The following is a 120,911-nucleotide window of genomic DNA, read 5'->3' as shown; positions in this document are numbered from 1 at the left end:
GGCTGGGGGGGTTCCCTTCCATCTGGGACTGCCCCAGCCCTGAGCTTCCCACCTCCTAGGTGTCTTTTAGCTCCCCCCATCATACGGGAACATTGCTGACTGTTCCCCAACGTCAGGGAACAAGGGGAAAGTGCACACTTTGCTGCATTCCTCACTCTGGCTGGGGACCGCAGGGGAGCAAACAAAGCTGGACCTGCCCCACCCAGGGGACATGCATCCCTCCCCCAGCTGTGTCTGCAGGAGATGCAGCGGCCATGAAGAGGCACTGCTTACCTCGCCCCAAGCTGCTGGGGTGAGAGAGGGCTGGTGTTGTCCTTTTTCCCTGGGGCAGGCTGTATATTGAACCCCTCCTCCCCAGCCCAGCCCCGGAGCAGTGATTCAAATGAAGAAAAACAAAAATGAATTAAGGACTTGAGCAACGCTGGCTAAATCATCTAATTATAGATAAAAAATAAAAGCGCCAACGAGGGCACATTCCCCTTCCCCCGCAATCATAAAGCCCCACGACTTTTAAGCCACATATTTAAAATGTAAATGCACAACAGAGGCGCAAAGATGATCTCACCTTGATTTGAGACGGAGGCCTATTGGTCGCAACTGGTAAACTGTTGGCTGTTCTTCACAAGCAACGCCTGCCTCAGACCTGGCAAACTCGCTACACCAACTCCGCTGCTTTTGTGTATTTATCCGTAAGGGCTGGCATGTGAAGTCACCGTGGAAAGCGTGCAGCCTACTGATACTCATCATCATTGCGAGAGGCGTGTGTGGGTAATAGTTCAGGAATAATCTACCTAGATTGAAAACGTTGCCTTGATGGCTTGGCATCATTAGGGAATTGCATGGCGCTGGCCTGTTTGGGTGGGGGGGAATTGTTGCCCCTCCCTGAGTAACCAATGAGGTAATGTCTTGCACAAGACTGATTGGCTGTGTCTACACTGGTGCGTTCTTGCACGAAAACGGCCGCTCTTGCGCAAAAACATGCCACCTGTCTACACTGGCTGCACGTTCTTGAGCAAGTAAACTGACGTTGTACTGTAGAAAATCAGGGCTTCTTGCGCGAGAACTCTGACGCTCCCTCTCAGGAAGAAGCCCTCTTGCAAAAGAGCTCTTTCAGAAGAGGCCAGTGTAGACAGGCAACGTGAATTTCTTGCGCAATAAGCCCCTATGGTTAAAATGGCCATCAGAGCTTTCTTGTGGAAGAGAGTGTCTACACTGTCATGGATGCTCTTGCACAAAAGCACATGCCGGTGTAGATGCGCTCTTGTGGAATAGTTTTTGCCCAAGAACTCTTCTGCAAAAGTTCTTGCGCAAGAAGCTGCCAGTGTAGACGTAGCCATATACCACAGTCTGGAGAAAAACACTCGGCATCCATTTCCTGAAAAGGTACCTGGGTGAGGGAAGGTACTTGATGGAAAAGCGGGGTCCTATCTCCTTGGGGCTGCCAAGTGCTGCTTTTGAGACAGGCTTTTGAGTGGAGACTCTACATTATTCGCTAGGAAAGGTGACTCCTTATTAAGTTTACCCTAGTTTACCCTGAATGATTTTGTTTTTGAATGTAGGCCCTAGTTTACCCTGAATGATTTTATTTTTGAATGTAGCTGCCTGTGTTCATCACTCACACTTGTTCTGATTTGAATCTCTGCTCTTTCTTCAATACATTCCCTGTTGTTTTACTCTCATTGCAGTCGGGGGTTATGAGCAACACCGGCGTGGTGGGCTAAGGTAAAGCTGGTGAATGGAGGTACTCGGTATGGTAATCTGGAGTCACCGGTGTGGTGTCCTGTCAGGCCTCCGGCTCCATCGATGAGGATAACCATTCGGCTGCCTGCAAGCTCCTCCGCTGCGTGGTGTTGACTTTGCACAAGTAGACTCCAAGAGAGTCTCCAAAGACCACAAAATCAGATAAAGATCGAAGATTTCTGGCGTATTGTCAAAGGAAGTACAGTCAGAGTTGACAGTAGGCTCTACCAAGCATTACACATATGCACCCCCTGACAATGGACCAGCTCAGTTACAGGCAGTTCCCGCTGCCCCCTGGCTGGATAAAGACAGCCCCTCTAAGACACAACTTTATAGTCAAGTACAAACAAGTTACACATCGCTCCTGATGGGTCAGGTTGCCACCCTCTGACGTTACTTAGGTACCATCCATCACCCTGCACCTAACAATTCAATCAAACCATCTCTGTCCATCATGCTATCAGTTTAGAGCCCTTTCCTGAACCTGGGTCGGGCTTATATTTCAGGTCCTCCTCTTACTACACCCTGCTCCTTTAAGGGGTCTGGGACAGAGGTGCTGACTCCATCCCTGGAGCACCCACAGGGCAAAAATTGTGGATGTAGAGCACCCACTGGCAGCCCCTCCGGAAGCTACTCCCACCTCTCACCTGCCGTGATCCGCTGTTTTGCAATGTGCAGGGCGTGCTGGTGTCAGAAGGGGAAGTAGCGAGGGCATGGTGCTTAGGGGAGGGAGGCGGGATCTATGGGGAAGAGGGGCAGAGCCTGGGTCAGATCCAGGAGTCCAGCACCCACATGGGCACCTTGGAAAGTGGGTGCTTTGATCTGAGATTTGTGCGTATTCAGTGATACCACAGGGGGATGGATGCCTTTTAAAGGGACTTGGGACCGGGGCTGCATCTCTTGTCATGCTGCAGGGCAAAGGCAGGGATGGCCCAGCCCATGGGTGGTTGAATTAAGGAGTGAACAGCCCGCTGACACAGCCCATCCTCCCTCCGGTTGAAGGCAGATGGTAACAAGGTGACTCACCTCTGGGTACTCCAGGAAGCATCACACCTGTGTTAGTACATAGGTTAGTCCTGGGGCAGATGGTTTTTAATGTCAGGGGTGGGGTGATAAGTCACCAATTCTTGGGCTATTTCACTTTACAGCTTTCCATTTCATGGCCTGAAAATGAGTGTCAGACATGGAGCAGCAGGGTGGAATTATGGTATTACAGACAAAGGCTTAATCTAATCTTTCCTGCCCGCATGATATATTTATTATGGCACTCCAAAGATACAGAGAACGGCCTGAGGTGTAGACCTTAAGCAAGACAAACACTCCCAGGGCTGTACGCTGAATTGCTTCGTCACCATTTCTGCCAGCTTATATCTATATTTGTAAATCAAAATGGGAGCGGTGAGGAATCTGCCTTTAGCTGTCTCTACTAACGGCCAATGTAAAGGATTCAGAAAATGGGCAGGATCAGCACAGCTGTACATACCTTCTGCAGACTTGGCCTTACTGTTTACCAGTTCCATGGAGAAATGATACAATCACATGTATTCACCTGCCTAAAGAGAGCAAGCTGAGTAACGCAGAGCACCTTTCACAGAATTAAAGTGGCACTAACATATCATGCTATTTTTAGTACTTAAATGGACACAGGAAGTAATTCAGACCTAACCTGTGGCAGATATAAGAGGTCTTATCAAATATAATTACCAAAAATGTTTCATGGAATATTTTTGGGTGGTTCGGATTTAAACATTCCCCAGGTGAACTTGCAGCTGAAATATTGCATCAAGCTATTAGTGCCTGAGATCTTGAAGGTGGACCTGATTAAAAATATGAACTGAGAAAGACCTCTATTTTCAGGGGCCAAAATGAATGCAGTCCAAAAAGTCTTGTCACAGTCCCAATGCCAATGGTGGAGCAGTAAATTAGATATTTATAGAGTTCCCAATAGGCACTCAGAAAAAAAAAAGACACGTTTGCATCTACACCAAAAAGTAGTTGTATTAATAAAAATCCAATCTGTGGTATTATTAATGATGAGTAAGGAACTTTAGTTCTATGCTTTGTAATCAACCAATGATCCTTTCATTACGAAGAGTTTATATTTAGAAAAAAGGTTACTTCAGTGGAAAAAAGAAGCTCTAAGCTAGAGCCTATATTGGAGTTTTATTCATGAACAAGTTGTTGGATTTTAACTCTCAGGATGCTCTTCCACAGAAGTGTGTGCCTAAGCACAGGCACCAATTAGAACAGCCTGGCCTTCAGAGGAACTGAAACTAGGGAGTCAGGGGGTGTGGTAGTACCGCCACCCCAATATGAAATGGTTTCTATTATATATGGGATTTACAGTACAGTGGCTCTTAGCACCCCCACTGTAAAAACTGTTTCAGCACCAGTGCTGGCTTAGGCAAAGCAAGACGCACAGAATCAGCTACCGGAGCGTTTAATAAAATAAGTAAAGCTCAGAACAACCTGTTCCTAGTGCTTCAGTGTCAATGGCTTTAGCTTATATCACTTGAAAAGCTACCCTGCGGTGTGCTGAATGATGGAACAGAAGAGGCAGTGCTGGCACACAGATCTTACATTAGATGAATCTAGATGTTCAATCAGCCTGCGAAGCGAAATGCCATAACGGAGCAGGGTGAGACCTGTAACACTGCAGCACAGGGCCCAAGCCAACGTGACAGGGAAAGGGGGTGCGGATAAAGCTACAGCAGAGAGCTGAGGGGGAAGAACAGCTTTGGTAATCAGGGTAAGTCTGATCTGGACAGATAGAGAGGTGGGAGCTCCTGTCAGGCTGAAACAGTGAATAGCCCCTGAGGCACTGTGGGTGCAGGGCTGAGTTGGGAGAAGCCCAAGGGCACTATGGGGTGGGGGTGAGATGTGGATGGGGGGCAGTGCTCCCTATAAGCTGTGTGCTAGGGAGGCCACCCAGCTAATTAGCAGAGCACTCACAACTGCTGACAGCTGCTACATGGGTTTCTCTTGGTGGTGCACATCTGCACGTGCCTCAGTGTATACAACAACCTTTATTCCACACAGGGATGGGGGGCAAAAGATTAGAGGGAACACTGGTGGAGGAAGCCTGAGACCAGTGGTGCTGGGACCATTTTTAAGGTGAGGGTGCTGAGGTGTGTCCCCCCCCTTACCCTGCGGCCCCCTCACTGCCCCAGGCTGGGGTCAGAAACGAGGCCGATGGCCGGGACCCGACAGCAGGGGCGGCAGCTGGCAGTGGAGCCACCGGGCGCGGAGCTCAGAGCCAGGGTGCAAAGCGGGGGTGCAGCACCCCCCCTCCCTCTGATTCTGGAACTGGGGGGGCGCTAGAGCGCTCGGGCTGGGCGCGGGGGCGGGGCTGGGATGAGCCCCCCCAGCGAGGAGAAGGCGGGGAGGGAAATCACAGACCCGCCCCCTCACGTGGCGGCAGGTTCGCGGCTCCCGGCTCAGAGCCTGCGCGCTGCTCCGTGCGGGGAGCGGGGCGCGCAGCCGGGCCCAGGCCGCTGCCCCGGTGAGTGGGGGGGTGCGGTGCGGGGGGAGCCCCGGGGGGGGGGGCTAGATGCAAGCCCCGGGCAAGGCGGGACATTGCAAGGCTCCCGGCCGGTGCACTGGCCACGGGTCTGCACGCGTTGCGGGCCCCCGGGGTGCGCGCTGTTTGCCTGGGGGGGGCGGGCCGGGGGGAGCCGGGGGGGGGGCAGATGCAAGCCCCGGGCCAGGCGGGACATTGCAGGGCGCCCGGCCGGTGCACTGGCCACGGGTCTGCACGCGTTGCGGGCCCCCGGGGTGCGCGCTGTTTGCCTGGGGGGGCGGGCCGGGGGGAGCCCCGGGGGGGGCAGATGCAAGCCCCGGGCCAGGCGGGACATTGCAGGGCGCCCGGCCGGTGCACTGGCCACGGGTCTGGACGCGTTGCGGGCCCCCGGGGTGCCTGGGGGAGGGGCGGCCCAGGAGGACCCCGCAGGCGTGAGCGGGCTGGGGGGGGGGGGGGGGTTGCGGGCTGGTGTCGCCGCCCGCCCTGTCTCTGCCACCCCGCGTGGGGCAGGGGCAGGTGGAGGGATGCCTGGTCCAGGCGCAGCTGGGGGTGCGGGCCGCTGGCTGCAGGGACGCCTGAAGTCCCCACTCGCTTGCAGCGGGCGCTGGGGCAGACCCAGGGGCTGTCTGCACACACGGGAGGGAAGCGGTGAGAGATGCAGCCCTGTTAGGCTGGTCCAGCGGAAACCAGCTCTGAGCTGAGGAAGTGGGTCTGGCCCACGAAAGCGCATCACCGAATAAACCATCTTGCTAGTCTTTAAAGTGCTGCACAGTCCTGTCTTTTGTAGGGAAGCAGGCACTGGGCCATGTGGGTCTGCGGATTTTGTTCATGCTTCTCCACCCTGTTCCTGGCTTTCTCCTGGGGACGGCACTAACAGGGCCTGGAGCATGACAGATCCTGGCGCTAGACGCCTTGTTACAGAGACAGGCTTCTTCCCCGGTTGCAAGCCACAGGAAATGGGTTTTCCCAGTGGCTATGGTGCACTAGGTCAACGTAACCTACAATGGCTAGGCTGGAATTCAGACTGGGTGTTCCGTTTTGTACTGCAGCTGGGAATGGCCCTCCCAGCCCATATGGAGAGACCTGCACTAGTGGGGCTTGAGCCAGTGGCTAAAATAGTGTAGACCTTCTGGCTCTGGTGGCGACATGGGCTAGCTCAGCTCAGCTGAGGTGTCAGCAGTTGGGTGGACTCCCAAGCCCGTGTCACATCCACCTTGCTACTTTCTGACATGGCCAGTGAAGCCTTTCTCCTGTGAGTCTGTGTTTCCACTCTGGGAGGATCCATCCCAGGTACTGTGTAGACACACCTTTTATCTGTGTTGCTCCTTCTGGAGTGCTTACACATGTGATTTCCTCATAGGAACTGGTGCTTAATTTAATGCAGTAAAGTCCACTGGATTCTCTTGTAATAGACGCAGACTGGAGGCAGATTCCTATTAAGAATTTCCAGGTTTAACACAATGGCATTCAGTCTGGTGTTCGCTAAGAATATTTCCAAAAAATAAATTGGCAATAACTAGCCTTTTTTTACTGCACAACCTTCGGGTTTTTTTTATTGCACAAATCTTTGTTTTCACAAAGGTCTTTCATTTCAAATATCTCTTAATTCTTACAGAGCGCCTCTGACTGGTCCAGCTGATCAGATCTTCTCTCTGTTAGCTCTGTATTTGGCACCTTTCTATGAGAGACAGCCAAGGGGGAATCCCAGACATTAGAACTTGTGGATTTAAAATATTTAGTAGTAATCTGGCAGAATTATTTTAAGGAGAAAGAGCTTTGAGGACAGGTGTGCCAGAAACTTTTCCCCATAAAACAATGTCTGTTGGGACTGGGTGCTTTTTATTTTATGACACTTTTATATTGGTCAAAACCTTAGTCTAGCTCTAGACCATCCCTGACAAGTGTTTATGTAACCTGCTCTTAAATATCTCCAGAGATGGAGATTCTACAACCTCCCTAGGCAATTTATTTCAGTGCTTAAACACCTTGACAGTCAGGAAGTTTTTCCTAATGTCCAACCTAAACCTCCCTTGCTGCAATTTAATTGGCTTTGTTTGTTTGTTTGTTTGTTTGTTTTTTTTGCAGATATAAAATACATCTGTACTAGGAGGGACTTTCTGGATAGTTAGAAGGGGTAAAACCTGTGTGTAGACTGGGCCTGAATTTCAGGGAAACTAATTTAGGAGATGCTGTTACGCTGAAGTCTTGTAACATGCATTTTTTTAAAATAGTAAAATACCTGCCTGTGCTGCTGCTGTTGAAGTGATAGGTGGGTCACGCAATTGGTGTGAATGTGAACTGGGAACAGGGAAGGAGGGCTAGTTGGAAAGTTTGCCTGCTGTTGCAGGTTGAGCTTTGTGGAGGTGTTCTGGAGGGGCGGAGAAAAGTACAATTTATGCAGGTGGGATAGAGATCCAAGGGGTGGTGGTTTAGGCTCTGCAACAGTTAGCGATCTATGCAGAGTGATGACTTTTTTTATGGTGCCCCCCAGGAATGCAGATCAGATTTGGGGTCCCATTCTGCCAGGTATTGTCTTCAGAGGGAAACGGGGCTTTCGCTCTAGTGAATGGAACATCTTACGCCTTAATCTGAGAGCCCAGAATGGACTGAGTTCTGCACTGAGATCCAGAGGGGTCAACAGGTGTAAGGGTTTCCCCTGAAGATCAGTTTGCAGGATCAGGCCTTAAGGAGAGATGCACAGAGACCATAACAGATACTTCTCTCTTGGCTTGGTTAAGCCTTTACTTGGAAGTGGCTGAGGGAGGCTCCGATGGGGCAGTTGCTCGATTAGTTGAACCAATGTGACCATGCCTTGCCCTGCAATGCTGTCACAAGACCGTTGCATTGTGACTTGTGCTATCGGAGATTGAGGGGGAATGTTCCTGAAATAGACCGGCCATGTGGCTTTTAGATACACACACACCTACCTGAACAGCTGTGTAGGCATGCTGTTTGCACACAGGGTGCAGTATAATTAGAGTAACAGCAGTTATGTGAAAAAACAAAATGATGCTTCATAAATGTTGCTGACGTCAGGATATTGCTGTTTATGTTAAGGTCTCATGGCTTCATTTCGCAACGGTTGATCTCTTTACGGTCAGAATAACGTAGACGCGAACTGATCTTTTTAGAAGCAACTTGATGCTGTTTTTGTCAAACACCTCCCATGACTTGAGTGCTCAGGTCTGTTGGCTTTGCATGAGTGTTGCATTGCTCTTGGCCATGCAACGTCTTCTGATACATCTGTTACCTTTTGCAATATCTCTGCGCTTCTGGCCTTTGACTCCCCCAGTGGCTAATCCTGGGATGATTGGCACTCTTGACCCCTACCGAGTCCATATGGGAGCCAACGCTTAGCACCTTGCTGTATTGGATCCCCACAGCTCTGCTAATGTACCACAATCCTGCCCTGCAGCTTCCCGGTTGTTCTAATCATGGCAGGCTCTTTTGAACACTAACTTGTGTGGGTGAACGTCACCTTTTTCTATGTGATGGGAACATAGAAACACCTTGGTTTTTTTTTTTTTTTTGCGTTGAGAACACTTTGGAAGTCACTTTCCCAAATCATTTAGAAAACTGTTGCCTGCGTGAAATTGTCATGATAAAACAATTCTTCCTGTAAGTTGTTTATGAGAGTTGGACAAGTCTGGAAGGAAATGCTCTTTAAGAGAGGTTCCTTCTTGCTGCTGGGCCAAGTGGTTTTCAAATATTCAATCGGAGTGCTGCAGTGTGGTTCGTTACAGACCAATGCATTAAAAATAGATCGTTAAAATGAGTAAAGCTGGAGCGTAGAGAAGTTGTTTGTTCTTTGTTGAGCGGTGTAATAGCTTTGGAGCTACTAATAAGATAAGCAATTCCTTTTGGCTTCTGTTATTGTTATACGTGTTGCTGCACCCTTTCTCTGACTTCTCTGGGCTGACAGGTCCTTCGCTGCATGCTGAGCCCAGTAGTTTTAGCAGTTCTGTGCGACTGGCCCACTGGTTGGCCCCAACCGGTTCGGGACACCCTTGTGCTAGAGGCTGTGACATACTAGAGCAGGAGTGGCCAAATTTACTGACCCGTCAAGCTGCATTGACTTCAGAAGTTTGTGAGCCAGAGTGTTCTTGCTGTGGCTTGGGGCTTAGGGCATTAGCCCTGTGACCGTCCTCCTTGCTGGGCAGAAGCCAGAGGTGACAGGAGGAATAGATAACACCTCTCCCAGGCTTTTGCCAGGGTTTGCTAGTTCTGCTTGGTCATGTGGTGCCTCGGGCTCCCTCCCTGCCCAGCAGCTGGCAAGCTAGAAGCTGCAGTGGTGGGAAGAGGTAGCAGTAAACAGCCAAGAGCTATGGGGAGAGCTGCAGCTTTTGCTGCTGCCTCTCTCCTTGTAGCGAAAGCAGCAGCCCTCCCCTCTAATTCCCAGCTGTTTGCTGCTGCCTCTCCGCAGGGAGAGGTGTTGCCACACACCACCTCCATATCGCTGCACATAAAATTAATTCTGTACATGGACCTAGAACATGAGAGGGGAACACTGGTCCTCTATCTAGTGCCAGCTCTGTTGGCTGCAAGGCAATCTGAACCAGAGAGGAATCTGGCCTTATTGATGTAGAAGTGTTATTGAATTGGGCATGTTGAGATTTAAAATAGGCTCCCAAGCTTTGCTTTCCCAAAGCCAACTGTGTCGTGTGAGCAAAAAAAAGCTCTGAATCCTGTAGAGCGCTGAGAGTCAGTGTGCAAACAAGAAGCGGACAGGGCCTATTGTGCCTCTCTCCCGGAAGGAGGAAACGACAGGCATTCCAGCACCAGATCTTGTTGAAGAGGAGAGAGAGAATTTGCTGAAGGAAAACCGGTTTGTTCTTGTAGCGGTCTAGTGATTTGGCCAGCCAAGCTGTGTGCCAGGCAGAATCTTGCACGGCACGCTTTCGTTTTTCTCCTCTATGAAGCCAGTTGAGAGAGCTGTCAGAGCAATTCTGCTGGGCTGACATCTCTACAGATGCTAAGGGACAGGCGGGTTAAATTGTTTACCAAGATGTTTGGTTGTTTTTTCTCTTCCCCCAAAGCAAATACTTTCAAACAAAGTGACATGACTGCTGGCATGCGTGGCAGCTCTGGAATCTGAATTTCTTTCCTCCTGCACAGAACAGGTGCAAATCTCCCTCGTGCTGCTCCATCAACCATGACCTTGCATAATTCACTTCCTGTGCCATGATTGGTGTCAATTGCCATCTCCTGCCTTTTGTAATGGTGAATTCTGACTTGTATCTCCAGGCCATCAAATAACTTTCAGATGGTAAGGACTTTTTCACTGGTAGCTTGTATTTGAGCTTCTGATGGGTAGTTGAAAGGTTACTTTAGACACCTCACTATAAGAATAATAAAAGTCTCCAATGTTGAAGGATGTGCGTGTGGAGATGTTTTGCTATTCAAATACGTACATGTCCAGTTCTGGGCACCACATTTCAAGAAAGATGTGGAGAAATTGGAGAGGGTCTTGAGAAGAGCCACAAAAATGGTCAAAGGTCTAGAAAACTTGAGCTTAGGAGGGAAGAGTGAAAGAACTGGGCTTCTTTAGTTTGGAAAGGAGAAGACTGAGAGGGGACAGGATAGCAGCTTTTCTCAAGTACCCAAAAGGGTGTCACAAGGAGCAGGGAGGAAAAATGAATCTCCTCGGCCTCTGAGGATAGGACAAGAAGCAACGGGCTTAAATTGCAGCAAGGGAGGTTTAGGCTGGACATTAGGAAAAACTTCCCAGCTGTCAGGGTAGTTAAACACTACATTGCCGAGGGAGGCTGTGGACTCTCCATCACTGGAGATGTTTAAGAGCAGGTTAGATAAATGTCTATCAGGGATGGTCTTCTCTAGAAGGTACTGGGGCCTGCCAGGAGGACAGGGGACTGGACTTGATGACCTCTCAAGGTCCCTTCCAGTTCTAGTATTCTGTGTCTATATAATCCAAGACTGTAAACATGTAAACCATTTAACTGTCGGTTACATTGGCCTGTCATTTTGAAGATGCTGGAGATATTTTTTTCCCTATAGAAATAGCATCACATTATGTCCTCTGGATTAGTTTTGCGGGCCCTCTGGCATTGCTCACCAAGTGCGGGGTTTGCATCATCTTAACTCCTACCCCCCACCATTGTAGGTAACAGATTTGTATCAAACTGTTATCAGTTTTATTAAAAATACATTATATGCGAGAGCTGTGATGCTTGAATTAAAAAAAAAAAAGTGTAGGCGTTGGGCGTAGCAGATCCATTGACTCGTTTATTTTTTTGACTAGTGAGAGTTGCCACTGGATCAGATCCTAGCCTAGTAACGAGCCTGTCCAATGGTTGGAACGCACTGCTACCGCCTGCTGCCCTTTGAATGAGATCGGCACTCAGAGCAGGACTGAAAAATAACTAGTGCTGCAGGGCAAAGTGAAGAACCGAGGAGGCAGGCATGTAAGCAAGATGCAGTCGCGAGGTCTGCTGAGCGAGTCTCATCCGGCCTTTGAAAAGCTAACGGTGGTCATCGCGTTTCCTTCTGTTCTGTGCCTTTCAGACCCTTGTGCGCTTCTTGTTGTTTGTGCCATGGCGGGGGGGGAGGGGGGAAGCCTTCGTTTGTTAGACCAAAACCATTCCGGACCAAGACCCGGTGGGTCTCCGGCTCTGGATTGTGGATCCTCAGGTCACCTTGTGTTGAAAGCATTGAAGATCGCGAACTTGGGGAGAAAACGTAAAGTTCCCATTGTTTCACCGGGTAATTCCTTTTGAAAGCCCTGCACTACAGACTGTGTTGGGATTAGCCAGTAATAAACCTTCAACCTGCTGTATTGTTCATTGATGCTCCAGCTAAAGATGCAGCATAGTCAAGTTAGCGGAATTCTGCATTACAAGAACATAGAACCGTCGTACTGGGTCAGGCCAAAGGTCTGTCTAGCCCAGTAGCCTGTCTGCCGACAGTGGCCTATGCCAGGTGCCCCAGAGGGAGATTACAGAACAGGGAATCATTACGTGATCCCTTTCCTGTTCCCAGCTTCTGACAAACAGAGGCTAGGGACACCATTCCTAATAGCCACTGATGGACCTGCCCTCCGTGAATTTATCTAGCTCTTTTTTGAACCCTCAATTTGAATTATCCCGAGCATCACAAATTGGCTGTTAGTATTTGACAGTAGCTAGCAATGCATGGATTAGGGCTCTCTCAAATACAGGTTGAACCTCCCAAATCTGGGACTCTGGTCAAGCAACATGCATGGTCTGGCATGGCCACGAATGTTGCTGGACCCAAAGATCCCCAGGAGAGTGGGTCTGCAGAGTCCTGGTTGGGCCAGCAGTGGGGAGGCAGGGGAGCCCCGGTGTTAGCTGTGCCAGTCAGTGTCTGGGAGCCTCCGCCCCAGCCTGGGAACCCAGATAATTCCCCAATGCAGTGGCCCTGGCGGTGGGGCCAGGTGGCAGCTGGGAGTCCTGGCCCTAGCAGGGGAATCCTGCCGGGGGCAGCGGAGCGCAGCTAAAACTGCGGGGCAGGTGGCGGACTGGAAACCCTGAGGGGCCAATGGAGGATCTAGGGCCTGCAGTAGCTGAACAGGGCTGGTGGTGGCTGCTTTAGGTTTTCCAAGTCCTAAGCTGGTGCCCTAGCTACTGGTCCATAATGGGGTTAGCACTGACTGCAGTTCTACAGGGAGGCTAATTGCACAACGCTCGTGACGTCTCTGTAGTAGTTGGGACGCTGATTGCACGTTAACTACAGTTTGCGATGTGTCACTGAGCAAGCGGTGATAAAAGCAGAAAGAATACATCGCGCATTCACTTTGTTCATCTGTTATTTTGACAATTGTATTTTGAATTATTCATGGGGCACTGTTGTTCAAGGTTTGCTGGCAAGCAAGAGAGATCCCTGTAAACTGTGTGTGTTGGTTTTTTTTTTGGGGGGGGGGGATTGATTTGAGTAGCTTTTTAAAAGCATGCACAAAAGATTGCGCAGTGGCCCTGTATGCCGTCTGCGGGTTGTCCTACAAGATGGGCCGTTCAGTAACTGGCACAAATAACCCTGGAGAACTGCCGAAAGATGCGAAAGGTCCAGAGAAAATGGTACAAAGTGGGCTTGGATACCCGAGGAAGTTACCTGCAATAAAAACTGTGGTGGAAATAACATGCTGGGGATTCCAGTCCTGCAGGCTGCACCAAGGTCTCCTGCCCCCGTGCAAAGCAGTTTGCCAGGATCAGACCTTAGCTTGGACCAATGGATGTGGGGGAAGAAGGAATTTAAAGGTTCCCATTGGTTGCAGTGTCCAAGGACCTTCATTAGAAGAAGATACTAAGGATGTTAAGTATCGGGTAATTGACTATTCGAATAGTCGATGCATTTTTGCATCGACGGTTCGATTAGTCGATAGGGCGCCTCCGCCTTTTGAAGTGTAGCAACAGCCTTAGGGCTGTTGCTACACTTCAAAGGCGGAAGCGCAGGAGCCAGAGTCAGCTGGGGACTCTCCAGCTGATCCCGGGCTCCACGCGGCGCTGCCGCTTTGAAATGCCGCAAGGGGCCTGATGCTGGGCTCCCTGCAGCATTCAAAGCGGTAGTGCCGCACGGAGCAGCTGACCCTGGGCTCCGTGCAGCGCTGCCACTTTGAAGTACTCCCTTTTTCTCCCTCCCGATAGTTGACTAGTCCTTCACAACCCTAGAAGATACCAGGGACTAAAGGGCAATTTAATCCAGCTGAGAAGGACAGAAGAAGAATCAACGGCATGAAGCTGTTCAAATGAGAAATTAGGCCCACGTTTTTAACAGTGAGGGTGGCTGATGAGAACAAACTAGCGACGGAGGGGTGGGTTTTCAGTCTCTTGATGCTTCCGACCAAAATCTGGATACTTTCTGGAAGATGCGCTTTATTGCTTCTTTGCACTGTAGCCATTTTGGGCTACATTCAGTCCTTTCCTGGGCTCAGTACAGCCCATGGAACGGTGTGCTTCTGTGTGTTCCCCAGAGCTTCAGGGACATGCATGTCTGATGTTCTTTTGACAAATATCTCCCCTGTGGAAAAGCTGCACACCATGCATTCACACCGTGCGTTTTGATCTGAACAGGCAAAGCTGGGCTGAGTCCTGGGAGGAGTTCCACTAGAGGGCGCCACTTGCTGAGGCGTACGTGTCTGGTAGTCGAAACCTGGATCTCGGCTCTCCACCGGATTGCCCCGATGGTGTACGGTTGTTGGGGAGGGTGAAGTAGCCAGGTCCCATTCTAAGGCCATAGCAGGGTGGAACCAATTGGTGTATATTTGTATTTCCGTGGAGTTTTGGTTCCTGGCTATGGACCTGATGCCCTCTGTGCTAGGTGCTGTACAAACAGAACAAAAATTCCCTGCCCCGACATGCGTACGGACTCATTAATAAGGATTCTGACAGGCCACTGAATACATTTCTGAAGCAAGCTGGGAGCCAGGGGTGTGTCAGTGAGGACTGATATGAAGTATTTGTGTTGGCCTTTTATTTCTTCTTCGCTCTGCAGCAGCTTCAGCTGCCTTGTGATGGCTGCATATAGAGGTTTGCTATATTGTTATCTGGAAGTCACGAGATTGTGGACCATGGTGCCTTGGTCCTCACATCAGACAGGCTCCTACCAGTTGGAGATGTAGTTTGCATGCACGGATATCGTGAGGAGTTCTTTGTGACTCCGACAGTCACTGGTGCCGTCAGTAGTTTGCATGCACGGATATCGCGAGGAGTTCTTTGTGACTCCGACAGTCACTGGTGCCGTCAGTGTGGTGAAAACATTGACAAGTTCCACTTCTTGCTAACATTGCTCCTGCCTGGAGTCTAAACCGGCTGGTGGTGATTCATGTGCACTTTACACTCGCAGCAGGTGGCAGGGGGGTGAGAAGAAGTGCACAGAATTAGCAAAGACGTAACCCTGTGCGTCTAGAGAGAGCAGCCCCCTGCCTTGACGTACCACTGGAATCTTGCTGCTTTCTTTTCCGCATCTGCTGGAGCGGCTGCGTCCTGTGGCGTCATCAGCTGTTCCCTTCTCTTCAGGAGCTGAGCGGCAGCTGATAATAGGTCTCACTCTCTTGTGGGATATGCTCTTTTCGCTTTGGTTGAGCGAGTTGCCTCTTGATAGCTAATCATAAAAAGAACCACCTGCAAACACTGGTGCATGTTAGAGGTTTCCCGTTGTATGGAGGTCTAGTTTCAGAGACTCGTGCCTGATCAATACAATACACTTGAACCTCTTTAATCTGGCAACCCTGGGAAACAGGGCATGCTGGATTTAGGGATGTACGTGACTAGTCGCTTCCCTCTCCCATTGCTGCCTCTGTTATAGGCAGCAAGGGGGGGGGAGCTGGCTTAACAGGCAATTCTCCCCAGCACCATCTCCGGGGGGGGGGGACCCAAGGGAGGCAGGAGGGTAGCGGGGACTGGGCGGGAGCCAAGAATCAGCTCATTCCCACCTTGTGTCCAGTCCCAGATGCTGCACCTTTGCTTTTAAAGTATATTAAGAGCCTGCTGGCTCTTACTACATTTAAAAATCAGAAGGGCAGTGGGAAGGACCCGGCATGAGCTGGGACAGCTGATTCCCAGTTCCTGCTGAGTCTCCCCCTCACCTCCCCCCCCCCGCTGCGCTTCAGCCTCCAGTAGCTAACCCCACTGCCGCTCCCCCGCTTATTGACCAGTCGACTAGTTGATGGAAACTCCATTGACTAGTCGAGTAGTTGATTAAACTAAATTTAGCATCCCTAGCTGGATTAGAGAGTTTGCTGGGCTAGGGAAGACACTGCAGGGTCTGGGTGTGAGGGAATAGGGGTGGGGCACTTACCTGATGCCCCATTGCTGGGGGTAGAGGTGGCTTTGTGCCTTGCACATTGCTAGGCCCTGCCCTCTCCTGCTGTGGGATGGTGGGGGGAAACCACAGGAGAAGCATGTATCTGTGCTGCCATTCTCCCAGCTGGCAGAGCCGCTTCCTCCTCTGTACAGCGGGTGTTCCCAGATAAGGGACACCCGGAGTACAGAGGTTCAAGCGTATTAAATCACTTTGTCATGTGTACGTGGCATCCACAGATCCCGGCTGGGATGCAGGACCCTTGGGGCTAGGCGCTGTGTGAACACACAGGGAGCTATGGACACTGACCCAGCGATTTTTGCAAACCAGTAAGTACATTGTGTAGGGAGGGCATGCTTGCAGGAAGGAGAAAGAGAATGGTCGTTTGCATTCTGAGCAAGTGCCTTTCAGAGAGTCATCACATGGCAGGAAGTGACCTATTTCCTCCTGGAGCACAAGTGGTAACTCCACCAAAGCCAAACATTCCTTGCAGCCGGGAGGAACGCTTTAGAAATGGGGCGCGTGTGTCTGTGCGATCCTGCCCCACTGGCTGACAAAAGGTACGTGAAGTTTTGTGGTTGAAGTGCTGTGAAAAGATGGAACTCGTTGGCTTATCGCAGCACAACACGGTGGGTGTTAACTTCAGAAGTCAACACCTGTCTGTTGCTGTGAACGGATCCTTTCAATTTTTTTTCCTGTGACTTTTACACTGTGCTCCTCACACAAGCAAATGAGGATCGCTCTTTTCTCTCTCTTCAGACCCTCCATTGTGGCATTGTTTGCCTTGCGGTAGGATGGCTAGAAAGGGAGTTGTTGCCTTTGCTTGAAAGCCACGAGATGCACGATTGTTCTGTCCCCCTGCAGAAATAAAGTCTGCGCTCCTAGGCTAGCGGATGGGAGAATGCTGGAGAGCGCTCTCCAGTTCCACCCTTGAGGCTGGAGGTTTCTAGGAACGGCGTGTGAGTGCTTTTGGGTGGGGACTGTATAGACCAGCGGTTTTCAAATTACGGGTCGCGACCCAGGACTGGGTGGTGGAATGTCGGGCACTGGGGCTTGTTGCTGCAGGGGGATCCGGTGAGCTGTGGCGGGGGGGTGCTAAGGGAGCTTCCTGCCTGTCCTGGCACCGCAGACTGTGCTGTGGCCCAGAAGCAACGGGCAGCAGGTCTGGCTCCTAGGTGCATGGAGGGGAGGAGGAGAGTGACCAGGGCCCTCGCGCTGCCCCTGCCCTGAGCACTAGCTCCACACTCCCATTGGCTGGAAACCTGCTGCTGGCTGCTTCTGGAGGCAGCCTGGTCTGCGGTGCCAGGAGAGACAAAAAGCTGCCTTAGCCCCCCACTGCACTGCTGACCGGGAGCCGCTCGAGGTCAGCCCCTCCTGCCCAGCCCTGACACCTTCCAAGCGAGCCCCTTCCTACAGCCCAAAGCTCCCCTCCTCAGCCCCACCCCGGAGCCCACACTCCAGTCAAATTACGTTGGGTCGCGGCATCAACAATTTTCTTCAACTGGGTCATGAGAAAAAAAGTTTGACAAAGTTCTGTGATGGGATCCTCACTGGGGCCTCTGAGGGCTTCCATAAGACAACAGTGAGAGAGAGGATGCTTGTCGGGATGCAGAGAGACTACATCCTAACATCCCTGCTTTGAACCCATTGTTCAGAGGGGAGCCAAGAGTCATGAGCAAGCCGCTGGGATGTACATTTGCCAACCGGTGGTCGTAGCAGGGCCGCTGCTCTATTTTGAACTAGGTGTCAAGCTGTGTCTGGGTCATTTTTCTCTTAGGTACAGTCTGCGGCTATTTAACTGTCATCTGAATTGCGCTGCTGTTAAAATATGTTGGCATCTCTCCCTAGGAGAAACCACCCTTCTGGGATTCTCTCTGTCCCCATGCTAAATCCCATGTCATCTTGCCTTTGCCCCCGACCAGGACGTGTTCTGCAGCGGCTACTCAGTATCAGGCATTTACTCCTGCTCTGGTGTGGCCTGCACCGCCTCTTTGCATCTCGGCTGGCTTAGAGTTGACTGGGGAATGCTCAGAAATGGGACATTGCAAATGCTTTCTAGTCTAGGAGGCCCTTTCCCCCTGTAATGAGCAAGGGAACTGTATCCCTTTTTCTCTGTGCTCTCCTGGTTTAGCCTATGTGGGCAGAAATTCACTCAAGGTATAGCTAGGTGGAGCAAACATGTCCTGATTGCTAGGGAATATAGACCTTTTCCGTCTCTTCCGGTCCCATCTAATCCATTCCCTGGCCGTGGCAGGGTTGTTCCTCATAGGGGCATGTTCTAAAGCCTTGTCTAGCCTAATTTTAAGTCCGGCATTTCCATCACTTCTGTTGGAAGCTGGGAAGACTTCACTGTTACGAAGCTTTACTTGCTATGTTTATGCATATGTTGTGCAGCTGTTTGCTTAGTTCGGGGGTTGGGGTTTTTTGGGGGTCGAGGGCTACAGACCCACAGAAAAATCAGTCGGGTGAGAAGCAAAAAAAAAAAACCCCAACCCAAAAAACACCCCACAAAAAACACCCCATCACTCTGATGTGGCCCCCAGCTAAGAAGCAGAGGGGGAAACGCGACACTCCCTTCACTCGTGCAGTTTGGGGCATTGAGGCTCAGACTCTGGGCGGGGCTGGTGCGCCAGCGAGGGACGTAAGCGACTACTCAACTATCCGATAAGCAAATGCTGATTGGGTAGTCGAGTAACGGCTCGTCTAGTCGAGTCCCACCCTGTTACTGCTTCTATCAGAGAGAGGGAGGTGGAAAGGGGGAACAGGAGCCAGTGCTGGGGGGAACCAGCTTTAAGCCAGTTCCCCCCAGCACCCTGGGGGGCAGAGGAGGCAGAGGCACAGCGGGGAAATGGCAGGAATGGGGGCACCTGTGGGGCCCTTGTACATTTCAAAAGCAGAAGGGCTGCAGGAAACACAGGGTGAGCAGGGACTCAGGCAATGCCCACTGGCCCTGTGCTCTCTGTGTCGTGTCTCCCCCCCCCCCCCCCGCTGCCTCTATGAACCAGAGGCAGCAGTGTATGGGGAGGAGACGAGGAAGGGAAGTTGGCTCCCTACATGTACCAGCTCCCACCCCTCTCCTCCCGGTATGTAACAGTGTAACTGCTGAACTTTTCAGCCGTTATGCAATTACATAATTAAACACATTTTAACATCCCTATTTCTGCAGCATTCCCAGACCCCTGCCAATCCTAGGTGAATAAGGGACTTGAATTCAGATCCTTCTGCATGACATGATTTGCATCACAATAAAAAACCCCATGGCATGGCTATGGGTCTGCCAACTCAGGGGTGCAGGGCTCAACACTGGAGTGTTACATGTGTCCTTAAAGCTGCTTTTTATTTCAGCAAAACATGCATTTCTGGTAGACCAGGCTGATACTGGATTCTGGTCCTTGACTTGCCTTGCAAACTTTACCCCTGGCACAGTTAGCTATTCCAGCCTATGGCTCCAGGGTGGGTCTTTTCAAAGCATATCCTTTGTAAACACGCAACCCTGCGCTTTCACCTTCCACTGCCTTCTAGGGGAGTTAGAATCGTATCGTCTTCTGAGCATTGCTTAATATTTAATTACTTATCCCCCTTCCAAAGGGGCAGCGGGGTTGCCTTGAATACTGTGAGCAAAGACAGTTCAGTCCCATTGCCATTAAACATGAAATTGCCTTTGCTTCATTGTTAATCTAATGGCACATTCCTTGAAGAGCCTGATCCCTCAGGCAAAGCGGCTGATCGCAGCTTTGCTGTCATTCTTGCTTCCAGCTTCATTGCCTTCCTTTGCCTGGGATGTAAAACAAGCCAGGGAACGTTCAGGAAGAGTCCTGAGACAGAAACCCCAAGATCCAGCTTAACTACCTTGAAAATTAGAGTTTAGTGGGATAAATATGACCTGTTTTGAGTAGCTGGGCTGAGTGCTGACTTTCTGATTGACTGACACTTAAACAAGGAGGCTCGTAAGCCCATATTTAGGTTGGTAAGTAAATGGCCTGATTTTTGAAACGTTTGTGCTCTTGGCGTCTTTCACAGGAGTTAGCGAGTCCCTACCACCTCTGAAAACAAGGTCAGTTATTTCAGGTTATAAAAATGTGCAATGCAAATCTTCTAAAAACACCACGAGACTTTTTATCCAGTCATCGTTTAGCTTACCAGTATGGGGAAAAAAATCGTACACACCTCTGACTCAACCCAGCCTGAAGGGAAGGGCTAATGTGGGGCCGTTTGTGACTTGTCAGTTTCACTTTCGGATCGTCCTGTGCGCAATGCTGCAGGAGGAAATGCAGATTGACACAGCCAGCTCAGTATTTTGAGGAACGCGGATGCAATAAGGTTAGGTTTTGTCGAGCCCTGTGCAGGGTTATGCCCTTTGTCTTTGAGAGTGAACTGAGCACCCGTAAAAAAGCAGGAATAAATGCACGGATTCTCGACAGACCTGGCTCGGGTGGCTATTGCCTAAGTGTAACTACTGGCCATCACGGAGCAGCGTGGGGCTGTCAAGGTTCATGGCCTAGATCGGGGCATCCGGCTGCTTGGATCTTTTCACCCAATGCTCAAGCTCCAGCCAGGGAGCGCAGTCAGGAGTTTGCTCGGCTCTACCTGCCACTCCAGCTGTGGCGAGAGGGTCAGAGCTGGTGCTGGCGCAAGGATGCCCATTTTCCCAGGGCTCCTAAATTATTGGCCAGATCCTTTTGGCCCAGTGGCTAATCCGCCACTTCCACCCGGAGGAGGTCGAGCCAATAAGCATTTATGGTCCACCGTTCAAGCAAGTGGCTTTCAGGCCAGAAAGTTTGCCCACTCCTGCCCTAGATGGATTATTGGTCTCATCCATTGCGTCTGTCTGTTTGGTTTTCTCCTGCAGCTCTACCTGCTCCTTCCAGTCTTCTTAGCTCTGTAATGCTGATCAGTCCTGTTCCTCAAGCACCGTTCTACTTTGGTCCTGGGCCATTTCTTCCCATGAACTTTAGTCCTAACTTGTATCCCCTTCCCTGCAGTTCCAGCTTTGGACTTTTCCTAAGCATGTGCCTGGCATGCTTCAAATGGCATGGTGCAGGGATCAGGCTAGCACCCCTGTCTCGGTCTGGTCTTGTGGTTGGAGACGTGAGACCTGGAACCCAGTTCAGGCTTTGCTACTGATTCACTATGTGACCTTGGGAAAGTCCTTTCCACGGTCTGCGTCACTGTCCACCTTTATAAAGGAGAGGTAAATCTAAGCCACGACTGTAAAGCATGTGTAAGGAGGTGTAGTGTGTATAAGTGCATCATTACATTGAGCCATTCCCTGCGCCTAATAACCAGGGTAGCTTTTTGATGTAAAGTCTGCTTTTCCTCTTTTGCTTTGTGTTGTGGCCCAAAAAGAGGGGGAGGGGAGCAATCCCCCTGAGCCTGTGCCAAATTAGAATGCTATGAAATGAGCAAAAACAACATGCTTAATAATTTTCAGAAAGGTCTTCATGTTTATGGAAGCAAAAGGGATTTTTTTCCCCCTTCCGGTTTCTGCACAGAGATTGCTTGCAGCAGTTATAAATTAAATTCCCTTGTCTACATATTCATCCGCCATGTAGCGTAATTCATGCAGAAGAGCCTAATTTTTGTGTGTGTTTAGCTTTATAAATGTAGAAGTTCTAGGCTCCTTGGTGTAGAGGATGCCAACTCAGTTGTACGGATCCTGCTCCTGCCACCTGCTTCTGTCACATAGCATCGAGGTAATGAGGCATGGCCTGATGGTTTTCATAGACGCTGAACACCCACAGCGCCCATTGAAACTGCAGGTGCTAAGCACTTCTGAGAATCAAGTCCCTGGCACCGTGGGTATATCCCCCATAGCATGGCTCTCTCCATTTGAATATGCCAGTTATCCTAGAGCAGGCCTGCACAACATATGGCCCGCGGGCCACATGCAGCCCGCAGGGGCACGCTGTGCGGCTGTGACGACTACGGGCGGCGCGGCCCCATCCGATCCGCCGGCCAGGCAGAGGAGCAAAGCGCCGCTGGGGAAGGGGAAGTGTGGCGATTCTTGCCACCGGGCTGCCTGCGTGCAGCTCCAGCGGGAGGAAGGGGGTGCGAGCCAGAGGGCAGGACGCCAGGACGCTGGCATGACGTGGTGGCATGACATCACCGCCGGATTCAAAAAGACTCCGGCAGCCCCGCAAACTGGAAGGCAGAAGCCAGGTAGGGGAGGGGAAGGGGCTTGCGCTGAGAGGAGAGGGGGCAAGTCAGGAGAAAGGGGAAGGCACCAGGAGCAGGGTGCAGGAGAGACAAATGCCAGGGGGCCAAGTGGAGATAATGAGGAAAAGGACAGGCGGGGAGGTGTCAGTGGGAGGGGGACAGGGTGATGCTGGGAGAGGAGAGGGGAAGGGCATTGGGAGCTATATGTTGTGCAGGCCTAATTTAATTGAAAAAATCTTAATAAAGTATCACCCCTCCCCCTCAAACCTACTCTTGCGGCCTGCAGCTGTTTTCTTTGGAGTAGTATGGCCCTCGCCGCTTTCCGAGTTGTGAAGGCCTGTCCTAGAGTTTAGTCCCCAGTGCTGTGGCATTTGGAGGAGTAGCAGCAGGGCAATAGGGTAGGCCATTGTTTCACAGGTGGGAGTCCTGTCTATACGTAAAATGTTTGTTCTCCTCTTAGCAGTACTATAAGAGAAACAAGTGTGATTGATGCTAACAGGGATATGCCAAAACAACGAGGGGTCCTGTGGCACCTTAGAGACTAACAGATTGCTTAGGGCACACGTTTTCCTGGGTAAAACCCGATTTTCCCGTGAGATGTTATGCCTTAATGCGGGGGGTTTCAAATTACGGGTCATGATCCAGTGCTTGTTGCAATTACAGGTCGTGATTGGGGCTCGTTGCTGCAGGGAGATCAGGGGAGCAGTGGAGGCTAAGGCAGCTACTGGCCTGTCCTGGCACCACAGACTGCGCTGCACCCCAGAAGCAGCCAGCAGCAGACCCAGCTGCTAGGTGGGGGCGCACAGGGCTCCCTGCGCTGCCCCTGCCCTGAGCACTAGCTCCACACTCCCATTGGCTGGGAACCTGCTGCCGGCTGCTTCTGGGGGCAGCCTGGTCTGTGGGCCCAGGAGAGGGGGGAAGCTGCCTTAGCTCTCTCCCTCTGCCCCCCCGTTGCATTGCTGCCTAGGAGTTGCTCAAAGTAAGCCCCTCCTGCCTCAGCCCTGACACCCCCCCCCAACCCTAGAGCCCCCTCCTGCACCCCAAAGCTCCCATCCTCAGCCCCACCGCGGAGCCCACACTCCAGTCAAATGATGTTGGGTCGCGGCATCAACAGTTTTCTTCAACTGGGTCAAGAGAAAAAAAGTTTGGAAACGCTGCCCTGATTAATATGTTAGTCTCTAAGGCTATATCTACACTGCCAGTTTTTGTGGCAGAAAATATGCTAATGACGGACTCATTCGCATGAGTCGTGACATCATTAGCATATTTCCTGCCGATTCTTTTTGCTCAAGGGGTTTTTGAGCAAAAAGGAGCAGCGAAGCCACTTCCGTTTTGCGCAAAAAAAACCCCTTTTGCACAAGATCCTTATGCCTCTCCACATGCTGTCTTTGCCTGCAGCTCCCGTTGATCAATAATGGAGAGCTGTGGCCAGTAGAGGCTGTAGGGTTGGAGCCTGTAGATGAGGGGTAGCACAGGGAGCCACTGGTGTACAAACCAGCTGCTTTCAGAAGTAGTGCAGGGTACTACTTCTACTACTACTACTGCCCTTCCGGGGGAGGCGTAAGGATCGTGCGCAAAAGGGTTTGAGTAAAAACTCCCATTCCTCCCCCCATGTTATGTGACCCCTGGCTCTGCTCACCTTCTGGGGTTGTGTCCCCCCCCGCCTGCTTGAGAAACTGGGGGGGTGACACCAGGGGTTCCCAGCCTTTCCAGAGTACTGTACCCCTTTCAGGAGTCTGATTTGTCTTGCACACCCCAAGTTTCACCCCACTTAAAAGCCTTTTGCTTACAAAGTCAGACACAAACTGTCTCAGCACGCCAGTACTGAAAAATCGCCTACTTTCCTATTTTTACCATAGAATTATAAACATAAATTGGTTGGAATAGTAAATATTGTACAGGTCGGACCTTCCCACTCCAGCACCCATGGGACCTGACTGGTCCCGGATGAGGGATTCTGTTGGACCAGGGGTGGCCGTTTCTGGCCCCTGAACGCCCCCTTCCACTGGGACTCTCGGATCCTGAAGGATCCATGATCTGTTGCTGGACCAGAGATTCCCGGTGAGGAGAGTTTCCACCTGTATTTTCAGTTCCGTGTATCGTATGTAGAGCAGTATAAACAAGTCATTGTCTGAAATTTTAGTTGGTACTGACTTCACCCGTGCTTTTTGAGTAGCCTGTTGTAAAACTAGGCAAATATCCAGGTGTATGACCTCTGAATACCCCCAGGGGGTCTCTGTACCTCTGGTTAAGAACCACTGCCTTAGACAATCGGACGGCATTTCCCCTGCTGCAACGTAATGGAAATGCGGTTCTTGCCCACGTTTTCCTGCGTTTCCGATATTAAGAGATAAGGAGCGATTCATAATATTTTATAGAGCACCCTTTGCCTCGGATGATCCTTACAAGCGCCACTTAAACCTTCTTATCTGCCAGAGAGATAGGTGAACACTGTGCTTAAGTAAAGGCCTTACAGTGGTGGTTTTGACAGTTGAAAGGCCCGGATACAGGTCTAGAGACGTCAGTTAATGTCTTTGTGGCCAATCCAGGGAGTCTGTTAGTGTGACAGCTGCACTAAGAGAAGGACACAAGTTGTCACTTGCCAGTGCAAACCTTTCACTTTAGCACAGGCATTTAATTCCGCAGTTAGCCGCTTGCTTTTCCTGGGTATCTCTGTGACAGGCAGGGCCGTTCCACTGTCATGGACCAAAGAGTAATTTCTTTCCCTGAATTTTTGATTGATGCCAGGTAACTAAATCCAAATATTATTGTGTATTAGCCGCATGGTTTGCTGTCGAGTCGCAAGGCGGGTGAAGTAGCATTTTTGATGAGCGCAAGAGATCCGTGTCTCGCTCCGCTAGAAGTTGGTCCAATAAAAGATAACGACCTCGCTCATCCTGTCTTTCTAATATCCTGGGGCTGACACGCTCCTGCGTAGCCCTGTCCAAGGCTTTCAAAGGAAAGTGCCTCATTGCCAAGCAGCTACTGATTCGTCTTGGGTAGCTTTAAAGAAAACTTTGATGCATGACCCTGCTGCTAATGCCTCCATTTCTCGATCATTGAGATTAGAGACCTCTTACGTGGAAACCAGGTTTGTTCCCACATACCTCACCCCACCTGCTGCTTTTGCCTCTTGAAGCCAGAATTTTGCTGGTGGCATCATTAAGGATGTTAAAATGAGGCTAATTTATTACCATATTTTAGCGAATATACCCTGCACCCAAATATACGCCATGGTTTTTCCAAATTGAATAAAAAAAGTCTTGTATACCCAGCGCATGAGTATAACCTGCGGGGTATGCAAGACTTTTCTGTGCCGGGGGGGGGGGGGGGTATATTCGCTAACCTATGGTGCCAGGGAAGGGGGGAGGAATTAGCCAGCCTAATTCCCCCCGGTTCCTGCGGGCACTCACCACCCTAGTTCCTGCACAGCCGCCAGCCTCTGGGCGGGGGACTGCTCATCCCCCCTGGTTCCTGCAGCTGCGCAGAAACGGGGGTATGAGCGCTCCTCTGCCCCTCCCTGTGGCTGCGCAGAAACCAGGGGGATGAGCGCTTCTCTGCCCGGAGGCTGGAGGCTGTGCAGGAACTCACCAGGTAAGTGGGGGTGGGGGTGGTGCAGGGTTTGTAAAAACGCATGTAACCCGTGGGTTATATGCGCTAAAAGACGGTAATCGAGTAGTCAATAGAATTTTTATTGACTATTCGATTAGTCAATGGGCAGCCGGCTCAGTCCTGGTTCGTGCCGGGTCTGGGACCAAACCCTGCTGTGGCCCTGCAATGTAAAAGGCAGTAGGAGCTGGGCAGCGTACCCAGCTGGCAGTAGCCTTGTCCATGGGGTGTCTCAGTGGGGAGTTGGGATCCCCCATGGACAGAGGCTGCTGCTGCAAACCAGCCCCTGACCCTCTCGTCCTTCTGCTGCTGCCTTTAATAGAGGCAGCAGTGAAGGGGGCAGGCAGCACCAAGGAGACAGTGCTGGGGGCTTTTAAGCCAGCTTTCCCCCCCCCCAGCATTGGTTTCTGCTTTAACCCTTCCTCTTGCTGCCGCTGATACAGAGGCAGCAAGGTGGGGAGAGGTGAGTAGTCGATTAGGGGTATGGCGTAGTTGATTACTCCCTTATGTCCCTACACGTAATTTCCTTCCAAAGAATTAATTACACCCCTAGAAAAGGAAGGGATCCAGAGATGGGAGTGTGCCCAAAGAGCTTCCAGTCTTTTGTCACTTTGTTGCTGCCAGTAAGTGGTCGGCATGCTCTCTTGTGTCAAGCACATTGATGTACAAGCTCATCCACTCTTCTCAGGTGCCTGGAATACCTGCAGCAAAACCAGGATGAATGACAAGGATCCCCCAACATCTTTCAAGCAGTCTGGAGTGTCTCATGACCATTAGTTCTAACCTCAGGGTGGGCTGCCAAGAAACAGGGTATCCAGTCCCAAAATGGCCCAGCAGCTCGGCTTAAGGGCCACGACTTCAGCTCTATAGAATACATAGGTGGAATTGGCTTACCTTAAGCCAAGCTTGGCGGTGTCCCCAAAGTGGGAGGCCAACGGGAGCAAACGCTTACTCCTTGCAAGAGCAGGAGTGCTGGACACCGGCGGGAATGGCTGCTGAGTTTGATTTAGCGAGCCTTAACTAGACTTGCTAAATCAAACTCTGGAAGATGGATTGTGGCAGCATCAATATTCTGCAGAGTGAAGACGTGGTTATAGATTTCACTAACCAAGTGTTAAGCAGGAACTGCTCAAGCTGTACAGCAGCCTTAAGGTGGTGTCACAGTCTGTCCCCTTGAATGCTCCTGTCAGTCTTGCCACCTGGGCAAGCTTGCCTTGGTGATAGATTCTCCCTTATACCAAAAATCACAGCAATATTCAGCTTACTCCCCATCCCAAAGAACCAGTCACTTTCCCCAGGACGGTTGTACCTTAGTGCTCTCACCCACGACAATGCTTGTAGCCAAACCTGTAATACACCCTCTCAACGCTTGCTAAGTAGGAAGAAGGAGGGAGTTATTGACCAGGTTAAAGCAGGTAAAAGCATACGTGCACACTAATGAACTACGCGTAGCTGAGGTTCCCAAAGGAAATAGGAGCTGCTATTCCACAAGCTGTTTGTCCTTTACCGCTAACCCAAGCTAAACAACTTAGGGACTCCCTTGCTTGTGCTTCCAATTGTGCCGCCTCTGAATTCCAAGCATAGCGCTGACAATTTCTCATCAATAGGGATTTTTATTCCCATTCTTTTGCGTTCACACGGTGATGGGATGAGCTGTTGTGCATGTCCTCTCTTCATGGGTGTGGGGAAAGCAAAGTCTGCCTTCCACTGATGTTTCACAATGGCTTGTCTGATCTGCATTGACCTTGTTTTGTTGGGCGGAAGATAACTTCTCTTGTGGTGAACTAGTATTTCACCCTGCATGATGCTTCTCTCCTGCCTGGGGGGAGGAGTTCCGGTTTCATAGAAACACTTTTCATAGGTACCGAAATGTGTTATGAAGGGGATTAGCCATTTCGCACTGGTTTAGTATAGACATGTTAAATATCGGTTAATTGACTAGTTGATTACCCTCATGCATTCTTATTGGTTAGTCATCTATTCTGTAGTCCCTGGGGGTGGATCTGATGATGGGAGTCAGGGTTTGTCATCACCAACTGGTTTTATGTGCTAAAAGGTGGTACTGCCAAATATTTCATTTCCTTTAAAACCTGTAGTGGAATGTGTAGCAGGATTAACACGTTGCTTTCTCTTCTAATTCTAAGAAAGTCTCCTGGACTTTTGGGTGAATGTGATTTGGTGTTTAACTTGATGCTGTCATTTTTACAAAATTGGGCATTGAGCCGTCAGTTAATGAACCCTCGTGCAGAGCCAGGGGTCCTGAAGGAATGCACATCTGTACCCTGTCTTATAGCAGCTAGCCTTTCTATTTGGGGACACTCCAGTCAGCCCAGGCAGCATGGGGCTCTCCATCCAAGGCCCATTTTTCAGTCCTTTATTGAAGCTCTCAGTAGTTCACTGTCAGGTCGGATGATATATTGAGCAGAGGGGGGTATGGATTTTAAGCACCCATTGGTGCAGACTCATGGATATTTTACCCTCTTCCTTTGCTTGCAGTTTGTCATAACCAGAGTTTGCATCACGTCTTTCACTTGGAAATCAGGGAGTTCCCTGGGGCAGGCTGTATTCCGACTCTCTTGCAGTTAGGCAGTGTAATATGCTTCTCATTGTGCTAGGGGCATAAGTAATTAATTATCAGTGCTTGGGTAACTTCAATGGGAGAAGTACTGTGCAAATCCCCTTCTAGCTGCTATTGTAGTGCATCTGGCTGTCCCCTTGACTCTGAATTCCTCCCCTTTCTCTCCTGCCCTGCGTTCCTGAACCAGCATTGGAAGATGGGAGCTTGTCCACTGAAGGCAAACTTGGCTCCTGCCTATTCCTGGCTCTCTGCCTTGCTGTCGTCGTACAAAAAAGTAGGCTGCTTATTGAGTATGACAGACTAAACCACCCCCAGAACCTTCGTTCGCAAGCAGCCTATGTCTGCAGCAAAATGAAGTGTAACATAGACGGTTGTGCTGTGAAAACAGAGTGGTGGCAGAGGAGGACTTCCCTGTCTTCTACTCATTATGTATTAATTGCAACCACACAGGAAAGGGAACTAAGGGAGTCACTGTATTGTTGGCCCTGGGGACTGGAGCCTTCTATGAACCCCCCAAAATGTGCATGCAGTCACAGTAGGAGCAGCGCTAGCTTCCTCATTCAGCGTATTGCGACGCGCCTCAACCATGTGTATGCGAAGACCGGCTCTAATTTGGTCCAGAGGGTTCTTTGGCTCCTAGCTGACTGAGTTGGAAGGACCCTGTCTGGTCATCCAGTCATGGCCCTTTCTCCTGGCTTGCCTGGATCTGGCCCCCAAGCCTTGGGGCTCCCCTCCCCCCCAGAAGCCGGGCTGGTGCTCCAGCCCTGCAGACCCTGCCCAGATCCCGTACCCCCACTCTGCTCCTGCACCCTACTTCTCACTCACCCCTCCCTGGCTCATTCCTGCACCCTACCATCCTCCTATGCCCCCAACCCAGTCCTGCATCCTCCCTCCTAGACCCCACACCCATTTCCTGGCAGCCCCCTCCCACATACCGAATGCCTCATTTTTGGTCCCACCCCCCCCAAGCATAGGGGGCCCATAAAATCTACTAGCCTGGACCTCACAAGGTTCTGGTTTGTAAGAGGAACGTGGGGAGTTCCTCGGGAACGTCTGCTTCTCGGTTGGGTGTTTTTTCTTCTCACTTTTGTGCAGCCCCCGACTGATTTTCCTGTGGGTTAGTGGCCCCTAACCCAAAACAGCTCCCTACCCCTGGTTTAGGAAAGGCTTGTCCTCCTCTGCTCGTTGAGCCTTGTTGTGACATCCTGATGGATTCCGTTGCCCCTAATTGAGAAGATAACGAAGAGTCCTGTGGTGCCTGAGCCACCAATAGATTTACTAGGGCATAAGCTTTCCTGGGTAAAACCCACTTCATAAGATGGGCTGGTACTTGGCTGGGAGACTTAGGAAGAGGCTGTAGAGCTGGTTCATTCTCTAGGCGTTACTTTTTCTCCCGGAGTCGGCCCTAAGGTGCAACTCAGGCCTGTGCTTGTAGAGAGCTGTCGTTGTTTTGGAAGCATCATCAAAGCCAAAGTCCTGTACGTTTGTGGAAGCCGGACAGCTCTAGATCCTTTTTGGCAAGAACCGGCGTGTGATCCCTAGTGCCCTGGACCAGATTCCAGTGTGGGTAACAACAAGCTGCCAATCTACATTGTCCCCATGGTTTCAACCAAAGTACTCTTCGTTTCCAGCCTGACGTCCTGTGCGCTATGAAACTGCTGTAACGTTCCACCACCGAAGTGGCTACAAGGGATTCCTGTGTGTATAATTTGTGCGGCAACTTTGGACTCCTGGGCCCGTGATCCTTGAATTTGCTTTGCACAGTGCACTCTGTTTTGTAGCCGAAAACTAGCTGATCCCCTACTGGAAATAAGATGCTACCGAGGGCCCGAGGGCCTTTGTAGCATTTCTCAGCAGGAAGCGTGTACAAGCTGTAACAAGCCTGGAATAGCACATACATTTTGTTTTTATCTGGAGAGATCGCAGGTCCGTGTTGTTCTTTCCAAGGACTCCTATTATGAAATTACAGTGTTCCTTGCATTGTCTAGCTCCTGCCGGCACGTCCAGCGGTGCAGAAGGGTTGAAATATTAGTGATGCTGTCTAACAGAATCACATCTTAGATCCTGTTAGCTGGCATGGTTGGGATTTTTCTTTCCCTGCCTGTCCCCTTTCGAGCCCACCGCAGAGTTTGTGGGAAGAAAACATAATCAGAAATAATCTCCCACGGACCTCACTGAGTTTAATGCTGCTGGGGCTGTCAGAGGGTAAGTAATCTACTGGGTTCAGATGCACCACGGATTAGCGAATGGCGGGTCAGTCTGTCTTGTTTTCCAGGCTGTTGGTTTCAAGGTGAGACTTAACATGAGAAGGAATTGGGAGGGGAACTTCTGGCTGCAAATATATTTCTGTAACTCCTTGTGAAATCTCTCTATATATACTAATAACCAAGGTTGCTGCAGGAGAGATGGACCGCTCAGTTCCTTGCCTGTTCCTGCAGATATGGCGTGGCATGTTCGGTTGACTGGGCTGTTGGCTTTTTATTTCCCTTTGGAAGAAACGAATGATTTTAGGGATGAAATGTCCAAATGGAAGGGGGAGGGAGAGAAGCGACTGAAAAACCTTTATTGTTGCTTCTGTTTCTGGTGTCCGAGAGAGAACGCAGACGGGGGTAGGGTATTGCAAAGGTGCAGTTGCTCGTTGCCACTGATGTTAATTGTGATCATTGGAGAGTAATACATTGCTGATGGATTTGATTGTCTGCTCGGAACTGCCGGCCGTCTTCATGCGCACGATGTTTGTTTTTTTAAACACATGTCTTACGTTGGAAAACTGGGCATCTCTGGGTGGGTAGCGTCAACCCCCATGCGGCACGGTGCCCGGCAGCAAGCTGCCTTTTACAGACACCACTTGGAGGAGTGTATCTGAGCAGAGCTTCCAGGTTACTCGTGTGCCGTTCACAGCATGAGGGACAAGAACTAGAAAGCAACCATGAGTCTGTGTGAGGCTGTGATTGGAGTGGGGGGGCGGAGAGAGGCCGGCAAGAGTGATGCTAATTGCAGGGCTTAATGCCCTCTGCAGCAAAGACAAGGCGTTGGCGAAAGGTGCATAGAACAGGGCTGGGACTGTCTCTAGTGTGTTCGTGAGGGCCGCCGTCTTGGTGAGCACCAGGAACCACCTCAGCTGAAAGCAGGTGGTTGAGTTGAAGAGTCCGTGGGGCTGTACCAGACCCTCCATGGACCGGATAGGGAGGGAAGAGCCCGTTTAAACTAGGGATATTAAATTTAGTTTAATTGACGGATTTTCCATCGACTAGTTGATAAGTGGGGGAGCCGCAGCTGGGTTAGCTCCCTGCCCCAGGAGCTAACTCTGCTGCGGCTCTTCCTTTTCAATGTATTAAGAGCCAGTAGGCTCTTACTACGTTTAAAAGGCTGGAGCGCAGCAGGGGGGACCTGGCACGAGTCGGGAATCAGCTCGCACAAGTGTGTCGTCCGTCGTCCCCCCTCCATCCCCCCCCCTCGGTGCTTCTGATTTTTAATTGTATTAAGAGCCAGCAGGCTTTTAATTACATTTAAAAAGCAGAGGTGCAGCATCTGGGACTGGATGTGAGCTGGATATCAGCTGATTCCCAGCTCGCGCCTAGTCCCCGCTACCAGAGACTGTGCTGGCGGAACCAGCTTTTAAGGGGGCTCCCCTCCAGCATCAGCTCCTGTTCTCCCCCTCCTCCCCCCATTGCCTCTAATCAGAGGCAGCAAGGAGGGGAGGCGGGACTAGTCGCTTACATCCCTAGTTTAAACTTTGTTTAACCGATTACCTGCTTAAATAGCCATGGACGGGGTTGCTTTGCCTGGGCTGCAGCGCCCCTCGCCTGTGGTGGACATGCTGGAGCAGCCCCCTGCCCATGGTGGTTGGGGGACTGCTCCAGCCCCTACCAGTAAGGGGGATACTTACCAGTTAACCGTTCCCGTCCCTAGGAGAGGGGGAGGTGTAAAGCACCCCAGTAAACAGCTAACCTGCCGCGGAGAATGCCGAGGCTCAGGAATGACGTTGGTGCTGCAGACCCGGCTCTGTTCAACGCAGCTCGTGTTTGAAACTGCAACCGGCTTGCGGTGCGTGAGCGGTGAGGCGTGCGTGTGCATCTCGTCCCTTTGAAGCGGCTCCTCGAGGCTTTCCTTCCCGTGCGTGCTGTCGTGCACCAGAGATCTCGGCTAGGTGCTGAGTCATCCTTGGCTCAGCTCTGGGACAGCTGAGAACCACCCTGCGGAGCAGGTGGCCAAGCGAGCAATGCGTGTTTTAAAGCACCAGTGGTTGCAGAGGATAAAAAAATGTAAGGAAATGGAACTTGGCCGACAGGGTCTGGGCGTGTGTTCCCTAGGGATTTTGATCGCACGTGTGGACCGCACGTGAGTAATTTTCCCACCGGATCCTTTGTGCGGGTGCATGGGCAGCTGGCTTTAGATCCTGGGTTCCGCGTAACGTGCTGTCCGGTGTCACACTCTGGAGCGATCAGCCTGGCAGATGGGAGGTTGGGAGTTGCACTGCCTCTTGGGAGACTTCAAGGATTTTACTTTAGACGGAAGAGTTGCTGATGTCCCGGCTGCTCCTGAGTGGAGGCTGGGCTGCCAGCGCAGAGGTGCTGTCACCGGTCTCTGCCCTGCAGAAGCAAGGCACTACAGGTGCTCCCTGAGTTACGAACATCCGCACCTGCAAACAAAAGGCCGCCTGGGGGAGCAGGCAGGAGACAGAGGTAGCAGCAAGTGGTCCAAGGGCCGGCTGGAGCAGAGGACTCCAGAGGAGCAGGGGATGGGCGTGCAGGCAGCGGTTGGACAGAAGCGGTGCTTTGAAGGGGAAACCAGCGCTTCTCCGTGCTGTGTGCATGGCTGCCCCCTGCTCTGTTGGAGTCCTCTGGCCTGCACTGATCGCTCGCTACCTCCCGGTGAGTGGAATCTCAGGAGGAGGGTGGGGGGGGAACCCAGCATCCAGGGGATGGGGAAGGAGGCTGCCAGAGCCGCAGGTGAGCCCGTGGGGATAGAGCTGGCTGCAGAAGCTAGTGCAGAGCCTGCACGTGAGAGATGGCAACCAGGGGTCAGAACCTCCTCCTCCTCCTCCTCCAATTAAACCTGCCTGTCCCCCAGCACCAGCCTTCAAACCGTTACTGCTATGTTTCATTGCACGGGTGCAATATTCCAGCTACGTTCCGGTTTGGTGAGCTAGCCTGGGACCCCGCCTGCCCTTTAGGGCAGCGTTGCTATCGGAGAGCGCATTCCGAGTTCGGAAGTTGGGCGCTTCCTGCGTCCTAGCGAGTGTGATTTTGCTCCCAGCGAGAACCAGGCGTGAGCTGTCTCTGGAAGCGCCAGAGCGGAACCGGCTAGCGTGACAGCCTTCGCGGCCCTGGCTTGGACAGCGGGCGTCGCCCTTCCGCGGCTGCCGCTCTGATTAGCGCAAAGTCCTCGCGCTGTGGCGAGAGAAGAGGTTCCCCCTTGCCGCAGCAGCCGGGGGCAGCTTGGGGCTTTTGCGGCTATCCGTGAAGTCAGTCCAGTAGCCGTGCTTACTGCTGGCTGGCGACCCACAGCGCTCCGGCTAGCGGCTGGATTATCCTGTGGGACCAGAGCACAAAGCAGAGCAATGGAAAGAGCAGGAAGATGCTAGAACGTGAGAGGGAAGTGGAGGGGCTAGCTGTTGTATCGGAGCAAATCTCCGTTTCATCAATACAGCCTTCTGGGAGGCCGTCTCCATCATAAATACAATCGGACAGGCTTCTCGAGGCGGCAGCGTCTCTGCTGTCAGGCGTAGGAATTCCTCCGTCGCCGTGATTCTCGGCTTTCTCTTTCCGAAGACCCCTTCAGACTTCCTAGGACTCAGTGGTGTAGCAAGGGCAGTGTGGTCCCGTACCCCTGCTGTGGTGCTGTTCTGCACTGGTTGTTTCTAAAGTAGGCTGAAAAGGGTGGCGAATTTTCGAAGAACAACTCACAGTTTCTTTCTTTGGATCGGGGTGGGGAACCTACCGCCCCCAGCTTGCCTGGATCTGGCCCACAAGGCTTGGGGCTCCCCCCTCCAGCACTGGAGAGCGGGCACACCCTGCGGGCCCCCTTCTGCCCAGTCTCCATACCCTAATCCCTCTTCCTGGCAACCCACTCCCACACATTAAATTCCTCATTTTTTACCCCCATCCCAGAGTGTTGGGGGGGCCCCACAAATCTGCTAGCCTGGGCCCCCTAGGCTCTGGGTGGGGTGGGGTGATGGAATGTGTGTGTGGGGTTGCTTCTGACTTTTATGCAGCCCCTGATTGATTTTTTCAGTGAGTTAGCGGCCCCCAACCCAAAAAAGGTCCCCCACCCCTGCTTGGATGAACCATTTCTGTCTGTTTCCAAGGCTCCGGGCCCCCTCTTGCTCCTTTGAATCCACATTTCCACCCCCAACACCACGAGAGGGTAGAGTGAAGAGTAAAACTCTCCATCTGCTAACCTCTCGCTTGAACGGTTTGGAAGGGCTGGGCTTCCCGGCTTGTTGTTGATGCACGATTCACATGGCCCCTTGCTGGGAGGGGAGAAGGGATGCTTTCAGAGAGACACCCCCCCCCCCCCCCGACGTCCCACAATTTAGTGTTCTGAGGCTCTATGGATTTAAAATGTCAAAGCCCTTTGGTAACTCAGGGACGAGCTCCTCGCTGTCTGCTCGGAAATTAGCATTGCCAAAAAAAAAAAAAAAAATCCCTTGGCGTTTGACCTTTAAGTGAAAGGGAGGAATGATTAGCTGAGTCAGTGACTGTATTGTGCGCCGATTGCTAATTGGAACTCACGGGGCGGGGAAACTGACGAGAATCTCTTGTGAGCAACAGAGCGTGTGTGGGCGTGCTCGCTCGTGGCTGATTTGGGGAGGGAGGCACCAGGATCCACACACGCAGGCAGCTCAGGTGGCGACTGGATGTGGGGTGCCGAAGTGCTTTGCGCACTGCGCTCGGCATCTGCCCTTTGCTGGTGGATTGGTCTCTCCTCCCCACTCGACAGCTGCCTCCGGCTGGATGGTTCTCCCTAGTTCCTCTCACTCGTTTTCCTGACGCGGCTCACCAGGCAGAGCAGGTAATTTATGACCCGCGATAGTGACAGTAATTGCTTTTGAATTAGATAACCAAAGGGCTGGAGATATTTATGTTCACGTTGCTAAACTTAAAGATGCATGAAACGCTTTATTCATAGTGGAACGATCTGTGTGTTCGTTTTTAAGATGCCACAGAACTGTGTGTTGTTTTTAAAGTTACAGACTAACCCGATTCCCCCTCGGTCTTAGGGGCTGGCATGCAGTCCATCAGGACAGCCTGGGGGAGACAGTGCCCTGTTTGGCTTTGGTTCTCAGGCTTCTGAGTGGAGCTGCTCATTCAGACCGGGGTAGCTTTGCTAGTTTTGCAGCAAGGCACTGACCTTGCTTTGCGTGTCGATCTCTTCGAGGTTTGCTGTGGGGCACTGGAGTTGCACGCTCTGCTGCCTGGGAACAGAAACCCACTGATGTGCGCCCTGTCCGAATTGCACCACGGCTCTTCCTCTTTGAGCTGACCGTGCAAGGAGGGCATGGACGGCCGGGCAGGCTTTTGGAGGAGAGACAGAGCCATGGAGGGTGCAGGGAATTAGGTGCATGTGAGCGCCTGAGAGAGAAATTAAGGCTTTCCTAGTTTATCCCCAGTGTTCTGCTGCTTGTTCCCTTCTCCGGTTGCTCCTGTGAAGTCAGACGAGAGCCGCTCTGATCATTGACATCCTGCCACTGAGCAAGCGGAACAGCACAGGGAACAAAAGCCCTTTGAGGCTATTCGCCACCAGTAAAATCGAGGTGAGGCGATGAGGCGGGGGAACAAGTGACTGCCAAAACATAGCAGTCTCTGCCGTACAGCCTGCCACATGGGTGACATCCTGGGACGGCAGAGATCTGCTTTTACCCAGAAAGCGCAGCCTTTGCAGAGGGGGCCGCATTGTATTTGCGTGTCTGCGTGTGATTTTTTTTTTTCCTCTGTGTACTCTCCACTGGGGATCTCCCGCCTTGCAAAACATCCATTCAAATCGTCTCATTGGTCTCACGCAGCCGGCTGGAGGTGTGTGGGTCGTGCTCTGTTCCGAGCCCAGCGGTGCAGTGTGGAACAAGCTGCTGTTATAGTTTTTTATCTCTTTCCCCCCCCCCCCCCCGGCCAGGCCGAGAGGCACGGAGAGGCCACCTGCTGGCGTGGGAAACTCATGATCTGAGGTGTTATCCCCAGACATTGGCGGTCTTCTGCTTCAGCCACAGGCGTCCTGCTTGGCTGATCAGCTTCTTGGACTAATATCCCAGTGACTCAATGAAAGGCTGGAGGCAGCTGTTCAAATTAGTCATTGCCTGAGCTTACTTCAAAGAGCTTGTTTAAAGGTATTTTCACTGAAGGGGCCACAGCTGTTAAAGCTCGGTCATCAAATGGCTTAGCAAGGTCAATCTGTGCTCTTGTCCCCCCCCTTCTAAAAATGCTCCCTCCCCCCACAGATATCTCCTCTAGATGCAGAGAAATATTCACTGCCAGATGGAATTCAAGGGAGAAGTTGTGGTGCAGTAGAGAAGCCAGTCTACATGGTGCTCTCAAAAAGCCTGTTCCTTTAACAGATGGTTAATTTGTTTTTTTTTCTAGAATATAATATAGGAAGATGGCATCTGATGTCTGGTGTTGACATACTGGAAAAAATGTTTGTGGTTGGAATGCGCAAGGGAAGCAAAAGACTTCCAGAATTGCAGTAAAGCTCTCTTGCAAAAACAAAATCAGGATTCCTTTTGAAGGTTGAATTAGACAAAGACTAGCTGGCTTGCCCGTGTCTCCCTGTTCTTCCCAAGCCTGTGGAAGATCATCAAAATAGCATCTTCCTGCAGGGACGCTAGCACAGTTATGAAACAGTGACAGGTTCTGTAATTTTTAAACACAGTTTTGAAAAATGGTATGGTATTATGTATATATATCATGCAGGTACATTTATTTAAACAGTTACTTGGTTCAGTTCAATCCCAAAGTTTTAGGGGAACAGTTTTATAAAACCAAGTTGGTAAACAATCTCTCTAGAATCTGCATCCCAAGCATTGCTGCCATAAGGGGATGGTTTGAGAACATGATCTTGGTAACTAATTGACCATTCATTATCAGTGGGAAATAGGTCAATGGAGGGATGATAGGAGTTACTATAGAGAACTTTCTGGATGTCTGGCTGATGAGTCTTGCCCACATGCTCAGGGTTTAGCTGATCACCATATTTGGGGTCGGGAAGGAATTTTCCTCCGGGGTAGATTGGCAGAGACCCTGGAAGTTTTTCGCCTTCCTCTGTAGCATGGGGCACAGATCACAGCTGGAGGACTCTCTGCATCTTGGGGCCTTCAAAGTATTTGAAGGCTTCAATATCTGAGACACAGGTGAGAGGATTATTCTAAGAGGGGTGGGTGAGATTTTGTGGCCTGCACTGTGCAAGGGGTCAGACTAGATGATCATAATGGTCCCTTCTGACCTTAAAGTCTATGAGTCATAAAGTCTATGAGTCTATGTTGGCAGTGAGAAATAGACCAAAAACCAAACAGGAATTGATTGTTTTTCTGTTGTATTTTATTGGCCAAGAGAAAGCCAAGGTCAACAAACAGCCCTAATGCTGACAAGTAAGTTAAGTGTATGAAGCCTTCCCATTTTAATGGTGTAGAGGGCTGTTGGTGACAAAGACAAGCTCATGGGTGCATTGGGCCAAATTCTGTTGGCTTATACCAGCATAAGCCTGCAGCAGCCAAAGAAATTAGCCCAGATTTAGACTGGTCTACAAGCAGAATTTGGTCCTCCGTATACAGCTTGACAACATCCCCTTTCCAGCTTAGATGAGGATATAGCTCATCACCGCAGAAAGACTAAATATCTGCCATGTCTATGGATGCCAAGGCCTGCGACCGACTGGTGACGGAATGCTCATTTCCTTTTCAGAACTGTAGGCTTTGTCTACACTAGGGATGTAAAATCCCGGTTAAGCGTTAGGTTGACCTAACATTTAACCAGTCAACCAGCTAAAGCAGGATCCAAGCTGGGGACTACTTCAGCCCAGCTGGGGTTGGGGCTGGCTCTGTTGGCTCCCAGCCTCTGCCTGCGGAGCTCCCCACGGCTGCTCTGAACATGGAAGTAGCCCTGATCTGCAGTGGGCCTTCTGTGGGTTTGGAGCAGCTCCTACTAGTTAACCAGGGCCGGTAAGCATTACCCATTTTGGGTGATGTTTAATAGTTACCCCGGATGTGAAAGGTTAATGGTTATGTCTAGACTACAGGGTTTTGTTGATAGAAGTTTTGTCGACAGATACTGTCTACAAAGCTTCTGTCGACAAAGAGCGTCTAGACTACATCCAGTTCTGTCGACAAAGCAAGCCTCTTTGTCGACATAACAGTGTGGACGCAAAGGACAGTGTAGATGCAATAATGCCTTCTATTGACCGAACTCTGTCTACAAAAGGCGTTATTCCTCGTAGAATGAGGTTTACATACGTCGACAAAACTGCTGAGTTTTGTCGACGTTATGTCGACATAACTCAAAGGCAGTGTGGACGCAGGTATAGTTTTGTCAACAAAAGTCCACTTTTGTCGACAAAACGCTGTAGTCTAGACACACCCCTGCAGTCAACACGTAAAATGCAGCCGTGGCAGCGCTTTTACACTGGAAGTGTGGCCGGGGTACAAGCGCTGGGAGAGAGCTCTCCCAGCGCTCTGTGTAAACTACCTCCGTGCGGGGAGTAGCGAACAGGGCTCTCAGGGCGGTAGCTGGTTCACACGGGTGCTTTACAGCGCTCTAGGGGGGTGTGAGCCAGAAAGTTCCAGCTGTAAGGTGCCAGAGTAGACTTAGCCTTACGTGTCAGAAGTAACTGATGGCAGGTCATTGACATAATTGTCTGTGTCCCACATGAAGACTTGCTTTGCCCCACGGAGCTAGGTGATACCGATACAAGAGAGTCGCTCACTTTGTTGCTTCTGTTGGCTGGTCCCCTGGGGCTCCTTGCATCCCTCCATTCCTCTCCCCCATTGCTCCGTGGACCCCATTCTCCCCTCCCCCCTCTGTCAGGGACTCCCTGTAACCCTCATCCTCTTGCCATGGGCTCAGTGCCCTACATAGTAGCAGCTCTGGATAGCCTTCCCCAATATCTCTTCCTCCCCCAATATCTTTTTTTCTCCCACTGAACCTCCATGCCAAGAGCTCCGTGTGCTCCCTTATTCCCCCTTCCCGCTGCTTGGGCCTCGCGTTCCCTTCCTCTTCATCATGGCAATGGTTCTGCATCCCCTATTTCCGCACCGTGCCGGGGTTCTGTGCCCCCCAGGGGTCTCTTCCCCCATCATTCTTTCTTTTCCTTGTTCTGTCTGGGAGGCTTGTCATTCACGGCGCCTGCTTGTTAAACTGTGTCCTGGGCAGAGCCGAGGTAGGAGGTGCGCCAGGTTGGAACGGCACCATCAGCCGGTTCTTTGATCTGTCGACTGTTACGGGCCTGGTTGAAACGGCCGAGCCTGCTACTGGGATGCCATGTGTCCCTCACGTCCCCCTTGCCAGTTTTCTGATTTTCACCCAAATCAATAGGGTTCTCTCCTCCCCAATTGATGCCTGGAACACTCCCTGGAGTTTTGGAATTGATCATCCGCAGCGTTCTGTTCCAGAGTTCTCACTTTGCTCTCAGCGGCATCTCTTTCGTCTCTTTGTTCGACCCTTTATTCAAGGAGTGTCTTTCTGCTACAGCTGGGCCACTGCAGTGTAGACGCTCCCTACAATGACAGAAGGGATCTTTTTTCTGCCTTCCCAAGAACTGGAAACTAAGTTGATGGAAGGAGTCCATTGCCCAGCCCTCTCTCGGTCAGTGGCTACGGCAACCTAACTCTGGCGCTCAGCGTGTGAAACTTTTCACACCCCTTAGCCAGTGATGGTCAAACTTTTTTTTTTCTCATTACCCGGTTGAAGACAATTGTCGATGCCGTGACCTGACTTAATTTGACTGGAGTGTGGGCTCCGGGGTGGGGCTGAGGAGGAGAGCTTTGGGGCGTAAGAGGGGGCTCCAGCTTTGGGGGGGTGTCAGGTCTGGGGCAGGAGGGGCTGACCTCGAGCGGCTCCCGGTCAGCAGTGCAGCGGGGGGCGGGGGAGCGCGCTAAGGCAGTTTTCTACCTCTCCTGGCCCCACAGACCATGCTGTGCCCCAGAAGCAGCCAGCAATAGGTTCCCAGTCAATGGGAATGTGGAGCTAGTGCTTGGGGCAGGGGTAGTGCACAGAGCCCTGTGCACTCTCTCCTTCCTCCCAGGAGCCAGGCCTGCTGCTGGCCGCTTCTGGGACACAGCACAGTCTGCGGTGCCAAGACAAGCAGGAAGATACCCAAGCACCCCCAGTCACCCTGCAACAACAAGACCCAGTGGCTGACATTCCACTGCCGGTAGTTTGAAAACCACTGCCCTGAGCAATGGACCTAGATTGGCCGAAGTTTCAGGTGTAGAATCAGGCCTGGAACAGTTTGTGTTCTCCTCTTCCCCCCCCCCCCCCCCCCCGCCCCCCCCCCCCGATCCCGCAACGAGGCTGGTGACCCGGTGAGCCCTTTTGGAGGGAATTGCTGAGATTCTAGGAGTAGGACGTCACTGCCGGGTCCAGTAGGAAGGGAAGGCGTGTTACAAGGGAGAAACGCTGTAAATGGACAATAAGCGTACAGATGATCCATACCACGGTGTAGAGGGGATTGTATGCAGATGAGAAGGTTTTTCTGACCCTTCTATAGTGACCTTGCTGCTTGCAACCCAGGCTTGGTGGCAGGACAATATTTAACAATTACAGGTTGAAACTGTAATCCAGAACTCTCCGGTCCGGAAACACCCGTCATCTGGAATGATTTTAGGTAACCGGGTGTCCACTTTTCATGGGTGTGGCCAAGTTTTCCTAAGTCCCATCAAGTTTGTTCCCAACCATCAGTCCTGGCTCTGTGTTCTGTGCTGTTATTTAGCTCCAATTTACCCCTAAATATCTTCTAAGAGCCCAGTAAGCAGGGGAAGTGTTGGTCATGCTGCTAGACCAATGTTTCCCAACGTGAACCCCAGGGTTCTGCAAAGTGAAAGTAAGGGTGCCGCGAGAATTCAATCCCTCTCCTCCCTCCTCCCCCAAGAGACAGAGAGGAGCCAGTGTGCAAAGACTCCTGCTCCTTCTCTGGTCTCCTGCCAGCTTTCAGACACCTCCCCTCCCCTGCTGCCACTCTGCATTTCCAGAGCGTGCTTGGGAGAAGCGTGATTGCGTTTTGGCCCCCAGGTCTCCCTGATCCACTCCCCGGTGGTGGGATGTTTTATTTTCCTCGACAAATTTTCCCCAGCGGCGTTTGCTTTTGGCTGTAGGGGTTCCTCGAAATTCTTCCGAGTTTAAAAGGGTTCCGTGGCCAAATAAAATTGGGAAACACTGTGCTAGACAGTATCGACCTTCTGTGGACTGGAAAATTATCTTGTTCGGAGCTGTTCAGGTCCCAGGAGTGCCGGATTCGAGAGGTTCAACCTGGATATCGCATTCTCATTCCCAGGGCTTGACGAACGGTGGTGAAAGCCCCTTGCCAGCCCTGCACTGCGCATACGCAAGACCCGTATTGCACATGCGCGTGCCAGAAAAAATGGGGCGCCCGGCTGAAATCTACTCGCCACGGGCAAGTAGATTCAATGCTTTGTCGAGCCCTGCTCATTCCGACCCTCCCCTGAGATAAGTACGTCTCCATTTTACACTGTGGAAACTGAGGCAGACACCTCAGTGGCAGAGCTGGTGTGAGAACCCAGGGGAGGCCACAGCTGCCAGTCCCATGCTTAGTCTACTTAGGTGTTTCTCAACCTTTTTGATTCCGGGGAGTGACTTGCTGCTCTCCTAATCTGTGTCCAGGAGCTCTCAAGGACTGAGAGACACTGCACTAGACCAGGCGCCCCCTTTCTGTGCTCAACACATGTCTCCAGTCAGCACTAAAACTATTGCGAGAAAATGATTCCGAGTTCTGCCGGGGCAAAGTAGACTCGGCCCCCAAGGCTTTGTTTTCTTTGCCTGCATGTCCTTGCACAGTCGCAGGCGTTGCTGTCATGAAAGCCTGCACGTTTGTGCTGAAATTATTGGCACGCCTGATATCGAGCATCGTTTTGCTATCCATTATAAGCTGGAGACGCTAGGGTTCCTCGTCTCCTAGAGCCAAACAAGGCGTGCTGCGTGCCAGAAGATTGCCAGCTGGCTGCGTCCCTGGTTGGGGAGAGTCCGGGCGCAAGCTGCCTTTGTGGCGGGTTTTGTACTTGCAAAGAAAGCAGCGAAAGGTGGTTTGATTTTAATTACTGCTTTTAATAGCCTCTGCCTTCAGGGCTGGGATCTTGGTCTCCGTGGAGCAGGCAGATGTGAGTGTGGGTTCCAATGTCATAATTATGCAAATTGCACCCGCACACAAGGGATGACTCAGGATTATAATTCCAGTGATAAGAAGTGACATTGGTGGGTGGAGTTGAGTGGCCTTTTAAATAAATGCAGATGGGGAGCAAAAGCAGCCGCTGAAATCACAGATGCTAATTGTGATGAGCCGTTTTCTCTCTTGTCGGTCGTCGGGTTTGACAGTTCTGCAGCTGGGCCATGTTCCTCTGCCCGCTAATCTTCCACAAGCGCCCTGCCTCGCACCTACCTCTAGCGCGGTACGTGTGTGTTTCATGCTCCAGGGCAATGACGCATCCAGTGCCCCGCTCTGCTTTTTGTATTTTCATTGTCATACCAGCGCTCTTTAGAATAATACACTCTGCACGCCTGCAGCCTCTGTCTCCGAGGATTACAGAAAGCTGTGCCAAACCGTTCTGCCTCTCCTGCGAGGCACATAAAAGCGTTGTCTTGCATCTTCAGTAGCAAACCACGATGCAGAGAGTGTTAGGGTGATTGTATGCCTGGCCTGGCAAGGCGCTGGGCGGATCCTCATTTCTTTATCCCATTCTTACAGATCGTTAAAAGGCAGCCCAGAGAGGAAGGGGTTTGTCCCAAAGTCTGAGTTGTTGGGATGGGACCCCAGGCATCCTGACTCTCTCTGCCTTAGGTAGCATCACGCATAGGAGTGGGCTTCACAAAGGTGCTGTCAATGGCTGCATATTAACACGGATCTGCTGTTTGCTTTGGCTCAGTATCTAGCAGGGGCCTGGAGAAATTCGTTCCGGGGAAAGGCACCCAGAGTTGAACAATTCGGAGAGCCCCACATGCGAGTCCTTGCGAGGGGCAGACTGCTCTCTGTGGACCCACCGGCTGTGAATAGGGTCTTACACCCAGTGTTATCTTCTGCTTGCAGATGCCTGGGTTGGCTGCGTGCGCTGCTAAGCCTCTAACCCAGCTCTGGGCAGGCTACATCCATTCCTCCTACGGCTCCAGGGGGAAAACCCTCTCGATTTCATTCATCCTTAAATCTGTCCTGTGCTCAGGGCCAGTGCGAGGCTTGCTCTCCATTTAAAACTGTGGCTGTCAATGATAGTGGTGCATAGGCCTGGTGTGGGCCTCCGGTGAGCGAGCAAGCAAGCACGAAGGCTCTCGTTGAGGAGGTGGGAAGGTCACGTCAGTAATTGTTTTATTTCAGTACGCTGAGAGCCTTGCCGTGGAGGTTGGTCCTCCCTGGAGACCCGCCTCTTGGCTGCCACCCCCACAACGATGCCAGCCTCAAGGCCACCTTTCTTCCTGGCTCACTCTCCTCTGTGTACCTCTGCATTGAGCCACGAGCCTCCCGTGTCCTCCAGCCTGTCCTCAGTCAGGTCCTCCTAGAGCCATGGTGTCCCACACGCTAGGCACGAGCCGCATGTGGCTATTTGGCCAGTTGAGTGTGGCTAGTGCGCTATGGCAGCTAGTGGCTACTGCTTCAGAACTGGTTGGACACCAGTGTGTCTCCTCCCCAGTGTGACTCCCTCCCCTATGCCACAGCAGTCAAATGAAGTCCTAGAACCAGAGAATCCCGGAGCTGGGGGAGACCTCCGGAGTCATTGAGTCCAGCCCCCTGCCTAAAGCAGGACCAGCCTGAGCTCAATCATTCCAGCCAGGGCTTTGTCAAGCCGAGACTGAAAAACCTCTAGGGATGGAGATTCCACCCCCTCCCTAGGAAACCCATCCCAGTGCTTCCCCACCCGCCTAGGGAAAGAGTTTTTCCTAATATCCAACCTAGATCTTCCCCACTGCAACTTGAGCCCATTGCTCCTTGTTCTGCCACCTGCCCCTACTGAGAACAGCCTCTCTCCATCCCCTTTGGAACCCCTCTTCAGGAAGTTGAAGGCTGCTCTCAAATCCCCCCTCACTCTTCTCTCCTGCAGACTAAACAGACCCAAGTCCCTCAGCCTCTCCTCGTAGGTCATGCGCTCCAGCCCCCTCATCATTTTGGTTGCCCTCTGCTGTACTGTCTCCAATGAGCCCACATCCTTTCTGTAATGGGGGACCCAGAGTTGGACGCAGTACTCCAGATGTGGTCTTACTAGTGCCAAATAAAGGGGAATAATCACTTCTCTCGATCTGCTGGCAGTGCTCCTCCTAATGCACTCCAAGATGCCGTTAGCCTTTTTGGCTACAAGGGCCCCTGTTGTCTCATATCCTGCTTCTCACCCACTGTCATCCCCAGGTCTTTTTCTGCCGAACTGCTGCTTAGCCAGTCGGAATGTTTTATCTTTACTACTACTTCTGGGTCAGCCAGTACATCTGACCTTCTCCGGGTCTCTCTGACTCTGCATCCGTCGGGACAAAGCCCGGGGCTGTTTGCACAGCAGTAGCACCTAGGGCACCCCTGGTTGTGGAGCAAGACCTCATTGTGTTCGATGCTGTACAAACAAACCTTTCTCTACTTGTGTCTCTTGCTGCCAATTCCAGCCTCCGCCATCTGACAAACATTGTGCCTTTGAGAACTTACTGTACTTTAATCTCGGGGAAATGCTCGGGGTTATCGCAATACCTGTATTTGTGCCATCATTGCCATGCATTACCTTGTACTGCCCTCCTCCTCCCCCCGAGTCGCCAGGTTGGATCAGCAAATTCTGAAATCTTATTACAAGCTGCTGTTTACCAAGCTCGGATATATTTCATGTCACGCTTGATTAGGAAATCCACAGATGGCAGCAGCTTTTCTTCATTCTTAGATGCAATTTCCTCTCCAGCAGTGTATCCAATAGATAAACGATCTAGCATTGACCTTTTGGAAGTTTCGTCATCACCAAAGAGCGGACGGTGTTCTTTGCTCCCAGCAACAAAGGTTTATTCGGTAAACTTTGATCTTAATGTTCTTATGCCGGCAAAGCCATTGATTAGTAACATAGGCCTTGTTAGCACTGACATAAAAGCTCCCACCCATATCTAACTCTGGAGGATCCGTTTGAATCAAACCCCAGTTTTACGGGGTACGTTGGTGAAATTCTGTGGCCTGTGATCTAGGAGAAGATCAGATGAGATGATCTAATGATGCTTTCTGGCCTGTGACTCTGTGGACGGTCTGAGGCTCTTCCCCTCGTCTTTCATCACTTGGATTCTTTTCAGATGTGCTCTACTCCCGAATTCTGCCTTTCAGTGTTGCTTCAGAACTGTTCTTCTTGGGTGGTTTTATTGCAGTAGCTTCTTAATTGGGAGCAGGTTCTCCTCTGGCCATACTATTTTCTGCCAGCAGATAGGAGGCAGCCAGCAGGTTTAGATGCCTGGTGGCTTGGAGCAGTATACATTTTCACGTTGACTCTCATTAGGGTGGGGAATGATACCATGTGACTTAAACAACCATAATGCCCTTTCAGATGGAGGATTCCTGGTGTCAGATGTTGGGGTGAACTTTGGTCCCACCTGTTTTTGTCTTTAGAACGGAGGGGGTTTGAATTGTTCAGCACATTGGAATTAGTACCCTGGTGCAGTCCTGGCAGAGGGGTCATTGGTGGCGGAGACTGAATTACCCACTTGCCTTAGCGATGGCCCTTCCAGGGGCGAGGAAGGCCTGCGTTCCTGTGGGGAAGATGACACCACTTCTGCATGTACAGTAGCTATGCTGGGAAAAGTAGGCAGCCCTGCCGCCTTCCCACTCCTAGACGCCTTACCCTGGCCCTGCAGCTCGTGTGCTCCGATAAGCCTGTGGGGGAGCAAGGTGTGATCTCGCCCCCTGGGCGTGTCCAGGTGTGGAGAACAGGAAGGCCTGGTTGCTAGTCACTGATCACATATGGACCTGCAGCTGGACGAGGGCTCTAACTGGGGAAACAGCACACGGGACAGCTGCACCGGCTTGCTCTTCGTTGGCACCCTCGATGTTTTCTTTGAGTTGACCCTTAAACACAAGGTTTGATACAGGCTGCATCTGTGGTTAGCTGGGCTGTCAGGGCTGTTCCCACACTGGCACTCTGAATGCAGACGATGGAGACCCACAAGGGACATTAAATACCTCACTTCTATAGACTCTGAACATAAGAATGGCCGTACTGGACCTTTGGGTCCATCTAGCCCAGTAGCCTGTCTGCTGACAGTGGCCAGCACCAGGTACCATGGAGGGGATGGACCGAAGACAATGACCAAGCGATTTGTCTCGTGCCATCTGTCTCCAGCCTCTGACAAACAGAGGCCAGGGACACCATTCCTACCCCCTAGCTAATAGCCTTTTATGGACCTATCCTCCATGAATGTCTCTAGCTTCTCTTTAAACTCTGTTACAGTTCTAGCCTTCACAGCCTCCTCTGGCAAGGAGTTCCACAGGTTGACTATGCACCAAAGAAGAACTTTCTTTTATTAGTTTCATTAATAAATTTCATTTGGTGTCCTCTAGTCCTTATATTATGGAAACTAATAAATAACTTTTCTTTATTCACCCTCTCCACACCACTCATGATTTTATATACCTCTATCATATCCGCCCTCAGTCTCCTCTTTTCCTCTCTGCTTACAGAAACTCCACAGATTCACTGACTTTGGAGGGTAGCTGCCACCATCAAGTGATTTAACCCTGAAAAACAGGAAGGGACACTTGAATTCCTTCCCTGGGGTGCCCCAAGCTCTTTTGCCCCAAGAGACCTTGAAAAAAGAAGCAAAAAGCACAAAAAACCAAACTATCTCTGGTAGCTGCCCTCCAAGGGTAGGCAGACACACACAGACCTCCTCTTACCTTCCAGGACACAAGAATCAGATCATCGCCTTCAAAAAGATCATTTCATTAACAAAAACAAAAAGACCTACTAGATAAGGCGTACTTGGTTGCTAGGTGTTACAGAACAACTAAGAAAAGAACAAGATCAAACCCACAAAGGATCCTAGTTCTTCGGGCTGTCACCTGAACGGTGAATGGGGGAAAGAAGGCTTGGATTCACACGGAGAAGTTTAACCAAACAACCAAAGTAAAGAAAAATGCCCTGATTGTGATTAAATACACTTTTCCCCTCTACTCACGGTCTGTGCTGATCCATACTTCAAGGCCCAGTTCGCTCCCATGTCCAATATTTCTTATAGGCATGGTAATTCGGATTACTGGATCAGCTTCCTCCAGCCCTTAACTTAGATTTCTTTTTTTCCTCCAAAGAAATCAGGCAAGGTACCTAAATACAATTCAGATTCCAGTGTTGTATCCCCATTGGTTCTTCTGGCCCCCTGCCAACACCCTTGGGGTACGGCTAGACTAAATCTTTTTTTCGGAAAAAGCTACACAAAATCACTCTGCATTTTGCATAGCTTTTTCCGATTCTTTTGTCGGAAGAGGCTTTTCCGACATTTGGCCCATCTAGACGGGGCCAAATGTCGGGGAAAAAACCCTCTTTCAGAAGCCCCCTTATTCCTTGTGGAACGAGGAATACAGGCGCTTCCAAAAGAGGGCATTTGCTCTTCCGCGAAAAAAGTAGAAGAGCAAACACATTCCCTGGACACAGAACAGTTCTTCCCGGATACCTCCGGCATCCTGGAAACACTGTGTAGTCTAGCCATACCCTTGCTAGCTGCCTGAGTTTAACCCGTTAGTCACCAGGTGCTGGCCAGCACTCCTATCCATCATATGGGCACATAAAGGTTCAGCTAATTCAATGATGGGCAGCTAATTCAAGGTTCAGCTAATTCAATGATGGGCTTCTGTCACGGGGGCGCCCCTCGCGCCACCCCTCTTTTGGGGAACGAATCGCCCCTCCCCTGATTATAGCTTGCGCTGGCGGGGCGAGGGGTCCGGGCCCACCCTCTCTCCGGACCCCGACCCAGGGCCCTAACGCCAGGAGGGAACCTCCTGACGGTAACAGGCGGGGGTGTACCCCAAAACACGCCCGTTCCCGGGTTCCGCGGCCCGCCCTGGGTCTTGTTCACCCCGCCGCGCCGTTATCAGCCACTCTCTCGGGTTCTCCCGGCCCCCTTCTCACCTCTCCTCGCCCCTTCTCCCACCGTTCTCCTCTCATCTGCCCCAGGGTCCTTTTTATCTGGGCGCCCCTCGGCGCCGCCGGATGCTCGCACTTCCGGGTGCCCCTCCCCCTACTCTGTTCGGGCGCGCTGCTGACGTCAGCGCTCCTCTCCGGCGCGTCTTGCAGACGTGCCTGCGCTACCGCTCCGGGCCCCGGTGCGGCTGCGGCCGCGGCGCTAATTCCTTCATTAGCAGCCGTGGCACGCGGCATTAGCAAGTGGCGGGGTTGCGTCACCCCGTCACAGCTTCCTAGTTCGAACTACCGTTACTCCTCATTCCACGAGGAGTAACGGTAGTTCGAACTAGGAAGTCTAGTTCGAACTACCTAGTTCGTGCCCCGTGTAGCCGCGCGGCACGGGGTTCGAACAAGCGGGGATTTAAAAATGGCGGCACCCGGCTTATGCAAATGAAGCCTGGGAAATTCAAATCCCGGGCTTCATTTGCAAGTGCGGTATGCCTACATTACCCTCCTAGTTCGAACTAGCGCGGTAGTGTAGACATACCCTTGGAGAGTTAATGTGCTACATTAATGGCCCTCCTTCACCTCAGTGGGCTACAAGATTGTCATCACCAAGATGCTGTCCTGGGATAGGGCAGTTTTACTCACAGCGCTTGCGCGCCTAGAATGTGCAGGGGGTGCTGAATGCACCGTCGTGGCACTGCAGTTGGCTGCAGAGGGAGTGCACGGCTCTCCCAGTCCGTGTTGTGTGCAGTCGGCACCCACGTCACTTCACCTGCCCAGGCTTCATGTGCGCATCGCTTTAGTGACGCTGGTAGGAAAAAACGACATGGATGGGAACTAGCGGAATCTGGAAACCCTGCGTGGGCAACGGTGAGCAGACTGTCTTGCGGGCCACACATAGAATCCCAGGGGGCCGCAGATTGCCCATCATTGAACTAACTTATCCCGCTTGACTTAAAAGGCAACCAGCTAGATAGACTTAGCCCAGTTAATGCAAATAAGCCGTTCCCATACCTGAGGCTAGCGCCAGTGTGTTTAAAAAGTCTTGTTCCTCTTGGAATGTTTTTTTTTTTTAAGCAGCCCGGTGTTCCCTTAGGGCCTTGCACCAAGACAGTAGGGCAGCTGGTTTCTTCCATTGTCCAAGCTGAGAGGGGCAGAAAGGTAGACCCCAGCAACCATTAAATCAGTGTTTCTCAAACAGTGGGTCCCAACGGGTCGCAAGCAACTTGGAGGTAGCAAACAACTGAGAGGTTGGTTGCAGCAATGGAGAGGGGGGGTCGTGGTATTACAAGTTTGAGAACCCCTGAATTAAGTCATTCCACTTTCATTTTTGCTTCCTGTTTGGTTAATTGAGTGATGTTTAACATAGCAAAGGCAGCTTTTCTTTTTCTTTCTTTTCTTAAATGTTATTAAGACGGCGAGTATCCCTTTAAACGAGAAACTGGTGAATCTCAGTGCTTCATCGTCCCTGACCCCTTGCTATATAAAGAGCTAACTTCCATTAAGCCCCGCATAACAGCGGTTAGGTCAAGTCCAAAGTGAGCTGCTGCACTGCAAAGTCATCAACCTGAACCTGAAAGCACTTGGGAAGGGTTCCCATTTCCTTTCCCCATCAGGGTATGCTAATAATAAAGCAAACTCTGTTTTAGAATGTCAGCTGGGACTTGAAAATCCTGTTATGCGGTGAAACCCACAGGGCCGAGGCAGCTGAATTTCCGGTCGGCTCCAGCCAAATATTTCTCGGCTGGTGAGATTTCACTCTCGAGCTTTCAGCGGGAAGAGACTGATTAGCGTAAGTATTCCAGCTCTCCTCCGCCTCTGAGGATGCAGATGCTCTATTGGGTTTTCATGTGCTACCCAAGCAGCTTTGCAGCCAGCTCTATGTCCCACAGACCTTGTTTGGCTAGTTGAACTGTGTAATTATTTTGGAAGAAAGCGGCCCTGAAATTGTAGTATCTAGCAGATATGATTAAACTCGCCGAATGTGTTTCATAATCCTGTCAATAAACCCGTTGGGAAGTCCCTTTCCATTTCAATTCACCACTGAACTCAATGGTCCAATTGACAAGATCCATGTGCCTCTGAATTCACAGGCTTTGCTGTGTTTTGGAAATGGTAGAATGTTGTCTGACTTGACCTAAATTTGGCCTTGGAATTATTGAGGAAGGAGGGAAACATACCCTAAAGTTAGGAGCAAGGAAATGGCTTGACTTCCATTCCTGGCTCTGCCACTGACTATTTGCGCTTCTTAGAAGCGAGCTCCTTCGCTTCTCATTGCCTTTGTTTTAGTCTGGGGAGTTGGGACGCTTTCCTGCTTCATGCAGCGGCTTGGGTTTAATTCATGCTGATAAACTCTTTCAAGGCCCTGCAATGCAAGGCCTCCAGAGTGCCAAGAAGGGATTTTCCCTAGTGCTCCGTTCTTTCAGACTGTGGTTTGGGCTCAAACTCAGAGCAGCTAGAGATGTAGAAAAACTCCTGGGGTTGCTGAATGGCATTTTGTTAAATCAGGGTGTAGTTAGATATCCAGCGAGCGATTACAAATCTTGAATGGTGTTCTGTGGGCAGCTGCCTTTGTGAACCTGCTCTCCGACTACAAGTCATTTAGAGTAGAAATTACCTTCCATCCCCCCAATAAGTTAGTTTTCCTTAATGCAGGTGTAACAATGTTCAGCTCACGCCTTCCTTCCTGGCTTGATCGCTCCTGTGGATCCTCCGTTAGGACTGCTCAGCCCACACCCTAGGTCCTCTCTCCCCAGAAGGTCACATCCACTCTTGTATCCGAGCTAGGAGGCAAGCCTCCTTCAGTAACTCAGCAGATTCCATCTTAGCCCATTCACTGGAGATAGCATCAACGCTGTCTGGCAGCGGGTGTGAGGAAGTGTGTTGTAGGCTGGCGGCTCTCAAACTTTTTGGGCTCCGGAGCCCTTTACATGCCTAAAAATTGATGCGGAGCCCCAGCGGTCCACTGATTATATGTGTTGTACCTGTCGATGTTGGCTGCATTAGACCTCATGGAGCCCCTGGAGATGTCTTGTGGAGCCCTTAGGACTCCGCGGAGCACAGTTTGAGAAACACTGTTGTAGGCAAACATTTGCTTGCCTGTTGTTCGTCAGGAGCACTAGAATTAGATGGTGTGCTGCACTAGCTGATCCATTGGGTTCTGCGTAGGCTAGGGATGCAAAAGGTCAACAGGCAAGCCTCAGCATTAACAGGTGAGGTGTTCCGGTTAATCCGTAGGGGCAGGAGCAGCTCCCTGCCTCCCCGAAGCAGCCTCTTCTTCCCTGCAGCTTACACGCTGGCTCTCCAGGAGCAGGACCAGCAGTAGCCCTTGCCAGTTCTGCTCCTGAGAAGGCTTCGCTGCGGGGTCTGCAGTATTAAGCTTTGTACTACAGAGCCCACAGCCTGCGTAACCACTGACCATTTTAGCGGTTGCATTTTTAAATGCATTTTTACATCCCTAATATAGGCCTGACTTCCCCCATGCAGAAGCCTGCCACTGCCTGGGAACTGCCATAGGGGCCTTAATCCTGCTGAGAAACCGATAGTGATGCCTACGGTAGTGAGATTTGTATTAGGCAGTGCTGGGAAAGGCCCACTACCTAGCTGCTCGTCACAGGGAGATGCAGAGAGCTGCCATGCACGTGTTCGAATGGTACCCGAACAATGCAGGGCCGCTGGCTGTGCATTTCCAGCCGTGTGGTAGCAAGCCTGTCGGAGGCTTAACACTTTTCGCTTTTTAGCTTAATGCTCCGGCTTCCCAAACTTTGGATCTCTCTTGCCCCTGAGCTGTTCTTGCTGAGCGCTAGGAACCTCTCCGTGCCTTTCTGATCTGCCTCATGCGGGATTGACAGGACTCCAAGGGCAGGCTGGTGCAGAAGTCCCTATTGATCAGTCTGTCTGAGAATAACTGCTGAAATTTAAAAATACTCTTAATGCGTAGCTGTTATGTTCCAGGAAGTGCAGCTAAATGGGAGCAAAACAAGAGTTGGATGGATGTGTGTTAAAAGCCTACATAAATACCTGGGATCTTCCTTTTCTCGCAGTGCAATCTCTGCTAGACCTCATCCTTTTTAAGCAGCTGTCCTTCTGAGAGCCCTTGTCTCAATGCTGCATATTTGACTAATAACACTTGGTTTCACTTTTTGGCTCGGCAGTGCTTTTTTGTTGTGATCCTTTGTGTGGAAGTTTCTTACAGATTAAATGCAATTAGCGAGTTATTGGCTTTCATTGAGTGGCCAAATGCCTGGCTGTATTTTACCAAGGGAGAGATGCTGTTGATCTCTAAGAGCTTTTATTCCATTAAAGATGGACAAAAGCATTTTAAAAAAAAACCCATGATCTCCTAGCTCAGGGCTGAATATGGCTACTCTGCATACCCATGTTTCCAAGTCTTGTTTTCAGAATTCCCCAGAGCAGCTGATGCTGTTAACAGCCTACTGCAGAACTTCTACCTGGCTTCAATGCTGGATTGTAGGGTTTGTTGGGCATTAGCTCGCAAAGGGGGCAACTCTGCTTTTGGTGGGTATGTCAAGTGAGGCTCTTCACCTGAACATTTACTTGTAGTTTTGTAGATAAACATACTGGCTGCTACTGATTTGAGGCTTTTGCCGTATTTCCCTCTTCCGCTTCTCCTTGATACGAATAATTCCGCGGAACCTTGCCTCATTAACTTGCCCTAAAGTGGCATCCGCTCACTTTGTAATCTCAGCAGCTGGATGTTCATGGTAAGAAACCCAGAAATGACTAAAATACACTTTTCCCCTCTTTTTAAAAGAAAAAAAACCTAACCCCTTTCTTCCGCTTAGTCATTTTGCCTCTGTGGGGTTTTACAGTCGCCTTCGCTGCCTTCGTTACCTGTTTTGTATCCCAGTCCGAGATGGATGGAGGTGCTGGGTGCAGGAGAGGGGGCAGCTTATGTATTACTGCAAAAGCGATGAGGAGTCCTGTGGCACCTTATAGACTAACTGAAGTGTAGGAGCATAAGCTTTCGTGGGCAAAGACCCACTTCGTCAGATGCATGTAGTGGAAATTTCCAGAGGCAGGAATAAATATGCAGGCCAGGATCAGGCTGGAGATGACCAGGTGGATCCAATCAAGGAGGATGAGGCCCACTTCTAGCAGCTGATCTGGAGGTGTGAATTCCAAGAGAATAGAAGCTGCTTTTGTAGTTAGCAAGCCATTCACAGTCTTTGTTTAATCCAGAGTTGATTGTGTCAAACTTAAAGATGAACTGTAGCTCAGCAGTTTCTCTTTGAAGTCTGGTCCTGAAGTTTTTTTGCTGCAGGATGGCTACTTTTAGATCTGCAATTGTGTGTCCAGGAAGATTGAAGTGTTCCCCTACAGGTTTTTGTATGTTGCCATTCCTAATATCAGATTTATGTCCATTGATTCTTTTACGTAGGGACTGTCCTGTTTGGCCGATGTATATAGCAGTGGGGCATTGTTGGCACATGATGGCATATATTACGTTGGTGGATGTGCAGGAGAATGTACCAGTGACAGTATGGCTGATCTGGTTAGGTCCTGTGATGGTGTTGCTGGTGTATATATGTGGGCAGAGTTGGCACCGAGGTTTGTTGCAAGGATTGGTTCCTGAGTTCGAGTTATTATGTATTACTGTGACTCTTTGGCCATGTACAATGGTCCTTCTGAGTCCTTCTCAGACTCAGAGTGGCCACCCCGGGGGGTGTTTGCTTCTCGCAGCGCAGGCAGGCGGCTCTTCCAAGTAAAACAGCCTTTTGGGGAGTGGGGGAAGCGCCCCAGCTGCACGCTGGCTTTGCTTGTGGTGTGCGGTGCTCTGCGTGGCCGGATCAGCCGTGTCGGTATCATTCCATGTGCAGCATTCTGGGGATTAGAAATCCCATAAAGCAACGCAAAGTCGCAGCCTTTAGGGTGTCCCTTGCGTTTCACCGGGCTCCCTCTTGTGCCCTTGTCTGTGCACCCTTGTCTGCTGATCACTTTGGAGGGCAGCTGGTTTGACAAGGTGACCCGAGCATGTGAAATTCAGCACGTCTTGGTGGGCAGAGACTGACCAAGCTCAGATGCGAAGCTTGGCGCTGTTGAGCCGTTTGTATCCTGGTCTGTGTGGAGCGAATGGGGCCCATGCTCCAAGCCTGTTGAAATAGTGTGGGGCTGGGTGGCGGAGCCCACAGCGAACAGAGTGCTCAGTGATTCAACTAGAATCCGGGCACTGCCCTGCCGTGCAGAAAGGCCGGATGTGGGTCCATGGCTTGCTCCCGGCCTCCCTGAGGCTGGTGGAGAGACCTTGTGTGTGTGCAGCGTTCTAGCTCAGAAGAGCAAGTGAGGAGCTGGCCTGGGTCCCAGGTAGACCCATCAAACTGCAGAAGGAGGGGAATGCAGCCTCTTGGTGGCTCTGACAGCTGCTATCTGACACCCCCTGAAACAGTCTCGGAAGGCACTTATTACTGGTGATTGCAGCTGGCCATACAAAGAGCAGATTACTGGGTAGTGCTGAGCAGCTGGCAAAGCTGCCTGTTGGGGGGGAGGGCTAGAGGCTCTCTGTGTTCAGAAGGGGTTTTATAATGCGCAGGCAGCCAGTCTCTCCCCATAGCCTGTCCTTGGTGCTTTTGTCTGGGGGCAGGCTTCTTGGATGGGTCTGTGTGCCTGAGAAACAGACATTCCCTCGACCCCTGTGGTTTTCATTGCTCCTGATTAACAGCAGCTGTATGTACACAGGTGGCTCTGGCAGGGGGGATCTCAATGAAAACTGTAACCAAAAGGCATGGAGGACTCCAGAGCGAAACAGGTGTCTGTCTTCACTAGGATCAGCTCCCTTGGGTTAGAACAGCAGTGATGCTTCAGCCTCTTGGCTTTTAATTCAGGTTAGCGACTCGAATTCAACCCTGGGTTATAGGGCAGGGCAGAACTCCGGCTGCTAACCCGCTTTAGAAAGCCAGCTTGCTGCCGTCTTTGCACTGTGTTAACCCGAGCAAAGAGCACCCCCTTTTTTGCAGTGTAGACGTGCTGGCGAGGGGTGGGCAGGGTGGGGGGTTGGATCCCAGCAGTGTTTGGGTGAGTAGAATGGGGCAGGGAGGAGGAGGGAATGGGGATTCATGGGGGGGGGGGGGCGGAGAGGAATCCCCTTCTGTGTGAGGAACCTTTTGGAGGAAACTAACAAATGTGAACCCGCTGGCTCTTAATACATTTAAAAATTGCAGGGGGGGGGGGGGAGGAATCTAGAGTGAGGCGGGACAGCTTTTTTTCCAGCTAATACTGGGTCCCCCCGCTGCACTCCAGCCTTTTTTACATTTAAGGCTGGTGCACAGTGTGGGAGGCCTAGTGTGAGCTGGGAATCAGCTGTCCCAGCTCGCACTGGCTCCCCCCCCCCCCCCCCCCCCCCCCGCTGCGCTTCAGCCTTTTATATGTATTAAGAGCCTGGCTGCTCGTAATACATTTAAAAGGCTGAGCCACAGTGGGGTTAGCTCCCAGGCGCGGGAGCTAACTTGGCTGCGGCTCCCCCTGCTTATCGACTAATCGACTTTTGTTCAATTTAGTTTAATCAACTAACCCTAGTGCCGGTCACGGCGTCTGGTCACCAGAGCTAGCTGCTCCCTGCACACACAGCCTGGGAAGTTCTGTGAGAGTCCTGACGAATTGAGCAGCAAGTTTTATATTTTTATATTGAAGGAGGACAGTCCGGTGGGGCCATTTCCCTGCTGTGCCACAGACACCTTGTTTGACCTTGGGCAAGTCACTTAGCATTTCTGGACCTGGTTGCCACCTGTGCTAGGGGGATGATAGCTCTGCCGTGCCTCGCAGAGGTGTGGGAGGGTAAACGTCTTCAAGTTTATGAAGTGTCATGGACGCCATATCAGAGAGGCATTTCGCAAGAGGTCTCGCACCGGTTGCAAACTTATCGCAGGTGCTAATCCTGCTTGTTGCATTTTGTGACACACCTGACTTTAGAGCCAGTTAAGAGTCTGCTCCAGCTCCAGTGATTTGCAGTGTGGGGGAAAGGGAGTGGATGTGCTCCCCTCAATTCTGCCCGTTCGTGATGCCACTTGCAGTAGATCATGCCTGTCCCTATAATATGCTCCTCCTCCTCTTTTCTTCTGCGCTTTGTTTAACTATGGGATCGTTGCACATTGTTTGCAGCATTGCTGCAGCCATGTCTGTTCCAGAATCGTAGAACCCGAGAACTGCAAAGGACCTTGAGAGGTCATCAAGTCCGGTCCTCTGCCCTCATGGCAGGACCAAACGCTGTCTACATCATCCCTGACAGGTGTCTGTCTAACCTGCTCTTAAATGTCTCCAGTGGTGGAGATTCCACAACCTCCGTAGGCAATTTATTCCAGTGTTTCACCACCTAACAGGAAGTTTTTCCTAACGTCCAACCTAAACCTCCCTTGCTGCAATTTAAGCCCATTGCTTCTTGTCCTATCCTCAGAGAGCAATGTTCTCCCCTCCTCCTTGACACCCTTTTAGATACCTGAAAACTGCTGTCACGTCCTCTGAGTCTTCTCTTTTCCAAACTTAACAAGCCCAGTTCTTTCAGTCTCCCCTCATAAGTCATGTTCCCTCGACCTTTCATCATTTTTGTTGTTCAGATAGTCAAGAGTGGCCCATAGTCGGTTCTAAAAACCTATGGCGCTCTTCTTCGAGTCTGGGCTCTTTCAGCCGCAAAAGCGAGTCCAATGAGAGATGTTCCCTTATCCACTTTGTCTCTCCTGCGGTTGCATGTTGGCTTTTAAATGGCAGCTAATAGATTTCTGGTGGATTTGAGCTAGAGCCGACAAGACACAGTGCCTGGTGAGACCCCATCAGGAGGGCTCCTCTGCTCAGCCATCAGGAAGCAGCTTCTAGGCCCGGGAAAACAGACATGCTAGTGCTGCTCAACCCAGTACGCTAGAAACAGCAGTGTGGCTGGGGGGGGCTCAGGCTAGCCACTGGAGGACATATGCTAAGGGTGGGGTGGGATGGCTGCCCGTGCTACGTTGGCCACACCGCTGGTTTCAGGGAACCGACCCAAGCAGGACCAGCAAATTGTTCTGTCTACCTGTGCTCTGCAGCGTGCTGCCAGCTGCTGTACAGACTTACCTTGAAATAAGGCAGCCAGCTGGTCACGTCCGCTCCAACCATGGAGCTGAGCAAGCTGGCTTTTCAGCTATGGCAGAAGCTCATGAGTTTCTATCCTGAGACTCCAGGTTTGATCCTCAATGCAGCGACGCGTCTGAGAGCATCGCGTTCCCTGTGTCTCTTAAGAGACTTAGGTGGGGTATTGTGTGGCCAAACCCTCTAGTTATCTTTGTCAGAAGCACTCATGGGCATGTATATAATGAAAGCTGAGACCCAGGCAGACAAAACTCCTCTTCCTACGGAAAGTACCAGCTCGTTCAACCAGCGCAGTCCAAATCTGGATTTGCTAATCTAAATGAGATTGATGCAACAAGATAAACAGAGCAGTGGGGTAAGGCAAGGGTTAAAACAGTGTAAAAACTCCTGTCTTCCCTAAGTCCCACCCAAAGAAGGGAAACAGTTGTGGTGCCGACCTGTCTTTTGTCATCACGATCGCTCTGCTTGTGTGTTACGTCCCAGACCTGTAGCTGCATCTCTCTTGTCTCTTTCAGCGATAAGATATTAGGGGCAGGGATTATGTGTCTGTACAGCACCATGCGCAATGGGGACCTATTCTTGGTTGCTCCTAAGGTGCTACCATCGCACACAGGATTAGTAACGTTTTAAGAAATAAATGTTTTTACTACTCAGGGTTTGGGGGCTCTGCGGCGGGAGGGGGTGGACTGAGGACCAGTATGTAGGCATTTCCATGGCAATCCCCTTTTCTAGTTCTGCACGTGGCAGTGGGGGGGGGTGGACCTGCTGTGTCCCCAGTTGGGTGGGTGCGTACGTGCTCCTGGTGGATCTGGGTTGCGGGGCCTGTCTCGCTATTCTGCTCTGACATGGTTTGCTTGTCAGAACGCATTCTCAGCTGTCAGTGGCTGCTGCTTTGTCTCTGATTTGGATGCTCTTTCTGCAAGGCAGCCTTTGGCCAGCAAGCAAGCTCTGCTGCGTCCCATGCGGCACCCGCTTGCTGGTGGGGTTGTGCGGGCAAGCGCGTCCCATGTGTGGGACGGGGTCCTGTTAATGGAAGTTAAAATTGCTTTCTGACCCCTCTGGTGCATTGACAGTCTCGTGGCCTTTTTGCAAGATGACGACTATGAACATTGGTGTCTCAGATTCCGCTCCAGTTGCTGTTGGACTTTGAATCTCCCAACTTTCAGCTCAGTATGGTGCTCTCCTTTCCTTCCTGTCCTAGCCAGTGGCTGTGCACAATTAAGCAGCTGCTGCATTGCAGCCCAGAGGTGGCTGCATGTCTGTGGTGGGCAACATGGCTCCTCAGCAGATTGTCCGGGGTGCTTTGGAATGCTGCGCGTGAAGTGGGCAGTTAGCGTTTCTGCAGGCGTCGGACAAAGAAGAGCTAGTGGGAGACAGATGGAGACGTAAAGCCAGTGGCTGTGTCTACACTGGCCGCGAGTTCTTGCGCAAGTAAACTGACATTCTAATGTATGAAATCAGGGCTTCTTGCACCAGTACTTTGATGCTCCCGCTCAGGAATAAGCCCTTTTGCGCAACTGTTCTTGCACAAGAGGCCAGTGTAGACAGGCAACATGAATTTCTTGTGCAAGAAAGCCCGATGGTTAAAATGGCCATCAGAGCTTTCTTGCGCAAGAGAGCATCTCCACTGGCATGGATGCTCTTGCGCAAAAGCACATCTCTTGCAGAAAAGCACATGCCAGTGTAGATGCTCTCTTCTGGAAGAATTTTTGCACAAGAAAACTCTCCCGCAAAAGAGTTTTTGAGTGAGATTGTGCCAGTGTAGACGTAGCCAGTCTGTCTGCTGCGAGTCCCTAATTTTGGGTGCCAAGCAGAGTCACGAAACTGAGCTCCCAGCTGCATCTTTCGGAGGCGTGGTGCAGGTTTCTCTTGGTGAGTGAGAACTGAGAGCGAGCCGGTGACTGCAGAAGGGTTAATTGCCCATTTCGTTTTGAAGGGTGGCTGGCCACTTGTTAACCCCGATGTGTCCCAGTCTGCTGCTCCTTGCTTTGACCCTCCCAGTACCTTTCCCAGCTCTCTGTGGAACTGGACACTTTCTCTGTCACCAACTGAGGCTGGTTCAGCTAAAGAGATGGTCTCACCCACCTTGGTTCTTCAACAAGGTGCAACGCCACCGCAAAAACCAGTTCTGTATGTCAAGCCGGGGAGCGCACTTTCCAGATGTGGCATGTGGCTTCTGTTGTCTGTCTTCCCCCACAAAAGGGCAGTTCCCATCCCGCTGGGGCAACCCCCAGGGGCTCCTTTTACAAGGGGAAGTGAACCAGGAGGAAGAAAACCATGTAACGCTGAGTACGGTAATTCCTCACTTAACACTATGGATATGTTGCAGAAAACGATCGTGTTAAGTGAAAACGTGTTCTGCAGGGTCCATTTTCCCATTGAAAATAATGGAAAAGGTGGGGGTTGCGTTTCAAGCGGTGGTGTCTGTTGCAAGAACAAACCCAGCTGCCGGCCTACAAGCTGGGGCGGAGAAGAGGGGGGGAAGCCCCACACAGCTGTCAGTGAAGGTCTGGCTGGGGGAAATCGTGTTGTTTGAAAAACGCACCCCCCCCCAAAAAAAAATCGTGCTATCGCGAAAACGTGTTAAATGAGGAATTACTGTACAGCCACTCAGCAAAAAGCCTGAGCTAATTAAATTACCAGGCCAAATGGGCGAATTAGGGGAAAAGCTGCAACCGCCCGCTAGGTGGGTGGGTTGGTAAGGCTGCAAAGCCGGCACTGGCCAGTTGCTGTCTCCCTGTCCTGCTAGTATAGTAACCACAGCTGGTGGAGGAGTGGGAATCGGCTGAATAAGGGTCTGTCGCTGGAAGGATAAAGGGGCCTGGGAAGTTCTGGGCCCGCTGCTGCTCTGGCCTGACGCCACCAGTTCCCCAGGCTGCGCTTTCAGTGGTGGTTGTGTCTTGTCTTTCAGATGCCTTCTGAGCGTCTGGAGCCTCGCAGGGACCTGCCAGCTCTAGCCAGCTTATCCTAGGAGCGCCTCTGCCACGCTGAGCTGCGGATGGCCTCGAAATCTCACTGACGGGCGAAAGGGAAATCGAGCCCAGCCCAAGCGGCCTCCCAACCTGCTACCCGCCCACTCCAAGAGCCATGGAGGCCACCTACGTGCCGGTGGGGAACCTCATTGACTTTGATTCTGAGCCCCCGGCCTCTGTCCCCGCGGAGCCCGCTCCCTCGCCCCCTCCGCCCTCCAGCGGCAATGGGTTGCTGGAGCATCTGGGGGACCCGGCGTCTGTGGGGGAGGAGAGCGACACCACGGAGTCGGCCGACAGCGAGAACGACATGGGGGATTCGCCGAGTCATCACAGCTGGAACAACTACCGCCGCTCCTCGTCCAACGAGTCCTTCTCGTCCAACCAGAGCACCGAGTCCGCCAAGGACGAGGTGATGGTGGAGCGCCGGGAGTTCATGAGGCAGTATGTGGAGAAGATCTTCAGCGGGGGGTGAGTGAGCCAGGCCTGGTGGGGGTGGGTGGAAGGAGCCAGGCACTGCGGGGGTTGCTATGGGCAGAGGTTCATGCTGGGATGGGGTGGAAGAAGTCATACATGAAGGTGGTTGCTATGGGCAGAGGGGCATGCTGGGATGGGGGGTGGAAGGAGCCAGGCATGGCGGGGGTTGCTCTAGGCAGAGGTGCATGCTGGGATGGGGGGGTGGAAGGGGCATGCTGGGATGGGGGGGGAGAAGGCACTGCAGGCATGGGCAGAGGTGCATGCTGGGATGGGGGGGTGGAAGGGGGATGCTGGGATGGGGGGGGGGGTGGAAGGAGCCAGGCACAGTGGGGGTTGCTATGGGCAGAGGTGCATGCTGGGATGGGGGGGTGGAAGGGGGATGCTGGGATGGGGGGGGGGTGGGGGCCAGGGTGGGGGGGGGTGGGGTGGAAGGAGCCAGGCACAGTGGGGGTTGCTATGGGCAGAGGTGCATGCTGGGATGGGAGGGTGGAAGGGGGATGCTGGGATGGGGGGGGGGGTGGAAGGAGCCAGGCATGAAGGGGGTTGCTATGGGCAGAGGTGCATGCTGGGATGGGGGGTGGAAGGAGCCAGGCATGAAGGGGGTTGCTATGGGCAGAGGTGCATGCTGGGATGGGAGGATGGAAGGGGGATGCTGGGATGGGGTGGGGTGGAAGGAGCCAGGCATGAAGGGGGTTGCTATGGGCAGAGGTGCATGCTGGGATGGGAGGGTGGAAGTGTGATGCTGGGATGGGGGGGGTGGGGTGGAAGGAGCCAGGCACAGTGGGGGTTGCTATGGGCAGAGGTGCATGCTGGGATGGGGGGGTGGAAGGAGCCAGGCATGAAGGGGTTTGCTATGGGCAGAGGTGCATGCTGGGGGAGCATGGGAAATAATGAAGCTGCCCCCTCCTCCAGAGCACACTGCTGAGTAACTTTCCCAGGCGTGACTTTTCTCTGCTTTGCCCTTTTTCAAAGCTTAAATTCTCCTCCCTCCCGCATCTGGCAAATGTAGATTTCCCCTCCATGTGGTGCTCTTAGAGGAACTACAGCCAGGGACTGGGATTCAGGGGGCCAGGATCCTACTCTTCCTCCTGCTTCTGCCACTGTGTTAGGGGCAAGTCCCTTTTCTTCTCCCTGCCTCAGTTTTGTGGCTCTCTAGAATGGGACCGTTCCTAACCTCACCAGTGGGGATGAGAGGCTGAGGCTAAATTCACTTGTGCTTCTCAGCGCTTGTAGATCCTCCGACGAAAAGGACAGTAGTTACAGCGAGGGATATTAGGTTCTGCACGTTCCCCTCCCTCTTGAAGGGACTGAAATTAACGAGACCTATTTTTTTCCCTGTCCTCGCACTCGCAGTCTGGGCTGCTCGGGTGCTCGGCACCAGGCCTTTTTCCGTGCTGCGTGGCCTTGGGGGGTGCGTGCCCTCATGCATGCGTCCCTCTGCTCTGTTCCTTCCATACCGAGCAGCCAGTGGACCGTGAAGTGAGATGACAACTGAGTCGGGGGATGACAGTTGGGGAGTGGGATGGGGCATCGGCTCGAGGTGCATGTCGGGCGCTGCCTGTGTGCTTGTGGCTGTGTTGCACGTACCCAGGAAAGAAGGGGGTGGAATTGACATGTGGCTGGTAGAAGCGCTGCGGAGAAGCCATCCCTCTCCCTGCCGCTAGCCTGGAGCCGTCTTAGAGGAAGGCCAGCGGAGTCATGCTAAGTGCCTGGATTAGGATGGCTGCAGGGACTGGCCTTTGACATTGTGTCTTGTTACCTGCCGGAGCTGCGGAGGCATCTGGCGTGTCCCCTACGTGCAGCTCTTCCTCCGACTGTGCTGCCTGGAACAGCACGTCCCAGTCTGATTGCCTGCCCCTGGGGGCCCACTTACCGGCTCCGGCCTGGCTGCCAGCTTCGATTACTCTGATCACTCTGCTTAGCCTGCATGTGATCCGGGAGGGGACACAACGGGGCTGTGTCCTGTGCGCCCTGCTGCACACGCCTGCGCTGCCCGGGCTCTGATGCAGACCTCCTCGCTCGTGTAAATGTCAGGGGCTCCGACGCACGCAGGGGTCTGTTTTGCTGTGGGTCGGCAGCGGAAGCCTCGGGCCCTTAACCCGGCAGCACGGCTTCCTTGTTTTGGTCTGTACCCTCCCGTGGGTCAGCGCATCCCCCGTGACTGAGCAGATCTGCTGGGAAGCGTTCGGCAGAGCTGAGGATTTTGCTTGGGGTGATTCAGCTGCTGCTGTGGAAATCGGCAGCTCCGTCCTTCCCCCCTCTTGAGAGCCAAATTGCCAAAAGCAGCAGGGAAGGGGGCCGCCTTGTGAGCAGGGTCCTAAACCAGTCCAGTGGGGAGGTTACTGCACTGGGGGGTTGTGCTGGGATCGGGGTGCCTGGTCACATGGGACTTTGCTGAACCGCTGAGCTGGAAGGGAGAGCAAGGAGTTGCCATATGGCAGCTGGAGTGATCCAGAGCACAGCGAGGGGCTGTCTGGCACAAAGTGCTCTTTGGGACGGGTCAGAGGGATGGCAGATAGAGCCTCCTCCATCGTGTCGACTGTACGGGAGAAACCGGCTCACATCCTGAGTGAGGGTGTGAAAGTGTAAACGTGCACTTGTTAACCAACGAGCCCACGGTTACATGCGGCCTCCTCCCCCCGTTGCTGCCTCTGATACAGGTGGGAGCCAGTGTGCACGGGGAGCCAGCTTTTAAGCCAGCTCCCCACATATACCGGCTCCCGCGGAGCACTGGCTCCCACCTGTCCTTCCTCCTGCACTGCTGCCTCTGATACAGAGGCAGCAGGGGCGGGGAAGCTGCCTCCACCCCGTCCACATGTCAACATCTACCTGCTGACATTTTTCATCGCACCAAACCAATCGACTCCTGCAGTGCAGGCCAACGGGCTGTCTCCCCGTGCGCTGTGTGTGCATGAAGAGTGCCCCAGGTGGGAATCCCAACCAGGAGCCGAGCGCGCGGACGTTCCTTGTCACCGCAGTGGAAGGGAGGTTCCCTTTCTGTTTCCGGTGAGGTTTTTGCCCCAGTTGAGTGGCTGAGCAAATACCCTTTGAGAATAGAGCTCTTGTTTCACTTCCACAATGTTCCTGGCAAGTCTGAGCACTTGTCAGCAGAAATCCCCTTTGGCTGCCTCCGAGCTGGCAGTTCTTCTCGGTAAGCAGCACTCCCTCCTTGGCTCCGGAGAAGCCCCTCAGATGTGTAACGCTTCTGTCTCGTTTGTGAGCGCAGTTGCCTGGGATCTGCAGTTCTGCGTTATCCAAACCCAGAGCAGAAACCTTGGCTCCTCGCCGAGCTAGGGGCTTTGTTTCCTTTGGATTCTTCAAAAGTAAAATAAAACCATTAGCCAAAGCAGCTTCCATTAACATGCACGGTGCTTCCACACAACAGTGCTGCTTTGCCTGCTCCCTCTCTGCCAGGCAGCCTCCTCTGCTGCAGACACAGAGGATCCGCTGTGCCTGGCCAGTGCTGGATAGCCTGGCCTGCTGTTAGTACTCTTCCTCTCTGATTGCCAATAATGGTTCTTATCTGCCTCTTTTGACTATCCCATCTGTAGGTGCTTATAGACCAACAGTTCCCAAACTTTTCAGCATCACGCACCCTTTTTTATTTGAGAAACCCTCATGGCGCCCCCCCCCCCGCCCCAGCAACAACAACAAAAAAAAGGAACTGATGGGGGCCAAAAAGCAAAAATAGCAGCAAAACTTGGGGGGGGGGGAGGGCTGAGTCACCTTGCGCCCCCCCCTTGGAATTTCTTCACACCCCCTCAGGGGGGCACTCCCCCCCCCGCCCCCCAGTTTGAGAAATATAGACTATTTGTTTTTCCTGTTACATTCCAGCTTGGCTTTCCCCTTGATTTTTCCCCTTGATATTTTTATACCCACTGCCTCCTCTTGTCGTCCACCCCCCCCCCCCCATTTTTTTCTCCCTCTTCTCCCCCCCCCCCCCCCTTCTTCCCTATTTATTTTAGTTCTGGACATCCAACACTCTGGTCATCTGAAGAAGTGGGCTGTGCCTCATGATGCCATCAACATGTTTTGTTGGTCTTTAAAGTGCTACCAGACCATTTGTCACTTTTTAAGTTTATCCTGATTTTCATTAACCGCTTCCTCCCTGCTACACAAGGCAGGAGTGGTTTGTCTCTCTCTTGCTGCCACCAGAGCATTGTTCATGGTGTGTAAAGAATTTCTGGAGAGTGACGGATGCCCCTTTGAAAATGTTTAGGAAAAACTATTGGGTCATAAGCTCTTGGCCATGTGTCGTGTCTTGCTACTTCTGCCAGATGTCACGTGCCACCTGGGAGGCTGCATGACCAGTCCTAATACCTTTCAGCAAGCAGACCGATGAGTGTAACACTCACCCGGTACCTCCCCTTCCTGCTGTGGCGAGAAATACTCACCCACCCAATCGTGTCTTGTCATTCATCCTTATTCCCCATGTGGGCTCCTTGAAGCGGGGACTGCGTTACAGATCTAGGAAAGGTTAACTGGTTAACGGGGGATTCTTACCGGTTCCAGTTAACCCAGGAGTGGGCAATAATTTTCAGCCAGGGGCCCCGGGCTGCCTCGGAAAGGGCAGGGCTTAAGGGGGAAGGGGCAAGGCCGGGATGCTTCCTGCTTCCCCGCCCACAGACCCTGATTGGTCTGTGGGCAAGAGCGCACGTGACGTCTTTGCCCCCGACCTGTCCAACGGTGGGAGGAGACTTTGCGGGAAGTCTGCCCCCGCCCTGCAAGGCAGCACCACACTTGGTCACCCACCAGCTGAGCAGCAGCTGGCGGTTGACTCTTAAGTGCCGAGCCCCTTGCAGGGCGGGAGGAGACTGCACGCTGCCCTGCCCCCAGGCCCTGATTGACCTGGGGGCAGGGGAGCAGCAGGACCTCTGCGGGCTGGATCCGGCCCATGGAGGCCCTTTTGCCAACCCCTGAGTTAACCAGTCAATGGGGTGGGCTGGAACAGCTCCCTGCCTGCGGGGGACTGGGGCAACCTTTGCCCATAGGACCCTGGGAGCCCGTGGTAGCCCCCCATCCCCAGCACAGGGCTGGGAGCGGGCACCCTGTGGGCTGGAGAAGTCCCCAAAAAGTCAGTAAGTGGGGACCACCACAGGATGACTGTTCGACCCAGGGTACGTCTCTCCTGCAGTGTAAGACCAGGGTTAGTGGGACTCGAGTCAGCTGACCTGTGGCAGAGAACCCTGGGTTAGTGCGTCTACATGGTGTTTGAACCCTGCATTAGGACTTTTTTCTAATCCCTGCTCGAACGTGGGCCTCAGGTGTCCACACTGCAGGGTGCAGGCCTGAGTCAAAGTTACTGTCCCAGCGCATCCCCCTCCCTCCAAATGTCACCGCTTTTAGCCCTCGGACTGTGCTGCCTGGCCTGCATGTTACTAGGGAGCAGCTGGCCTTGCAGAAGGCTTGATGGGTTCGCTCTCCGTTGTGAACCCTGAAGGCTCTTTGCGAGTCTTGCAGACCCCTGTTCAGGAGAGAGTGGCTCAAGGCAGACTTTTGCCAAGGGGTGCGGATTTTCATTGTGAGGAGAGCACAGTGTTGGGATAGGGAGCTGCCCCTTGGAATTATGGGATACTTCCAGCCGCTGCCTGGGACCCGAATCACACACGGCTACGTCTACACGGCAGAGAGATGGAGCTCAGATCCTGGGTCCTGGCTCAACTCGAGCTCAGAGCCTCCGGCCCCTCAATAGCCTGGAGCCCCTCATCTGAGCCCTGAATTAGTGCAGCTGTGGTAGTGATGCTAAGGGGATTAGGCTCCAGCCCAGGCATGTATGTTGCAGTGTGGACATGCCCTCAGTGACGGGCGATACCCTGAACAAAAGCATGTTCCCCCGAGAGATACTGCATCTGTTAGTGAAGACCAGGAGCACAAGGCAGAGGCCAAGAAGCAGCCTAAAGTGCATGACCATACAGATGTGTCCTGCAACCAGCAGTCTTGCTGATACAGCTGTGTCCTTGATTGAACTTGGGGGTTTCTTCCCACGCCAGGATCTGCTCCTGGTTCTCTGAGCATCTCCACTCGTGTCACATGCTGCAGAATTTTCTGCTCCATGCTGGAGGGGGATTTAAAGCCTGTTTGATTTCTCCTCTGTTCCAGGGAGGACCTGGACCAAGAAGAGAAGGCCAAGTTTGGGGAGCTGTGCAGCGGAGAGCACGGAAAAGGCAGGGAGTGGTTTGCAAGATACGTCAGCGCTCAGGTGAGGGGACAGGCAGGGATAACAGCTGCCTGGCAATAACTCCTCTGTGCCAAAGCAGATGGGGGTGCCTGGGGATGGTCTGTGCAGGAGGGTGGGTCTTGGGGACACCTGATAGACCAGCAGAGTGGTGCGTTTGGAGAACATCTCACAGGGGAGCGCTGGGGGCCAGAGCTGTATGCAGGGGACTGCATTAAAATTGCAAATGTTCCACTCACCAGGCAGCAGACCATTAGAGAAAAGTCGCTCGTTTCAATTTAAAAAATTGAAAATAACGTCTCAAAACCCCTCCCAGCCCCAAGTACAATCCCACGCGGTCACACCAGCAGGAAGTGGCCTTGCCCCGCTGTGCCCAGCGCTCTGGGTGCCCTCGTCTCAGCGCATCATTGTTCGCAGCGGCGAGGAAGCGGGCGCGCGTCAGCTCCCTTTGTCTTTGCAGCGCTGTCACTCCAAGTGTGTGTCGGAGCAGACGTTCTACCGGCTGGTGCAGTCCTTCGCCGTGGTGCTGTTTGAGTAAGTAACGGCGGGTGGCAAAGCAGGATTCCTCTTTCGCCGCTCAGCCCTCCCCGAGCCGTGAGAGGGGTGCTTTGCCCCCCCCTCCTCTCGCCCAATTCTGGGAGCCTCGGCTAAGTAGGAGATCAGGAGCCGGCCCTATTCGAGTCACAGGGCGACCTCTATGCAAGCACTTTCTGTGCCCCAAAATTGTTTGGAGGGCCACATCTCAGGTGGCAGCCGCTCCAGCGTGAATGCGCCATGCTACTTGGAAGCGGAGTGTCTGGGTTAGTGGAAAGCAGGGAAGGGGAGCTCTTCCTGGGAAGGCAGGTGGGTTTAGGGAAGGTAACGCTGAGTTGGGTGGGGTTCTGAGCAGGCGGGATGCAGTAAGTCTGACATTTCCCGACTGGGATCTACGGGAACTGGAGCTTGGGGAGGGTTAAGCTGACACTATGACAGAGACGGCCAGGTCCCGGAACATCTAGTATTGCAGGGCGCCTGCACGTTCTGCTATGTTTATTCCCTCCGTCTCTTCCCCACCCATTTCAGGTGTCACCAGATGGATGACTTTGGACCCGCCAAAAATCTAATGACCATGTGTTTCACGTACTATTACATCGGTAAGCGGCTTGTGGGCCTGGGGTGCTTTTCAAAGGAGCAGGGGCATTGACACAGCTCTGCAGAATAGGAGTTGGGGAAGGGGTCGTTAGGATGGTGCTACAGGGCAGAGTTTGTGCCCTCGGGTTAAAATGGACTCGTGAGGCTCAGAGATTCCCCCCTGCTAGGAACTCTGACGCCTCTGATTCCACTGAGCTGGGAGCTTTTACAATAAGAAATCCATGTCCAGTGGCAGCTCTTTTGTTATGACTGGGACCAGCTTCTTTTAATTACCAAGTGTCTCTAAATCGCTCTTTCTTGTGCCCCAGCCAGCCAGAGATTCCGATTAACCCCTGTCCACGCAGGCAGGATAAATGCTCATTTTGACCACAATTTCTGGCAGAAACCACCTGGAATTTTATCATCTATCTCTCTCATAACCCCCCCCCCCCCAACTCACCCTGGTTAGACTAGCCAGTGGTTAAGGGTTTTGTTCCACTGTCTGCAAAAACATGGAAGACGGGCTGTTTGTAATGCAGGTTTCATCCCCGTCCCGTCCCCCATTACACACTTGAGGGGTCTAGGTCTTGCTTATAGTGAGTGGGGTTTTTAATGGCTTTTTGAGCCAGAGACCCCATGTTGTCACCCTTCCTCTAGCCATCATGAGTCGGGAAAATAACCTGGTGACACTCTCCCCTCTTTGCACCCACCCTGATGGGCGGTTGCAAGGTGATTGTGATGCTACATACAGTAGCTAGGGATGTTAAGGGATAACTGGTGGCTTGGCCGGGCTGGGAAGGAGGGCGTTCCGACCTGTCCTGGGCGTTCCAACCTCCAGCCAGCCCCCACCCGGAGCACAGTACGGTGAATCTAGCGGAGTGCCCCAAGGTTCGGTTCTAGGACTGGTTTTGTTCAATATCTTTATTAATGACCTGGATGAGGGGATGGATTGCACCCTCAGCAAGTTTGCGGCTGACTCCAAGCTGGGGGGAGAGGTAGATACGCTTAAGGGCAGAGATAGGGTCCAGAATGACTTAGACAAATTGGAGGATTGGGCCACAAGAAATCTGATGAGGTTCAGCAAGGACAAGTGTAGAGTCCTGCACTTGGGACGGATGAATCCCAAGCATAGTTACAAGCTGGGGACCAACCAGTTAAGTAGCAGTTCTGCAGAAAGGGACCTGGCGGTTACAGTGGATGAGAAACTGGATATGAGTCAACAGGGCGCCCTTGTAGCCAAGAAGGCTAATGGCATATTAGGTTGCATTAAGAGGAGCATTGCCAGCAGATCCAGAGATGTCATTATTCCCCTTTATTCGGCTTTGGTGAGGCCACATCTGGAGGATTGTGTCCAGTTCTGGGCCCCCCACTACAAAAAGGATGTGGACGCATTGGAGAGGGTCCAGAGGAGGGCAACCAAAATGATTAGGGGGCTGGAGCATATTACTTATGAGGAGATGCTGAGCGACTTGGGTCTGTTTAGTCTGCAGAAGCGAAGAGTGAGGAGGGATTTGAGAGCAGCCTTCAACTTCCTGAAGGGAGGTTCCAAAGAGGATGGAGAGAGGCTGTTCTCAGTAGTGACCAATGGCAGAACAAGGAGCAATGGTCTCAAGTTGTGGTGGGAAAGGTCCAGGTTGGATATTAGGAAAAAGTATTTCACTAGGAGGGTGGTGAAGCACTGGGATGGGTTCCCTAGGGAAGTAGTGGAGTCTCCATCCCTAGAGGTGTTTAAGTCTCAGCTTGACAAAGCCCTGGCCGGGTTGATTTAGTTGGAATTGGTCCTGCCTAGAGCAGGGGGCTGGACTTGACCTTCTAAGGTCTCTTCCAGTTCTGTGATTCTATGGATCCAGCCTGACCTGAGTAAGGATGTTAAGGACTACTCAACTTATTACATAGAGGCAGCAAAGTGGAGGCGGGGGAGAAGGGGTACTTCAAAGCAGCAGCGCCGCACAGCTGAGCAGGGGATCAGCTGTGCGGCTCTGCTGCTTTGAAACCCCAATGTGACATTTAAAAGGGGCAGCGCCGTGGAGCCCAGGGTCAGCTGGGGACTCTCCAGCTGACCCTGGGCTCCGTGGAGCTGCCCCTTTGAAACGCGAGGTGGCATTTCAGTGGGGCAGCCGCCACACAGCTGAGCTGGGGATCCCCAGCTGACCCCAGGCTCCCCCTTTGAAATGCCACCTTAGGGTTTCAAAGCGGCAGCACTGCACAGCTGATACCTGGCTCAGCTGTGCAGCGCTGCTGCTTTGAAGTACCCTTTCTTCCTCCCCATTTTGCTGCCTCTATGTCCCCAGCTGACCCCGGGTTCTGGGGAAATGCCACGTGGAGCTTGGGCTCAGCTGGGGAGGGCGCTGTGGCTAAGAAAAGCACAAGAGCTGCCACTGGGGACTCTTGTGCATTTCAAAGCAGGCACTCCTGCATGCAGCCCGGAGTCAGAGGGACTACCCTCTGGTCCTGGGCTGCATGCAGCGTTCCACATGCCTCCTTTGAAATGTACAAGAGCCTTAACGGGGGCTCTTGTACATTGGGAGGAATGCGGAAATGCCTATCCACTCGTTGAGTAGTTGTTGGAAATTCCATCGACTAGTCAGTTAACCGCAATGGCACATCCTTAGACCCGAGCTGCCGCTGCTTGTGATGTGATGGGCTGGGCCTGGCCAGAGCAGCCCGCAGAGCAGTGGGCCCAGCTGGGCTGCTCCAGCATGGCCAGTCCCACCACCCCTGGGATCCCAGTTAAACTGTTAGACAAGAATGTGATGGGCAACCTAGGCTAACGTTTAACATCCCGTTTACCTGGTTAACTTTTTAACCGGGATTTTACATCTCTGAGGGTAGCCACCTGTCAGCATCATCTGGGTCTGTCCCTAGCTTGCAGGGCAGCTGCTCTCCAGAGCTGTTCAGTATCCGAATTTGGGTGGTTGAGTAACTGGGATGGAGAGTGAAGTGGAGAAGGGCTGAGGCCGCCTTATGGCACAAGGAAGTGGGGATTTTCCTTTGGGACAAGCTGTAGCTGGGGAGCTTGAACCGTCTGGGGGCTAGTGAGCTTATCTCTGGGTGGTGAATGCAGAGCAGGTGAGAGGGGAAATGACATTCCTAAAATACACAGAGCGGGGCTGGGAGGGAGCGTTCCTCTAGAGCTCAGACCTGTGACGTCCCCGCAGCCCCAAAGCTGCAGTTGAGGGACTGTTTCTGCTCTTGCAGCCCACAAGGGACTCTCTCTGCTCCCTAGCTACAAGCATGCTCGAGACCTCAGTCGCCCGTCTTGCACCCCCTGCTGGTTCTGGAGACGCAGGGCCTCACGCGTGCTGTTGGCGTGAAGGCGAAGAGGGACAAGGCAGGGGATTTGCCTTGTAAAGCCTCACCTGGGTGGTTTAGTCTCCAGGTGGCTACACACCTGGTGTCTTTGTGCCCTTTCTGGGAGTAAGGACTTGAGGCACTTGTAGTTAAGCAGGGATGGGCAGGACAGCCTCCATGGGCCGGGTCCAGCCCACCAAGCCAAGTGATCCGGCCCATGACTGCCCTGCCCCCAGGCCAATCAAGACCTGAGAACAGGGGAACGCGCAGAGTCTCCCCCCTTCCCCCCCCCATCGGGCTGTGCAGTGCCTAGAGAGAACCGCCAGCTGTTCAAAATGGTTGGTGGTTCCCTAGGCAACACGTGCCCCTGGCAGGGTAGGGATAGGGGGCAAAGACTTCACGTGCTCCCTCGCCCCCAGGCTAATCAGAGTCTGGTGGGGAGGGGGGAGAGCATGTGAAATCTCCTGGCCCCGCCCCTTCTGCCCGAGGCCCCGCCCCTTCCGGGATGGCCGGCCACCACTTCGTAAAGGCGTAAAGTGGGGCCCCTTCAAAAATAATTGCCCACCCCGAGCTAAAGTCACACCGCAGCCTTTGCGGTAAGGAGCAGCCTCGCTCTCGTTACTGAGGGATCCCTTCCACAAGCTGTTTTTGCGCCCCCTTCTCTTGTAGGGAAAGCCCAGGCACTGCCCTCCGAGGCGAAGGAGAAGCCCACGGGGAGCATCGACTCGTACCTGAAGTCGGCAAACAGCTGGCTGGCCGAGAAGAAAGACATCGCCGAGCGCCTCTTGAAGAACACGTCGGCGAAGACCGAGAACGTGAAGGGCTTCTTCGGGGGGCTGGAAACCAAGTTCATGGGCAAGAAAAGCGAGTGAGTGTCGCTCCGCTCACCCCTAGTGGGGGGCGTGTGCTGCGGCCTACATGAGCGCGACATACAGGCCACATGGCTGTCAGCCAGACACATGCCTGTACCGTCTGGGATAGACGCATGAGGACCTCCATTACCTCTCAGGGCTTCATCTCCCCAAATCACATTCACCCAGCCACTAGAGTAGTCATGGGCAACCTACGCTGGTGGCGGGCCACTCACGTGGCCCCCTCACTATCTTAGTGGGCCGCAAGAGTCCATAGCGTGACACTGTGGCCAAAAAAGCAAACATGATTTTGGGCTGCGTTCACGGGAGTGTGGTGAGCAAGACCCGAGAAGTCATTCTTCCACACTACGCTGGCTGATTAGGCCTCGGTTGGAGTATTGTGCCCCGTTGTGGGCACCACATTTCAAGAAAGATGGGGAGAAATTGGAGACAGTCCAGAGAAGAGCAACAAGAATGATGAAAGGTCTAGAGAACACGAGCTCAGGAAAGACTGAAAGAATTGGGCTTGTTTAGTTTGGAACGGAGAAGACTGAGAGGGGACCTGATAGCAGTTTTCAGGTACCTAAAAGGGTGTCACAGGGAGGATGGGGTGGGGGAGAAATGATTCTTCTTGGCCTCTGATGATCGGACAAGAAGCAATGGGCTTAAATTGCAGCAGGGGAGGTTTAGGTTGGACATTAGGAAAAACTTCCTAACTGTCAGGGTGGTTAAACACTGGAATAAATTGCCTAGGGAGGTTGTGGAATCTCCATCACTGGAGATATTTAAGAGCGGGTTAAACAGACATCAGGGATGATCTAGATGGTGCTTGGTCCTGCCGTGAGGGCAGGGGACTGGACTGGATGGTCTCTCGAGGTCCCTTCCAGTCTAGTGTTCTATGATTCTGTGAAGATTGTCACACAACACACAGTCAATGCTTTGCTAACTGCACTTGGGTACGTAGGATTTTCAGGGGGTGCCGATTGGCTGCAGAGGGAGCACCCGGCTCTTACTATCAGTGTTGTGTGTAGTCAGCCCCCACTTCGCTTCATGGGCCCTTGATTTGTGTGTGTCACTTTAGTAATAGCGATAGGAAAAAAACTCTGGATGGAAACCAGGGGCATGTGGCAACCCTGCGCATGAGCAACAGTAACAAAACGTTTTGCACAGAACCCCGATGGGCTGCACTAAAGGGTGAGACGGCTGCATGGGTAGCTACGATTCCACCCAGCACGCACGGACAAGGCCCTTCAATCTGTGTGAGCCCCTAACTGCACAGGCTCTCCAGTGGTAGCTCTTCACTCTACGTGGGCTTCCTAGTGAGGTCTGTCCTTACTGTGTGCCACGACAGGGTCTCCGTGGTTTCCAGACTGCTCTGAAAGCCATCTGCCTAGCTGCCCGGCTAGACCATGCCGGTGTGCAGCAGAAATCCTGCATGTCGCATGCCGTTGGCTGCTCTCATTTCTAGCCTGTAATGCTAGTTGGCAGAAAGTATAAACTCCCTAAACGCCAGAGAGATGTTTGACCACCAGCGGGAGTGGGGGGAGGAGGCCCATGTCTTCATGGATGGGCATACATGTGTCCCCAAGACCGCCTCTCCGTTCAGAGATGACTCTCTCAGTGAGAAACGCCACTACAGAGAGAAGGGAACAGCCTTCTGTGGGCTTTCTGACTCATCGCTCCGACTCTGCAAGAGTGGCTAGTTCCAGGTCTGTAGGGTTCTCTAGTGGCTAGCTGTGGCACTGGAAGTCAGGAGAACTGGAATGCATTCCTGGCTCTGCCACTGAGTCTCCGGATTACCTTGGGCACATCAACCAGCCTCCTTGTGCCTCCGTTTCCCCATCACAGAAAAGAACCTAAGAACGGCCATACAGGGTGAGACCAAAAGTCCACCTAGCCCAGTGTCCTGTCTTCCAACAATGGCAAGTGCCAGGTGCCCTTGGATGATTGCCTGTTCTGTTCTTTCCTTCAGTGATCCATTTTCTGTTGCCCATTCCCAGCTTCTGACAAACAGAGGCTAAGGGCACCATTCCTACCCATCCTGGCTAATAAGCATCGATGGACCTATCCTCCATGAATTTATCTGGCTGTCTTTTGAACCTTGTTAAAGTCCTGGCCTTCACAACATCCTCTGGCAAGGAGTTCCACAGATTGACCGTGTGTTGTGTGATGAAAAACTTCCTTTGGTTTGTTTTAAACCTGCTGCCTAATACTTTCATTTGGTGACCCCTAGTTCTTGTGATATGGGAACAAGTAAATAACTTTTCCTTATTCACTTTCTCCACACCAGCCATGAGTAAGATTGTATAGACCTCTAGCCTATTTCTCTCCCCCCCCCCCCCGCCCTTGTCTCCTCCTCTTTTCTAAGCTAAAAAGTCCCAGTCTTTTTAATCTCTCTTCCTATGGCACCTGTTCCAAACCCCTCAGCATTTTTGTTGCCCTTTTTTGGAATTTTTTCCCAGTGCCCAGGTAAGAGAGGGATAATGGGCTTGCCTGCTTTGGAGAGAAGAGTGTCGGCCAAGCAGTGGGAGACGTTCTGGGGAAATAGGCTGCGTAGGCGTGAGGTGGTGGTTGAGAGGAGCTCTCCCTAGGTACTTTGGCTGAGGTGATGTAGCACCTCTCAGTCAGTCGCTTGTATGTCCCCGTAGCTTCTCGCCCGGTGGCCTAAGGTGCATGTCAGCGGGAGAGTTGTATGGGCTGGCAGGGGGCAGAGCTGGTTGCTGCTGTGGGGCATTGGTTTCTGGGAGGGAGGAGCTGACAATGTGCTTTTGTCCCTGAAGGGACGGGGAAGAGAAGCCGAAGGAGAAGCTGCAGAAGACAGGTAAGCAGAGCGGCCACGAAGCAGTGGCCTCAGCGAAGGGATCCAGGAGGGGCTTGGAGGGCAGCCACGGTGTGATAACCCAAGGCTCAGCCAGCATCACGTAAGTGGCTGGCAGAGCCAAGTTGCCGTGACTGACAGCCGCTCGGGGTTGCCACGGCACTTCAGGCAGCTGCCATGGAAGTTTTCCTGGCCTGCTCTTCAGAGCGGTAGCATCTCCCGGTCCACCGCAGCATCCCCTGGCTGCCGAACGCAGCCCGCGCACAAGCTGTGTGGTGCTTTGTGTGGTCGTTCCCCTCCCCCACGGAGCGTGGGCAGAGCCCGCTACTTGCGGCTCGGCTTTTCTCTCCCCTTGGGGGATGTTCCGAGCTGATATTTTCCCGGCTACGGGAGGGAGGCGGCCTGGGCGTGGGGTGGGCAGGTTCGGGCTAAGCTTGTGTTGGTACCGATCAGCCGCCTCGCAGCCTGAGCGGAACATCTGCTTCCTCGCAGTTTCCCTGTACAGCCCCGAGGAGGAGGAAGAGGAGAAGAAGGGAGAGAAGATCTATTTATACATGCACCTGAAGCAGCAGCCGATCTGGTAAAGCCACCCTGCACGGGCAATGGCACCCCTAGCATAGCACCAGCCGTGCGGCTCCCGGAGCCGAGCCCAGCATTGCCGCCGCTGGTCCTCCCAGGCTGGCCCCATGACTTGCTGCCCTTCCTCCTCGTTCCGCCGGGGGCCTGATCCTGGTACTCTGCTCTTTGCACACGGCTGCCTTCCCCCGCCCCCCCAACCGATGAAATCTGTCAGTGCAGCCACGCAGCAGACTTAGGATGTGAAGGGTTAACCGGTGAGGGCTGGAGCAGCTCCCCCCTGCTTCAGCCCCATGCGGGGGGTCTGCTATGGACAGGGACTGCTGTGGCCAGGCTGGAGGCGGGGGGAGGGAGGCGCTCCAGCCCAGCAGCAAGCAGAGGGGCCACTCCAGCCAGACTGGCGCATCCCCCTTTCCACTTGCCCCTTTTTAATCCATTAACTGGTTAAGCGGCATGTTCAACCGGTTAGCCAACTCAATGGGATTTTGCCTCCCTAGACCAGACCCCTCCCCCCAAAACCAGGACTGAAAAGCTCACGCCAGCTGACTTCCCTTTGCTGCATGCGGTGGGCATACGAGCCCCCGGTTGGCTCTGTGTGGATGGCAGCTGGGCAGGACCCGGTTGTGCATGGGCACACGCGCCTTGCCTTGGCTCAGGGGCCGCGACCCTGCTCTTGGGCACGCCGCCCAGTCTCCAATGCCTTGTCCCTGTGTTGCAGGCACACCCTGAGGTTTTGGAACGCTGCCTTCTTCGACGCCGTCCATTGCGAGAGGAGGAAGAGATCTCCCACCACCAGGTAGGGCGGGAACACCGAGTCCTGGCTGCCCTTGGCAAGGGAGGGCTGGAAGGCAGGGGGAACGCCACCCGGGGCTCACTCACCAACTCCCCTGCCACCAACTGTGGAGATGATAGGTTTCTGCCCCCTGTCAGCTGTTCAGATCCACCCAGCTGATGGCTGATTAAATCCTGTTGCACTGCGAGATCAGTTGCCGTGGCTAACGCTAGCACTAACTGCCCGACGGGCCAGGCGCAGTGTTGCAAGGGAGGAGAACAGTGCAAGGAACCTGCCCCCTCCTCCCAGCTGCCTTTCTGAGGGGCCTTCCCCGGCGCATGGCACCGCGTGTGGTGAGGCTGCCTCCTAGACACGGTAGCTGTTGGAAAGCGCGGAGCTTCTTCCTTCAAGGGCTGCTGATGGTAGCGCAGGCCCGGCTGTTAGAACTGGCTGGGGCGAGGAGCAGAGGCTGTAACTTCGCAGGAAAGCATCTCCGCGAGCATCTGTTCGGTCACACAAAGCCAAGATCAAATAATATTGAGGGGTCTGGTTGCCACAGGCTTAGAGAGGTTCAGCGGTGTAATTCCCACGGGTGTTACAGAGGTCGTGGGCTTTTGGGACAGGAGAAATCCATTGAAATCATCTCTCCGTCATAGCTACTTCTGCAGAGCAAATAGGTGATGACCAGTCTTCTTTTACTGGCCTGCCAAGACCTGAACTCAGTCTCGCTTTCACCCTGTCTCTGCTCTCCTGATCTGTCAAAACCGAGGCAGATTGCAGGGAAATGCTTTGCCTCAAGTGGTTGATTACAAGGCTGCACTTTGTCAGATGCATGAAGTGGAAATTCCAGAGGCAGGTATAAACATCCAGGCATCAGAAAAGAGTTCCAATCAAGAGTAAGGCTAGTGATAATGAGGTCAATGCAGTCAGGGAGGATGAGGCCCACTTCTAGCAGCTGATGTGGAGGCGTGAACACCAAGAGAGGAGAAACTGTTAGTCTATAAGGTGCCACAGGACTTCTTGTTTTTGCAGATTCACACTAACACAGCTACCCCTCTGATAGGGGAAGTTTGATTGCTAGGATTGCGGACATCCTCTGAGTGTTGCAAAAGGGGCACAGATAGAGGAATGGAAGTGAAACTGACTCAAAGCACAGAAGTGAGATTGATCTTTCAAGCTACTGAATCAAATGTTGAAATAAGCGGTGAGGAGTCAGTCTGGCTTTTAAAATTCTCCATGACTTGCCATTCTGCAATGCTGTTTATACAGAGGGTAGGTCACTTTAAAAAGACTTTTTTCTTGTAACCTGACAGCGTCCCTTTAAAAAAGATAGCATGGAGATGTGCGTAAGGCACTGGCCTGGGAGTCAGGAGACCTGGATTCTGTTCCTGCTCTTCCACTGACTGTGTGTGTGACCTTGGGCGAATCCCCTCGCTTTGCCACTGTTTCCATCCCTGTGAAATGGGGGCAATTCTTCCTTACCTTTGTAGAGTGCTTTGAGATCTGTGGTTGAAAGCCACCAAGCGTTGCAATCCAGGACTTGACGCCTGGAGCGCTAATTAGCTTCTTAGATGTGGTCCTGAGAGAAGTGCCTGTTCACCAGATAGGAAGTGCCCGGATGGACGGGAAAAAGACTGGCACGTTGTCAGTATTTTTCCAACACAAACCAATGAAAGACCCTACTGAGCAGTATTACAGCTTGCATTTATGAAGCATGAAATTAGCAGGAGCAAATGCCTCGCGAGGTCATGTGCCTTTGGCAGCTGCACTCTGGTGAAAATGCCTTTTTTTTTTTTTTTTTTAACTAACTGGATGGTTGATTTCCCCGGTCTGCAAAAACAAAACCTATTTGTAATAAATAACTTTTCTGAGCGGTGGCCCGGGGGCATTGCAAATATTGCTGACCTGTGGAGAAGCTGAGATATCTCATGCTGCTCCTTTGGGAACCTAGGAAAAGCCGGCTGCATAATATGAACCTGGGCACCGCTTGTGGAACGAAAATATAAATCATAGCAGGGAGAGCAGGTTGAAAACTGGTAGCGTCCTGCCATGTGCTTTGGGACGCTGTAAAAATGCCAGGTTTGGTGGTTCACCTTTTACCTACAGTTAAAGAACAGTCCTAAATCCACTGACAGCGTCACTGTGCTTTGTGAGAGAAGCTCTAAGGAAGGCCAAGGGGAAGCCCTTTGACCGTCTGTGCTGGTTTGAGTCTTGTATCAACATCGCTTCAGTCAAACCTGGTCCCCAGTGAGTGATTGGCCATGGCAGTCAGGTTCCTATTAAAGAGGCTTTGAGCATCCCATGATGGTCCCAGTTAGACCCCAGGATATTATTATTCACAAGGGCGTTTCTGGGTCTTCATCCCCTACTGCTTGAGTAGCAAGCTGGTTCGCAGGCTAAACCTTCCAGTGTTTGACACGCTGGTCATGCTGGCCGGTGGGGGATAGCTCTAAAACTGAGGTGGGAAATTCCAAGATTCCTCCTGCTGGAATGGCAGTTTTAGCTCCTGTTTCTGCTCCTCATCCATCCCTGGTAGGTGCACACTGAGGGGATGTCTAGACTATATACCTCTGTCACCAGAGGCATGTAGATCAGGCTACCCGGCATAGGGAAATGAAGCGGAGATTTAAATAATCACTGCTTCATTTAAATTTAAACGGCTGCCGCGCTGTGCTGATCAGCTGTTTGTTGGCTCAGCGCGCTAGTCTGGATGCTCCGCGGTTGACATCAAAGGCATTTGTCGACCTCCCCGGTATGCCTCGTGGGATAAGGTAATCAAAAGTGCAAATGAAGCGCGGATTTAAATATCCCGCGCTTCATTTACATGTTCATGTTCGAGCGCTTTTTCGAAAAAGGGGTTTTTCGAAAGTGAAAACTCAGTCTAGACAGGGTTCTTGTGGAGAAAAAAAAAAAAACACCCTTTTTCAAAAGAACCCATACTCATTTTTTCAGGATCACAGGTTCTTTTGAAAAAAGGGGGGGGGGTTTCGAAAGAACCCCATCTTGTCTGCGCTTTCACTTTCGAAAAACCCTTTTTCGAAAAAGCGCTCAGATGTGAATATGCAAATGAAGCACGGGATATTTAAATCGGCGCTTCATTTGCGCTTTCGATTTGCCTCATTTACATTCCTCTTTCGAAAGAGGAATGTAGTTTTAGACGTGCCCCAAGTGTCCCCTACTGGTACATTTCAGCATCCACCCTGGTGCTGCGCGTGTGTGTCTGATGCTATCCAGCGCTTCCCCTTCCTGAGGGCTGAAGGGCTCGTCTGCTGTAGAAGTCAAATGTGAAGCAATGAAATTGGAAGATACTGGACACAGTCAGTCAGTGCCCAAGTCCTGTGGGATGCTGTGTGCTGTCATGTGGTACCCAGACACACACAGTCTTGTCCTGGCCTTCCCCTCTGCTTTGGATGTTGTGGGGAGGGAGATATAAGTTGCACTTTCTGCGTTGCACCACGGCTTTTTGTGGCATCATTAAGCCTCAAACGGAACTAAGTCCTGCTACAGCTTTGTAGCGTTCTGTTGACACTTCCATCTCCCTCTTCCCTCACAGGGAGCTTCAGGTTTCAGCAGCCCTGCAGAGAGGTGTGTTTTCCAGCCTGGGCTAGGGCGTCATTCAGAGAATCCATGACAGCCATGCAAATTGCTGACTCGGGGTTAGGCAAGGATGACTTGGCCTGGTGGTCTGTGGTATCACTTAGAGACTGTGTCAGACATAAGGGATAGTGTGAGAGCCTTTTTCTAGTACTCAAGCCAAAATTGTACCCTGAAGTATGCAGGTGCAGTCCTCGCCAGGGGCATGTGTCACTTGCTCCTGCGTGTAGACAGGAATCGAGAGTGAGTGGATTGAATCTTGAGTCTAAATCTCCCCAGAAACTCTTCTCTGCTGTGCTTGGTTGTCTTCATTTATCCCCATCGGGTTTTTTTAGAAGCCGTCACTTCCCAGCTATTCTTGTTAGATTGCCCCCCCTAGAGAGGTCCTCACCCTATTGGAATTAACCCAGTAGCCACTTGGAGACCCAGCCAATGCTGTGCTAAATTCTGCAACCGAAACTTTGCCGCAAGGAACCCTGTGGTGTTCCGTAACCTCTGCTGAGACTCAACAGTGAGCGTGCTGTCTGACATGAACAGCAGCTTTGGTGCACCCAAAACATGCTCAATAGTTATAGCTACGGGCAGCAGTTTTGTCCCGGAAAACTTCAAGATGAGTCCTAGTTTGCTCACAGTAATCCAAAGAAAATTCCCAAAGCACACAGAGCCGGATAAAGTTATTTCCACCCCATCAGTGACCGAGGAAGACATTAAACACCATTGAATAGGCACAGAAATATCATTGGCAGGTTCAGATAACTTCACTCAAGAGTCCTCAAAGAGTTAGCTGAGGAGACTTCTGTTGACAGATTTTAGGGAATGTTGGCATATCGGGGAAATTCCAAAAGTGTTTTGGCAGTATTCTGGAACGGCATGCACGGAGACTCAGGACAGGCCAATCAGCACGCTGTCAGTCCTGGGCAAAATAATGTATAACTTGATATGGAGCTTCAGCTGAGAGAGAGTGAAAATATACATATAATTAATGCCAGTCTGCATAGTTTTATGGAAAATAGACGTTGTCAAACAAATCTGATTTCATTCTTTGAGGCGATTACAAGTTTGGTTGATAAAGATAAGTTCATAGGTAATAATACATTTAAGGATTTGTACGGTGTTTGACATAGTTCTGCATGATATTCTGGTGAAGAAATTGGCACTATCCAATATAAATGACATGCACGTTCAATAGGTTAAGAACTGGCTGACAGATCTCCTAAACAAGCTGTCAGAGACAAATCACTGAGAAACAACATTACCCGTGGGATTCCTCTGCATCCGTACGAGGCTTGATGATGTTAGACATTTTTACCAAGGATCTAGCAGTAAATATCAAACCACAGCTGATAACATTTGCAGATGACCGAGAGGCTGGCAGAGGGGTAAATCTGGATAAAGAGAGGGTATTAATACAGAGCAATCCAGATTGGTTGGTAAGCAGGGCCCATTCAAATAAAATCCAGCCAAATGCAAAGTCTAGGGGCAAGGGATGCAGGCCAGACCTGTGAAATGTATCCTGGAAAGCAGTGACCCTGCAAAGGATTTCTGGTTCAGAACAGCCATGAGCTCTCGGTGTAAGGCGGTGGCAGAGCGGGCTGCTGCTACCCAGGTGTATAAACTAGGGCTGAGTCTGTCTCTGTATCTGATACTGATTAGACTGGCATGTACTCACTATCACATTTTTAAAAAGAGGTTGAAAACATAGGAGAGGCTGCAGAAAACAGACTTAATAAGGACTCCCGGCTGGAGAAAATGCTTAGGGGAGACTTAGGGTATGTCTACACTTGCACCCTAGTTCAAACTAGGGATGCAAATGCAGGCGTTCGAAAAGTGAAAGTGTGCACCGGCATGCGTTAGTTCGAACCAAATCCCTTGGTTCGAACGAACGTTCCTTCTCATTTTACTACTAAAAAAATGAGGAGTAATGTTAGTTCAAACCAAGGGTTTTGGTTCGAACTAATGCGTCCCGGTTCACAATTTCACTTTTGAAAGAGCTGTTGATGGGAGTAACGCGCCGGCAAGATCATGCTAATGAAGCGTGGGATATTTAAATTTCCGCTTCATTGACGATTTCGAATGCCTTCCTGGGTCCTAGAGGATTCTTGAATCCAGTAGAGAAAGACCTATCCAGAAGCAGTGGCTGGAAGCTGCAGCCAGACACATTCAAAATGGAAATTAGGCCCACGTTTTTAACAGGGTGATTTACCGTTGGACCGACTACCAAGGGAAATCATAGAACTGGAAGGGACCTCAAGAGGTCATCAGGTCCAGTCCCCTGCCCTCGTGGCAGGACCAAGCACCATTTAGATCATCCCTGACAGGCATCTGTCTAACCTTCTCTTAAATATCTCCAGTGATGGAGATTCCACAACTCCCTCAAGGCAATTTATTCCAGTGTTTAACCATCCGGACAATTAGGAAGTTTTTCCGACCAACCTAAACCTCCCTTGCTGCAGTTTAAGCCCATTGCTTCTTGCCCTAGCCTCAGAGGCCAAGGAGAACAATTTTTCTCCTTCCTCCTTGTAACCCCCTTTTAGATACTTGAAAACCGCTATCATGTCCCCTCAGTCTGCTCTTTTCTAAACTAAACAAACCTAATTCTTTGAGTCTTTGCTCATAGCTCATGTTCTCTAGACTTTTAATCATTTTTGTTGCTTTTCTCTGGACCTTCTCCAGTTTCTCCACATCTTTCTTGAAATGTGGTGCCCAGAACTGGACATAATACTCCAACTGAGGCCTAATCCGCGCAGAGTAGAGCGAAAGAATGATCTTTCATGTTTTGCTCACAACACTCCCTCATTAATTCATCCCAGAATCACGTCTGCTTTGTTTGCAACAGTGTCACACTGCTGACTCACGTTTAGCTTAGGTGAGTCACTTATGTGAGTCCACTATGACCCCTAAATCCCTTTCAGCAGTAATCCTTCCTAGACAGTCGCTTCCCGTTCTCTGTGTGTGAGAAACGGATTGTTCCTCCCTAAGTGGAGAAATGGTGGTTTCTCCATCTCTAGATGTCTCCCAATGAAGAGAGGTTATCTTTCTGGAGGGTAAATGTTAGTTCAACCAAACAACTTGTATTTGGCTAAGTGTCACTGGGTGAAATTGAATAGCCTGTGATATGAGCATATCAGACTAGGTCAGTGTTTCTTAAACTTTTTAAGACCAAGGAACACCAAACGGTAGTTTTTTTTATGAGGAACACCGAGAATTTTTTGTTGAGCCAAAAAAAAAAAAAAGGTAGGGGGGGGGGGGGGAGTTTTTGAGGGGGGGGGGAAAGGGCTGGGGAAAATTGAGGGAGGAAAAAGAAAGGTTGCCTGCCTCTTTAAGGGTGGCCATTTTTAATTCTGTTGTTCTCCGCGGCATACCTCCGACTGCCTCACTGCACACCGGTGTGCTACAGAACACAGTTTAAGAAACACTGGACTAGGTCAAGTGGCTTTTTATGGCCTTAAACATCTGTGAATCAATTAATAGAGTAAAAAAGCTGGCAAGCTGGATATTCTTCTCAAACAGAAAAGGATCCATTTTACATCCTACTCCCAGCAGATGAACTCGGCAGCTGGGTAGCAGTCTGAGCATTGCACCTGAGTTTCTGCTCCTGGAAAAGAATATTGCGTGCTCCTAAATTGGATCCCAGTCTCTATCCAGGCACGTTTTTAGTTGACTGTGAACATGCTACCGTTGGCTGGTGACCGCTTTGAGAAAATGATTGGAAAACGAGAGTGCACGTGGCCACAGTCTCCTCAGTTTAGCTTGCAAACTGCGGAGACGCCTTGATCTGGTCAGAGCTCGGAGACAGCCCAATCTTCTGATCAGGCAGCCCTTCCAATAGGGACGGCCCAAGTTGTGGTTTTTTTCTTTGTTTTTAAATCATTGCAAAGCCTTTTAAGGTAGAAATCGGGACAAAGCAACAGGCTTGGTTCCAACTCTGTGGATGCAAGATGAGGTGTAATTCAGACATGGGGCTCTGCTCCGGAGAGAGAAATGAGGTGAAAATAGGGGGAATACCCACAAATGGCATAAGAAGAGATTCACCAGTAGCTTCTTATCTTAGCAACCAGTCATTGATACCATCCGAATCCCAGTTCTAGCAACCTGCAGTGTCTTCCAGTCACCATCATTCATGCAGGAGCATGCACCTCTTTCAGGGTGGCTCCTACCAGAGTGAATTCCTCCGGCCTCTTCATGTGCACTGCAAAGTGTGGATCACACCACAGTGACTCTGCAAACTTCCTTCCCTGTAATAGTGATGGAGCATTGAACCTGAGCAATCAAAGCAGGCCCTGGCTGCCTACCCTTTTCCCCAGAAGTAGGGCGGGTCTTTGTGCAAAAGCCACGTTCAGATGTAACCCCCCCCCCCCTCCAGAATTTGCAGTCCTTCTTGTCTGGCAGGGGATGGGGGGAGGAGGGGTGTCTGTTTTGGGTGAGCAGTGTGCTTTAAAAATCACAGCTGCACTTCTGTTGGCACCAGAAGGCTAATTTTGGCAATACCCTAAACACCCTAAAAGTGGGCTCTTTCTTCTCAAAGCATTTTACAAACATGACTCTTTGGAGCGCCCTGGGAGGCAGGCCGGCATCCTCATCCCCGTGGTACAGAGGGGAGACTGAGGCAAGTGAGGTTGTGGGGGAGGGGATTAGAACCTGCACATTCCCGGCTCCCAGGCCAGTGTTCAGACCTGGTCTCTCACTGCATTGCATAGCTCCTCGTACGGTCTGCAGTGCATAGCGTAGAAGGGGCTTAACCCGGCCCATTGTATTCCTCGGTAGCCACCGCGTCAGTGCCTTGGTTACGGGCTGGCTTGGCGCAGAGACGACGCTCTCCCGATGTGGTTCGTAGTCCCAGGCCTTGGTTTAGAAGGGAGTGCAGTGTCCTGGTACCTCTTGAGGGCTTGGCCTGCACTGAAGGCCGGCTGGAGGATGTGGCTGTTTGTGGAGCAGAGGTTGCAGTTCTCGGCTTGAGGGGATAAACTCACCTGGCTCTCACCACGCGTCCGTGCTAAAAACAGAATCTGGCCACGGGATGGGCTGGCCACGGGATGGGCGAGCCACTGCAGGTGCCTGTCAGAGAGACCCTAGGAACCTATTTGAGCTACCTCGCTCATCGGGTAGCATCATGCCCATCTGGAATCATGCCCCCCGCTCCAAGTGTGGCTGCCCCCTCTCCTCGAACCTGGGAGTTTGCCTGAGTTAAGGACATTGGTGTTTGGCTCTTGGGGAACAAAGGTGAGAAGAAATGCATCCTCTGTCCAGAGACTGGTCCCATTCAGTACAGGGTCAGCCGCTCTAGTCCGCCACCCTCGGGACCTGACCGGGGATGAACCAGAGAATTTGCTGAACCATGGGAGGTCAATATTGTCTAGCAGCATGACCAACACTTCCTCTGCTTACTGGGCTCTTAGAAGACAGTTAGGGGTAAATTCGAGCTAAACAGCACAGAACTCTGAGAGCCAGGCCTGATGGCTGGAAACAAACTTTATGGGACTGCGGGAAACTTGGCCATGCCCATGCTAAGTGGCCATCTGGCTGGCTAACTAACATCATGCTGGATCAGGGATGTTGCTGAACCAGAGAGTGCTGGACTAGAGAAGTTCAACCTATATTAGGTTCCAACCCTGTTTAATAGATGGGAGCTTCCCACTGGAGTGATCACATAGTGTGTGCATATCCCCTTTGACCATGCTAGAAAGACACCTTGGGTCCCAGCATTGAGACACCTTCCTCTGTCCTTCCTTAAAGGCCTCCAGGGGGGAGTCTGCTTTTCTGAAAGCCTTTTCTCACCAAGCTGGGTTTGTGTCTCACACTTTGCGGCACGCTGGGGGAGAAACACCTGCCTAAAGTCCTTTCCTGGGGCTACGGGGAGTGTGAGCAGAAATGTGTGCGTTCATACTTGGTAATTGCTTTGGAAGAACAGGAAAAGCGTGGAGATAATTGGCAGGAGATTTTCCTGCAGGGGGGGAAGAAAACTAACAAAAATCCTTTTCTTCTCTCTGCCTCTAATGACTTTCTTCCTTTCATCTGTTCTTCTCTTTCTCCACCCATATATCTTGCATGATCTTTAACATGTAACCTTTGCTGCCCCTGTTTCTGCTGCCACTCCAGAGGGAACACTGGAGAGGAAGAGGAAAAGAGGTGTGTCTGTCCACATTACTTTGTTGCATTTTTACAGTACCATTGACTCACTTCTGGTCCAAACTGTGCCTCCGTGGGAAAGAGTTACCGATGCAGGTTGGGCTTGGAAATGCCACCTACTCAAATGGGTGCAAACTCTGATCTCTCTCTAGCTGCAGCAAATGGGGGACGGTGCTATCAGTGGGACTAACCTAAATCTGGGAACAGTTACATCCTTAATCCTTAGATCTGGTCGATTTTAATATAAACTTAATCACGGTCCACGGGTTGAGATCTCTCAGTAACGAATTAGATGCACAACGGATAGAGCAGTTGATGTTTCGTACTTCTGTTCTCTTGGGCCATTTTACTCCACTTTCATGGGCAGTTTTTGGACACAAACTGAGTCTCCTGGAATAGAGGGAGGAATGTCATTCTATCCTCGTCTCCTTATTTCGTTTTTTCCTTTGCTACTGACTCCGTGACATGGTGTGCTCCGGTGAGCATTGCTTTTTCACGTTCAGTTCCCGATGCCTATGCTGTGCTGAATCAAGGCATATTCGATCCCTTGCTTTAGTGTCTTCCCAATGCTGCTGTGGCTTTTATGTTGTGAAGATGCTGGTTGGAAATTTTGCCTTTTTATTTATGTATTTATTTATTTTAAGTTGTGGCTTGTGTTTTTTAAAAAAATGCCCATGGGGGGAAAATAGCAAGTTGCATTGAGAGTTATGTTCTTAAGCTTTATAAGTGCAAGAAATGATCTACTGGGGATCAGAGTCAAGAGCAGACTAGTATTTGGGGCTGGAGGGGGAAGAGTCTTTGATTTAACAAAAAAAAATCTTGACATCTGATTGTGGAACTAATCATTTAAAGCCAACAAAAAAGCCTCCCTGAAAAAAGGGGTAGGAGCTCCCGGATACGATCTTGAAAGTGCAGCTAACATCTGTTAGGGGAAAGAAATTGAGTAGATTTTTGTAAGCAGAGCACTGCTCAGATTAGTTGTCTGGTGTAAAATGTACCTGCTCACAGGGACTAAATTAAATTGGCCATTGTCAGTGCAGAGAGCCTTGTAGCGCTCCTATACCTGCAGAGAAGGGTGAATTTCAAACAAGAAGCATAAAAAAATCACACTGCTGCCCAGAATTGGACATGCAGCTGCCAACATCTGGAGGTCTCTGCAGTCCAGCATCGTGAGTTTGCTGGTGCATTGCCCTGCTGAGAAGCTAGAATTTTAGAAGCCCATTTTGCAGAAATATCCTTGTCCTCAGACATTTAATAATACAGTCAAATAGGGATTATGTGAAAAAAAAATAGATCTCTACAGTGGTTTTTTATGTCAGATAACGATCCCAATATTTAATTGAAACACATTTTTAACCCATTATTCCCGAATAACAGACCTGGATGCCTCATGAATCTCCCTTGGTCACTTTGATCTTGTTTTCCTTCAGCAAGACTATCCGAGGAGGGCAGAAAAACCTAAATACGCTTACTCTGTAACTGGGATAATGAGATCTGTAAAGCTTTGATTTCAGCATTCCAAGCACCTTGCTGATTTTTCTCCCCTCTCTCTGCCCCCCAGCAGCCTTCAGATTTAGATGCATATTTTGGTTGCTATAGTGAACCTGATCCTGACAGTCTGTGCTTTTAATCGTATGCCTAAACTTTCTAGTGAGGCACAGAATTTGGCCACACAAACACCATCAAAGCAGCTACATCCCTTGCAGTTTTTTAGGCCCAATCCTGCAAAGCTGTCTAATAAGAACCGGACATGCGAGGAAGGGCTTGCTGGACTGGGCCCTCGAGGGGGAAAAGTCTGAAATCACCAGTCCCAGTAGTAATTGACACTTGTCCTAGTTAGGGTAAATTTGCCAAAAACATCCCCGATTGCCCGATTTCCAATTCAAGCGGCTCCTCCCCACTCCAGGTAGGGGGCAGGCGCGTTAAGCGTGCGTTGGGAGTTTGTGTGCTGTTTCTTTTATTCTCCTTTTGCCTCTCCTCAGTTATTTCTTCTTCCTGTCCCTTTTTCCTTCCCTTTCTTCTCCTCTTAACCTTGTATGCAACCCCCACCTGACTTCCGGTCAGCAGACTGCTGCCTTGAATCCCTGCCCCACGTGCATGTATTAAATAAGCATAATGAACATACATAGAATGACTCTTGTGTCCTGGCTCGACAGTGGCTTTTTGAAACACACACTAGTGACACGTCTACAGAGAGCCTCACAATGCCCAAGTGTTAGGAATGCACACAGTCACCTTTCACGGGCCATAGAAGAGGGGACACGTACAAAGCAAAGGTGCTGTCTGGCACCCACACACACAATTGACTGGTTTAGTTCTACGATCAAACACCCCGACCTGTTCTTGTACCTTGCTCCTGGGAATCATGCAGTGTTCACTGATCATGAAATGTTCGACAAGAAGGCAGATGCAGTTTGTTGTCTAGGCACTTGCATCTGGCAATCCACACTGTGTTCACAGCGCTCCACTCTCGGGAAGTGGATGCAGACTTGAGTCGAGAGCTCAAAGTCCAGTCCAGAAGGTGCTGGGGCGTGCAGGTCAACGGGTGAACGATTGCAAGGCTGTGTCAGTTCCCCCAACTGGGCACTGGACACTTGCCCGCCTAGATTCTGGCTTAAAGGGTTACTATCTCTGGTTTAAAGGAGAATAAAAGTGACCTTGCTCCATCTAAGGCGGCCAGTTGAGGTAGCTCAAAGCGTTCCGAGGAGAAGGCAGGCTGCGTGGGTAGCGTTGCATTCCCAGCCCTTCGTAACCCTTAAGGAGAGGGCTGCGGCATTTCATTCCCAACTCCCGCTGATCCATTCGCTCCCTTCCCTTTGATTGCCAGTCCACAAAGCCCTGTCGAGCCCGGCTCACAGTGGCCCAGTGCCGGGAGCACAGATAAACGAGGAAGTTGCCAGACTGGGTTGTGCAGCCCATGGGAAGAGAGGCACAGCAGATGCCTTTTCCCTTGTTGTTTTTGTTAGCCAGACGTCCTGACCTCTCTGCATATTAATCTTATTTGGGGGAGGCCCAGGCTAAGGCCAGGCCTGTCCTGCAGCTACGGGACCAGTGTAGGTGCTTCCTGTATCCACAGAAAGCGTTTTGCCAGTGGTTTAGTTAATCCTCCCCGCGAGAGGTGGTAGCTATACCGACCTGGCTGTGCTGACGGTGGGGATTAGGGAAAACAAGCTGCAGTGCACAGGGCATGACATTTTTCCCACCCTTGAGCCATGTAGTTGGCAGGATCTAATTTTTAGAAGTAGCCTCGGCCTAAACACAGACATTACCCAGGCTTAACTAAATCCATTTAACCCCTTCATCCCCTTAGGGAAACTGCTGCAGGCTTGTGTATAGACCAGGCCTGAGACCTGGGTGAACGCTTTGCCTTTGGGGCTACTGCGTTCAGGGACTGCTGCTCCCACCCGGTACCCCCCCGACACCCAGCTCCCACCTCCTTCCCAGTACCACGGCATTAAAGGCAGAGTGCTCAGCTGTGTGTGGAAGGCACGTGCTGATGGATCCCTGCTCTCCAGTTCACCCAGTTCCCATCAGCATCGGGACTCGGTTTTGTGTACAATAAAGCATGGCGCTGCAGCAGCTGCGGTAAATATGTACCACATTTGCCATCTCCAGCCTAGATCAGGCTCAGCCATTTGGCCAGATGGGAGAGAACGGAATCCGGTATTCAGTGATCTCCTGGCTCCCTAGATATATTCTTCATCAGCTTCACAATTCCTACAAGCCTGCAGACGTGTCTCAGGCCAGGCCTATGCTAAAAGGGAAGGTCAAATCAAGATACGCAACTCGTAGCTGGAGTGGACGTACCTTGTTTTAAATTTTCCGCTGTTCCCATAGCAGGAGACTGATGGGAACAAACACTCCCATCGGCTTCCCTTACTCCTCGCACACGCGGAAGTATCCTCTGAGTTCGATGTAGCAAGTCTTAACTAGACTTGCTAAATCAAATTCCGGAAGATCGATCGCAGCAGGGTCGATCTTCCATTTAGTGAAGACATGGTCTCAGCAACCAGCAGGGTTTTGGATGAATGTGAGGAGGGAAGGCTGCATGGTGACTTCCCAGTACAAGATCTGTTCCTATGGTTGCAGGGAAAAGTGGTGTCACATGACCCAGGAGGAGCGTGACGACAGCCTACGGTTTAACGAGAACATCACTTTTGGGCAGCTCGGGTAAGGCGCACGCTATTTGACTGACAATGTCTGAGTCTGGGTGGCCAGAAGGAGCCTGTCCGTTGCTGTCACGGACAAAATCTCAATAGAAAGAGATTGCAACTCTTTTCCCAAGCTTGAATCAGGGTCCAAGCATGTAGATTTGGGGTGTTGGGTCAGGTCTTTGATAACAAAGAACAGAAATTTAGTGTGCCCGAGAGGATGAACAGACTGACGCTAAAGCAAAGGGGTTGCTGGGCTGATGTTTCCTTCCCCGATTAAATAGCTTTGGAAATTGAGCCAAACGGGTGATAAAAATGCTGCCACTCCAGTATTTAGACAGTTCATTCACTGAAAACGGGAGTGGGTTTTTTATCTCTTTGGATTCTCAGAACCAGCATTCCAGTGTCCAGGGTTTTCAGGCCCCTCTCTCTCATTCCTCTCCCCTCCGAAGAGCAGACATGGATTCTCCCAGGAAGACATCCACTAACTCCCTCTCTCCCATGGCTCTGACTGGGATTAGAAGAATCCTTTGCCCTTGTCCTCCTTTCAGGCAGGGGCTGGAAGGGTTACCTTGATGGCTGTGGAGGCAAAGCCAGATAGTCGGTGGAGAAGGTGAGATGCTCTTTGTGGCCAGTGGGTGATGTACGCTGGGCTCCAGAGAAGGGGTCTGCCCCCGTAGCAATACAAGAACAGGGAATGCCCACCACATACCCAGATGCCGGTTCCAACCCCTGGGTTATAGGAGTGAGAGAAGGGATCCTGCCAGGCATGGGGGCTCTGCGGTTGATTCCTTGCGGTGCCTGTACCATTTCTGTCCCCTTTTCCCCCAGCACGTTCACTCACAACATGTTGGCATTCGGCCTGAGCAAGAAGCTCTGCAACGACTTTCTGAAGAAGCAGGCCGTGATCGGCAACCTGGACGAAGGTAGGACGGGCAGGGCGGGGCCTGGAGCCACGCACCAGCTCCTGGAGGGCGGAGACTGCGCTGGTGGGAAGGAGGCGGGGAAGTAATTGGTCTCCCAGAGACAGGCGCAGGCTAGGAGAAGCCAACTGCAATGGGGAGGAGGCATATCTGAAATGCACCCTTTAGCCGGGGCAAAGAGGGCAGGTTGGACCTCCCTGGTCCCAGCTCCCTGGGGACCTGACCCAGCCTGGACAAGGGAGTTTTCCAGACCAGGGAAGATCTGGGCGGGGCTCCTCTCCCCAGCTACCTGGCACCACTGCCCTCAGCCCCTTGGCTGCAGCAGCCCTGCGGGCTGTGAGATCTACAGCGCTCCCCTCCCTCCCTCGCTTCTTGACCCCACCAGCTGCGAGTTCTGCTGCTCCCCCTCCCCCCGCGGGCTCTGGCTTCCCTGCCCCAGCTGGCTGTGGGCTCCGGTGCCCCATGGGCTCCACTGCCATGCTGGCCCTGCTCCCATCTGCGAACAACCTCTATGCTGGGACGCTCCAGTCTAGCAACATCCGTTGCCGGACCAGAGAGTCCCGCACCACAGAGGTTCAACCTGTACTGGCTTCTAGTCTAGGGCAAACTCCAAATGTTACTGGATTTTCACGGGCAGGGTCTACGATCACTGGGCAGCGTTGGAATGGATGTCCATGTACTGCAGCTCCATTGGAGGCAGTGGGGCTAGATCCCCATCGGGGGTCAATTGCCCTAGTGCTGGTGAAGTTAATAGGCCCAGATTCCCTACTGGTGCGAACTGCTGCAGCTTCATTGGAGTAAATCGGGCCAGATGCCCAGCTGGCACGAATGGGGCACCATCCCCCGTTGTCTGGGTGTTTGGCTCCACAGCTGGGCCGATGACAGTGCAGACATGCCGTTTCTCACCAGTGCCCAATCAGGCCAGGGGGGTCGTTGGTTTGTTTACAGCTCAAGACTCAGCTGGGGAAACTCGCTGTCCAGTAGCATCTAAACGAAATAAAATATGCTGGTACCTTGTTTGTTGTGTCACGGCCTTGATTTATTTTAAAGAGCCCCCGGGCACCTAGGGACAGCATCTGCCCCTCTCTCGTTTCATCTTCTCAGCATGATAAACCCTGGCCTCACAAATCTCATTTTCTCTTTACCTTGCAGAGCAAAACAAGCTGCTTAGCGATCACATTGAGCAAATGGCCGCTGAATAGCGCCTCTGGCCTTCATCCGGCGTTCGGAGAGAGGCAGAGAGGAGCGTCTGCGGAATGGGAGGATTCCTCCTCCGTGACCCTGCGCAAATGAAGATGGGCTACGTGAAACCACCACAATAAACCTGCATGATTGTCAGCAAACCTTAGAGCTGCACCAGGCAGCCCATAGAAATAGGAGCGCACACCGAACCAACCCTTTCCAGATGCTCCTTCCTCCCAGAGCCCTGTCGCATTGTCTGAGTCGAATATCCCACGAGGTGTTTGTGTCTGTAAAATGGAGTAATGCTCAAGATCCCCATGTATTTATGTGGGCTCTGGGGAGGGGACAGTATTGCTGTATCCCAGGCATCAGTGAGGTGCCGTGCACTGGTCCTGCTGCTGGAAACTTTCCTGATGAGACTGCATCAGTAGGCCACAGCCGATGAGGTCGAAAGATTCTGTAGGCAGGGCATGGGGTGAAGGGAGGGAATAATACGGCAGCACGAGGTGCTTGTTACTTTAGAAGGTTGGTAGCCAGTGGCTAATCCAGGTGGAAACAGGACTCTAATCTCCCCCAGCTCAGAGATCAAGATCCAGGCTCCTCTTGTATATTGTGGTGCATTGGAAGTTTATCCACAAACGCTGCACCAGGCGTTTTGCTTTGGCAGCGGAGCAGCTGCTGCGATAAGAACCAGCCTTGACGATCTGTCCTGGCCTCTCGTTTGAGCCAGCGCTATCCTGCAGCCAGACGGGCTGATGCGCTTGCCGTTTGCTCGGCCCTTCGAAGGAGACGTCGGTTGCTCCCGTTGTTGGGGCGAAGGAGGGGGGAGCATTCTTTAGCGACGCGGCCTGGGCAGAAGCGAGCGCTCTAGGGAAGGGTGGGAGACTGATCTTGGAGCCGCTGCAGATCGTCGATGTCGGGAGTCTGGTTTTGTGTCACATCGCCTTTCCTTATCTCACTGAAAACGCCGCGCCTGGTCTGGGCGATAGGCAGACAAACTCATGCACATCTTTCTGCTGCAAACACATAACTACACCTAGCTAGCAACCCCCCTCCCTCAGTAACCCTTGGAGATCTTTATTGGCATCGCTTCAAAGGAAAGAGTGAAATTTGCACATCTTGATGTGAGGGCAAATCAGTGAACTTCCTTAGTGAGCTCTAGAGAGTGGCAGCAGCCTTATTCAAGGGAATTTGCTGTGGTCAGCTGGAGAAAGGATTCTAAGTCACTTGCTCTGAGAATCCTCTGGGTGGCGCCTTCCTGACCGGGAGAGGCCCAGGAGACGTGTTGGCTGACTTCCCAGGAGCTTGGCCCCATTGCAGTTCACTTGGTGGAACTCGGAAGTGCAGCTCAGGGCTCAGACATGGTGGTATCTGGGATGAGAGAGCCTGGCCACCAGGCGGGGGATGAACGTGGCTAGTGATTGCTGGGGGAGGAGGCGCCCCAAACACAATTGGAGCCTCACTTGCCCTTCTGGCTTTGCCCTGGACAAAAGAAACGCAGGTTAGTTTTCCTGGTCGCCGCCGCTTCCAGCCACCCACTTGTTTTAGATGCACCGACTCAGGCGGATGCATCTCTAGCTAGCCTGTTAAATGCCACCCCCCGTGCACGTGCAGCCTGCACACATCCTGGGTGTTAGTGACTCACTCGGCCTCTGGGCTTCCTCCGTGCCACATTACAGAGCGTGCTGTTCTTGTTCCAAGGGGAAAGGAAATATTAATCTTATTGTCTTTCTGCAAATGTAATCATCCTCCACTCTCCTCCTTGACCTCTACATTACCAATCAGCATCCTGAAATGGCCCAGGGTAAATACTCATTTGATTCCTGGCCTCTCCCGTTGATGTATTACGATCAGTAGCACAGAGTACACAGACTGTCATTTCTTTCTGGGGCCGGTGTTGCCAGTGCGGCATGCAGTGTCTCAGTGAACCTTGGATGCTGAGTGTTCAAAGAGGGATGAGTGGCTAGAATCATCCATGTGTATACCAGCGACTTTGAAAGGGGACACACAGATTTTTTTTTTTTTAAAGGCGCAGATAGCTAGATAAAAATGGGAACCTTGTACCAAAACTCAGGGACTTCAGAGATCAGTACTGAAACTTCTAGAGAAGCCCTATGCAAGGGAAACCAGATGGCTTTTCCTATGGGAACGTGTGTCAGGACCCCGTGTTAAAGGCTCTGGAGCACAACGCAGAGCCGTGCAAATGGCAAGCAAGCGTTGAGCCCTTTCTCGTGCTCTGGGGCTGTCGGACAAGCATTGACAGCCTCGCACACGCTTATTTACAACAAAACTTGTGTAGTTGTGTACTTCAGGAAATGCTTGCGTTGTGGTGTTCAGGCAGCCATCTTGTGTTCAAAGCTTTGTTTCTCTTCAAAAGTATTCCTGTCGCGGACTTCTGTGTTTAAACGAGCCTGCTTTTTGAGGGACACTTGTCTAAGGCTGTTCTGTGCTGTCGGTTTCGTCCTGTAAGATTCATAGTGTAGCAGGTTTGTTTTAATGCAGCCTTTTGACATTTTGACGTATTGGCCCTGCAGAGTAACGTATTAAATCTGTAGAATGGTATTTCACATTGAGTAACCTCTGTGACTCTTCCCAGTCATGTTGCGATTTTTAAGTGTGCCGTGTGATCCTTCCAACCCCCCAAAGCAAGCCCTTAATCGTAGACTGATGCTCAGGAATTGAAAAATAAAAATGTTCTAGGTTAGATGTTTGTAAAACTGCAAACGAGAGAAGCCGCAGTGTTTGGTGTTGGCCATGTGACCAAATCACGTGTTACTCATGAGCTCTGAGGCGGCTGATCCCTTTCCTACCGATTGCAAATGCAATTGATCTGCCTCTTCTGCCCCATGCCAGTTTTGATGTGTGCGGTGTTGTCAGTCGCTTACTGCTGAGACTTGCTGTCTGTCATGGAGGCAAACTCCATGCATCAGTCCTGGCTTAAAAGGAAGAAGCCACGATTAAGTGTACGTGAGAGGTCCCAGAGCAGCCTAAGGAGGACACACGGGGAGTGGGGAGTTTGCAGTGTTCTTATAATATCAAACAGGTTGGAACAGCTGAGTAGCACGAGGCAGTAAAAGCCCCGTGTTCCCCTCACGCCGATCTCCCCTCTCTGCCCAACACCCACACCTGTTGCCAGGTGCACGGTCACAAGTCCCTCCCTCAGCCTTTCCTTTCAGGTCAGAGCTGCTTTGTGCTGGATGCATCTCCTAGGAAAACCCTGGTCACTGTTCTCTTGCAAAGCTCCTAAGACCCCTCTCTCCCGTGGAATGTGGAAGAGCAGGGGCAGCTGCTTGGAAACTTGACCGACTGCAGACTCCCTCCCATGACCCGTCTCTTCCTCATGGAGACACCCAAGGAGGGGTCAGAGGGGAGGCGTGCCAGCCTTGCTGCGTCCTTGTCCCCTCTTGGAAAAGCATCAGACCCCAGCGGCCAGCCTGATGCATGGGGCTGTATCTCCTCTCCTGCACCAGTCCAGCATATGGCTGCAAAGGTCAGCTCCTCCCTTGCGGTGGGGTCGGAAGCAGACACCGGGATCTCCAGAGTGTGCTGGAAGAGACGCCTGGATTTGAAAGAGGCCAGGACTTCTTAACTCCAGGCGTGTGGGCCGGCAGAACACTCGAGCCATATGCAAAACTGTAAGCACTGGCTTGCAGCGGCACACGCGCGTATGTAAGCACAGGGCTGCCTCAGAGCGCCTAGCCCAAGACTTTTCCCATCCGTTATCTTAGTTTGTGAACTTTGCCCCCTTTCCTCTTCAAATCAGTGTCTTGAGGGTAGCCTCTTGCCCCTTAGCATCATACAAGGTAATGTTAAAAAGGGGTTAATGTCCTGAGCAAGGAGCTGCTGATTCAAAGCCCTGTAATCATCCGCCCAGGGAACTTTAGCACCTGTTATAAAGCAAAAAATCACTCCTCTTCATTGGCTTGTCAGGGGAAACCTCCCTCCTGCTGCTCCACCCGGAGAAGGGGGGGGGGGGAGAATGTTTGACAAATTAGCCTGGTTTTTCCCTTTGCGATCTCGAATTATTGTGTCCGGTTCAGGTGGAATGAGAAGGGTTTGGATCCGTGTGTCTCCGTTCCAAGTGGGCCCCTCTGTAAAGGGCGTTTCCTGGCCACACATCTCATTGGACGCATTACTTTTTGTACCTGGCCTCCTGGGGGACTCCTATAGAACCTACTTATCTGGAACTGTCTAAACATGGTACCAAACCTGGGGAAAAGACAGGCCAATGAGAGAACTGGGAGCACGCGTCTTGCTCCTTCCTGGTTCCCAAGGCGGGCGTAGGTTAGAATGTGGCATTGCCTACCTGAAATTCAGAGAGTGTCTCACTTTCCCAGAGGTTGCTGGTTTGGGGTGGATCCATCTAAAATTGTATTGTTTGGGGAAAAATTGCTGTTAAGGCCGTAACTGCACTTAGAAATTTATTCTACTTATTACTGAATTGATGGCAGCTCCAGCAGTGACCCCTCCACCCTTTGCTAGTAGCAGGTGATCATCCAAGTGCAGTCTGCGGTATGTTTGATCTCAGTCTCTCTCATGTTTTCTTTCCTGAATTATGCTGTGTTCTTCCCACACTAGAAAAGTGTAGCTGTGAAAACATGTTATATTGCACGTGTATTTTTTCTAAAAAAATATAAAAATTAAAAAAAAATGCAAAGAAAATGTTTAAATGTGTTGCCCCACGTTACAGAATGTTTGTTGCTTCCATTGGGGTTCCAAATGCTGTATTTTACTCTTTATATAAATATAAAGACTTATCTCTATATATCTATTGATCTGAGTTCTGTTTGACATCGTGTTTAATGCTGTTACTGCCATAACGTGGGCTCAGGCTGTTAGACAGTTGATGCATTGTGCCAGGATTATGTGACTTGGTTTCCCAGGCGATCTTGATTTAAGCCTCAGACCTCAGTGGTTCAGCAGCCAAATTGGTGATCAACATTATCCAAAAGAACCACAATCGTGTGACTTAGGGATGTAATAGTGTAACCGTTTAAACAGTTAGCCAATAAGCATCAGCTTATCGGTTACTGTAACGGTTACACACCGGCTCCCAGCCCTGCTCCTGGGGAGCCAGCTGCTGCCCTGGCACTGTGGGTTCCACAGTATAAAACTCTCTCTCTCTCAATCAAAATACAATTCTCAGCAAAATGACTTAACATTGTAGAAGATTTGGTAACACAGTAAAAAGCGTCTTGCCTAATTAATAGCATAGATTTGTTAATTAAATCACCGCTTTTTAATATAGGCTGCAAAGAGCCATAGACGATGAATGAAAGTCCCAAGCCGCAGCCTGAGTACCTCTTGTTTAAGTGTGTGTTTGGGAATGTATCAAGACTGAGGGGGCTAAAGAATGCATTCCTGTTTTGGACCGTGGTGAGGGATTGGAATAAATTGTCTTTAACCCCCTTTCCCCGCAATCAACATTCTTACATTGAGCACGTATGTGACTCTTATCAGCTGTGATGAGCAGTAGTAATATCAGTGCATGAAAAAGCAATGGCCCCTTTCTCCCTCTGATGCTTTGCAGTATTTCCCCCGTCTCTTCCCATTCAGTTCCCCTTCCCGCTTCTCCCTGCACTAATCTACTTTTTGCAAACCTTAAAGGCATTGCACCTTTTCCTAACATGAGCATTTGGCCTGGAGCTGTTGAGGCTGCAAAGCCTTAATTACTTTTCCCTATGCCGAATCTTTGAGAATGGCCTGAAGATCCCAAGATGGGGACAGGGTTCGATAGACGCCCCAGGATGTTTTAGTTTGCTGTGTTTTAAAAAGCAATTATCCGGCGTTAAGATATAAAACGAATTTCCTCTGAATAATGGGCTTTGGCTTTCATACTCCCTGTGCCATTTAGGAAATCTAACCCAGGAAATGCTTATTTAAAATGCTAGTCTCTGTGTAGGGAGCAGTGTGTGCAAAACTGGCTTTGCAAACCTATACAGGCAGTCCCCGGGTTACGTACAAGATAGGGACTGTAGGTTTGTTCTTAAGTTGAATTTGTATGTAAGTCGGAACTGGTACATATTGTAGGGGAAACTCTAGCCAAACATTTTTTTTAGTTTTGGATAGCATAGGGAAAGGTTAACTCCCCTCTAATGTTTGTTTTGCTGTCTGTTCCCCTGTTCAGAAGATTTCACATCTATTTCTGTCCCTGTGACAAACTCAGGACTAAAGGAGTAACTCATCAAATACCAAACAGCTCTGCACCATGCTTTGAGCTAATAGCTTTATTTCCACACACCACCCAGGGTTCTAGGAGGAGGGTCCTTTTTTTGCTAACACAATGAGGCCAGCACTTTGTTTGTTTTGGTGGAGTCTTTGTTTGCCCAGGGAGCCCAGCATGTATAGGGGGAGGAGGGGCAGAGAGGCTGCTTTTGTCTGTTCGGCAGCCTGTTGCTGGCAGGGGGGAGGGGGGGGGCAGCGGGCGTGGGGAGGCACTTTTCCTCTGCCCGGCAGCTCTGCGGGACCCCAGTCGGAGCCGGCCCGAGGAGGAGGAGGATCCTAGGACCCAGGTGAGCGAGCCCCGGGAATGCTGCTGCACATGTGCGGGAGTTGCCTCACCCCGTTCGTATCTAGGGATCCGACGTAAGTCGGATCCACGTAAGTCGGGGACTGCCTGTATATTGCTTCCATATTTCTGCCACAGCTCCCCTCACTTGTAAAAGTGGTAGTTATCCTCACCTGTAAAATTGGTTCCTAGATGATGCTTTGCATATAAAACAGGCAGGAACAAAACTTGAGATTTTCTTTCTAACCATCTCAAGTCCACAGGTTCAAGGCCTCGCAGCTGTCGCAGAGTGTGCACATGGGCGGAGGCGCCTGATGTAACTGTCCTCTTCTCTGAATGTTGGGGTTATCAAATATTTCCTGGGGGAGAGGGTGGGAGGACAACACCATCAATGGCCACAGGAATTCTGCACTGCTTGGTTGCTGGTTCAAATCTAGCCTGACTTGGTGTGCTGATCAAGTCTCCCTTTTAGTCAGCTGTTCAGGGACTGGTGTGAAACGAATTGTTCTTGGATCATTTTCTGCTGGACAGGAGTCCACAACTCTGACACGGTGCCCACAACCAGCGCTGCTGTGGGCAATCTGAGCCGAGAGTTATGGGCTAATGTGACTGAGCTAATCTTTCCCTTTAGAACTGGTTCCTCCAAGGTGTTTTGGGAGGGCAGGCTATGGAGAAACCTGCAGCCCTTGTTCCATGGATAAGCGCATGTACGATCTCTGGAGTTGCCAAGATAGTGCCTTTCACCAGTACTGGAACTGTGTCTTCCTACGGGGAACCGGAGCAGAATTTAGCAGGCTAGTGAAAGAGGTTTGAGATGGTGTCATTAAACACCTCCAGCTAGTCAGGAGACTGGACCAGACATGATCGTAGATGTCAGCAGCAGTGTTTCCTGTAAGCTAAGTGCTTGGGTAGCCACCCAGGAGAGATTCAAATGCCACTCAGCTGATTAAACATATGCTGCGGGTGCTCTGCTATACTGGTGGTGCACATCTACACTTGCTTTGGTGCATGTAACAAAATGTATTCTGCACATGGATGGAAAAAATTAGAAGGAACATTGGTCAGCAGTCACTTCCATTGAACTGGAGCTGAAAGCTATTCAGGGACTAGTGTGGAATGGGAGAAACCCCTTGTCCACACCAGTGGTGCAGGATGTGAGGAGTGAGGCTAGCACCTCACTTGCCCTGCCTCCTCCATTAAGCAGATTCCAGCATGTATTCAAGGAGAACGATTGCTGCTAATTATTCTCAGCAATGGATCAACTTAGGACTGGTTGGCAACACATCATCAGGTGAGGTAGTTTTAACGTCCCAATCTGGGGCGGTTGCGTGAATCTCTATTCTGGTAGTGGTGGTTACTGCCTATAAGCCAGTCCTTTGCCTATAAGCTGGTCAGATGACGATGCTCTTGATAGAAAACCCCAGTTCTCTGAAATCCATGTGGGATATTATTTATTACTCCCCAGAAGGATGGAATAGTACAGGCAGTCCCCGGGTTACGTACAAGATAGGGACTATAGGTTTGTTCTTAAGTTGAATTTGTATGTAAGTCGGAACTGGCTCCAGATTCAGCCGCTGCTGCTGAAACTGACCAGGGGCTGACTACAGGAAGCTGGAGGCAGAATTGCTCTGCCCCCAGCTTCCTGGAATCAGCCACTGATCAGTTTCAACAGCGGCTGAATCTCGAGTCTGGGACAGAACAGCTGGGCTGCCAGGTAGGTCCCTGCAGGACCAATCCGGCAGCACCCCAGCTGCTCTACCCCAGGGTCCACAACAAAAGCCTGGTCTGCTGGAGGGGGGGGGGGGCACACTAGCTGCCCCCCCCCAGCAGACCAGGGACATGGGGAGCAAAGCCGCAGCGGCAGCGGGGTGCCGCGCCTCTGAGGCTTTGATCTGGCAAAGCCTCAGAGGCACGGGACTCCACCGCCGCTGCAGCTTTGCTCCCAGTGTCCCTGGTCTGCTGGAGACGGTCCCCAGCAGACCAGGGGCACCCGGAGCAGCTTTTCTCGCCCCGGAGGTCGAGGTGGCGGGACCGCTGCGCTCTGGGGTTACATAAGTCGGATCCGCGTAACTTGGGGACTGCCTGTACTAGACTAACAATGTCATGACAGCCTTACCGCTAAAGACCAGACTACTCTGAATGCCTTGTGTTCTTTGGCATTTCTAGTGCTGATTGTGCAGCCTTATAGTAAGGAAGTCGGGGAATAATTATAAGGAGACTAACAGCTGCCACATTTTTTATGACCATCCCTAGGGCATTGTATATTTCACAGCTGGGGGAGCAGGGAAATAGATCAGCTTACAGCCTTTGCTTAGATGTTTATAGGATTTTTTCCTCTCTAGGAGAAATTTGGTCTTGGTCTGATTATTGTACAAAAATAGGCCAATGTAAGAGAGCACACGTGACACAATGCCTTTTATTGCTGCCCAAGGACCGGTTCCTCACCCTGTCACAGCAGAAACCAGTTCATATTACGTAAGATAGTACATGCACCTTTTAAAAATCTCTGATGCAGCATGAGTGCAGAGAGCAGCTTGATTTTCAACGCTGTGTATGGCCCATGTAAAAGAAAGACGGAGGCCTACGGTTATAGGGAACATCACAGCAAGATACACAACGGCAGCATTAATTATGTAGCGGCAGTTGACACACCTTGTTGCACGTTTTCCTCACTGTCCCCACAGCAGGCGGCCGATGGGAACAAATGCTCCTGTTGGCTTTCCTTACTACTAGCACAAGCAGGAGGACTAGCAGCCAGCAGGGGTGCCCTCTGAGTTTGACTTAGCGAGTCTTAACTAGACCCACTAACTCAAACTCCGGAAGATTGAATGTAGCAGCATCGATCTTCTGTCTAGTGAAGCTATTAGAGTCGGGCTGCAGCTTCCAATACATGTGCACTGTTGACTGATTGAATTCAACACTCACTACTTGCAGCTCCTGACACACCCCTGAGTCATGTGATGCATGGCTTGGACAATACAGATCCCATTCCTACAGCACAGTGTGTATGTAGCAAAGAGCTTTGCTCTAGTAGAAGCAGTGCCAGGCAATGGGTTTCATACAGAAACTGGCAAGTTTGGGAACCTGTCTGATATACATGACTTTATTTCAGGTGGCACATTCCAATCTTTGCTGGCTACTCATTTTGGATAGGAAACTCCCCAGTGCTTTCAGACAGCTGATGGCCTAGTGTCACTCTCCCATGCACGGGAAGCAAGATTCAAAACCCGTTGAAGTGGATGGGTTTTGCATGTGGCCCTAGAGCAGGGTGCGCAATAAGCAGCCTGCAGGCCGGACGCTGTTCACGGGCATTCCCATCGCAGCTCCCATTGGCTGCTGTTCTCCATTCCCAGCCAATGGGAGTGGCAGGAAGCGACGCAGGCCAGGGTGCCACTTCTCACAGCAAACATCGCATATGGCCAACAGGAGCTGAGAGTGGCCGCACCTGTGGAGGTAAATAAAGCCTCTGGTGGTTAACCCTGGTGAACCGTGTCCAGCCTGCGGGCTGCTTATTGGCCACCTTGCCCCAGCTCTTTCATTGGGCCACACTGCTCAGGGCTGAAGTCCTGTGCAAACGTACTGGTGACTGCCCAGGATTCTGCTTCGCACTTTGACCGGTGTGGGCAGACTGTTGGGCTTTGGCTGAACGCCAGCGGAGCATACACGAGGGATCTGTTTTGTGTATTGCGTATCACTGAATTGCTCAGGGACATATCGCCACCCATCCGGCAGATGGCCTCTGCTTTCTAATCTGGTGACCCCGTGAACAGCGTCTGGCCTGCAGGCTGCTTATTGCGCACCCTGCTCTAGGGCCACATGCAAAACCCATCCACTTCAACGGGTTTTGAATCTTGCTTCCCGTGCATGGGAGAGCGACACTAGGCCATCAGCTGTCTTTCCAATCTAATCTTGGCTCTACGTTCTCCCCGGTACACAATGGGAAGGGTAAAATGGGGAAGGAAGCTAGATATTTGGTAACTTTTGAAGGGCTGGTGCCTTTTTCCTGTTCTGCTCATTCGAGCAATAAGAGAGGTCAGAAATGGACGGTGCGTTGTGCATGAGAGAGAACGCTTACTGCAAAGACAGGAGGGGATGTTCTCCCTTGCGGGGAAACAATGGGAGATTGTTTGTGTGCCGCAGAATTGTCAGGGGGGCCCGGTTCCACCATGGCGCAATAGTCCCCTAATTTGTCTGACTTTTGCCTAGGCATGGGACCAGGTAATGATATGCATAGGTCCCATTTGCACTACAAACTAGCTGTGCTGTCACCTGAGGCGGCTGCACTTGTAGCATCAGCAGGACCTGCATAGAAACTCTTCTGCGCAACACGGCTGCTCACAGAACAGTGGCTCTGACCAGTTGACGGAAGGTGTCTTCCCCCTTGAGGGCTGTATTGTAAAACCCAGCAGGAGACTTTCTAAGGGTAGTCTCTACCTCCTTTTCGGGGAACTTGGCTGGCTTCCCTCGCCCATGAGGGCCTTGCAGTGTTTTGGCTAAGCTGGGATACATTCAGTACAAAGCTCTCCCTGCACACTGCCCTCTAAGGCAGCGGTTTTCAACCTTTTTTTTTTTCCCTTCATAACCCAGCTGAAGACAATTGTTGATGCCGCGACCCAACATAATTGGACTGAAGTGTGGGCTCCGGGGTGGGGCTGAGGAGGGGAGCTTTGGGGGGCAGGAGGGGGCTCTGGCTTTGAGGGAGGGGTTTGCCTTGTGCAGCTCCCAGGCAGTGGTGCAGCGGGTTGGCTCCCTGGCCCTGCAGACCACGCTGCCCCCAGAAGCAGCCGGCAGCAGGTTCCCAGCCAATGGGAGTGCAGAGCTAGTGCTCAGGGCAGGGGTAGTGTGTGGAGCCCTGTGCGCTCACCCCTCCCTCCCACCTAAGAGCTGGGCCTGCTGCTATTCTGGGGCGCAGCACAGTCTGCGGTGGCAGGACAGGCTGGGAGCTGCCTTAGCCCCCTCCCCCCGAGCCCCAGTGCCCGACGTTTCACCACCCAGTGCTGGGCTGCAGCCTGTGTTTGGAAGTCCCTGCCCTCTAGCGAGACGCTGTGGTTTTCCTTCCATAAATGACCTTTCCTGGCATGCGGCCCTCAGGCGCCGGACGAAGGCAAGAAGCTGGACATGCCTCTGTCACGTTGCTGAATTGGAGGGAAGCAGCCAGATCGCTGCTGCACCCCTAGGTGGGGGTGTTGGCCCCAGAAATTGGTATGGGGGGAGCCATGTGGGGTATTGAATGGGAGATTGTTTGTTGATCTTATGTACGCTATTTATGTGAGTGTATAATGTCTGTGTGTGTAGGTAGGAATCTGTAATCTGTGTGGAAGCTGAATATTTCTCTGAATGTGGTTGAGCAGTGCTATGGACAGGCTGAGTAGTGAAGCCCTGTGGAACAATGGCCCTTGATGGCCCAAAGACACACCTAAAGCAGGAGGGCGGAGACCCAAGAGCTGCCAGCAGAGAGAGGCTGAGGACCAGGTGACTGGCTGAGACCAGAAGAGGCCAGGAAGGAGTATAAAGAGGCCATGCGGTCGATGCCATTTTGTTCTCAGCTCAGCACTTCATCCCAGAGGCAGCATTGCAGGGATTGAAGAGCCCGGAAGACCTGTGAACCCATCCTGACCCTAGGATGTGCAATAAGAACTTTTAAACCAGCAGCTGTAACATCTCTGCTAGAGCCTGCATCGAGAACTGGGAGATTCGGTGCATGTAACGTACTGTACTTTAATAACCTTACTCTCATGCTTTTCTTTCTTGTAATAATAAACCTTTAGATATAGATTCTAAAGGATTGGCCCAGCGTGATTTGTGGGTAAGGTCCAGAGGGTAAATTGACCAGGGATCTGTGGCTGGTTTCTTGGAACCGGACAGAACTTGTTCGGGGTAGGTGGGATTGGGTGCTAGGACCCCCCACCTGTGTATGAGGCCCGGGGCCATCTGGGGCACGGATATTGCTGGGGTGTCGGAGGGGTTTTGCTCGGGAGGCTTCAGGCAGGTTGCTGAAGCGCTCTGTGGGACTGGTTTGTGGCCTGTGTGGAGAGGTCACCAGTCGGGGGCTGTAAGTAGCCCTGGATTCGAGCAGTTCGCCCTGAGCGGACACCCTCAGCTGTGCCCAGACACGGCCCGGTCCGTCACAGCCTCTCCTGTGGCTTGGAGTGCTAATGGCCCCACTCACCCTAGGGGGACCTGCAGCTGCCTCCGCCCCCCCGCCATCCCACCCTGTAGCTGTGGCAGAGGCTTGTGAGCCCCTGGTGGGGCAGGATGGAGACTTGCATGTGCTAGGGCTGCTCAAGGTCTGCCACACAGAGCTGGACGGTTTTAAGTAAGCGGCTGTGGAGTCTCTGAGCTCCCTGACTTAGCCCAGTTTCGGCTGGGGCATAAACTAGGTCGCTGGGCTAAGGCAGCAGGTCCAGCTTGGGGATTTCCAGGCCGGGCAAGGTGCATGGCTGTGCCGGGGGTCGCTGCTTCAGGCGAACTGATCGTCCAGCTGCTCTGGGGAAAAGCCAGTTTGGCAGGGCATGAAATGTCAAGCGCCAGATCCGTGGTTTCTTTACGCCTCCCAGTGACGCTGTCAATGAACTGCTGCGGGTGACTTTTAAACCTCAGTGCCTATTTCAGTCATGGGCACCGGGGCACAGTGGGGTGTCTTGGCAGGGACAGCCTGGCTCTTTGTTCTGCTGAGGCAGACACGCTGAGTAATTCAGATGAGACCTCGCAAGCCCAAATCCTGCCTGGGCTGTGGGGAGAGCAGGGAACCTGTTCTATTTTTCATAGACGTACCCGTTCCCCAGATGTCCTGGGCCAAAACTGCCTGCGGGCCATCCTTTTGCCTAATGTATTATCATAGAATCCTAGGGCTGGATTCATCGAGTCCGGCCCCCGGCCCAAAGCAGGACCAACCCCAATTAAATCAACCCAGCCAGGGCTTTGTCAAGCTGGGACGTGAACACCTCTAGGGATGGAGATTCCATCCCCTCTAAGGAACCCATCCTAGTGCTTCACCCCCCTCCTAGGGAAATAGTTTTTCCTAATATCCAACCTAGATCTCCCCCCTGCACACTGCAACTTGAGACCATTGCTCCTTGTTCTGCCATCCCTCGCTACTGATGTGCCAGCTAGCTGCTGCTTATTGCGTTCCACCCCAGACACAGCTGCATTCCAGTGCTGTGTGATGTCAGATGCTCCATGGACATGAAAGGTGCCTCTGAAATCTAATCCTTCCTCTCCTGTTTGCCTGACTCTGAGGGCCTGTTTGGCATCCTGCTGGCTGCTTTTGCCATGTTGGTTTAGCTAGTGACAATGTGTACACAGTGTTCATTCAGGGCAAGGTCTCCCCAGGACACGTAGCAAGCCTGGTAGTGTATGTTCAGTATCCTCTCAGGGGGAGATTGGTACAGGATCAGGCTTCCCCTCAAAGCACGTTAAGATGTTAAAAATGTTCCGGAAATCGCGCCCCCAGGCTAGCCGCCAGGTCATTCGCAGCATGGATTTTATGCAACCTACCCCGCTGCGGCTCTGCATTTAAAGCATATTAGGAGCTGGTCTGGCAGGCAGCATGGCCCAGTTCCGGCTTGCACCAGGTCCGGGAGCTCAGACCACTCCCTTGATAGGGGATGCTGCCACCCCGGCCTGTCGTACTTCAATTCCCAGTCTCTAGCTGTGGATCCTGGCCCAGATGTTGAGGTTTGCCGTGCAGCATGGGGCTGGCCCCCGGGGGGAGGGGGACAATCTGGTAACGTACTGCGAGAGCAGTCCCAGGGCTGCCTGGAGGAAATCCTCGACAAAACGGACAGGGCTCACAGGGAAGAAGTGCAAACCACTCTGAATATCTTGGATTCAGGCAGGATGCCAGCCGGCTCGCTCTTCAATAACATGCCTGTGACGTTATTGGACGTGAATAGGAACATGCAAACACAGCGGCCCAAATTCTGGGCAGAGCGGGCCGAGTGAGGGGTCTATTGAAAGCGGAGGCTTTGCTGGTTCTGTTTATGCTGCTCAGATGCATGTAGGATTTTTAGATGCGAAGTTGTTAGTAGTGGCTCTGTATTTGTCTTTTCAATGGTTGTGTCTGGGAGACAGCAGCAGCGTCGCCCACCTATGGGGAGGGGTGGCTACTCAGTGAATAGCCATGCTGCATGGAGGATGGGCCTAAAGTGTTGCCAATAAACACCTGAAGAAATCAGCTGCAAACTTGCAGCCCAGCAGGTACGCCACAGCTGCCTAAAAAGGACAGGGACAGGTGACTTGATCGTGTGACCAAATCCATTTTGGGAGGTGTCTTCACACGGGACAACAATGGAATTCCCTCCACAAGGGCAAGATTATAAAAGCATTCCAAGGGTTCCTCAATTTTTGTCTTCAATCCTGCTCTACACTTCAGAAGCATCTTTGCTATGGACAAAGGGCCCAGAAGGATGTGTGCCCCATCCTGACAAAGGATGTACTCCAGAGCCTTTTAAGCCAGCAGTTAGTTCCATCTCTAAAAGGGTGTCACAAGGAGGAAGGAGAAAAATTGTTCTTCCTAGCTGTGATGTAGCTAGGAATGCTGATGGAATGCTGTCTGCTCTGTAACCCAGTGTGGTATGATGGTGCCTTGCTGGTTGCTGGACTTGGGTAACCTCCACTGGTAGCTATTTGTAGCACGGCCCAATAGGATAGCAGATGAGTCACTAGGCCAGGGTCTCACAGCCTGTCTGACAGGTTGTCTCCCAGGGAGAGACACAAAGGGAGGAAGGTGGAGACCAACCCCTGTCTGGGGGACAGGGCTGGAAGTTGGGCAGTTTCTGTCTGGCATCATGGAGGAAGCAGCCTAAGCAAGGGGCTGGGATTTAGGGGCCCAGTCTCCCCCATCTCAAGGCGGGCTGAGGCATCCTAGGCCTAGCCCTGTGACTAGATTACATCTGTGCTGTGCTGTGCTGCATCCTTGGAGAAGCAATAAACTCCCACAATCCTACTGGAGTCTGTTCGTGCCACTACGGGGGTGCAGGAGTCGGGGGAACCCCAACGCATTGTCACACTGGCCTTCAAAGATAGCACAAGAAGCAATGGGCTTAAACTGCAGCAAGGGAAGTTTAGGTTGGACATTAGGAAAAAGTTCCTAACAGGGTGATTAAACACTGGAATAAATTGCCCAGGGAGGTTGTGGAATCCCCATCTCTGGAGATATTTCAGAGTAGGTTAGATAAATGTCTATCAGGGATGGTCTAGACAGTATTGGGTCCTGCCATGGGGGCAGGGGACTGGACTCGATGACCTCTCGAGGTCCCTTCCCGTCCTAGTATTCTATGATTCTCTGCAAAGAGCCTGCATCAATGACTTTGTGACGGGTGTATGTAATGTGCTTGCTTTAACAATTCTACTCTCAACCTTTTCTTTCTTTTTATTAATAACCCTTTAGATTTTAGATCCGAAAGGACTGGCCCAGAGTGCTCTTTTGGGTAAGAGCTGAGGCACAAATTGACCTGGATGGTGGCTGGTCCTTTGGGATCAGGAGAACCTCTCTGGCGCTGATGAGATGGGTTTTCATAACCTCTCCCCTGTGTAAGGAGCGGTGCTGGTTGTGGCCCAGAGAACACTGGGGCGTCTAAGGGGATTGCTTGCGAGACTTCTTGCTGGCCAGAGTGGCAGCTGAACTGTTCTTGATGATTAGTGGGGTGCCTTATAGCTGTAAGTGGCCCTCGTTTTAAGCAGTTCGCCTTGATTCAACCCTCTCGACGGTGCCCCCAGACACCAGTTATGTTACAGTGCCGCAGGTGAGTGAGGGCCTCTGCCCATTAACAGCAGGCAGAGGAAGGAGGCGTGCCAAGCAGATGCTGGGAGAGACAGTAACCTTCTGACAGCCCCTTCCACCCACTGCTGTTTCTCTCTTGCGCAGGGTTAATTCTGATTTCCCCGACGTTCGCTTAAGAGCACCAGTAAAGTTCTCAGGTTCTAATGTTCAGCCATTAAAAACCAGAGGTGAAGCTGAGAGCACACAGCCAGAGAGCAGGGACTGGCGGCTTGCTCCAGATGTTCTCTCCTGGGGGATACAGGAAAGCACCGTCGCCTGGCTGGGTGAAATTACACTGCGTCTCTAGAGCAGCTATTGAGAACTTGCCTGTGCTCATGTGTCTGGGACTCCTGAGCATCAATAATGAAAGCGATTCGATGTGGCGTGGGCTTTAAAAACCTCTCTAGACGTATCAGATTTATGCGTCAGCCCAGCTTCCACTCTGGCGCAGTCTCTTTACACATGAATCATCGTAATGTGACCATGATCGAGTTCCATCGCCATAACTTTTGCCACTTGGCCAAGAACAGGGGAGGCAGTTTCCATTATCAACCAGCTAAAGATTTATGTAGTCCCAGCCTTTTACTCTCAATGAGAGATGCTGTCTGAAGGGAGGTACCCAGCATGCTCTGCCAGCCCTCAGATGCTCCAGGGCACCGCTGGTAAACCGCAGAGAACGGGAAAGTTTGATTGCGACAGAACTTAATTTGTGCCGGGGCTTGCAAGGGCTGAGTCCTAGGACTTGTGAACCTGGCAGCTCTGAGACCCCCGCCTCTCCTGGCCTGGCAGCTCAGAGGCCTCAGCACTGGAGAACTTGTTGCATGAAAGTTTAAAAAAAAAAAAACTGCTTGCACCCCAGCACGTATTTCGTTATAAATGAAGCACTGGAGGCAACATGGAAAGCCTACGTTGGTGCAATGCAAAGCCATGGCCCACACCCTGCTGCTTGGCTCCTTCAGTGGATGCTGGGTTAGTTAGTCATGGCCCTCCTCTCAGCTCTCCCCGTTTGTCAGACGCGGGGCCTTGGAGCTGAGAAGAGGAAACGTTGCCGGAGTTCAGTGTCTGACTGACACAAGCTGGTTTTCTTTTTTGTGAAGACGGGAACGACTCTCTCCGACATTCGACTCTACGGCTCCACCCTGAAGCCTTGGGCCTACTGAGAGCTGTCCAGTGGAATGGGGTTGGCTTTGCTCATCGCTATGGTTACAGGTCAGGGCTGTCATTGATGGCGACCGAGGGGAGATGCGCATCGACGTCACAGAGCGTCTTGGACACGGGGAAGTCGATAGGATTTCCTCCTCAAAATCAAATGTCATGCTGGCTCTGCCCTCTATTACCTGGCGACGCTAAGGGTGGGGCAGGGGGAAACCCGTATTACAGAGAGACGCTGCATTCGTAGTGGCTTTGGGGTCACATTTGGATTCACTGGGTTACAGTATAAACCAGGGGTGGGGAACCTTTGGAACCTTTTCTGGGTCGGGGCCACTGACCCACACAAAAATTAGTCAGGGGCCACACAAAAGTGAGAAGCAAAACAAAAACACCTCACTGCTGTGGCCCCTGACTGAGGAGACAGACACTCTCCACGTTCCCCTTGCACACCAGAGCCTAGGCTGGCCTGGGCTAGTGGATTTTGTGTGCCTCGCTAGCCTCTGGGGTGGGGCCAAAAATGAGGGGTTCAGTGTGTGGGAGGGGGCTGGGGGTGAGGGGTCTGGGTGGGAGAAGAGTGCAGGAGCAGGCTGGAGCCTGGGGGTCTGGGCAGGAGTGGGGTTGGGGTACAGGGTCTGGGTGATGACGGTGCGGAGTCCTGTGTCAAGTGTGGGAGGCCTAAGCCTCAAGGGCTGGATACAGGCAAGCCAGGGGCCGAATCCAGCCCTGAGGCCTTAGGTTTTCCACCACACCTGTCCAGGGAATATGGTCTCAAGGCCTTGCCTGATTCCTTGGTTTCTTGACTCTTTGCTGGACACTATACACACCGCTGTGCACATGCACCAGTCAGGTCTCTGTTCCGCAAGGTGTGTCCCCCGTGCAAGAGCTTCAATCATCCTGGGCCAGGCAACACCAGTGCTGCCCAGGTAAGCTGCCACGAGCCAGATGTTTGCCTTGGGCAGTCTGTGCCTGGACCGCTTAGCCTATCGGGGTGTCATCTTCATCGCGGGTTTGTTCACGCCCAAGCTGGCCAGAGTGTTAGAAGCGAGGTTCCAGAATTACCCACCATCCCAGCCAAGGAACGGCTCTGTAGAGATCAGGAACCACGTCACACTACAAACCCGCCGTTCCTCTAACAACCGCTTTCTTGAAAGCGCTAAACAAAACTGTAGATGCTGCTGCTTGTACCAAAATACCCCAACAAGACACGTTCAGCTGGCTTTGCCCCCCAGGTTTGTGACTGTAACGAGCACAGACGCCCAGCGAATTGTGCCGCTGTGACTGTATTCAACCAAACGGTCTCAAAGGTGCCATTGGGCTTAAATGGCCAAGCACTTGTTTCAACACCATCGATTCTTTATAATCCCTGTTACCACAGGGAGCCGCAAACAAGCGTATTTCCCTCTGCTTGCGGTAGCATCTTTGGCCCACACAGACGTGCCTTCTGGCTCTGTTTGGTTTGCGCAGCTGATACCCAAGCTGCTCTCATTTCTCTCTTTCAGTTGGAGCAGATTCTCATCGGTAACTATTCCTGCCCGGCAATCGAACTCCCCCTGAGGTCGTCTCCTGGAGTGTCACCAACCACAGAAGCGAGACTCCCTCAGGTGGGCGTAGATGTGGAGAACGCGGCCTCTGACTGCTACAACCCTCCTCCTGAGAGGTCCCCCTCAGACGGGGGAGAGAAGGGAAGCTTGTAGGAGCCCGGCAGGCAGGTGTGAGAAATGGTCTGACTCAACTGTATAGCAGCAAGGGACTGGGTATATGGCCCCATGAGAGGGCCCGAGGCTTGGATCCAGGGCCCTCATCCATATCCCATAGCTGGGAATCCTCAGACCCAGTCACCTGACACTGCCCAGCTGGGTTGGATCATTCCCGGATCCTGCTTCCTGGGCAGCGCGGACTGCTCCCCAGCCTCCTTGGCCCTGTGACAGTGTCCCTTTTACAGACCACTCCGGTGGGGACCACAGAGAGGAAAAGCGAACAAATCATTAATAGAACGCACGCGTGCCGGATCTGAGAGAGAAGAACTAGAGGACACCAAATGAAATTAATGGGGAGCAGGTTTAAAACTAATAAAAGAAAGTTCTTCTTCACACAGCGTGTAGTCAACCCGTGGAACTCCTTGCCAGAGGAGGCTGTGAAGGCTAGGACTATAGCAGAGTTTAAAGAGAAGCTAGATAATTTCCTGGAGGTTAGGTCCATAAAAGGCTATTAGCCAGGGTATAGAATTGGTGTCCTTGGCCTCTGTTTGTCAGAGACTGGAGAGGGATGGCAGGAGACAAATCGCTTGATCATTGTCTTCGGTCCACCCTCTCTGGGGCACCTGCTGCTGGCCACTGTCAGCAGACAGGATACTGGGCTAGATGGACCTTTGGTCTGACCCAGTACGGCCGTTCTTACGTTCTTATGTTATGAGATACATTTGGCAAAGGGACAGGGACATCTCAGGGCAGAAGGAGGTGGAAGATTGGTGGGTCCCCTTCCTCTGGCAGTCAGAGACCAGGATGTGGGCAGGCGTGGCTAGAGACGGAGGCCAGGAGCCAGAGCCAAAGTCAGGAGTCGGAGGCTTATCTGGAGAGTAGTGAGGCTGGGGCAGAGCTGGAACAAAGCTGGGAACAGGCCTACACAGATGTTATCTCGGCCAGGGGCAAATGCTTTGAGTGCCTGCCAAGCTGCCGCTGCTGAACCTAAAATCCAGGCTGCTGCTGCTGCCTCTTAAGCAGCCTTCTATAGGCCAGCTTCACTCATCAGCTGGCCCAGAGACTGGCTGTGCTGTGGGCCCCGATTCCTGATGAGGGCCTGTCTCTAGCAGTTGCTTGGGTCTGAAACCACCAGTCCCACTTCTCCCTTGGACAGGAGCAGGGAGCGGGTGGGTTTGCACGTGCTGTTCCTGGCCCTGCCAGATCCTCCTGCCTCAAGCAATAAACTCCCCAAGGCTCTTGGGCCTCTCTGTGTCCTGCTAGACTTTGCCTTCCACTCTGCCTGTGTTTGAATTGCAGATGCTGCCCTCTCCCTGCTCCAGAGGCTGTGACCCAGGGGAGTGTCAATGCTACCCCTGGATTGGCCTCAGCACTGCTGTTACGCACGCACGTGAGGGTTGCAGCCCTGGGGCATACAGCATGGAGCAGGTGGGTCTATTTTGCTGGTCCGGAGGGTGCCCACAGGAGTTTGAGTGACCGAGGGCCCTGCCAGAGAGCAAGAAGCTGGCTGGATTGGGCAAGGGCTGGGGAATTCGACAACCATTTGAAACATGGGCTAGCTCAGATGACCAGATCTTATGTTCCGGGGTACACATTGATCCTCTATGGCAGGGGGTCTGGGGCCTCTGACCCACAGAAAATCAGTCGGGGGCTGCACACAAGTGAGAAGCCCCTGATTGAGAAGTAGAAAGACACACCCCACATGCCCCTTGCACCAGAGCCTGGGGGGGCCCAGGCTAGCAGACTGTGTGCTCCAGCCCCATGGTGGGCCAGTGGGGGGGTTGGAGTGCCAGTGCAGGCTCCTCAATGCTGGGGGTCCCTGACATTCAGGGGCTAGATCCAGGCAAGCCAGGGGCTGCATCCACCCCCCGGGCCTGAGGTTCCCCACCCCTGCTCCCTTTGTGTCCTTTCTCCCTTTGTACTGCATTGTTGCATTGGGGCAATGGAGTTGAATGGGAGTTGCAGGGGACTCCGCAGTTTTCAGCAGCTCAGGCCACGAATTTAGATGTTTAAATATGGACTTAAGAGCCTCCTAGTTCTGAAAGTCTTGGAGCCTTTGTTCTAGGTTGCGGAGAGAGTTCCTTGTAGCTGGAAGGCAAATGGGAAGCAAGGAGAAGTGGAAGTAATTGTAGTGCATGGGAAACATGACTACAGCTTGTCCATTTGCAATCCAGCCTGGGTGTTGTCCTGCGGGCGAGTGGTCTTGCTGAGACCAGGCCTCCTGCAGGAAGAAGGCCATGCGTATCTCTTCTGCCATGTGTGTATCTCTTCTGCTCTGAGCCCACCAGCACCGTGCTAGCGGAGAGGGGGTCCTCCTAGCTTCTGTCCCAGCGCTATGTGTGAAGCACAGAGATACCCCTATTGACTAAGCTACAGGAGGGCTCACATTCCACTGCCATGTGGCCTCCTTTGCCAGCAGCTCCTTGTCACTGGGGAGCCAGCAGGTCGGAAGTGCACACTTTGCCAGATGGCCTTCAGGGTGAGCTTCCTGCTCTGTGTCTCCAGCATCCTGGCCAAAGGCGTCCGGATTCTGGCTGCCTTCGCCACTCCCCTGGGAAGGCCAACAAAGCTGCAGGTCAGCTTTTATCTGATCATCCTCCCAGCTCTGCAGTGCATCATCTGCTTTCTCTGGCTTCTTGGCCCACCTGAGGCCAGGCATTCCTACCCCAAGAATTCCGTCTATCTGTTCATCGTGTGCTTCAACAAAACAGGCGCCAGCTTCTCCTGCAGCAGTGGGTACCTCTGTTCCCTGCCTGCCTGCTGCCATGAAAACCCACTCCCTGCCTAGGATAACAAACACATCTGCAGTTCTTTGCCTCTTTCTGCTGCCTTTCCAAGCATTTGCCCTCCTCCGATACTGCCTGGTCTCTCTCGGAGGATGGAGTTCTACTCTGCCAATCCCCTTGCATCTGGCAATTTTCAAATAAGTGCTTGACGCTGCATTCTAAAGGGACTGCCATCTCCCCCTCTTCTTCTGCTCTGGCCAAGCTGAAGAGAGGTTGGGTGAGGGTTGTGGGGAAGGGAAGGGTAAGAAATCCCTCCTGCTCTGCTGCTTCCCATGGTGGTGAACATAAAAGGGGACTTTGCCAGGAAAGCCCTCGCCAGTTATCTGGTTATACTGTATTTACAGAGGATATTTCAGTTCTACATCTTCAAACTACTTTGCCAAAAGCAGGAAAGCTGGTTGCTTGGACTTAGTCAGATGATCTGGGTTCAGTTCCTGTCTCAGCCACGAACTCCCAGTGTGCCCTTGAGCGTGTCATTAAAAAAAAAAAAAAAAGTTCGGTGCCTCAGTTTCCCCTTCTATATAATGGGGATCAAAAGACTCCTTTCGCTCACCCATTATCTGTCTTGCCTATCTAGATTGCAAGATCTCCAGGGCAGAGGGTGTGTGTGTGTGTGTGTGTGTGGCATGCACACACACACACATATGCAGTGTCTGGTACCATGGGGCCCTGATCTCAGACAGGGCCTCTAGGCACTGCTATAACCCCCATCTTAAATGATGATGATCCCCATTTCACAGAGATGCCAGTGCCTGTCTGAGATCTCCCAGTGGATCCATGGCAGAGCCAGGGATAACTTCCAGAGCTCCCCACTCCTGCTCGGATACTCTGTGCTCTGACTCCCGCTTGGCCTGATGGTTAGTGCGATGTCTGGGACGGGCTGACCCCGCACCGCAGGAATGAGTGCCATTGTCTGTGAGTTAACCCAACCCGCAATGTCCAAGAGCTGGCACCATCACCTTTATTTCACCCACTGTCTTTTTCTCGGTGTCCTATTCGCTAAATCCTTTCCCAGCACTAGGTCATCGGTAAATACTGAAGTGGCTTGGGAGAGACACCTTGCTTCCCCTGCCCCCAACAGTGAGAGAACTGTCTATTTCCAGACCCCCATCAAACCCCCCCAAAATGCTAACACGCTCAGAGTGCTGACTGCAAACAGAGAGAAGAGATTCCATAACCCCTCCAGGGACTTTGCTTTTCATTGGACGTGGAATGTGCTCAGGCGCTAGGGTGATGGGCAGCAGGATAAAACCCTAAGAAATGGGATATATGCTTTTATCCTAGCCCCTTGTTCTACCTGGGGAAGGAAGCCCAGCAAAACCCATATCCAGAACACTGCTGTGCTGCTGGCCATGGTAGTGGAGCTGCCTGCTGTCTTATATTAATGAGTTTGTAGCCCCACCATGTGCCTGCTAAGGAAATAGCATGTCTGTGTACTCCCAGCTTTGGGCTAATGCTGGGACTCCTTTGAGTCAACATCATTTGATTCATCAGTGACAACACTAAATGGGTCGAATACACATCAGGTCTTTCACCATTGGCTTGGCGTTGGAGTTGTGGCAGGAATGGATTTGGCCCAACATCTGGTAAACACAGCGACTTCAAGATCTTTAAAAACTAAATAGAGCACACTCCAGAATTCAGCCAGTGAGGCTGATTGGGTCCAGGAGGTTCCTAGGGAAAGAATCATAGAATACTAGGAGGGGAAGGGACCTCGAGAGGTCATCGAGTCCAGTCCCCTGCCCTCATGGCAGGACCAAATACTGTCTAGACCATCCCTGATAGACATTTATCTAACCTGCTCTTAAATATCTCCAGAGATGGGGATTCCACAACCTCCCTGGGCAATTTATTCCAGTGTTTGACTACCCTGACAGGAACTTTTTCCTAAAGTCCAACCTAAACCTCCCTTGTTGCAGTTTAAGCCCATTGCTTCTTGTTCTATCTTCAGAGGCCAAGATGAACAAGTTTTCTCCTTCTTCCTTATGACACCCTTTTAGATACCTGAAAATTGCTATCATGTCCCCCCTCAATCTTCTCTTTTCTAAACTAAACAAACCCAAGTCTTTCAGCCTTCCTTCATAAGTCATGTTCTCTAGACCTTTAACCATTCTTGTTGCCTTTCTCTGGACCCTCTCCAATTTCTCCACATCTTTCTTGAAATGCGGTGCCCAGAACTGGACACAATACTCCAACTGAGGCGTAACCAGTGCAGAGTAAAGCAGAAGAATGACTTCTCGTGTCTTGCTCACAACACACCTGTTAATGCATCCCAGAATCATGTTTGCTTTTTTTGCAACAGCATCACACTGCCGACTCATATTTAGCTTGTGGTCCACTATAACCCCTAGATCCCTTTCTGCCGTACTCCTTCCTAGACAGTCGCTTCCCATTTTGTATGTGTGAAACTGATTGTTCCTTTCTAAGCGGAGCACTTTGCATTTATCTTTCTTAAATGTCATCCTGTTTACCTCAGACCATTTCTCCGATTTGTCCAGATCATTTTGAATTATGACCCTATCCTCCAGAGCAGTCGCAACCCCTCCCAGCTTGGTATCATCTGCAAACTTAATAAGCGTACTTTCTATGCCAATATCTAAATCATTGATGAAGATATTGAACAGAGGCCGTCCCAAAACAGACCCCTGCGGAACCCCACTTGTTATACCTTTCCAGCAGGAATGCGAACCATTAATAACTACTCTCTGAGTACGGTTATCCAGCCAGTTATGCACACACCTTATAGTAGCCCCATCTAAGTTGTATTTGCCTAGTTCATTGATAAGAATATCATGCGAGACCGTATCAAACACCTTACTAAAGTCTAGGTATACCACATCCACCGCTTTTCCCTTATCCACAAGACTCGTTATCCTATCAAAAAAAGCAATCAGATTGGTTTGTCATAATTTGTTCTTTACAAATCCATGCTGGCTATTCCCTATCACCTTGCCACCTTCCAAGTGTTTACAGATGATTTCCTTAATTACTTGCTCCATTATCTTCCCTGGCACAGAAGTCAAACTAACTGGTCTGTAGTTTCCTGGGTAGTTCTTATTTCCCTTTTTATAAATGGGCACTATATTTGCCCTTTTCCAGTCTTCTAAATGACAGCTAGAGGCTCAGATACCTCCTCTATCAGCTCCTTGAGTGTTCTAGGCTGCATTTCATCAGGCCCTGGTGACTTGCAGGCATCTAACTTTTCTAGGTGATTTTTAACTTGTTCTTTTTTTATTTTATCTTCTAAACCTACCTCCTTCCCACTAGCAATCACTGTTAGGCGTTCCTTCATCTCAGTGAAGACCGAAACAAAGAAGTCCTTAAGCATCCCTGCCATTTCCAAGTTTCCTGCTACTGTTTCTCTCTCCTCACTGACCAGTGGGCCTACCCTGTCCTTGGTCTTCCTCTTGCTTCTCGGCTGTGTCTACACTGGGCCACTTATTCCGGAAACGCAGCCACTTTTCCAGAATAAGCCCAGAGCTGTCTACACTGGCCCCTTGAATTTCCGGAAAAGCACTGACGATCTACTGTAAGAAATCAGCTGCTTTTCCGGAAAAACTATGCTGCTCTCGCTCGGGCAAAAGTCCTTTTTCCGGAAAACTGTTCCGGAAAAGAGCCAGTGTAGACAGCACAGCAGTGTTTTCCACAAAAAAGCCCCGATCGTGAAAATGACGATTGGGGCTTTTTTGCGGAAAAGCGCGTCTACATTGGCAACGGACGCTTTTCCAGAAAAAGGGCTTTTCCGGAAAAGCATCCTGCCAATGTAGATGCTCTTTTTCCGGAAATACTTATAACGGAAAACTGTTCTGTTTTAAGCATTTCCGGAAATTCATGCCAGTGTAGACGTAGCCCTAATGTATTTATAAAAAGTCTTCTTGTTTCCCTTTATTCCAGTAGCTAGTTTGAGCTAATCTTGTGAATTGTGGTCTCTACCTGTCCAGCATGGAAATGTTTTGTATTTAAGCATCTCATGAAGGCTGTATTAATAAGATAAATGCTGTTGCTTCATTAAATAGATCTATGAAGGCAGAGTACCCATGAAGAAGTCTGAATAAGTGAACTTATTCCTTTGCTTTCTCTTGGTAACACTTTATTTCACTCTTTCTTTGCATTGCCTTCTCTCTGCCTTCCTGTCCTGTTTCCTCAGGCTTGAAACACCACTTGTACAACTGTCGCCTCATGCCTCAATAGACATAGAAAGGAATATGTAACTCTCATTCGCATTCTCAGAATAAAAACAAGAAAGAACAAATGTATGGGCTCCGCGAGAGAGTTGTGTGTGTCCCTCTTCTCGCAGCGGCTGCAGATGTGAGAATAAACTGGTTGCTGTCTCTGCAAACCAGCAGGCATCTTCAAAGAGTGACTGTCGTTCTCAGGCCGACTAACCATGTTCTTCTGACCCCTCAGTGATGTGGCCCCCGACTGAGGAGAAAGACTCTCCATGCATTCCCCTCGCACACCAGCACTTGGGGGGCCCCAGGCTAATACATTTTGTGTGCTCCAGATCAGTGGGAGACAGCGGGGGACTGTCCCACCAGCACAGGCTCCCCAGTGCTGGGGGGAGGAGCTCTGAGCCTCAGGGGCCCAGATCCAGGCAAGCCGGGGGCCGCATGTGCGCCCCTGGCCTTAGGTTCCCCACCCCTGAAGCCAGAGAATAGACCATTTAGAGCATTACAAGCAAACACAAGATTCTAAGGAAGGGGCAAGACAGATGCAGATTTTATTTTGCCATTTCATTAAACCTACTTCCCGTCACACTCCTCCTTTTCCCCCCACAATTTGCCCTGTTAGGATCCTACACTAACAGTCAGCAGTTGCATTGTGCATCTGTCCCAAGGTACCTGTTGCCAGGGTGTTGTGCTGGTCGCATCCCTGCCACTCTTGGCTCCTGGGCACGGCTGCCCTCACAGCAGAGGGAGATCTCAGCAGTGTCTTAGTTACTCCAGGTACGTGCTGAGTGGAGCCGGGTTTCGGGTGTGTAACAACACAGAACTGCCCGTGCTGGTAACCATGGATGCGGTTATCTACACAGCCAGCCAGCAAGCGGCGAAGGGCTGTGGAGGGGAGCCCTGCAGACAGCCGCTGGAGCGCCGACAGGATGTCTCGCTTCTTAGGGGGCTGCTTTTTGCTCTCTGCCTGGCTGCTTTGCCCGCTTTGCTGCTTGGGCCAAACGGAGAGCAGCTCCACCCCGCCAGGGAACTGCGGCCCCAGGCAGTTCCTCAACACCGAGCTGTTTCAGTGCAGTCCGTGTGGGGAGGCCCTGGTGAAAAGCCCCGACGGTGAGTGGGAGCGGGCGATGCTGTAAGGTGGGTCCGGATCCGAGTACCCCCGGCCTTTGGGGCTGAATTTTGCAGTGAGCCGGTGCCCTCACTCCCTCTGGCACCTCTCAGGGCTCCTGCTCTGGAATGGGCCAAGCCAGCCCCCCAGCTCTGAGCTCTCAGGGGGAGGCAGATGCTGTGAAACCTAAACCCTAATGTTGGGATTCGGGCCTGTCTTTTGTTTGCGTTCAAACAGCGTCTCTCCAACTTTTTGGCCCACCTTGCTCAACACAAACCTTTCCACAGCCCACCAGCCAACCACCCATGATGACAAAATGGGTACCGGAGCAGGCTGAGGTGGGGAGAGGCGGTCAGGTTGGGAGGTTGCTACGGGGCGGAATAGGGATAAGGGTTTGGCTAGGAGGTTGGGCGCAGGAGAGGGCTTGGGGTGAGGGTGTGGCCGGGAGGTTGGGCGCAGGAGTGGGATGGGGTGGGTCTGGGCAGGAGGTTGGGCGCAAGAGTGGAATGGGGTGGGTCTGGCCAGGAGGTTGGGCGCAGGAGTGGGATGGGGTGGGTCTGGCCGGGAGGTTGGGCGCAGGAGTGGGATGGGGTGGGTCTGGCCGGGAGGTTGGGCGCAGGAGCGGGATGGGGTGGGTCTGGCCGGGAGGTTGGGCGCAGGAGCGGGATGGGGTGGGTCTGGCCGGGAGGTTGGGCGCAGGAGCGGGCTGGGGTGGGTCTGGCCGGGAGGTTGGGCGCAGGAGCGGGCTGGGGTGGGTCTGGCCGGGAGGTTGGGCGCAGGAGCGGGTTGGGGTGGGTCTGGCCGGGAGGTTGGGCGCAGGAGCGGGCTGGGGTGGGTCTGGCCGGGAGGTTGGGCGCAGGAGCGGGCTGGGGTGGGTCTGGCCGGGAGGTTGGGCGCAGGAGCGGGCTGGGGTGGGTCTGGCCGGGAGGTTGGGCGCAGGAGAGGGCTTGGGGTGAGGGTGTGGCCGGGAGGTTGGGCGCAGGAGTGGGA

At 51.8% G+C, this 120,911-nt stretch overlaps 2 protein-coding genes and 1 pseudogene across 6 annotated transcripts in view; all 3 read left to right on the top strand.

Annotated features, from left to right (window-relative positions):
• The first annotated feature begins 5,085 nt into the window (after window positions 1–5,085).
• Window positions 5,086–97,503, top strand: KIAA0513 (KIAA0513 ortholog). Of its 5 annotated transcripts, none has more exons than XM_075939932.2 (12): window positions 5,086–5,242; window positions 60,635–61,163; window positions 67,269–67,368; window positions 67,805–67,878; window positions 68,407–68,477; window positions 72,415–72,613; window positions 75,377–75,417; window positions 75,907–75,994; window positions 76,709–76,786; window positions 90,572–90,652; window positions 91,465–91,559; window positions 92,709–97,503. In XM_075939932.2, the coding sequence occupies exons 2-12, from the start codon at window positions 60,811–60,813 to the stop codon at window positions 92,756–92,758; spliced, it is 1,230 nt and encodes a 409-aa protein (XP_075796047.2). In that variant the 5' UTR covers window positions 5,086–5,242; window positions 60,635–60,810; the 3' UTR covers window positions 92,759–97,503. The 5 variants fall into 5 exon arrangements, with proteins under 5 accessions (XP_075796047.2, XP_089637659.1, XP_075796048.2 ...); XM_075939933.2 differs by lacking the exon at window positions 5,086–5,242 and adding an exon at window positions 16,449–16,593; XM_075939934.2 differs by lacking the exon at window positions 5,086–5,242 and adding an exon at window positions 34,977–35,393.
• Window positions 97,504–113,277: 15,774 nt separating this feature from the next.
• On the top strand, window positions 113,278–114,785 carry LOC149523749 (extracellular calcium-sensing receptor-like; annotated as a pseudogene).
• A 4,121-nt stretch (window positions 114,786–118,906) lies between these two features.
• Window positions 118,907–120,911, top strand: part of LOC102459691 (meckelin-like) — a 35,230-nt gene continuing 33,225 nt past the window's right edge. Inside the window, exon 1 of the mRNA XM_075939937.2 lies at window positions 118,907–119,923. Coding sequence (XP_075796052.2) covers window positions 119,659–119,923 — 265 coding nt within the window. The 5' untranslated portion in view covers window positions 118,907–119,658. The remainder of the gene's footprint in view (window positions 119,924–120,911) is intronic.

This window comes from Pelodiscus sinensis, chromosome 12 (assembly GCF_052426305.1).
Source record: "Pelodiscus sinensis isolate ZL-2025 chromosome 12, ASM5242630v1, whole genome shotgun sequence".
Lineage (NCBI taxonomy): Eukaryota > Metazoa > Chordata > Testudines > Trionychidae > Pelodiscus > Pelodiscus sinensis.
This window is presented reverse-complemented; position numbering and strand designations above follow the sequence as displayed.

Bases quoted from the DNA above. Each gene is read 5' to 3' on its own strand.
- KIAA0513 (XM_089781535.1), top strand. From the start codon at position 60,811: ATGGAGGCCACCTACGTGCCGGTGGGGAACCTCATTGACTTTGATTCT. The intron at 68,478-72,414 runs GTAAGCGGCTTG...CTTCTCTTGTAG, and splicing joins TTTCACGTACTATTACATCG to GGAAAGCCCAGGCACTGCCC. The intron at 91,560-92,708 runs GTAGGACGGGCA...TTTACCTTGCAG, and splicing joins GATCGGCAACCTGGACGAAG to AGCAAAACAAGCTGCTTAGC.